Source organism: Pristis pectinata, chromosome 2, assembly GCF_009764475.1.
Source record: "Pristis pectinata isolate sPriPec2 chromosome 2, sPriPec2.1.pri, whole genome shotgun sequence".
NCBI lineage: Eukaryota > Metazoa > Chordata > Chondrichthyes > Rhinopristiformes > Pristidae > Pristis > Pristis pectinata.
The window spans coordinates 143040805-143184983 of record NC_067406.1 but is presented as its reverse complement, the minus strand read 5'-3'; the positions used below and the strand labels follow the sequence as shown (position 1 = coordinate 143184983).

Sequence of the window (144179 nt, the reverse complement as noted above, 5' to 3'; positions counted from 1 at the left end):
GTGTGGTTGCCTCACAACCACAGAGTTCAATCCTGACCTTGGATGCTGTCTGTGTGGGGTTTTGCACATTCTCCCTTTGACTGCATGCATTTCCTCTGGGTACATCCCAAAGGTGTGATGATAGGTATTTGGCGAATAACTTACCCATTGGTGTAAGTTGATTGCAAAGAGAGACAAAGGGGAGTTGATCGACCTGTGTGAGAGGGAATGAGGACTTGCTTCCCAGCATCTGCGTGTACCCAGTGGGCAAAATGTTGCCTCCTGTGTCATTATAGGATAACTGAGTTGTGCAGCAGTTTGTACAATGAAGCCCCATCGATAACAGCAGGAGGCTGTACAGTCACTTGCCTCTGCTCCCTAGTAATATCTGGGTTTTGACCTCAACTGTACTTCCCTGCTCATCTCCTGTAAAGCCCAAATATAATTTGCAAACCATGTCAAGTTACGTTACAGAGTAGGACTGAGATTCTGGGGAATTGTGAGCAATGAAAGAGAATGTGTCAGAGGAATATTTCAAATTTTGGATTAAAAAATTTATTTTCATTAGTAAGAACATAAATAAGGGTAGAAGTGGGCCACCCAGTCCTTCGAACCTGTTCTGCCACCCAGTCCTTCAAACCTGTTCTGCCACCCAGTCCTTCGAACCTGTTCTGCCATTCATCAAGATCATGGCTGATCCAGGTCAGTGCCTTTCCAGCTCAGCATCATCTCAACAGTAATGGGTGTGAATAATTGGATGTTGATTGGTTTGTTAATGCCCTATGTGACGAGGTTAACTAAATCTGCTATTGTCAGTTTGGATTTGAATGCTGCAGAAACTTGCAGTACTTTGTGCAAATTGATCTTTTTAATCATTGGTTCAAAATATAATGAACATCTAAGAATGTTGGTTATACAGCATGGAAACAGGTCTTTGGCCCAACTCATCCAGGCCAACCAAGGTTTCTTCCTGAGCTCGTCCCACTTGCCTCCCTCTAAAGTTTATCAATTCGTGAACCTGTCCAAATGTCTTTTAACCATTGTAATTGTACCTGCTTCCTCTGGCAGCTCATTCTATGTACCCACTGTCTTCTGTGTGGAAAAACTTGCCTCTCAGGTCCCCTTTAAAGTTTTCCCCTCTCACCTAAAACCTTTTCTCTCTAGTTTTAGACTCCCTTACCCTGGGGAAAAAGACTGACCGCCACCTTTTCTATGTTCCTCATGAGTTTATAAACCACCTATAAGGTCACACTTAGCCTCCTTCACTCCAGGGAAAACCATCCCAACCAAGCCCACTGGCCTAGCAAAGTCCTTGTGAATCTTTACTGCACCCTCTCTGGCTTAATCACATCCTTCCTATAGTGTAGTGACCAGAACTGCACACAATATTCCAGGTGCGGTCTCTCCAACTTCCTGTACAGCTGTAACATTGTGTCCCAACTCTTATATTCAGTGCCCTGTCCAGTGAGGGCAGGTGTGCTTTCTGCGTTCACTACTTTGTCTACCTGTGTCAGGGGACTATGTACTTGTACCCCCAGGTGTCTCTGTTATACAACACTCCCCAGAGCCCTGTCATATACTGTGTTAAGTCCTGCCCTGGTTTAGTTTCCCAAAATGCATCACTTAGCACTTGTCTAATAATAATATTCTAATAAATTCTAATATCCCTTTGACTAATAATTTTAGTGATAAGGTACACAATATTCCAAGTGTGTTTTCACCAAGATCTTGTACAACTTCAGTAAGACATCTTTACTTCTGTATTCAAATCTCCTCATAATAAAGGCTAGCATATTCAACCCGGATAAGTGTAAAGTGATACACTTCGGGAGATTGAATTTGAAGGCAGAAAACAAGGTTAATGGCAGGACTCTTAGCAGTGTGGAGGAACAGAGGGATCTTGGGGTCCACGTTCATAGATCCCTCAAGTTTGTCATGCGGGTCGATAGGGTTGTTACGAAGGCGTATGGAGTGTTGGCCTTCATCAGTCGGGGTATTGAGTTCAAGAGCCGCGAGGTGATGTTGCAGCTCTATAGAACTCTGGTCAGACCACACATGGAATATTGTGTTCAGTTCTGGTTGCCTCATTATAGGAAGGATGTGGAAGCTTTAGAGAGGGTGCAGAGGAGATTTACCAGGATGCTGCCTGGATTGGAGAGCATGTCTTATGAGGAAAGGTTGAGTGAGCTGTGGCTTTTCTCTTTGGAGAGAAGGAGGATGAGAGGTGACTTGATAGAGGTGTACAAGATGATGAGGCATAGATCGAGTGGACAGTCAGAGACTTTTCCCAGTGCAACAATGGCTAACACTAGGGGACATAATTTTAAGGTGATTGGAATAAGATATAAGGGGGATGTCAGGGGTAAGTTTTTTTTACACAGAGAGTGGTGGGTGCTTGGAACACACTGCCGGCAGAGGTGGTGGGGGCAGATACATTAGGGACATTTAAGAGACTCTTAGATAGACACATGAATGATAGAGAAACAGAGGGCTATGTGGGAGGGAAGGGTTAGATTGATCTTACAACAGGATAAAATGTCAGCACAACATTGTGGGCTGAAGGGCCTGTACCGTGCTGTAGTGTTCGACGTTCTGTTTGCCTCCCTGATCACGTTGCATCTGCATGTTAGCTTTCAGTGACTTGTGTACATTCTATTATTCATGCCTTTAAAGAACTTCAGATTAGTTAAACGTGATATCCTTTCATAAATCCTTGCTGACTGTGTTCTGTCCCATTATTTTTATGAAGGTGTTCTGCTGTTACATCCTTCATTATAAATTCTGGAGGAGAGTTGAGGAGGGAAATGTTCAGCATAAAGCAAAAGGAGAGAAAAATACACAGGAGATCAGTTGGACGATTGAATTTTGCAGGAAATATGCCAGGAAGTGGAAGCAGTGGTGCAGAGGAGTGAGGGCATGGAGGTGTAAATGTTGGGAAACCGAGAGTTAGATTTGTAAAGTGAAGGACATATTGTTGAGAGAGAAGAAAAAGAAAATAATCTAAGGCAGTGTTAAGGTTTTTTGGGTCAGTTCAAGAGCCTGATGGCAGTGGGGAAGAAGCTGTTGTTGAACCTTGAGGTGTGGGTCTTCAGGCTCCTGTACCTCCTGCCTGATGGCAGCATCGAGGAGAGGGCATGGCCCAGATGGTAGGGTTCCTGATGATGGGTGACGCCTTCCTGACGGTGAGCTGTACCTGTAATAGAACTGGCTGAGTCCACCACTCTGTAGCCTCTTGCATTCCTGTGCAGTGGAGTTTCCACACTAGGCTGTGCTGCAACCAGTCAGAATACTTTCCACTGTACATCTATAGAAGTTTTCAGTCTTCGATGACATGCCGAATCTCCTTAAACTTCTAAGAAGGTGGAGATGCTGGTGCACTTTCTTCATGGTTACATCTTATCTTGTGTGCTGGGCCCAGGTGTTGCCACCCAGGAACTTGAAGTTGCTCACCCTTTCCACCGCAGACCCTTAAGGACTGGCATGTGTTCGCTGGCTTGACGTTATGCCATGGAGGGATTGAACTTGTCTCTGGGTCAGTGGCCCTGAACTGTGGCTGCTAGTCCACTGTGCTACCCCAATGTGTGGAGTGTGTAACTGCATGTGCTGGTCACAGGAATTGTCCTCATCAGTGTAGCCGTTATTAATCAACATAATCAGAAACACAATCAAGAACAGGTGATATAACAGTGAAAGCTGATAGTTGGTACAGTTTCAAGGTCAGGATTTGGGAATGAAATGAAGAATTTCTCTACGGTAATGGTATAAACCTTTGGAGTTCTCTCTGAGGCTGCTGATGCAAAGTTGCTGAGAGTATTCAAGGCTGGGATCAATAGGTTTCTGAACACTAAGGGAATTGAGGAATATGGGGATCGATTGGGACAATGAATTTGAGATGCAGGGTGAGCTATGGTCTTTTTTGAATAATGAAGCAGGCACTAACAGTTTATGGCCTCCTACTTAGTAGAAGCCAGAGGGAGATGAGTTTAATTACCCAAAAGAAAAATGAAAGAACAAGTGTTCTTTTTCTCAATCTGTGACATTTTCATTTTTTTTTACCAAATAAACTGTATTTTCAGAACATGGTCCTTTTGTTTATTAATTGTCATATTGCTACTTGAGAGTCTGGTATGGAAACCAAATGTCGTCATGAACGTTTTCACTGCAGGTTCAACAGAGCTGTGAAAGCTGTAAAACTGTGTTTGGGGAATATTACTGTGACACATGCCATCTGTTTGATGTGGACAAGAAACAGTACCACTGCCCATCCTGTGGCATATGCAGGTGAGTATTTAGAGGGCCCTTTGTAATGTTTATTTTTTAAATACTTCATTTTTACACTTGTGTGTGCTCATTGTAGGAATCTTAATTTGATATTATTTAGGTGAGAGTTGGGAGTAGCAAATACATTGAGAAGAATCCGGTAACACAGTCTGTTTGAGAATAGTTTGTATATTAGAATAACAGTAAGTTGTAGCAGTGAAAGTAGATATTCTCCAAAAGGAGCACAAGGGAGCTGATTTTTTTTTACACAACTTGTTTATGATCCAGAAAGAACAACCTAAAAAGGAAGTGGAAACAGATGGAAACGAAAGGTTCTATATCAATGTATGTCAAAGTTGTTATGTTGTAAAGCATTGCAAGATTTCTCAAAAGAAAATTTGGTACTGAGCTATGTAAAGGAGATGATCGAAAGCTTATAAGGAAGTTTTAAGAAACTAGAGACTTTGGAGAAAAGGAGAAACTTGTAGGTCTGTGGGGAAAAGAGCAGAGAGGAAGGACTGAGTGGAGAGCTCTTTCAAAGAGCTAGCACAGGCATGATGGGCTGAATGTGCTGATTTTTTTTAATATACTGGAATCTTAATAGATTAAAGTCTCAGTAAATGTCATCTCAATTTGGAGGTTACAAGAGAATACAATGAGATGGACTCTGACCTCACGATCTACCTTGTTGTGACCTTGCACCTTATTGCACTGCACTTTCTCTGTAGCTGTGACACTTTACTGTTATTGTTTTTACCTGTACTACATCAATGCACTCTGTACTAACTCAATGTAACTGCACTATGTAATGAATTGACCTGTACGATCGGTTTGTAAGACAAGCTTTTCACTGGACCTCGGTACAAGTGACAATAATATACCAATATGAATGATATGGGCCAAATGCAGACAAATGGGACCAGCTGAGGTAGGCAACTTGGTCGGCATGGGTAAATTGGGCCGAAGGACCTGTTTCCATGCTATATAATGCTCCATGACAACACGTATATTCTGATAGTAAAACCCTTTCTGGGACGCGTTCTTTCCCTGCACCGCTCTGATCGGAGTGCATTACCTGTGGGAGGCAGAGAGCTGCTTTGAGAATGCTTAAATGAAGTTGGATAAACAGTCCGCAGATCAGTGTTAGGGATCAGGGAGTGTTGGTCTGTTTTGCTCTGGCTTTTGAGTCCAATGTAGAACAGATTATGTTTGTTCTTTGGCAGGAGTGAAATATTGGACTCAATAACCTTTGCTTTAATGCATGGTTTCCATTTCGTTATGACATCGCTTGTAAACACTTGGTTGTGCAGTGATGTGTGCAGCCCTCAGGGTACTGTTTTTGCAGTCTGCCTGAATTGGAACACCAGGCTCTGCTAATTTTATGTGACTAGCACAGTGCTCTTAGAGAAGCAGCAAAAAGCGACATTGATGACATTGCTGCTGCAATTTTCAAACCAAAACTTCACATTGAATTGCTTATGTTGGTTGAGCTGGGGAAAGGAATATTTGGATGAAAATTTATTTTACTGTGCTCTATTATTAACCACTTCTGCAATGTAGAAAATTCAGCAACAAATTTGAGCACGATCATGTTGTTCGAGAGAATTTAATGATCCGATCAGTTCTTAGTCACGTTGGTTGGGATGAATATTTGCCCCATCAATCTGGGGAGCCCTGCAATATTTTCAAACTACTAACTTAGGATGTTTTCATCCACATGGGAGGCAGTGGGGCTTTGGTCTAACATCTGGTAGGCAAGCTATTAGAGAAGATTCTTAGGAACAGGATTTATGAACATCTAGAGAAGCAAAGTCTTATTAGGGATAGTCAGCATGGCTTTATGAGGGGCAAGTTATGCCTCATGAGCTTAATTGAGATTTTCGAGGAGGTGACAAAACTAATAGATGAAGGTAGAGCGGTGGATGTGGTGTATGTGGATTTTAGTAAGGTGTTTGACAAGGTTCCCCATGGTAAGCTGAACCAGAAAGTCATGAGGCATGGGATCCATGGAGACTTGGTTGCGTGGATTCCGATTTGGCTTGCCCACAGAAGGCAGAAGGTGATAGTAGATGGAGAGTATTCCGTCTGGAGCTCGGTGACCAGTGGTGTCCTGCAGGGATTTGTTCTGGGACCCCTGCTCTTTATGATTTTTATAAATGACTTGGATGAGGAAGTGGGGGCATGGGTTAGTGAGTTTGCAGATGACACGAAGGCTGGTGGTGTTGTGGATAGTGTAGAAGGTTATTGTAGGTTACAAAGGGATATAGACAGGATACAGAGTTGGGCAGAGAAGTGGCAGATGGAGTTCAATCCAGAAAAGTGTGAAGTGATACACTTTGGAAGAACAAACTTGAAGGCGGAGTACAAGGTTAATGGCAGGATTCTGAGAAGTGTGGAGGAACAGAAGGATCTTGGGGTCCAAATCCATAGATCCCTCAAGTTGCAGCGCGTTAATAGGGTGGTTAAGAAGGCGTATGATGTGCTGGGTATAGTCAGGGTATTGAGTTCAAGAGTCATGAGATAATGTTGCAGCTCTATAAAACTCTGGTTAGACCACTAAGAGTATTGTGTCCAGTTCTGGTTGCCTCATTAGAGGAAGGATGTAGGAGCTTTATAGAGGGTGCAGAGGAGATTTACCAGGATGCTGCCTGGATTGGAGAGCATGTCTTATGAGGAAAGGTTGAGCAAGCTAGGGATTTTCTCTTTGGAGCGGTGCAGAATGAGAGGCGACTTGGTGGAGGTGTGTAAGATTGAGGGGCATAGATTGAGTGGACAGCCAGCACCTTTCTCTCAGGGTGGCAATGGCCAATACCAGAGGACATCAGTTTGTGAGAGGAGGGAAGTTTAGGGGAGATGTTGGAGGTAGGTTTTTTTTACACAGAGAGTGGTGGGTGCCTGGAACACCCTGCTGGGTGTGGTGGTAGAGGCTGATACAAGAGGGACATTTAAAAGACTCTTAGATAGGCACATGGATGTAAGAAAAATGGAGGGTTATGGGTTGGTAGGAGGGAAGGGTTGGATTGATGAAGGAGTAGGTGTTTATATAGGTCACCACAACATCATGGACCAAAGGGCTCATACTGTTCTGTCTCATGTAAAATGTGGAACTCCCTCTGCAATGGGTTAGTCAGAATGTACACCTCTAAACTCAGTTAATGTTATCTTACATTCTTTTAATTTTTCATTACAGGATTGGACCAGAAGATGATTTTTTCCACTGTGTGAAGTGTAACTTGTGTCTAGCTACTCAACTCCGTGGGAACCACAAGGTTGGTGAGACCTGGTTTAAGGGTTCATCAGGCCTCAATGTCTCTCTTGCCCTTCGGCCTTTCTGGGTGGAAAGACACAGAAACTCCTGGAGTTTTCAAGAGTTCCCAGTCATGTTGGCCAGCACTAGCCTTGAGGTGCCACCAAAGCCATGTGTTAAGTGCCAAAAGTCAGAAGGAAAGCTCTCTAGAATTTGGTTGAAAGCAAAGATTGTTGTAAAGTTGGGATTTACATAGATCACTTCAGTATACAAAGAAGAAAAGTAGTGATTGGATTAAGTTGGGACTCTTGGAGAACGAATATCAAATCAGTTGGACTGATTGGCCTGTTTTGAGTCCTACACCACAGAAGCAGGTTCTTTGGCCCACCATGTCATTGCTGACCATCTAGATTCATCCCATTTTCCACTTCTTGGCCTGTAGCTTCTATGATTAAAGTGCTCATCTAAAACATGGAACAGTACAGCACAGGAACAGGCCCTTTGGTGCATGTTGTCTGTGCCGACCATGATGCCAAACTAAACTAAACCTATCTGCCTGCATACCATCCATATCCCTTCATTCCCCGCATGTTCATGTGGTACCTAAATGCCTCTTAAACACCACCATCTTGTCTGCTTCCATCACCTGGCAGCCTGTTCCAGGAATCTACCACTCCGTGTAACAAAAAAACTTACCCTGCACATCTCCTTCAAACTTAGCCCCTATCACCATAAAGATATGTCCTCTAGTAATTGATATTTCTACCCTGGGGTAAAGACTGACTATCTACCTATCTCTGCGTCTCATAATTTTCTAAGTCTTCATCAGGTCTCCTCTCAGTCTCTGACACTCCAGAGGAAACAATCCAAATTTGTCCAACCTCTCCCTGTAGCTCATAACCTCTAATCCAGGTAACATCCTGGTGAACCTCTTCTGCACCATCTCCAAAGCCTCTCCATACTTCCTATAATGGGGTGACCAGATCTTCACACAATCAAGTGCAGCCTAACCAAAGTTTTATACAGCTGCAACATGACTTCCTGACTCTTATACTCAATGCCCCAACCAATGAAGGCAAACATGCCCTATGCCTTCTTTACCACCCTATCTACTTGTGTGGCCATCTTCAGGGATCTATGGACTTAGACTTCAAGATCCCTGTGTACATAATGCTGTTAGAACATAGAACACTACAACACAGTACAGGCCCTTTGGCCCACTATGTTGTGCTGACATTTTATCCTGCTCTGAGATCTATCTAACCTTTCCCTCCCACATAGCCCTCCATTTTTTCTATCATTCATGTGGCTGAGTCTCTTAAATGTTCCTAATATATCTGTCCCCACAACCTCTGCCAGCAGTGCGTTCCACGCACCCACCACTCTCTGTGTAAAAAAAAAGCTTACCCCTGACATCCCCCTTATACCTTCCTCCAGTTACCTTAAAATTATGCCCCCTTGTATGAGCCATTTTCGCCCTGGGGGAAAAGTCTCTTACTGTCCACTCAATCTATGCCTTTTATCATCTTGTGTACACCTTTCATCATCCTCCTCTCCAAAGAGAGAAGCCCTAGCTCGTTCAACCTATCCTCATAAGACATGCTCTCCAATCCAAGCAGCATCCTGGTAAATCTCCTCTGCACCCTCTCTAAAGCTCCACATCCTTCCTATAATGAGGCGACCAGAACTGAACACAATACTCTAAGTGTGGTGTCCAATTTTACTGTGTACTTTCCCCTTGCATTTAACTACCCAAAGTGCTACACTTCACACTTGCCTGGATTAAACTCAATCTGCCATTTCTGCACCCATACCTGCAGCTGATCTATATCCTGCTGTATCCTTTGACAACCACCGTCACTATGCACCACTCCACCAACTTTTGTGTCATCTGCAAACTTACTAATCAGCCCATCTACAGTTTCATCCAAGTCATATATATCACAAATAACAGAAGTCCCAGCACTGGTCCCTACAGAACACCACTGGTCACAGAGCTCCAGTCAGAGTACCACCCCTCCACTGCTACCCTCTGTCTTCTATAGCCAAGCCGATTTTGAATCCAATCTACCAACTCACCATGGATCCCATGCATCTTAATCTGCCTACCGTTGGCAACCTTGTCAAATGCCTTACTGAAGCCCATGTCGACAACATCCACTGCCCTGCCCTTATCATCTTAATCACCTGGACTTGGAGTTGGTTTATTATTGTCATGTGTATCGAGGTACGGTGAACAGCTTGTCTTGCATACTGTTCATACAGATCAATTTATTACACAGTGCATTGAGGTAGTACAAAGTAAAACGATAACAGAATGCAGTATAAACTGTAACAGTTATAGAGAAAGTGCAGTGCAGGCAGATAATAAGGTGCATGGTCATAACAAGGTAGATTGTGAGGTCAAGAGTCCAATTTGGGCCTATCTTGGTGACTTGGGGGTCCGAGTTACAAGGAGAGGTTGCGTAGACTAGGACATTATTCCCTGGAATGTAAGAGATTGAGGCATGACCTGATAGAGGTATAGAAAATCATGAGGAACATAGAGTGAAAGCATATATTCATTTTCCCAGGTAAGTGGTGCTATTGACGAGAGCATAGGTTTAAGATCAGAGGTGAGAGATTTAAAAGGGATATGAGGGGCAGCTTCTTCATACAGAGGGTGGTGCATATTTGGAATGAGCTGCCAGGGATATTGGTTGAGGTGGGCACATTAGCAACATTCAAAAGCCATCTAAATAAGTCTATGGATAGGAGAGGTTTAGAGGGCTATGGGCCAAACGCAGGCAGATGGGACCAGCTCACTGGGCAACTCAGTCGGCATGGACGAGTTGGGCTGAAAGCTCTGTTTCCGTGCTGTATGACTCTAGGACCTCCTCAAAAAAAAAATTCAATCAAAAATACTCCAGTCCTTTTTAAATCAAACCTGCAGATGAAGCACTGACAAAATATTGCTATTGTCTACATGCTGGTGATTTTGCTTTTACTTAACAGAAATGTAGATGAGTGCAAGAGGACCTATAAATAGCATGAGTGGGGAAGATGAGGCTAGCTGCAAATGGCTGTTTCTAACCAGCATAGTTAAATTACAGTAACATTCCCACTCTCATAGGCATGAGGATGAAATCGATTCTGAATCATAAAAATAAGGCTTGTGTGACTAAAGGCTCGGTCAATAAATTCGGCATTATATGAAGAAAGTGGGAGACGACAAGGGTTTGAGGTGGAATTATATAAGGAGCTAATCAGAAAAGGTAACAGCTTGGTCAGAAAGATCGGATTTAAGGACTGTCTTAAAAGAAGAGAGAGAGCGAACTTGGGGCTCTTTGCTTCATCTTCTAATCCTTTGGTGTTGACCTTCACTCCGTATCTTGGGACTATACCCTCCACTCTTCCAGCACTGACCTTTCAGTTGTTGTCTGCATGCTGCATCCTATCAAGCACTCTTCCAGCACTGACCTTTCAGTTGTTGTCTGCATGCTGCATCCTATCGAGCACTCTTCCAGCACTGACCTTTCAGTTGTTGTCTGCATGCTGCATCCTATCGAGCACTCTTCCAGCACTGACCTTTCAGGTGTTGTCTGCATGCTGCATCCTATCGAGCACTCTTCCAGCACTGACCTTTCAGTTGTTGTCTGCATGCTGCATCCTATCGAGCACTCTTCCAGCACTGACCTTTCAGTTGTTGTCTGCATGCTGCATCCTATCGAGCATTGCTTTTGCAGCCATTTATTCCACTGGAATTCCAATGCTTGACCTGTTTCCTTTGTCACCCATTCACTTTCAGTTCTTGCATTATGATCTGTCACTGTTCTCATCTCACCTCTTGCCCTAATATTTAGTCCACTGTCGTGAAAATGTCACTCGATGTACACAGAGAAACAGAACCAGTACCTTAACCTAGTCTGGAGCTTTTATCAAAGTGATGTTAATCTCTGTTAAATGCCAGATTCAGTCAGTGATCATTGGAATTGCATGTGTATTTATTCTCAGTGTGTTTAACCTTTCTCTGCTGTTCATTGCCTCATTTAAAAATATAATTAATGGTATTTGAATACTGACTCTGGGTTCCTTTGTCCTTCAGTGTGTTGAAAACGTTTCACGACAGAACTGTCCAGTATGCATGGAGGTAAGATCAAAGCGTTTATTGTAGACGGAATTGTTCAGTCTGTTGCTGACTACAAATGTTTTAATGTTCCAGAAATGACCACTAGCTCGTAACCTTAGCCAGCCAATCCCCCTGGATGAATTGAGCAGTTGGGTGTTGGGCACAAATATTAGATATTTGTCTACCTTCTGAATGCAACACCAAGCACATTGCTGTAAACGACAGAGCACCAGCCTAGAGTCATGAGTAACACATGGAGCTGCAACAATGCTTGATCCTTACTGGGTAGTCCATACTGCTGCTCCTTTCCATAATAACTGGATAATAAAGGAACCAAAGCACGTGACTATCAAATAAGAGGCTTTAGTTAAGGATTTGAGTCTAAGTAAAAAGGAAAATGCATTAGAACATAGAACACTACAGCACAGTACAGGCCCTTCGGCCCACAATGTTGTACTGATGTTTTATCCTGCTCTGAGATCTATCTAACCCTTCCCTCCCACATAGCCCTCCATTTCTCTATCATTTATATGTTTATCTAAGAGTCTCTTAAATGTCCCTAATGTATCTGCCCCCACCACCTCTGCCGGCAGTGCGTTCCACACACCCACCACTCTCTGTGTAAAAAAAAAACTTACCCCTGACATCCCCTTTGTATCTTCCTCCAATCACCTTAAAATTATGTCCCCTAGTGTTAGCCATTGTTGCCCTGGGAAAAAGTCTCTGACTGTCCACTCGACCTATGCCTTTTATCATCTTGTGCACCTCTAGCAAGTCACCTCTCATCCTCCTTCACTCCAAAGAGAAAGCCCCAGCTCACAACCTATCCTCATAAGACATACTTTCCAATCCAGGCAACATCCAGGTAAATCTCTCCACACCCTCTCTAAAGCTTCCACGTCCTTCCTATGATGAGGCGACCAGAACTGGGCACACTACTCCATGTGGTCTAACCAGAGTTCTATAGAGCTGCAACATCACCTCACGTCTCTTGAACTCAATACCCCGACTGATGAAGGCCAACACACCATACACCTTCTTAACAACCCTATCGACCTGTGTGGCAACCTTGAGGGATCTATGGATGTGGACCCCAAGATCCCTCTGTTTCTCCACACTGCTAAGAGTCCTGCCATTAACCTTGTACTCTGCCGTCAAATTCGATCTCCCGAAGTGTATCACTTCACACTTACCCAGGTTGAACTCCATCTGCCACTTCTCAGCCCAGGTCTGTATTCTAGCAATGTCCTGTTGTAATCTACAGCAAACTTCTACACTATCCACAACACCACCAACCTTTGTATCATCAGCAAACTTAGTAACCCACCATGTGTTCACAAATTTTTGGCACCCTCACATGGAATGCATGCTGGATATTGCAAACAACATAGAGCACAAAATGCAGCCTTTGGGTCCAGGGGTATTTCAGGGGCTTCCGCTCCACAGGATGTTACTCTCCTGTGGAGATAACAGTATTGTGCTGATCTTCTGAGCCTTGCTTTCTATGAGACTGGTTCTCTACTAGGTGAATTTACCTTGGAGACTAAAATTCCCAACTATCTCCACACTTTACCGTTTTTGTGTTTTAATTCTCTTGACTCTTACATTTTTACTTTAACAGGACATTCACACTTCTCGCATTGGCGCTCATGTCCTCGCCTGTGGGCATCTGCTTCACAAGTAGGTGGACTAAATTCTAACTTTTAACCAAGCAGGTGACTTGGGTAAAGGTGCATTGTGGTCTGGGCTCCCGTGAGACCTGTAGCCATTCACTAAACTAATTATTAAAGTGCAGTGATGATCCTGTGAAATTCGAAGTATGCTTCATTAGGAGCAGTCTTGGGTATCTGTCAGCACCTGAGGACTGCCTGAAAGAAGTGAAAATGAAAAGTATGCCACGGATTAAAGGTTTGGACCTGGTGCTCTGTTCCTCTTCCTTGAGCTGTGTTCTTGCTGCAGCAGCCAGCCTCAGACCCCGTAGGTACAATGTTGGAATTAACAATACCAAAGCAAGAGCTGGGGATACGAATGGTCACATTCCTGATTCAACTCTTGGTGGTTAAAGTTTACATTTAGAGGGCGCCACCAGCAGCACGTATACTATTGTGAACCTTAAGCTTTAAAAATACTTAGCGTTAAGCTGATGCAATGTGCTATTAAGTTTTCCCTTGGGGGTCCCTGGCTGTTTACAACATACAGTAAAACTCTGACAATCTGCTGGAGACAGGAGACTGCAGATGCTGGGATCTGGAGCAACAAACAATCTGCTGGAGGAACTCAGCAGGTCGAGCAGCATTAGTACTGAGGGGAGGTAGTAATCAGTTATGTTGTCTCTCCACTCTCTGTCCTGCTGCAGGGTTTCGACCTGAAACGTTGACAATTTCTGATAATCCACTGACCAGCTGATGTTTGCCCTGTTCCCTGTCCACTTACTGGGGCCCCACTCCCTGCCCCACTTGCCAACGTCCTGGTTCCCTCACTCCCTGCCCACTCCCAGTTCCTGCACTTCCCATTCCATTCACCGGGACCCCGGTCCCCATGGTCCCTGTCCATTCACCGGGGACCTCAGTTCCCTTTAACTAATACTGTGTAACATATAAAAAAAATGGAATTAAGTGTCACTGGGGTATTAATAGGAATAACATTCAATAGTTTGGGAAATCCGCCAGAACAGCACCACCAAAGTTCCAGCGAGTCAGATTATCGGAATTTTACTGTAACGTGACCACCAGCGTGATGCAGAATGTACAATAGAGGCATTCTTAGAATCATTTGGATAACGCTCCCCGTCTCTGCCAAGACTTAAAAGTTTAATTTAATGTAAATGTGCGTTGTGTCTGACAGGTGGAGCATAACATTCAGTGTGGTGTGTTCTTTAAATGGTGATCCATGTTCTCATGAGCACCGCCGTCACTGGTGTGGAGAGTTTGAGGTTAAGCAGGCTAGCGGCGAAGCAAATTGATCATCCCCTTGTCCTCTATCTGCGACACGGCCTGTTGTCCTGCCTCTGCCTACTTCTATTTTTCCACTGGATTTCCTTATGCGATTGTAACTTGCCTCAGTGGCTGCACCTTTAAATGGGCACTTTGGTGGTGTGAAGGAAAGCTGAAATTCCTCGCCATTTTTCTGTCAACGTATTTGGGCTAGTCGCAGTACGTTAGGAATGAAGTGTACTAGTTGAATCTTTGAGACTCTGATCACATGGGTTGGAGTTACAATGCTGCACATGACAGGATTCTAGGTCAGGCTGCAAGCTCGTCGATGGAATGATCTTTGGGGCCACTGCTTAAATCCCACCTCTAAAGCTTCTGATCGCCTGCCCTAGTATCTCCATACATGATCACCATGCAGCGGATAGAGCTGCTACCTTCGGCTCCCATGACCATGTTCCATCCTGACCTCTGGTGCTGGCTGTGGAGTTTTGAACTTCCTCCTCATGAACCAGTGGGTTTTGTCCGGGTACTCTGATTTCCTCCCACGTCCCAGAGACGTGCAGGTTGGTAGATTATTTGGCTGCTGTAAGTGGTCCCTAGTGTGTAGGTGAGGAGTAGCATCTGACTAGAGTTGATGGGAACATGGAGGAAAAGAAGGAATACTGCAGGGTCAACATGGGTGGCTGTTTGGTGGTCAGTGTGGACTGGATGGGCTGAAGGGCCTGTTTCCATTCTCTCTGACTTGATGTCAACTTTTGGTAACAATTCTGCAAAGAACCTCTCCATTTCGATATGTTAAAAGAACTAAGTTGTAAATTGTTCCCTCTCCTTAAGCCTTTAACATTGTTGAACTCAGTGTTAGATTCCTCCCTTGACCTGATGGGGAAGAAGTTCCAATTATTTAAACATTTCATTGAAGTAGAGCGACAGTGTGCCAGACCCCTGGTTGGAATTCAGCTGGAGTTTTGTGCCCAGTTCTGGGACTCGCAGTTTAGGAATGATGTCGAAGCCTTGGGGAAGGTGCAGGGGAGATTTATCAGAATGCCTCCAGGAATGGAGAGGCTGGACAAACTGGGGTTGCCTGCCTTGAGGTTAAAAATGTTTACGTAAATGCTTTGATGGAGTAGATGTGAAGATGGGAATAATTTCACATGCTGAGTTGTGGAGTTCTGCAATGTGCTACCTCAAGGGTGGTGGAAGTGGCTGCAGTTGGAGCTTCCAAAGGGGAGTTGGAGATGTATTTGTAAAGGAAACTTTCACAGGGTTGTTGGAAAGAGGCAGCACAGGCACAGTGGATTAAATGGCCACTTCCTAAACTGTGTGGTTCTGTAATACCTCTTTGTAGAATCATTTGAATTTCCATTAGATAATTAAAAGCAAGAAAGATTTGCATTTCTTTAGCGCCTTGCACCTGTTGGGATGTCCCAGAGTGACTCTCAACCATTGCACTATCTTTGTGCAGTACCCATTTTAATGCAAAAACCTATCTATGTACAGCAGACTCTCACAGGTCGAAATGTGTTTATGCTCAGACATGGTAAGATAAGATACCTTTATTAGTCACATGTACATTCAAACACACAGTGAAATACATCTTTTTGTATAGAGTGTTCTGGGGACAGCCCGCAAGTGTCGCCACACTTCCGGCGCCAACATAGCACGCCCACAACCTCCTAACCCGTATGTCTTTGGAATGTGGGAGGAAACCCACGCAGACATGGGGAGAACGTACAAACTACTTAGAGACACAGCAGGAATTGAACCCGGGTTGCTGGTGCTGTAATAGCGTTACGCTAACTGCTACACTACTGTACATCCCTGTTTATTTGAGGATTAGATGTTATCAGGAAGTCTAGGGAGAACTTTCCTACTCTTCTAAATAGTGCAGTGGGATCTTTCAGCAACTTTAGTTTAATGCCTGATCCAAAAGTCAGCACCTCTGACAACACAGCACCCCCTCAGTACCATGCTGGAGTCTTTTGTGCTCACGTGACCTATAGTGTCGTTAGTGTGCTATCTACTAAGGCATGGCTAAAAATTAAATAACTAAAAGTTGGACAGTAGTTGTGAAATGCACCTTCATAACTGTGCAGGCCCTCTTTCCACAGCAAACTTTCCATGGGTTAAATCCGAAGCCTGTGCCCAGATAACATCATTGATAAAGCAATTCCAAAGTTAGGGGTAAACATAATAAAACTTTTAGCTTGTCTTTTACCACTGTCCAAATGTGTCGCTTGTAGTTAGTTCGCTCTCTCGCAGGAAGATTTTTACAATCGGACAGCACTGAGCAGTATTGAGGAAGAGCGGACCTTCATTACCCTGTATTGTGCTCAGGTGGTTAACTAACCACAGGAGGGGAGGGAAAGTTTGGAAGTTATTTGATGCTCTTCAGTGTTGCATTTTAAGCTTTGTAAGGATTTGGTTAATTTGAATTATTTTAGCTGGACCGGAATTGTTTATACTGACTCAATAATGTGAATCCATTTTATCTTGAAATTGAGTGCTTGTATCCAATTCCTGAGGCAAACATAGGAATGAAAATCAGAAGGTGTGAACCTTAACACAAATTTATTTGCTCTTTGTTTTTCTCCCCAGGACTTGCTATGAAATGCTGTTTAATAAAGGGTGAGTAGTTCCTGACCCATCCCAGAAAACAAATAAAAGAAATTCTGAGTATCACGCCAAAGGAGTGTTGCCGAGAGACCAGTGTGATCCCATGTGCAACACTCCCAGGCCTGTTCACATTTCCAGAGTGGTGTGATTTGAGCTAGAAACGTTTGCAGTTGTGTTCTGCTCTGGAGACAAATTTTCAGACGTGCATTGCTGTAAAACAGTGCTATGTGACTGAATTTCTAGGCCAAACTTGGTTCTTTTGACTGGGGTTGCTGGAGAATGGGATGCCTTTCCTGGCAGCTTAGGGAGGAGTAACACAAGTCTGACAGCAGTGTAACACAATCTGCTGGAGGAACTCAGCGGGTCAAGCAGCATCTGTGGGAGGAAAGGAATTGTTGACGTTTCAGGTCGAAACCCGGGTTTTGACCTGAAACACTGACAATTCCTTCCCCCACCCCCACACAGATGCTGCTTGACCCGCTGAGTTCCTCCAGCAGATTGTTTGTTGCTCCAGATTCCAGCATCTGCAGTCTCTGGTGTCTCCTCTGACAGCAGTGTAATCCAGCCCATGCTGTTTTGACTGGTCCATGTGAACTCCTCTGCATGCCTGTTGTTTCAGAGCCTATCGGTGCCCTTTGTGTATGCAGTCTGCGACTGACATGACTAAATACTGGGAGGAGCTGGACACAGAAATCGCCCAGACCCCAATGCCGTCAGACTATCAGAACATGGCCGTTAAGGTAAGAGCTGGATTGTACACAACCAATGTGTTAGTGTTTGTAATAATTCCAGGCAATACTTAAAGATGCAAACTTAATGTCTGGGTTAAACAGATACAGCGGTGAGTCTATTACTGAGAATATCCTTATTTAAACTTCCCCTAATTTATTTATGGAACCAGGAAACATGGGAGAGTTGAAGAGACACGTTGCACGGAAACAGGCCCTTTGGCCCACTGAGTCCATGTCAACCATCAACCACCCACTTACACCAATCCTACACTGATCCTGTTTTAATCTCCCACATTCCCATCAACTCTCCCCAGATTCCACTGCTCAACCATACACTGGGGGCAATTTACAGCAGCCAACTAACCTACCAACCCACACGTCTTTGGGATGTGGGAGGAAACTGGAGCACCTGGGGGAAACCCACACAGTCACAGGGAGAATGTGCAAACTCCACACAGACAGCACCGGAGGTCGGGATTGAATCTGGGTCTCTGGTGCTAAGAGGCAGCGACCACTAGCTGTGCCACTGTGTTGCCATGGAGAGGTTTGTAACTGTTCAGTGTCACTTTATCGCCTTGCCCTGCCCAGTGGATGATAGAGTGGCAGCAAGTGTTCTGCAACCACATAAGGGTTAAATAATTGTCATCAGATTTTGTAGACACCTTATGATTTCATTAATGCTACGATGTAGAATCCTGGTCGGTTTACCAACATGTACCAATATGTACAGTAGGTACATGTGACAATAATAAACCAATTTACCAATACAGAAAATAACTAAGTTACCACAATGAGAATAGGCAAATGGTGAAAGTAGGTTAAAACTTGTAGATCTGAGGAACAAACGAGGTCAGGGTTAACTGGATGGCCCTTTCAAAGGGCTGGCACAGGCATGATTGCTGAACGGCCTCCTGCATTGTCCCGTCCTTTAAGTAGCATAGCAAAATTATAGACAGAAAACCAAACATTTGTCTTTGTTTGAAAGCACTGCTGTATTTAGAAACCACAGAGGGGGAGCGGTGAGAGGAGGTGGGCATATCTTGGAGAGACTTGCTCCAATGGAAGCACAAGAGAATGCAGATGCTGGAATCTGAAGCAACAACCAAAATACTGGAGGAACTCATTCAGTAAAGGGTCTCGACCCGAAATGTTGACTGTCCATTTCCCTCCACAGATGCTGCCCGACCCACTGAGTTCCTCCAGCAGTTTGTTTTTTTGATTCAGATTCCAGCATCTGCAGTTTTTTCTGTCTTCACTGCTATATTTAGAGCTGTTTATCTTGTGACAGTTCAGTAATTATAGTAATGGGCTAGTAACCCAGAGAGCAAGAGTTCCAATCCCGTATGCCAGGCCTGGAAATTAAATGAAATAAATCTTGGAATTTGTAGGTCAACACCAGGAATTATCTATGTTACTTGTTTGTACTAAAAAATCTACCGTTCCCTTTTGGTCTCCTACCCCACACTGCACATCGATGTGAAGTCCTCGGAAGTGGTCTGACAGGTCACTTAATTGCCCTAGTGGGGGATTTAAATCCTGTCCTGCCATTTCTATCCACAATCCTGAGAATGAATAAATAATTTAATACTGCTCTGTGTATGACATTCTAGGTTTTCGCTGTGTTCACTATGATGAAACTTCAGTTTTGAAAATAGTGTCAGTGATGACATTTGATCTCCTCCGTTGAATCAGAACATTGTGCCTCGAGTTTCACTCCAGTGACTGGGGCACAAAAACCATGCTGGCAGTCCCAGTGCTTTTACTGAGGGAATGCTGTGGGGTCCTTGGCACTAGTAAACAAATAGAAATGTTTAGAGAAGAGCCAAGAAAATGAGGTCCTAGCTGCCCTTTTGTTAGAGTGGTAGGTCCCTTGCCAACTTTTCTCCTTCAACATAACATCTGATCATTATTGTTGTCTGTGGCTTACTGTGCAGAAATCAAATATATTCTTGGGTTTAAATACCTTGGGATGTCCTAAGGCCATAAAAGGTGCTATTGAAATGCATGCCTGTACTTTTAGTGTATGCATCATGTTCTGTCATCCTTCCCCACTGAATGCCTTATGTTTGTGATTTCCTCTGTAGATCATGTGTAATGACTGTCAGCTCCACAGTACTGCGCCGTTTCATGTGTTGGGTCTGAAGTGCAGTGGATGTGGATCTTACAACACCGCCCAGGATGGAGGACTAATCACACTTCAGTGATAGCAATAACACAGAGCCTGCATCCTGTCCAATTCTCAATTAAACTCTTGAAAGTAGGCTTGCAATATCTGGTTCCTTTTGACTATTTTTCAACTAGCAATCTTAGTTCGAATTGATTCAGAAGCCAGTGATGCTTTTCACCTCTTCAGCAATGTGTTCTGTTATTGTCTTCATTTCCCAAGTACCTACTAAACTGAAAGCAATTTCCAATTTCTTGCAAGGGGCGATCATCCTTGTATCCAGAATAAGTGATCTTTCTGTTCACCTTGATGCACTCTGGGATGCTCAGTTTTGGACAGCTCCATGTCCTGTAATCGTGGCAATTGGAAAATCTCTGCTATTCTGCAACTCAAAATTTCTGATGGAAGTTCTCGAGGTCTCAGTATTCTTTCCAGGAGCATCTAGGTTGGTAACATTCTCTGCAAAAACATTGGAAGATCATTTAAGCATGATAGAAGTATAAAATCTATGCTAAGGTGATTTTAGTTTACACCTCAATTTTCACATTCACATTTTCCTGTGACATTTGAATGTTGTATTAGTTTGTGTGACCTCAACGTGATCTTTACAAGAACATTTTTATGTACTTACCATTTCATTATAGGAAACAACACATTGGTACAGCCCAGAAATTACAGGTGACCCGTTCACAGTGTGCTCCCAGCTTGGTTAGAGTTGACCATTGTCTCAGTGGGTAGCACACCTTCCTTTGAGTCAGAAGATTGTGAGTTCAAACAAAAAAAAAACTCCTGGTTCAGTAGAGAAGGAGAGCAGTACTGTCATAGGTGCTGTTTTTGAAATCAACTGAAGCCATGCTGCCCAGTCAGGTTACAAAAAAAGGTCCTGTGGCAGTCTTGAAGACTAGCAAGGGCATTTGTTATCCTGAACCAGTAGCTAAAGTATGTTTATTTAATTTCCATGTGAAAAATATCCACTACGTTTCCTCCATTCTATCAATGACAGTGATACAAAAATTACTTCATTGGCTATAAAGCACTTTGGGGTTGTGAGAGGTTCTATAAAAATGGAAAGGAATGGTAGTTACCATGTGGAAAGTGTTTATATCCTGGAAGTGTAATTGGAATGCATAGATCTGAAATGTGCCTGATACACCGGACCTCAGGTACTGTTTATTATTTCCTGGTAACATTTTAATTTAGTATGATTGCAGGAACCAGTGTAAAAATTACTTAAAATATCATTTAACCAAGCTGCAATACAGATGGATGTGAATCACTTTGGATTGTATTATCGCAACTACATAAACCCAAAACTGAAATTACCATTTGTTTTTTGTTTTTCAATTTGCATTGTGTTTAAAGATCCATTCCAGTGTTATACCACTGCTTCTGTGAAAGTGACACTTTGATTTCTGAGCCACACTTTTGGCTGTTTTTCTGCTACACTGAGGAACTGTATTTTCACCTGCGTGTCTTGACTGAGTCAGCACTTGGCAAGAAGTGAGCATGGAGTCTGAGCAAGCTCAGTGGCAATGTGTAGCCACAGATACCAGTAAACCAGTCAGATTTGGGTAGGCAATCAGTAACTAGTGATATTCCACAGGCATTAGTGGAGGGCACTCAACTGTTTGTATTGTTGACTCAGATGTATTTTAACCAAAGATCACAATGGTATTATGGCCCACAGGTGTCAGGAATTCAAACTGTAGTCTTGAACTTCTGGAACCAAAAGTAGTGTTGACCAGATGTCAGACAATTGATGTGTACCTGTGTGAACAAGTCCAATTAATGTGCACCTGTGTGAACAAGTCCAACAGGATTTTGATTGACTTTTTATATTACCAATGTTCTGCTGTGCATGGTCAGCTATTGTTTGGAATGATTGCGTCACGTTGCAGAATCTTGTGGAGTGAAGAATGTATTTTCAGTACCTCGTCTGCAAGGTGACAGAAATAACCTCTGGGGAAGGGACCTTACGATTTGTGCTGCAGGTAGTGCAGATGTCCAACCAAGTTCAGTCCTGGCCCACAGTGCTGTCTGTGTGGAGTTTGCACGTCCTTCCTGTGACTGCAGGTTTCCCCTGGAAGCTCCATATCCTCCCGCATCCCAAGGACAGGCGGGTTAAGTGAATGTTGCTCTGTGACTTACCCCCGGTACGGGTGGCTGGTGGGAGAATTGGAGGAGAATTGATGAGTGTGAGAGTAGACAATAGAGAAAATAAGTGGGGGAATGGGATTGCTCAGAACTGGCATAGACTCGATGGGATGAATGGTCTGCTATTAGGCCATAATGACCAGCTTGTCTGCTTGATCATTTATTGGTGTTAAACTCTCTCTCCCTTCTGTCCTCACTTTGGCAGTGCTCAAAATGATGATGCAAAACGATGGAGGGCAGCATCTTACCTGTGATGCCATCTGGTAGTGACATTCCTTCAGGTACTCACAGAACCATAGAGTTGTACAGCATAGACACAGGCCCTTCAGCCCTCTTGCCTGCATTAATTCCTTGTCCCTCTGTGCCCTGCTCATTCAAGTACCTGTCCAGGTGCCTCTTTAAATGTTGTTAATGTTCCTGCCTCCACCACCACCTCTGGCAGCTCGTTCCAGATACCAACTACCCTGTGTGGGGAAAATTTACCCCTCAGATCCCCTTTAAACCTCCTCCCTCTCACCTTAAACCTCTGACTTTTAGACACCCCTACCATAGGGTAGGTATCCAGCGTCTGTTTCCTATCTATGCCTCTCATAATTTTATAAACCTCTAACATGTCACCTCTCAGCCTCTGTTGCTCCGGGGAAAACAGACCCAGCCTATCCTATCCTTGGAGCTCAAGCCCTCCAGTCCAGGCAATGTCCTCGTGAATCTTTCCTGCCCCCTCTCCAGCTGATCACATCCTTCCCACAGTGTGGTGACCAGAACTGCATGCAGTGCTCCAAGTGCAGCCTAACCAACATTTTGTACAGCTGTAACATGACATCCCAACTCTTGTACTCAATGCCTCAGCAAGCATACCGTACGCCGCCTTCAGCCACTTCCAGTGAACTGTGTACTTGTACCCCATGGTCTGTCTGTTCAACAACACTGCTCAGTGTCCTGCCATTCAGTGTGAATTTTCATTGCTCTGAGTTAAATTCTATCTGCCATTACTTTGCCTGGTTGATCAACTGATTCTATTGTAACCTTAGACAACTTTCTTTGCTGTACACTATTACCACTAGTTTGGTCTCATGTGCAAACTTACTAGTCATACGAACTACATTCTCATCTAAGCTGTTATTTATGACAAAACAACAGAGGGCCCAGCACCGATCTTGTGGCACACCACTGGTCACAGGTCTCCAATCTGGAAAACCAACCCTCCACTGCCACCCTCTGACTCCTTCCACCAAACCAATTTTGTATCCAGTTGGCTAGCTCATCCTGGATCCCATGTGGGACTTTGTCAAAAGCCTTGCGAAAGGCCTTTTTTTTTGGGTGTTAAATGTAGTCCATATGAACTTTGAGGACCTGTGCTGGGTACTCGGAAACCAATGCACAGTGTCATCATCCTTAATGGTAAGCAGTGTGTCTTCATTTCCATTCCCTCAGTTCAGCAGATAATACAGCTTTGCTTCTTTACCCTGGTGTACAAAGGCAGAGAGGTTTGGTTTAACTATGCATCTTGGTCTTCCAATTCCTCAACCACTGGATGGCGCCTATATCCTATAGAACAGATAGACCTGCCTGGGATTTAAGGGTGCCATTCACTGCAATGGAAGCAGAAGATGTATAAAAGTCAAAGACAAGTTTATTGTCATCTGCACAAGTCCATGTGTGCAATGAAAAACTTACTTGCACATAGCATCAGATTAGCAGCATTCACATGAAAAACAAACACAATTGTACACAATTTTTACAAGAAAACACAATAAGAACAAAAAAAAAGTCAATTGTAGTGCAAAGTGGTCCCAGTGTTGCTCTACTGAGGTAGTGATTAGGGTTGTGCTGGTTGGTTCAAGAACCGAATGGTTGAAGGGAAGTAGCTGTTCCCGAACCTGGTGGTGTGGGACTTCAGGCTTCTGTACCTCCTGCCCGATGGGAGCTGTGAGAAGATGGCATGGCCCGGATGGTGGGGATCTTTGATGATGGATGTTGCCTTCTTGAGGCATTGCCTCCTGTAGCTACTCCTGATGGTGGGGAGGGATGTGCCCGTGATGTATTGGGCTGAGTCCACGACTCTCTGCAGCTTCTTGCATTCCTGCGCATTGGAATTGCCGTCCCAGACCGTGATGCAACCAGTCAGGGCTCTTTCAACAGTACATCTGTCGAAGTTTGTAAAACACGATGATGCTGGAGGAACTCAGCAGGCCAGGCAGTATCCGTGGAGAAAAGCAGGTGGTCAACGTTTTGGGTCAGACCCTTCAGGACTGAAGATAGGAAAAGGGGAAGCCCAATATATAGGAGGGAAAAGCAGAGCAGTGATAGATGGACAAAAGAGGGGAGGTAGGGTGGGCACAAGGTGGTGATAGGTAGATGCAGGTAAGACACCAAACATTAACAGTGATAGGCAGGTGCGGAGGAGGTGGGGAGAGCAGATCACCAGGGGTTGGGTCACAGGTAAGGAGGAAACCAAAAGGGTGTAGAAGAAAGACAGGCGAGGAAAGGGAAGAAGGTTCCAGGTTCAGCTGTGGAAGTTGGTTAATGTTTGGTGTCAAGCTTCAGTAGGTTTGTGTTCCGCCAGTGTAATTTCACTTTAAGAGGTGTGAACTGAGATGGTCAACACTGAGCATTGGTGGGGCAGACTGGATGATGTGATAAATAGAGAAATGTTCTCCCCCACCCCAAAACCCCACCCACCCACACCCCCAATCTCTCCCCCTACCCTAGACACTCCTCCTTCCCCACCCCCACCCAAAACCCCTCCCACCTGCACCCCCAACTCCCCTCCAACCCGATTTCTTCCCCCAACCCCTGGCACTCTGACGCTCCTCCACACCCCCCCCCCCCCCCCCCCAACTCTGCCTTTCAGAAGTGTTTCCTGTTTCACTTTCTGGGTGAAGTTTCCTTTTCACTGAAGCGGAGAGGCGCTGGGTGTGGACCAGCCGTTAGCACTGATTTCCTGACACTTCTGCTTTCATTTCACAACCAGAACACCTGAATCCATCGGGTGGGTTTGTTGGGAATGACGAAACAGTTCACGTTGTATCTTTATGAAAGTTGTTTGTACAGTGACAGAGGCGAGGCTGGGGAAACAAGTTCTCAGAGCAGCCGGGAGTTTCACGTGGATGTGCGCTCCGTACCCGGTCTGGACAAGGCAGCGTGGAAACGGCTCGTTTGCTCTCTGTCACTGTTCTGCCTCTCACGTTCTCCTTTACTTAACTTTTCAACAGTTTGCATGTGATAAGACCATTCAGCCCATCAAGTCTAGGCTGATTTATAGAGCAATCTCATTAACCCCCACCAATTATCCTTGTAAATTACACCCCCCCCCCACCCCCCAGATTCTACCACACACTAGGGGCAATTTACAGCAGCCTATTAACCCACCAACCTGCACGTTGTTGGGGTGTGGGAGGAAACGAACCCCGGGGAAACCCACACAGTCACGGGGAGAACGTACAAACTCCACACAGACGGCACCAGAGGTCAGGATTGAACCCGGTCCCTGAAGTTGTGAGACATCCACTCTACCTGCCATACCACAGCTATTAGAGCTTGTTCCTTGGTCCCTACAGTTATCAGGTTCCCCTAAGTGCACTGATTCTTCTGGTCTGAACTCCTCCCTGGGAGAGTCAGTTCCACACTCTGGGATACAGAAGTTTCTAAATTCTCTCTTGGTGTTTTTAGCTTTCACCTTACATTCCCCACAAGTAGAATCATCACATCAACCTTCTTCAACCCCTCATGGTTTTAGCAGGTCACCCTTCAGCCTCGCCTTTTCCAGACATCTGAACTCTCTGTTGGATTTGACCTTGACAGAGCACAGTGGGTATAATTGAATGGACTGGCATCTGGAGCTTCAGACCACCTCAGCCTGGTTCTGCTATTCATCAGACAGTAGAGCATCTAACTGAAAGCTACAACCTGCCAAGGCACACATGGAGAACTTGGAATTTCACATCTGAAGCAGCATGAGAAGATCAAAGACAGCTAAAGAAAGCAAACAATGATTAAAGGTTAAGGGCAAGTTAAGTGGTTAACTAGTTAGCCCGTTCCACCACGGCTACAGCTCTCCCCACCATCGAGGACATATACAAGAGGTGATGTCTCAGGAAGGCAACACCCATCATCAGGGAGCACCCCCCCCCCCCCCCAACCATCTGGGCCGTGCCCTCTTCTCGATGCTGCCATCAGGCGGGAGGTACAGGAGTCTGAAGATCCACACCTCATGGTTCAACAACAGCTTCTTCCCCACTGCCATCAGGTTCTTGAACCCACCTGAAAACCCGAACTCTACCTCTGACTAGATTTCTTTTCCTCTCTATCAATCTTGCACTCATGTTAATATGTTTATTTTACATACATATAATTAATGTTAATTTAAGTTTAACTTATGTTTGTCATGTACTGTCCTACTGCTACAAAAAGCTAAGTTTCATGGTGTTTATTCCCTGTGTATGTATGCCTGTGACAGCAATGCACTTGAAACTTGAAGCATTTACCAAACAGTGTGTGCGCTTCTGGAGGATGCAACATCACATTGCCTAAGCTCCCCTCTGTTCATCATTCATATCACAACATTGAACCCTGAGAGTGACAAGTCGAAAAACAGACTGGGAATTTAACCTCCCTGAATGACTCTGCAATCCTGGACACTGACAGCATTTCTGTAGTATTGCTAACAGTCAGCCTTTACTGAGGTTCTGCTGCTCTCTGCCTGTAACAATAGAACATAGAACATTACAGCACAGTACAGGCCCTTCGGCCCACTATGTTGTGCCGACATTTTATCCTGCTCTAAGATCTATCTAACCCCTCCTACATAGGTCCCCATTTCTCCTTCATTCATGTGTCTGTATAAATGAGTCTCTTAAATGTCCCTAATGTATCTGCCCCCAAAACCTCTGCCAGCAGTGCGTTCCACACACCCACCACTCTGTGTAAAGAATTTACCCCTGACATCCCCCTTATATCTTCCTCCAATCACATTAAAATTATGCCCCTTCGTGTTAGCCATTGTCGCCCTGGGAAAAAGTATCTGACTGTCCACTCGATCTATGCCTCTTATCATCTTGTACACCTCTATCAATCACCTCTCATCCTCCTCCTCTCCAAAGAGAAAAGCCCCAGCTCACTCAACCTATCCTCATGAGACATGCTCTCCAATCCTGGCAGCATCCTGGTAAATCTCCTCTGCACCCTCTCTAAAGCTTCCACATCCTATAATGAGGCGACCAGAACTGAACACAATACTCCAAGTGTGGTCTGACCAGAGTTCTGCAGAGCTGCAACATCACCTCGCGGCTCTTGAACTCAATCCCCTGACTAATGAAGGCCAACACACCATATGCCTTCTTAACAAATAGTTGGCTGTCAATAGTTATATCTAATTGTGGACCCTGAAATATTTAAACACATAATGGAAAAACAATCTGCTGGAGGAACTCAGCGGGTTAAGCAACATCTGTGGAGGCAAAGAAATGGTCGGGATCCTCCTGTCGAAGAGTCCTGACCATCCCTCTCCCACCACAGATGCTGCCTGACCTGCTGAGTTCCTGCAACACTGTTTCTTGCTCCAGATTCCAGCATCTGCAGTCACTTCTGTCTCCATTTATAAACGCGTAATATTCTTTATTACGTTGTTCACAGTTTTAAAGTACTGTGAATTTGTGTATCTCTGTGTCTGGAGTGTATCATTAACGATCTCAAAATCATGTCATAACCCAAACGCAGGCTGATTAATCTGGATTGTGCAATTGTTACTGTAACTTAGAGTGATGTAGCATCAGAAAATGCTGCAAGTGCTGAATACAATTAATGTTTCAGGTCCATAACCTAATACAGTACCTCTGTTTCTCCCTCATCCAACACTGCCTGATCTGCTGAGTGTATCCAGCATTTTTGGTTTATATTTCACATTTCCAGCATCTACAGGTTTTTGCTTTTGGATTGTTTTAAGTTGGTTTAACTATGAGTTGGTTTGGGAACCTTACAAATAGTGATGTGAAAATGGAGTAAGGATGCAAATTTATCTGAAACCCAATGACAATATTGCTTAGATATTCCACTTGTTTCTCACACAGTAAAACACTACAATTCCTCAGATCCAAAGTTATAAACAACGAGCACACAAGAGACGTCGGATGCTGGAATCTGGAACAAAACACAACCTGCTGGGTGAATTAAGCAAGTCGAGCAGCATCTGTGGAGGGAAAGAAATGGTCGACGCTTCAGGTCAAGACCCTGCATGAGGACTGAGAGAGGAGATGGCCGGTATACAGAGAGGGGTGGGACAGGGGCTGGTAGGTGGTAGGTGGAGCCAGGTGAGGGGAGAGATGATTGGCAGATGGAGCTGGGTGGGAGAGTGGGAATGGTGGAGTTGGGAGGCAGCAGATGGTGGAGACAGATAAAGGAGAGAGAGAAAAGGGGCAGTGGAGCCAAGGAGGGGAGGGTGGAGGTGAAGGCTTGTCTCCCCCTCACTCTCCCCAACCTGGACCCATCCGCCCATCATCCCCCTCCTTGCCCGTTCAACCTATCACCTACTAGTCCCGACCTCACCCCTCCCCCTCACCTCTTCATCCTGGCCATCTCCCCTCCACTCAGTCCTGATGCAGGGTTGCGACCATCCCTCTCCCCCCACAGATGCTGCCCGAGCTGCTGAGTTCCTCCAGCGATTTGTTCCTTGCTTGTTATAAACAATGAACCCGCCTACCTCAGGAGTATCCTCGCTCCCACTGTGTTCACCCCCTCTAGCCTTACCCCAACTGCACTAAGCTCCAACTTCCTTCCTTCAAGTTTCCACTAAATTCAACCAGTCCTTCACTTACTCATTCCAGACCTCGGGATGCAGTGCCCGGAGGCGCTCTGGTCTCCCCAACAATTGCTGATGTTAACTCTTCCACTTCCTTAGGAGGTGAAGGAGTTCGGCTTGTCACCGGACACTCCAACACACTTCTACAGATGTACTGTCGAAAGTATCCTGACTGGGTGCATCGCGGTCTGGGACGACAATTCCAATGCACAGGAACGTAAGAAGCTGCAGAGAGTAGTGGACTCAGCCCAGTACATCACAGGCACATCCCTCCCACCATCGGGAGTAGCTACAGGAGGCGATGCCTCATGAAGGCAACATACATCACCAACGATCCCCACCATCCGGGCCATGCCATCTTCTCACAGCTCCCATCAGGCAGGAGGTACAAAAGCCTGAAGTCCCACACCACCAGGTTCAGGAACAGCGACTTCCCTTCAACCATTCGGTTCTTGAAACAACCTGCACAACCCTAATCACTACCTCAGTACAGCAACACTGGGCCCACTTTGATCACTTTGCACTAAAATGTTTTTTTTGTTCTAATTGTGTTCATTCTTGTAAAAATTGTGTACAATTTATGTTTGTTTTTCTTGTGAATGCTGCTTATCTGATGCGAGTGTTTCATCGCGCCTGTGCACACGGACTTGTGCAGATGACAATAAATTCGACTTTGACTTTGACTCTCCCCTTTGAAATGAAGGTGCCTTTGAACTGCTGTTGATCCTTTTATTCAGTCCGATGTCACCTTGAAGCAAAGAGACAAAGCAAAATACACTGGAAATCCACAAACATTATAGAGGTTGCTTAAAAACCAGAGAGGATGACAGGCATTGTCAGGAGAGTCAGCAGGTAACCAAGGGTCGATGTGGAGGGACTGGGACTTTCTGGCACTATCTTGAAGTAAGACACATTAGATTTCAACAAATGACACGTAGTGATGTGGCCCCATGTACTTTGAACCACATATCGGCATAGATATGATCATGTGACAACATGAAGGGTGGCCACAGCAACTATAAACTGATTGATTGCGAGTCTTTTTAAGGGAAATGAAACTGGCTGTGTTAGCTGTTTAACCTGTGTTTATGTGATCTGTGTGAGATAGTGTATGTGTTTCTGTCAAACCTAATTCAGATCCTTACAAATTCTAATCTGACTTTCTAGTGGGAAGAGGTCATTCCTGCAGTGACCCTCTTTGCTTCCCTCGAAGACCCCGAAGTCTATGTCCTATTCTCAATGTTTCCTGTTCAGAAGCTTTCAGCACCCTGGTCAAAGTTACTAATGGCATCCTTTATCTGCATTAAAGCTTCTTGGACTGCAGGAGGCTTTCACCGCAACCACTTCACTCTCGCCTTGCTCATGACGGCAGTCTGTACTTTTACAGATTGAGCATATGGTACACACTTAACTACCATCTGTATGAAAATATGCCTCTGTTTCTTTCCCTGTGAGCATTGTATTACTTTAAGTGGGCTTTGTCCTTACTGTATGCAGAGTGAGACTTGTCTCTGTTGCAGTAACAGTGTCTGTGGCCTTTGAATGTGTCCAGGCTGCTGCGGGATGCACTGAAGCTCGGGGCAGCCAATGCAAAGGCTCTGTGGGGAAGGTTCACAGTCTGGGCTCCTTCCACTACCGCACACAGAGGGGCAGAGGTGGGTGGGGAAGCCCCTCGAACAATGAAAAGTGTTCCACCTCAGGGAGCCACGTGAGTGGCAATGCTGCTCTGCTCTTCCTTTGTATATTTATTTTATTATGTATAAAATTTATTTTTAAAAAAAATGAATGCATCAATAAATAAATGGAGCCACAGTCTCTCATTGAACCATTGTATACACCTGCAATGATCAAACATGAATCCAGGTGATCTTTAGAATTGAGTGGGCAGGGATGGGCGTTTTAACGAGATTAATTTTTTGATATTTTCTTTGACATGGAAAGAGGCCATTCGGCCCATTGACTCTATGTCAGATCACCAAGCATCCTCATCAGTCTCATTCCCCCATTTATTTTCCTGGAACCTCTTCTCCCTCATATGCGCATGACCTCCTCCCACACCAACTCTGCTCTCACCCACCGACACGAGAGGTAATTTACCAAATAACTGATTAACCCACCGACCCAGACGTCTTTGAGATGTGGGAGGAAACCGGAGCACCCGGGGGAAACCCACATGGTCACAAGGAGAGCGTGCAAACTCCACACAGACAGCACCAGAGGTAGGAATTGAACCCAGGTCTCTCGAGCTGTGAGGCAGCAACACCACCTGCTGCACCAGTGTGCCATGCTGTAGGACCTAGTAAAGGCATTCTGATCAATAACCAGATAATGGCCTTTAGCCAAGAAATACTGTGTCTCTGGTGTTTCCAGTTGTGAGGTGCCGATAGTAGAGTCTTGTCTGATGAAATGCAATGCACCCAGCAGCAGGGACCGAACAGAAAGGAACAGTCCGTTAATTGGCAACAGGTAACAGAAAATGCAGACAAAAAATAAAAGTGTTTTTTATCCTTAGGGTGTCACGTTGACCCAGCTGTAGGACAATGAGTGTGGGTCGTCCCAAATCCCTTCCTCATGGAGTTAAACCAAAGGGAACTGTGAAGGTAAAACACAGGCAAAGTGCTGGAGGAACTCAGCAGGTCAGGCAGCATCCATGGAGGGAAATAAGCAGTCGACGTCTCGGGCCGAGACCCTTCATCAGAACCATGTGAAGGTACGAAGGGGTGAGCTGACTGTGGTTGTTCAAGGAATGATAACAGAGTAAGATGGTAAACAGGCAATGGCTGCGCAGGCTGCCCCGGAACATTATTCAGCGATAATACACCCTGATTTAAAGAAATAATGTGTGATTTGCAAAACAGATATTCCTTCAGGACACAAAAAGCCATCAGGAAAGTGGTCTGTTCATCGCTGGCAGATGAAGCTGAAGATAGTATTTACTTGATGTAAAATGTTGGCATAAAGAAAGCTGAGGTCCTGCTGAGTTCCTCCAGCAGTTTTTATTTGTAAAGAAACCTTTACTTTGTAGAAACAGACAATCTGCTGGAGGAACTCAGTGGATCAAGCAGCGTCTGTGGGAGAAAACAAATTGGCGACGTTTGAGGCTGACACCCTGCATCAAGATCACATTAGATGCTGCTCGACCCACTGAGCTCCTCCAGCAGATTGTCTGTGGCTGCAGATTCCAGCAGCTGCCACCTCCTGTGTCTCTAAGCTTTACTTTGTGACTGACTGTACCTGACTGGAGGTGTGTAGAGAGAGCGAGAGGGCTGACGAAAGGCTGGCTCTCTGCCCATGAATTGGCAGGGACACTGGAGTAACCTTCCAGAGGTATCAAAGTAAACAATGAACAAAACGATAAATTTACAACACTGCATAAGGCTAAACAATAGCACGGCTTAGAATAAGCAGGTTGAAACCAGTGAACAGATAAGACGTGGCAAATAGCTCCTCCACAGATGAAGAAACAACGAGATGCTGGAGGAACTCAGCAGACCAGGCAGCATCCGTGGAGGAAAACAGATGGTCAACATTTCAGGTCGAGACCCTTCTTCAGGACTCAGCTGTTCCTCCACGAGTTCCTCCAGCATCTTGTTGTTTTTTCATCTGGATTCTAGCATCTACAGTCCTTTGTTTCTCCGCTCCTACACGGTGTGGCCAAGGCAAAGGATTGCACTGCAGGGGTACAGTGGAGGCAAATATCCCAGGATATTTCTACAGGTCAACTGAGTGAGCTTTTGGATCATTGAAGGTAAATGAAACAGAGCTGGCCAAATGATCCATCTCATCCACAATATTCATGTAAGTTTGTGAAGCTAATAAAATCTGTGGTGGAGAATTTGCAAATCTACTTAAACCAATACATCACTTTCAATGTTATAGGGTCATACAGTAATAGAGCAATACAGCACAGATACAGGCCCTTCAGCCCATCAGGTCCCTGCCAACCACGGTGCCCACCCAGCTAGTCCCAATTTCCTGCGTTCGGCCCATATCCCTCTAAGCCCCACCCCTCCATGTACCTATCCAAGTGCTTCTTAAATGACACTGTTGTACCTGCCTCACCCACTTCCTCTGGCAGCTCGTTCCATACACTCACCACCCTCTGCGTGAAAAAGTTGCCCCTCAGGTCCCTTTTAAATCTTTCCCCTCTCACCCTAAATCCATGGCCCCTAGTTTTGGACTTCCCTACCCTGGGGAAAAGACTGTTACTGTCCACATTATCGATGCCTCTCATAATGTTAAACACTTCTATAAGGTCACCCTTCATTCTCCTACATTCCAAGGAATAAAGACCCAGCCTGGCCAACATCTCCCTATAACTCAGGCCCTCTAGTCCTGGCAACATCCTCGTAAATCAATAAATGTTATTGGTCTAGTGAGTGCATTAATATTGTGCTTGAAGCTGACTCATTCTGCTAATTGTCCTGAAAGTTGTTGGACCAAAGCCAATTAAGCTGTGCAGAGAGTAAGACTGATGATGCACCTCTCGGTGATGGAAGAGGCTCACAGCTACTTTTCAGCGTGCAACACATTTAACAGAGCCCAAGTGAGCATCTCCCAGCAGAAACAACTGGTAATTAATGTCCTGTTTCAATTGCAAAGCAATCGACTTGTACAGTTGTGTTTGAACCCCTGAGAGACTTCAGGTCAAACAGCAGATAGATCCATTCATATCTCATGTTTAGGTGTTTTCCTGTGATAGTGAAGGAGGCCATTCCGCCCATCGAGTCTATGTCATCTCTCAGAGCAACCCCATGAATCCCAATCCCCTTGTAACGTATTCTCTCTCACATGCCCATCAACCTGCCCCCCCCCACTCTCTCACCACCACCCACATTAGGGTAACAAGCAATCTGCTGGAGGAACTCAGCGGGTTGAGCCGCATCTGTGGGGGGTGGGGGGGAGCTGTCAATGTCTCGGGTCGAAACCCTGCAACCTGTGTACCAGTAAAACAGTCATTTTCAGGTGGGCATTCAGTAACCAGCGATAACAACTTTCACCCCCCACCCTCCCCACCACCCCATCACTTGGTGGTATTTTTTTCTCTCTGTCTGCCTCCATCTATCACCCACCTGCCCCCGTCTCCGAACTCCACCTCTGCTCCCCTCCCCTACCTGGTGCAACCTGCCTGCCCACCAATCACCTCGCACCCCTGTCTCACCATTTGCCTTCCCTCTACACTGGCCATAGCCTCCCCTCCATGGACTCAGTCTGTACTTAGAACACAGAACACAGAACAGTACAGCACAGGGACAGGCCCTTCGGCCCACAATGTTGTACTGAACCAGTTACATTAGTAATAAAATGCCCAACTAAACTAATCCCTTCTGCTCACTCAGTGTCCATATCCTACCATTTCCAACACATTCCTGGCGGGAATGTTTAATTTAGTTGTAGGGGAGGGTTTAAACTGATCTGGCAGGGGGATGGTAACCAGGATGCTAGGTTACAAGATGCTAAGGTGAGGGCGGAAGTGTATAGAAACGAATCCAATGAGGATGGCAAGAAGGACAGGCAGGTGATAAGTCAGGATAATTTACTGAATAATAGAAGTACAACAAATCAGGATGTTAGGATACAGAATGTTAGAATCGGGGATGAGGATGTTAGGATACCGAATGTTAGGATAGGGGATGAGGTCTACAGGAACATGTCTAAGATAGTAGGTAGCGAAGATAGTAAGAAGGATGGACAGGTAGAAAGTCAGGATAATCTGCTGAACAATAGAAGTACAATAAAATCAATAGCAGATACCAGTCTAAACGTACTATATTTAAATGCACGTAGCATCAGGAATAAAGTAGATGACCTAGTGGCACAACTACAGGTTAATAAATATGACATCGTTGCAATCACTGAGTCGTGGCTTCATGATGGATGTGATTGGGAACTGAATGTCCAGGGGTACACAGTGTATAGGAAGGATAGGCGGGTAGGCAGAGGGGGAGGTGTGGCCATGATGGTTAGTAGTGATATAAAATCAATAGAAATGAAAGACATTGAGTCAGAGGAGGTGGAATCCTTGTGGGTGGAGCTAAGGAATAGCAAGGGTAAAAGGACAATAGTAGCAGTCATATATAGGCCCCCTAATAGCAGTCAGGAAGTGGACCATAAGTTGCAGATTGAGATAGAAAAAGCGTGCCAGAGTGACAATGTGAAGATAATTATGGGGGATTTTAACATGAAGGTGGACTGGGAAATCCAGCAAGGTGGTAGAACTCAGGAGAGTGAGTTTGTGGAATGTCTAAGGGATGTTTTTCTAGAGCAACTTATTGAGGAGCCCACCAGGGGATCGGCTGTTTTGGATTGGGTGCTGTGTAGTGAACCCGAGGTGATTAGGGAACTAAAGGTAAAGGAACCACTGGGAACAAGTGATCACAATATGATTGAGTTTAGTTTCAAGTTTGAGAAGGAGAAGCTGATAACTGGTGTATCGATATTTCAGTGGAATAAGGGAAATTACAAAGGTATGAGAGAAGAGTTGGCCCAAGTTGATTGGAGGAGTAAGTTAGCTGGAGGGACGGCGGAGGAGAAATGGAAGGAATTTCTACAGAAAATAAGGAAAATGCAGGATAGATATATTCCAAGAAAAAAGGTTTTGAATGGAAAAAAGGCACAGATGTGGATAACGAGGGAGGTGAAGGCTAAAATAAAAGCAAAAGGGGTGGCGTACAAAGTAGCAAAAATTAGTGGGAAAACAGAAGATTGGAAAGTTTTTAAAAATCTGCAGAGAGAAACTAAGAAGGTCATTAGGAAAGCAAAGATGAGTTATGAAAGGAAGCTGGCGGACAACATTCGGAAGGATTCTAAGAGCTTTTTTAAATACATAAGGAATAAAAGAGAGACACGGGTTGACATAGGACCAATTGATAATGGTGCAGGAGGTATTATAATGGACGATAGTGAGATGGCAAGGGAATTGAATGAATATTTTGCATCGGTCTTCACCGTGGAAGACATCAGCAATGTGCCGGTTAGTCAGGAGTCTCACGAATTGGAACTGAGTTCAGTTGAGATTACTAGGGAGAAGGTGCTAGGAAAACTAAAGGGGCTTAAGACTGATAAGTCTCCCGGACCGGATGAGGTGCATCCCCGGGTTCTGAAGGAGGTGGCTGTAGAGATAGCGGAGGCATTGGCGATTATTTTCCAGGAATCGATAGATTCTGGCATGGTTCCAGAGGACTGGAGGGTCGCAAATGTAGTTCCGTTGTATAAGAAAGGTGGGAGGCAGCATAAAGGAAATTACAGACCTATTAGTCTGACGTCAGTGGTGGGAAAATTATTGGAATCTATCCTCAAGGAGGAGGTTACCGAATACCTTGAGGCGCAAGGCAAGATTGGACCTAGTCAACATGGTTTTGTGAAGGGGAGGTCCTGTCTGACCAACCTATTGGAGTTTTTTGAAGAAATCACAGGCAGGGTGGATAAGGGAGAGGCGGTAGACGTTGTGTATTTAGACTTTCAAAAGGCCTTCGATAAGGTGCCTCACAAGAGACTGATTAATAAGATGAGAGGTCATGGGATTACAGGTAGGATAACAGAATGGGTGGAGCATTGGCTGGTTGGCAGGAAGCAAAGAGTGGAAATAAAAGGATCTCGTTCTGGTTGGTTACCGGTTACTAGTGGTGTGCCGCAGGGGTCGGTGTTGGGGCCGCTCCTTTTTACCTTGTACATCAATGATTTGGATGATGGAATAAATGGTTGTGTGGCTAAGTTTGCGGATGACACCAAGATAAGTGGAGGAGTAGGGAGCATAGAGGAAATAGAAAGGATGCAGAGGGACCTAGACAGTTTAGGAGAATGGGCAAGGAAATGGCAGATGAGATTCAATGTTGAGAAATGTGCAGTTGTACACTTTGGAAGCAGAAATAAGCGGGCAGATTATTATCTAGAAGGAGAGAAGATTGAAAGTACAGTAGTACAAAGGGACTTGGGGGTACTCATACAAGATACCTTAAAAGTTAACCACCAGGTTGGATCGGTGGTTAAGAAAGTGAATGCTATGTTGGCATTCATCTCGAGAGGTATAGTGTATAAAAGTAAGGAAGTGTTGATGAGGCTCTACGGGGCACTAGTGAGGCCTCATTTGGAATACTGTGTGCAGTTTTGGGCCCCACATCTTAGGAAGGATGTGCTGACGTTGGAGAGGGTTCAGAGGAGATTTACGAGAATGATTCCGGGAATGAAAGGGCTTATGTATGATGAGCGTTTGTCGGCTCTTGGACTGTACTCACTGGAGTACAGAAGGATGAGAGGGGACCTCGTAGCGACATTTAAAATGTTGACAGGAAAGGACAGAGTAGATGTGGCTAGGCTGTTTCCCTTGGTGGGCGAGTCCAGGACCAGAGGGCACAATCTTAGAATTAGAGGGTACAGTTTCAAGACAGAGATGAGGAGAAATTTCTTTAGCCAGAGGGTGGTGAAATTGTGGAACTCCTTGCCACGCACAGCAGTGGAGGCCAGATCAGTGGGGGTGTTCAAGGAGGAGATAGACAGATATCTAAATAGTCAGGGTATCAAGGGATATGGGGATAAGGCTGGAAAATGGGATTAGAATAGTTTTTTCCCCCCACCCCATTTCTTTTTCCCTTTTCCTTGGAGCAGACTCGATGGGCCGAATGGCCTGCTTCTGCTCCCTTGTGATCTTGTGATCCATGAGCCTATCTAAGAGCCTCTTCAACCCCTCTATCATATCTGCCTCCACCCCCACCCCTGGCAGCACATTCCGGGCACCCACCACTCTCTGTGTAAAAAACTTGCCCCACACATCTCCTCTGAACTCACCCCCTCTCACCTTAAATCCATGCCCTCTAGTATTAGACATTTCGGCCCTGGGAAAAAGATACCAGCTGTCTACGCTATCTATAACATTTATAATCATATAAACTTCTGTCAGGTCTCCCCTCAGCCTCTGACGCTCCAGAGAAATCAACCCAAGTTTGTCCAACCTCTTCTTACAGCTCATGCCCTCTCATCCAGGCAGCATCCTGGTGAACCTCTTCTGCACCCTCTCCAAAGCCCCCACATCCTTCCTGTAATGGGGTGACCAGAACTGAGTGCAATTCTCCAGATGCGGCCTAACCAGGGTTTTATAAATCTGCAACATAACTTCCTGACTTTTGAGCTCAATGACTAATAAAGGCAAGCGTGCCTTACACCTTCTTCACCACCCCAGCAACCTGTGCAGACACTTGCAGGGAGCTATGAACTTGGAGCTCAAGATCCCTCTGCTCATCGACACTGTTAAGGGTCTTGCCATTAACAGTATATTGTCTCTTTACATTTGATCTCCCACGGTGTAGTGCCATACCATGTAGACAAAGTCCACAGCTCTACCTTCATCCATCACCTTCATCACCTCCTCAAAAAACTCAGTCAAGTTAGTAAGACATGACTTGGCCCGACAAAGCCACGCTGACTGTCCCTAATTAGGCCATCGTTTTCCAAATGCTCATAAATCCTATCTCAAAGAATCCTCTCCAGTACCTCCCCTACTACTTCTTGCTGCCTTGGTAAAGCAGCCGGCATAATCAGTGACCCCTCCCATCCTGGACATTCCCTCTTCTCCCCTCTCCCATTGGGCAGAAGATACAAAAACCTGAAAGCATGTAACACCAGGCTCAAGGGCAGCTTCTATCCCGCTGTTATAAGACTATTGAATGGTTCTCTAGTACGATAAGATGGGCTCTTGACCTCACAATCTACCTTGTTATGACCTTGACCTTATTGTCTGCCTGCACTGCACTTTCTCTGTAACTGTAACACTTTATTCTGTATTCTGTTATTTTCCCCTGTACTGCCTCAATGCACTGTGTAATGAATTGACCTGTACGATCGGTGTGCAAGACAAGTTTTTCACTGCACCTCGGTACAAGTGACAATGATAAACCAATATCAATACCATCTCCCCTCTGCACTCTCAGTCCTGATGCAGGGTTTTGACCTGAAACATCAACAGTTCCTTTGCCCCCACAGATGCTGCTCGACCCGCTGAGCTCCTCCAGCAGATTGTGTGTTGCTCCAGGTTCCAGCATCTGCAGTCCCAGTGTCTCCGTGTTAGGGGTCATTTACAGTGGCCAATTAACCGACCAACCAATATGCCCCTGAGATATGGGAGCACCCAGGGGCATGTCACCCAAGCAGTCACAGGGTGAAGGCCAAGCTCCATGTTACCTGAGGTCTGATCGAACCTGGGTCACCAGAGATGTTCAGTTACTGTTTGTCTGACATGGAATCCTCCAAACAAAAAGTTAGGCACATATTGGAAACAGCCAAAGAATTAAAGATTCTCCAAAGTCTGGCTGCAGAATTGTGCCGGAGTCTCCGGGAACTGAAGAAAGCAAAACTCTGGAGAAAAGTCAAAGGTTGATTTTTAAAAAAAAGTGACCATTTTTTAAAATGTTCTCTGGACATTGTAACTTGTTATGAAGTCTGAGATTCTGGGACAGAGAGCTGTTCGACAGGCAGTCAAGGTTCATGCAGTCAGGTTCCAGAGACACGAGAAGGCTGGATGTGGGAGGAACAACAGGCTGATATGGACAGGGGCTTGTGTCAAGGTGCCTGCAGAAATATGTCCAAGTACAGTCAGAGAGTCGTACACCATGGAAACAGGCCATTCGGCCCACCATGTCCGTGCTGACCAGTGGGCACCCACCTGTACTAATCCCATCTCCCAGCACTTGGCCCACGACCCTCTATGCCTGGGTGATTCAAGTGCTCATCCAGCCAGTTCTTAGACCCAATCAGTGACTCTGCTTCCACCAGTCTCTCAGGCAGTGTGTTCCAGGTACTCACCACTCTCTGGGTGAAAGAGGTCCCCTTCAGATCCCCTCTACATCTCTTCCCCCGTACCCTAAATCTCTGTTTTATTCACCTCCAATATGGGGAAATGCTTCTTGCAGTTTCCCCTCTCTACACCCCTCATAACTTTATATACTTCAATCATGTCCCCTCAACCCCTCCACTCTGGGGAGAACAGACCCAGCCTCTCCAGTGTCTCCTCATAACTGAACTGCTTCATCCCAAGCAACATCCTGGTGAGTCTCCTCTGGACCCTCCCCAGCACTGCTACATCTGTTCTATGCCTTGGTGACCGGAATCACACCCAGTGCTCCAGCTGAGGTCTGACCAAGTCCGAGTATAACTTCCCTGCTCTTGTGTTCAGTGCGCTGACTAACAAAGGCCAGGATTTCATGTGCCTTCCTAACCACGTTATCTACCTGTGCTACCACCTTCAAGGATCTCTGGACATACTCTAAGGTCCATCAATGCTCCCTAAGGCCCCACCATTCATGGTGTGTGTCCCAGCCTCATTAGTACTCCCATTTATCTGTATTAAACTCCATCTGCCACTTCTCAGCCCATTTCACCACCACATCGTTATCACCCTGCAGCCTAAAACTGCTCGCCTCAACTGTCAACAACTCCACCAATCTCCGTGTCATCTGCAAACTAACTGATCACCTCTCCTACATCCACACCCAAGTCATTTACATATACAACAAACAACAAGGGTCCCAGCACCAGTCCCTGTGGGACACCACTAGTCACAGACATAGAATCACAATAAGAACCTTCTACCATCAGCCTCTGTCTCCTGTTGCCAAGCCAATTTGGGATCCAGTTCGCCAAATTGTCCTGGATTCCATGGAACCTAACGTTTTGGACCAGTTACCCACGTGGAACCTTGTCAAAGGCTTTCCTGAAATCCATGTAACCCATCGGTGTAGATGACATATGACGTGAAATGTGTTGCTTTGCACTGTGCTGCTGCCGCAAAACAACGCACCACGTCATATGTCAGTGACAATAAACCTGATTCTGATTCTGAAGGGTCTCGACCTGAAACATCAACTGTCCACTTCCCTCCGCAGACGCTGCCTGACCCACTGAGTTCCTCCAGCAGATTGGTTTTTTTGCTCCTGATTCTTGTGTCTCCATGTAAACTACATCTACTACTCTGCCCTCATCGATACACTTGGTGACCACTTCATAAAATTCAATTAGATGGGTCAGACCCGGATGGTGGGGATCCTTGTCGATAGATGCTGCCTTCTTGAAATATACCTAATTTCTTCTTGAATATGTTTAATGACTTGGTCTCCGCTGCCTTCTGTGATAGGGAATTCCTCAGGTTCACCACACACTGGGTGAAGAAACTTCTCCTCATCTTGTTTCTGAATGACATTCCCCATTTAGAACATAGAATATCAAACACTACAGCACAGTCCAGGCCCTTCGGCCCACAATGTTGTGCCAACATTTTATCCTGCTCTATCTAACCCTTCCCTCCCACATCGCCCCTATTTCTCTATCATTCATCTGTCTAAGAGTCTCTTAAATGTCCCTAATGTATCTGCCCCCACCACCTCTGCCGGCAGTGCGTTCTACACACCCACCACTCTCTGTGTGAAAAACATACCCCTGACATCCCCCTTATACCTTCCTCCAATCACCTTAAAATTATGCCCCCTTGTGTTAACCATTGTCACCCTGGGAAAAAGTCTCTGACTGTCCACTCGATCTATGCCTCTTATCATCTTGTTCACCTCTATCAAGTCACCTCTCATCCTCCTTCTCTCCAAAGAGAAAAGCCCGAGCTCACTCAACCTATCCTCATAAAACATGCTCTCCAATCCAGGCAACATCCTGGTAAATCTCCTCTGCACCCTCTCTAAAGCTTCCACATCCTTCCTATAATGAGGCGACCAGAACTGAACACAATATTCCATGTGTGGTCTGACCAGAGTTCTACAGAGCTGCAACATCACCTCACGGCTCTTGAACTCAGTACCCTGAATAATGAAGGCCAACACTCCATATATGCCTTCTTAACAACCCTATTGACCAGCTCGGCAACCTTGAGGGATTGATGGACGTGGTCCCCAAGATCCCTCTGTTTCTCCAGTTCTGGGGTCTCTAGCCTAGGGAATACCCACTGTATCTCGCCTGCCCAGTCCTGTTAGACTCTTATCTCCTCTCATTCTTCAGTGAATATGGGGCGATCGGATCCAATCTCTCCTCACACACTAGTGCTGCCATCTCAGGGAACCTCTGTTGCATTTCATCCAATGCAAGAACATCCTCCCTCAGATAAAGAGACCCAAACTACGTACGCACAAACTCCAGGTGTACAGGTCCCTGAATGGCTGCAGCAAGGTGTCCTGCTCCTGTCCTCAAATCCTCCTACAGTGAAGGCCAACCTACCATGTTCTGGAAGAGCCATGTTCAGGGGAAATAACTGACCAATGTGGAAAATCCTTGGAGACACATCCTGAAGCAGGGTTTCGACCCAAAACGTCAACAATTTCTTTCCCTACAGATGCTGCTCGACTGGTTGGGTTCGTCCCGCAGATTGTTTGTTGGAAAATCTTTGACCTGGAAATTGATATTTTGGTAACTAGATTATGTATTTGGTAAAAGGTCCCAGACCTGTTCTGCAGTCTCAGACTGCTCTGGTCCCAGACCGGCTGTCACTGCCTCATCCTGTAATAAGAAGGTCTCAGGTTTCTTTACTAGGCACCACCGACCTGTTAATATCACACCTTTAAAGTAGAAACCACCCTGGGACTCTTCACAGGAGCAACTTTCAAACAGAACATCATACCAAGCCATGCAGAGATGCTGTAACAGGCACTAAAAGCTTGGTCAAATATCTCAGCTCTAAAGAGCATCTTAAATGGAAGAAGAGAGAAGTAGAGGTTCAAGGGGGGAGTTGCAGAATGTGGGGCCCAGGGAGCTGAAGGCATGACGTCAGTGGTGGAGTGATGGAAATCAGGGGATCACAACAGATAGATTCTGCAGGGTTGTCGGGCTGGAGGGGAGATTGCACACCAATCCAACAGTCCTCTTCAGAAAGAAATTGGACTGTTTCTATCCTGTATTATTGGACGATTCAATGGAGGATGCAATGATTGACATGTGAGAAGCTACAATTAACCACACTCTTTGATGAGGAACTCACAGTGCGTGACTTGTGTGTGGTCCTGTCAATAAGTCTCTGTCCCTGTAAAATCACCCCTGCACTCTGCTCGTTAACTCAGCTGTTGAGATGGATCAAGAGATAATGCCATGTGTTAAAGCGTGATACCAGGGTCAGGCGATAGCCTTTACTGTATTATTACCTGTGCTATTTCTGCATCAATATGGCTTTCAAACTTATCTGTATCACCCTAGGTTCCAGAGATCCATCTCTAGAACTTACGTTGTTCTTTCTGTGTAGAAACAACCAGTTGGCCACGGGTTTTAATTCACACGGTCTTTTTGGGTAATTTGGAGATAAATCAACTGCCTCACAGCTTTATATTGACCTTGGCACTTGGACAGGTCCATGGATTGGAAAGGTTCAGAGGGATATGGGCAAATGGGACTGGCTTAGATGGGAGTCTTGGTCGGCATGGACCAGTTGGGCCGAAGGGCCTGTTTTCCTGCTGTGTGACTCTGTGACTGTCATTCAGATATATCAGTTGAATCATAGATTCACACAGTGAAGCCGGTGGCCATTTGTTCCACGTATCTGTGCTGGCTCTTTGAAGAAGTCTCTAGTCAGTCCCCACTCCCCATCTCTCCACATTTGTGCTTCAAATTTTCCTTCCCAAATATTTTTCCAATTCCATTCAGAGAGCTCCCGTTGAAGCAGCTCCCACCACCCTTCCCGGGTCACAACTGCCCTGGTGAAAACATTCTCCTGCCCCCCCCCCCCCCCAACCGCTTCCTCCGCGGATCCCCTTCACTCCACGCCCTCTGGTCAGCCGACACTCCAACCCCTGGAGGCAGCTTCTGTTTACTCCGTGTAAACGCTCCCGTGATTTCCACACCCATCGTAACTCTCCCTTGAACCTCAACATTGAAACTCTCTTCCCCAAAGGCTGGCGGGAGCAGAGTCTTTGGATATTTTGAAAACAGTGGTAGAGGCTCCTCGACCAGTCCTGATGCAGGGTCTCAGCCTGAAATGTTGACAATTCTTTTTCCTCCACAAATGCTGCTCGACCCGCTGAGCTTCTCTAGCGGATTGTGAGTTGCTTCTCATCAGGTGCATCAGATTATTAATCGTAAGATGTGAAGAATTCATCCATTCTCTCATACCTGCCAGGCTAACGGGTCGATCTGGAGATTGCTCTCAGTGAATCCTTTCACAGGGAAAGGCAGCAGGAAAGTTAGAAGCTTCTTCGTGTTGCTTCCATCATCGTTTGATATTTGATATTGATATTTATTTATTAGTCACATGTACATCGAAACACACAGTGAAATACGTCTTCTTGCATTGCTAAGAATGTGCTGGGACAGCCCGCAAACGTCGCCACGCTTCCGGCGCAGACAAAGCATGCCCACAGCTCCTAACCCGCACGTCTTTGGAATGTGGGAGGAAACCGGAGCATCCGGAGGAAACCCACGCAGACACGGGGAGAACGTACAAACTCCTTACAGGCAGCAGCAGGAATTGAACCAAGGTCTCTGGTGCTGTAGTAGTGTTACGCTAACCGAGGGAGTCGAGACCCTGCCCGTCCACTGAGGGGAACAGAATGATGCCATGGCAATTTGTCACACTTGGTCTAGTTATGGGACACAGAGAGTCACAATGAAAGTTCCACCTTCAGGCTCAGTACCACGCCTGCAACCAGGACCATGGTTTTCTTGATATATTTTAATAACATGAACTTGAGTGCAGGGGTCACCTTTGCAAACTTTACCGATGGCTCTAGTGAGAGGCCAAGAGTCTGCAGACAGACAAGCTCATGAAATGACAGATAAATTTTAATATCGAATGGCCAAAGTGATTCAACCATCCGAGATCTCTCTGTCCTCCAGCTTTGGCCTCTTGCAGGTTTCTTATACTCACCGGTCCACTACTGGGGGCTGTACCTTCAGCTCCCTGGGTCTCAGGCTCTGGAATCCCCTCCCTGAACCTCTCTTCCTTCAACTGACTCTTGCAAACCCTTCCTCCTCATTCCAGCTGTTGGTCAATTGACCCAACGTCCCCTAACGTGTGCAGGGATTGTGTTGCCGCTCTTCCTGTCAATCACCTTGGCCAATTTTAGTACTTCAGAGGTGCTATATAAATGCAGTTGATCGTTGCTTGTGCAGAGTCCAACACATTGCATAAGTAATCTTCATAATAAATTAGTGAGTCTGAATGAAATTCTTTCACTCACTGACCCCTGAGTGGCCCCCTATCCCACTGAAAGATCCACGAGGTTCAGGCTCTCTCTGACAATGGCCCATTGATGCCACTCATGTAGGTCAGACCGCTGAGGACCCAGAGTGTGTTTGGAAAGCAACACTACAAGAGAACTTTCTGTTCTGCTCACTGTTAGCTGTGGCTCTGTGGACAGCACTTTTAGTTTTGAAGAGAAGGTTGTGGGTTCATGTCCTGCTCGAGATATGAGTGAGGCTCACACCAGGGTTGAAAGGAAGCTGGGACAGAGTCCCACTGAGAATGTGACTGCAGCTACATCTACAATACAACAGTACCTGGGAGAAGATTACATTATGTTCATCCTGGCAGTCGCCAAGCTTGCGTCCGAGCTGAGACCTCATTCCCAGGACCCCAAAGCTGTGTTGGCCAGATGTGAGGTGTCCTACGGCACTGTTTCAGTGCTGTGTTCAGGACAGCTTTGATCCTCCAACCAACAACACCAAAACAGCTTATTGGGTCATGATCACATTGCACTCTGTGTGAGACAGTTACCAGAGACTGTTCCCCCTCCAAGCAGCCCAGCTGATCACGGTGACATCTTCTCCATCCACCCACCCTAATCCTTTAACACTTCACCTGACAGAAGACTATCAATGTCAAGTCGCCTAACTTCAGATTGGCTTGGGCCCCACTTCATCGTCGTAGAGCAGAGAAACCTGCCCACCAACCTTTCCATATCGATCTTTTTAGCCGTCGACACTAATCCCATTTGCCCACATTAGGACCGTATCCTTCTGTTCCTTGCCTGCTAAGTGTCCGTCTAAATGCCTCTTAAACATAGTGATTGTATCTGATTCCAGTACCTCCTCTGGCAGTGAGTTCCAGATATCAATCACTCTCTGTGTAATAAAACTTACCCCTAAGATCCTCTTTAAATCTCCTTCCCCTCAACTTAAACCTATGCCCTCTTGTTTTTGACACCACTACCATGATTCTGACTATCAACCCCGTCTCTGCCTCGCAGAATCTTAGATACCTATACCGGCTCACCCCTCAGCCTCCCTCGCTCCAGGGACAACAAGCCCACCCTGTCCAATCTCTCCCCATAACTGAAGTCCTCCGATCCAGCAACACCCTGGCGAATCTCCTCTGCGCTCTTTCCAATTCATCCACATCCTTCCTATAGTGTGGTGACCAGAACTGCACACAGTGCTCCAATCAGCTTTAGAGCAGAGTGCAATCCCAAATGACCTGACTCCAACATTGTGTATCCGTGACAACAAAAGAGACTGAGGGCGTTAGAATCTGGAACGACAAACAGAACGCTGGAGAAACTCAGCAGGTCGAGCAGCACCTGTGCGGACCAAGGGTGAAAGGTTTCAGGTGGAGAGGGGAACAGGAGAGGTTGCCAGTGTCTAGCAGTACGTAGGGGTTTGGTAGGTGACAGGTGGAACCAGATGGGGAGGGGGTGGAGGGCAGATAGGACCAGGTGGGCGGGGGGGTTGGGAAAGTCCATCAGTCTCAGTTTTATCAGTTCCAATCAACTTCCTGATAACAGCTTTTCCTGGAGGAGAACGTCGGGAATTTCTGCCCTTGGATCCACAGCGTTTATGTGGATGTCTTGTTTCTGGAGCTCCTGCCCGAGGGGACAGTGGGAGCAGATTCAGCAGGAGCTTCCGATGGGAATTGGGGAAATGTGCAGGGCTGTGGGGAGAGCACAGGGAGTGGGGCTGATTCCAAACGCTGTCAGAGATCTGTGCAGTCTCAATGGGCTGAATGGGGTTCCTCTGCACCGTGTGAATCTATGATCTGTTCAGCATGAGTCACAAGGTCAGAAATGTAAATGAATGTCACAGCAGCTAACGAAAGAAAAGTTCTTTGGAGAATCGAGCAAAGCAGCTGGGAGTGGGACGTGGAGGAATATCTTCAGTCTCCAGCTGAGGAATAAATTATGCAAACTGTAAACTATTGATTATAAATATTACATGAGCATTAACTCTCTAAACTGTGGTATAAAGTAATGCAGTCTGCTGGCTCTGGTCAACAGCTTTATCAGGTGGTGAACTTCACCTGTGGAGATTGCTGAGAATTAGACCAACGCACGTCCCTGGACAATGGGGGTAAAGGTCTCCCCAGGGTCACCCTCATCCTGATGACCACCATCTGTGGCTGCATCAGGCTGTGCGTGGAACCCAAGTACGTGGGCACCAAGTGTCACTACGTGCCGAGGTTTTACCTGTCCCAGCTGTTGCGAAGGATGGGCCTGGCCCCGTGGCCACACGGCGTCCCAGTCAGCTGGACGTTGCCGCACTGCCTGTCCTTCGTGGAAAAGTTCTTCCGGACCAATCCCTTGGACCACAAGTCCATCAGGCAGTGGTCAGCACGAAACATCCTGCAGACACTGCAGGAGAAGGACTCAATGGACACTGTGGGGTGGTTCCCTGAGCAGACTGTCCAGACCATCTGGCAGAATGCCTCATCGCCAGAACTCACCAACAAGCACCAAGGCCTCGCTTGGCTGGTGGTGAGAGGGGCCCTCCTAGTCAGGTGCCTCCTGCATGGTCGGAACCTCACTCCCAGCGCACGGTGCCCCTGGGAGGACTGCGCTGCAGACAAGACGGTCGCCCACCTCTTTGCGGGCTGTGGGTTTGCGAGGAGGGTGTGGCGAAGGATGCAGGGGTCCTTGTCACGTTTCATCCCCAGCAGCAGCGTAACGGAGGATTCGCTGATCTACGGGCTGTTCCTGGGGACACACACACAGACGGACATCAACTGCTGCTGGAAGGTCATCAACTCGGTGAAAGACGCTCTTTGGTCTTCCCGAAACTTATTGTTCTCCCAGCTCTGCGAGATGTCCGTAAGGGAATGCTGCCGGCTGGCACATTCCAGGCTGCAGGAGTATGTGCTGATGGATGCACTGAAGCTGGGCGCAGCCAGCGCAAAGGCTTGGTGGGGAAGGACCACAGTTTAGGGTTCCTCTGCCATTGGAGAGGAAGGGGCGGGGTCAGGCGAGAAAGCCCCTAAATATTGTAAATATGGGACTGGGTAGCCCCCAGAGAGCCACACGTGTGGCATCGGTGCTGTTTTTTATATATAAAAAGGTAACACCAGTGAATGATGTGTACAAGAATGTAAAGGCTTGCACTGTTTTATAATTGTATATAGTTTGTCTTTTATTATGAATAAAGTTTATTTTGGAATAAAAACAAAAAAAAGATTGCTGAGAATTAGACCAATGTCTGCACGCTCCTGTCTCACGTATGATGTGCTGGCTTCTGTCAGCCGTGGCATTTCAGTATGGGAGCTGGGACATCAGGCTACAGCTGCACAAACCACTGGTGAGGCCGCACTTGGAGCGCCGTGTGCAGTTCTGGTCACCTCACTACAGGGTGTGATTAAGCTGGAGAGGGTTCAGAAAAGATTCACAAGGATGTTACTGGGACTGGAGGACTTGAGTTATAAGGAGAGACTGGATAGGCCGGGACTATTCTCCCTGGAGCGTAGGAGGCTGAGGGGTGACCTTATAGAGGTTTATAAGATCATGAGGGGCAGAGATGGGGTAAGTCATCACAGTTTTTTTCCAAGAGTAGGGGAGTCTAAAACTAGAGGGCACAGGTTTAAGGTGAGGGGGAAGGGTTTAAAGGGGACCTGAGAGGCAATGTTTTCAGACAGAGGGTGGTGAGTATATGGAACGAGCTGCCAGAGGAAGTGGTAGAGGCGGGTACAATACATTAAAAAAACATTTGGACAGGTACATGGATAGGAAAGATTAAGAAGGATATGGGCCAAATGCGAGCAAATGGAATTAGCACAGATAAGCACCTTGGTCAGCATGGTTCCGTGCTGTATGTCTCTATGACTATGAATCACCCTGTCTCTGGTCCATGGTGGCTTCAAGCCTTAAGTACAGAAAACCAACTTGTTTCCCTCTCTCCCCATTCTGTCAAAGGGTCTCCAACCTGAAGCATTAACTCTTCTACTCTCTTCACAGACGCTGCCTGACCTGCTGAGTGTTCCCAGCATTTTCTGCTGTTTATTGAAGGGTTTCAGTATTTGGGGAATGCTGCATAAGGAACATCTGGATTTCTGTGGCAACTTTCACAGTTGCTGAAACAGGAATATTGAAAGCAGTGACGTACGACTCAAGTGAAAGTCACTCTTGTAATGGAGCAAACATAGAACATAGAACACAGAACACTACAGCACAGTACAGGTCCTTCGGCCCACAATGTTGTGCCAACATTTTATCCTGCTTTGAGATCTATCTAACCCTTCCCTCCCACATAGCCCCCCATTTCTCTATCATTCATGTGTCTGTCTAAGAGTCTCTTAAGTGTCTCTAATGTATCTGCCCCCACAACCTCTGCCGGCAGTGCGTTCCACGCACCCACCGCACTCTGTGTAAAAAACTTACCCCTGACATCCCCCTTACACCTTCCTCCAATCACCTTAAAATTATGTCCCCTCATGTTAGCCATTGTCACCCTGAGAAAAACATGGCAGCCAGCATCTGCACAGCAAGATCCCATCTGATTTTTGCTGAGGTGGGCAGGAGGATATATATTTCCCAGGACACAGGAGAAAGGTAGGTGGGAGTTGGAGTTGACAGGAGGGAGCTGGATGATTTGGACACATTTCAGTGAATGGGCAGATGCGTGGCAGATGCAGTGAAACACAGGTAAACGTGAGGTAATGCACTTTGGTGGCAAGAACAGGAGGATGGATTATTACCTGAGCAGCAATGGATTGGGGTCCTTGTGCACCAGTCGATAGAAACAGAGATGTAGGGTGTAGCAGCAAGTTAAGAAGGTAAATGGGAGGGCTTGAGTAAAGGAGCAAAGATGTCCTACGGCACCAGAACAGGGCCTCGGTGAGACCACACTGGAGTGTTGTGTGCAGTCTGGGCCTCCCCATCTGAGGAAGGATCTTCTCGCCGTGGAGGGAGTTCAGTGAAGCTTCACCAGACAGGGAGACACTGAGGGGTGACCTTTATAAAATTATGAGGGGCATAGGGTGGATGCACACAGTCTTTTTCCCAGGGTTGGGGAATTAAGAACCAGAGGGCACATGTTTAAGGTGAGAGGGGAGAGCTTTATTAGGAACCTGAGGGGCAACATCTTCACCCAGAGGGTGGTCAGTATATGGAACGAGATGCCAGCGGAAGTAGTTGAGGTCGGTACAACTTTTAAAAGTCACTTGGACAGGTCCATGGGTAGGAAATGTTTAGAGGGATATGGGCCAAATGCGGGCAAATTGGACTAGATTGGATGGGCAGCTTGGTCGGCATGGACCAGTTGGGCCGAAGGGCCTGTTTCCGTGCTGTATAACTCTGGACAGTGGCAGCTGGCAGGACTGACGGAGGAGGAGACATTGGGTCAATTAGGCCTGTTGAATAGAAGAGTGAGAGGGGACCTCACTGAGACTGATCAAACCCTGACGAGACAGGACAGACCAGATGCAGGTGGTGGGAAAGGCCAGGAACAGAGGTCACCTCCTTAGGATACAAGGTAGGCTGTTTAAGACTGAGCTGACGAGAAGTTTCTTCACCCAGGGGGTGGTGAAGGTGGAATCTTTGGTACAGACCAGTGGAGGTCAAGTCATTGAGTATCTTCAAGGAGGGAGATGTTGTGTTTGGGGTGAAAGAGATGGAGGATTATGGGAAGGGGACTGAATGTGGACGATCAGCCATGGGGCTGAATGGCCTCCTCCTGCTATAGTTCTATGTCTTCATGTAAAGAGAGCTGAGGATCCCATTGAGGGGGAATGGGTTGGAGGATGTGTGGTTCTCCCTGCTTCTATTCCTCATGTTCCCATTGACACCATCAGAAATGGATCAGTGGAGCAGCTGAGGGTGCCTCAGGCAGCAGCCGAAGCTCCCGTTGTCCATACGTCACAAGGCAGTGCTGTTACTGCGGATGAGAACAGGGTCCTCTTTGAAAAGCTACGTGAAGCTTGCCAACTGTTGAGCTGTTTCACTCAAAGGCTGGCCCTTGTCTGTCAAACGCATCTTCTGAATGTCTTTCAATCCAAAGGCTCAGTTCATTAAATGCGAGATATAAATAATTCAAGTCTTCTCTCATATGTGTCACGCCAACAGATGGAAACTTTTCCTCGAGTTGCTCAGGAATGGAAAACTTGCTTTCGGAGATTCCTTGCACAGGAAAAGGCAGAAGGGAGAGTGGCCTTGGGGAAGGTTCTGGCTCAGGAATGTCTTTGGTGAACCCTGACACAAACAGTGCTGTGTGGTTGAAAGTTGTCCTAATCCAGGAGAGCACAGCTTTGCTCCCATTTCTCAGTGTCTTTGTGTCTGTTGGTACATTTGACCCTCGACATTTTGAAGATATTTTAATTTGCATTGCCAACGTTCTTCCAGCAAAAAGCTCCCAAATGACGTCAACCCGAGTGCAAATCCAAAATTCATCTCCAATGAGATTTTCAACCTTGCTGGTCTGAAAGACAAGGGCTCTCATTCACTGCCAGAAGAAGCAGGATTTAAACCCCATTTCTGCTGGAACTCCTCTAAGGTCAACCCTGTGATCTGGATCCCCCGCTACCTCACATACAGCTCCTCACAGCCTCGGTGGCCCTCAGCTTTCTGGCCTCAGGACCACTCCTGGGTACTGCTGCCGATCTCCCCTGTCTCACGGTTCGCTGCTCAAGTCTGCATTCGGGAAGTCACAGAGTGTCCACACACGCCAAGGAGACTACATCTACTTGTTCTTCACCCACAGGATTTTCCAGGAGTTCAGGCTTCCCCAAGATGCAGGTTTTCAGAACATCACTCACAGTCAAAGACAGACACAGCATGGAAACAGGCCCTTTGGCCCATCGAGTCCCTGCTGACCGCCAACCACCCATCTACACCAATCCTACACTGATCCCATTTTATTCTCCTCACCTTGTCATCAACTCCCCCAGATTCCACCCCTCACCTACACATTAGCAGCAATTTACAGCGGCCAATTAACCTCCCAGCCTGTGCACATTTGGGATGTGGGAGGAAACCGGAGCACCCGGGGGAAACCCACACGGTCACAGGGAGAACTTGCAAACTCTACACAGACAGCGCCGGAGGTCAGGATTGAACCGGGGTCACCAGAAGCTGTGAGGCAGCGGCTCCACCCACAGCCTCCCTAAGTTACATTTCACAAATGTAAGCCGTGTGACTGCAGGAGCAGGTCAGAGGCTGGGGATCCTGCGGCGAGTGAGTCACCTCCTGACACCCCAAGGCCTCTCCACCACCTGCAGCTCCTGTGTGAAGGAAGATCCTCCACTTGCCTGGATGAGTCCAGCTCCAACAGCTCTCAAAACCCATTTACGCCAGCTCCACTCTCAGCCCATCCTGTTCTTATTCCTACCAACTCCCCGCTTACCTGCACCAGGGGAAACCTACAGTGGCCAATTAACCTACTGGCCCAAGTCTAGACAAAGAAATTGGAATTGGAATTGGTTTATTATTGTCACTTGTACTGAGGTAAAGTGAAAAACTTGTCTTGCACACCGATCATACAGATCAATTCATTACACAGTGCATTGAGGTAGTACAGGGAAAAACAATACAGAAAGTAGAATCAGGTGTTACAGTTACAGAGAAAGTGCAGTGCAGGCAGACAATAAGGTGCAAGGCCATAATGAGGCAGATTGTGAGGTCAAGAGTCCATCTTATTGTACTAGGGGCTGTTCAATAGTCTTATAACAGCGGGATAGAAGCTGTCCTTGAGCCTGGTGGTACATGCTTTCAGGGTTGTGTATCTTCTGCCCGATGGGAGGGGGCGAGAAGAGAGAATGTCCAGGGTGGGTAGCGTCTTTGATTATGCTGGCTGCTTTACCGAGGCAGCAAGAAGTGTAGACAGAGTTCATGGAGGGGAGGCTGGTTTCTGTGATGTGCTGAGCTGTGTCCACAACTCTCTGCAGTTTCTTGCAGTCCTGGGCAGAGCAGTTGCCGTACCAAGCCGTGATGCATCCAGATAGGATGCTTTCTATGGTGCCTCGATAAAAGTTGGTGAGTGTCAAAGGGGACATGCCAAATTTCTTTATCCTCCTGAGGAAGTAGAGGTGCTGGTGAGCTTTCTTGGCCGTGGCATCTACGTGGTTGGACCAGGACAGGCTATTGGTGATGTTATCACAGGCTATTGGAACTTGAAGCTCTCAACCCTCTCGACCTCAGCACCGTTGATGTAGACAGGAGCATGTGGACTGCCCCCCTTCCTGAAGTCAATGACCAGCTCTTTTGTTTTGCTGACATTGAGGGAAAGGTTGTTGTCATGACACCATGTCACTAAACTCTCTATCTCCTTCCTGTACTCTGACTCATTGTTATTTGAGATACGGCTGACCACAGTGGTATCATTTGCAAACTCGTAGATAGAGTTAGAGCAGAATCTGGCCACACAGTCGTGAATGTATAGGGAGTAGAGTAGAGGACTGAGGACGCAGCCTTGTGGGGCACCAGTGTTGAGAATAATCGTGCTGGAGGTATTGCTGCCTATCCTCACTGACTGTGGTCTGTTTGTTAGAAAATCAAGGATCCAGTTACAGAGGGAGGTGTTGAGTCCAGATCTTGCAGTTTGGTGATGAGTCTGCTTGGAATTATTGTATTGAAGGCAGAGCTGTAGTCAATAAACAATAGTCTAACGTAGGTGTCTTTACTGTTCGGATGCTCCAGAGATGAGTGTAGGGCCAGGGAGATGGCGTCTGCTGTAGACCTGTTATAGCGGTAGGCAAATTGCAGTGGGTTGATGTTGTCTGGGAGGCTGGAGTTGATGTGTGCCATGACCAGCCTCTCAGCACTTCATGATGGTGGATGTCAGTGACACTGGGCGGTAGTCATTGAGGCATGTTACCTTGTTTTTCTTAGGGTACCAGGATGACAGTGGTCCAACTAAGTTAACCAACTCATGTGGGTAAGTTAGTGCAGCTCCTCCTGATTTCAAACCCAACCCACCCCTCACCTCCCACCCCACTTTACACTCACACAATTGAAATCCAAACAGTGAATTGTCAGCAGCTGCAGAAAAGATAATGATTGTTTCTGGGCTAGGTGTATCATCTTCTACCCAAAGTTTTGTAAACATGTTCAACCAGGATATAATGTCTGATATAACAACACCACCATGCTGGAACTCCTGTTTTGGAAACAGAGCTCAGAGAACCTCAGGACCTTTATTTGTGGTGGCTTTCCGTCCCCTCTCGAAGACTATCTGTCCTTGAAACTCATCATGGTGTATCTCAGTGTTATGGGTGTTCACATTCAAAAATCTCTTCTCTTTCCTCTTTTCTAATCTATTTTTTTAATGAGCTCAAAGAAACATTTTAAAGGATCTTTTAACATCCTTATGATGTATTTCCCGAGTTACAGCACAAGCTGTAATGTCAGAAGAATCCAGGGCCACGTAGATCTCTCCTGCGCCCTCTCCAGCTTGACAATGTCCTTCCTATAACTGGGTGACCAAAACTGTACACAATACTCCAAGTGTGGCCTCACTAACGACTTATATAACTGCAACGTAATGTCCCAACTCCTAAACTCAGTGCCCTGACTGATAAAGGCCAGCGTGCTAAATGCCTTCTTCACCACCCTGTCTACTTGTGTGGCCACTTTCAGCGAACTGTGCACTTGTACTCCCAGGTCCCTCTGTTCCACAACACTCGTCAGTGCCCTGCCATTCACTGTACAAGTCCTACCCTGGTTTGACTGTCCAAAATACATCACCTCACACTTATCTAAGTTGAAATTCATTTGCCATTCCTCAGCCCAACTCCCCAACTCATCAAGATCTGTTTGCAATTCATTGTAACCTGCTTCAAGACCCCCTAATTCGGTATGATCAGCAAACTTGCTAATCATGCCATGTCAATTCATATGTAATGGCTGGGAATCTTGGTGGCAGGGGGAGGCCATTCAACCCCAGTGTGTGTTCTGCCTTTCAAAGAGACGGACTGATCTGATCTTGGCTTGAGTTCGTGGCCTGTCATTTACAACAACCTGCCCGGGTCCAGGGGTCCAGTTCCACAGCTGGGGGTTGTCTGAGGACAAGAGCTTGAAAGGTTTTGGGTGTGTGACTGGGATGTAGTTAAGGCTATAGGAGTGGGAAGTCATGTTACAGCTTCACAAGTCGTTGGTGGGACCACACTTGGAGCACTGTGTGCAGTTCTGGTCACCCAGCTGTAGGATCTCATTCAGCTGGAGAGGGTGCAGAAGATTCACGAGGATGTTACTGGGACTGGAGGGCCTGAGTTATAAGAAGAGGCTGGACAGGCTGGGACTGTTTTCCCTGGAGTGAAGGAGGCTGAGGGGTGACCTTATAGAGGTTTATAAAATCAAGGTGGAGATTCAGGGGAATCTAAAACTAGAGGGCACAGGTTTAAGGTGAAAGGGGAAAGATTTAAAGGGGACCTGAGGGGCAAGTATTTCACACAGAGGGTGGTGGGTGTGTGGAACGAGCTGCCAGAGGAAGTGGTAGAGGTGGGTACACTTACACTGTTTAAGAGACACTTGGACAGGTCCATGGATAGGAAAGGTTTAGAGGGACAAGGGCCAAACACAGGCAAATGAGACTGCCTCAGTTGGCATCTTGGTCAGCATGGATGAGTTGGGCCGAAGGACCTGTTTCCGTGCTGTATAACTTGATGAATCGAAGGTGCAGCAATCTGCCAAGGGGCCAAGGTGGTAGTTCACTCTGGACTTATTTTGGTGAGGTTCTGGTACATGATCGATCACATGATGATGCCATATCATTGAGCCCCAACCAACAGCCAGGCCGGGTGGGAGGGGCTGGGATTGTATTGGGCATCAGCCTCGAGTCTTGGGTTCAGGCCTCAGTGGCACTGGGAGTTGTCTCCCCCACCCTTCTCCCCTCCCCTCCCCTCCTCCCCTCCCCCTCCCTCTCTCCCACCCCCCTCCCTTACCCCCTCCTCCCCTCCCCTCCCTCCTCCATACTTCTCCCGAACCTCCACAGCAGCATCTGTCTTGTCCCCACCATACAGCTGGTCTGGCAGAGGGGGACGTTGTCCTTGAGCGGGAGATAACTGGGCACGTGTCCGGCGAGAAAGTTCAACCTCTTCAATTCCTCAACCTGTGGGTTCAGTCTCGCACGTGTGTGCCCTTGGGATGGTTCAGTGCCCACATGTGCTTCTTGCTGATTCAGTGCCCACGTGCGTGCCTAGGGGATGTTTCAGTGCCTATGCATGTGCCTCAGACTGGCTCAGTGCCCACATGTGCCCAGGACTGGTTGTCTCCATGTGTTCCCTTGGCTGGTTCAGTGCCCACCTGTACGCCCATCTTCTGGTTCTGTCTCCACGTGTGCCATGTTCTGGATTATACCCACATATGTGCCTATGCTCTGCATCAGTCTCCACACATGTCCATGTTCTGCATCAGTCTCCACACGTGTCCATGTTCTGCATCATTCTCCACATGTGTGCCCACGTTCTGCATCAGTCTCCACACGTGTGTCCATGTTCTGGTTCAGACCCATGCCCGAACCTTGTCCCATCTCCCGCAGACTGGGAGGGAGAGTTATCTCCTGGCTCCCTCTCAGTGCTCTCAGGGAGATGTGAGGGCAACCTGGCAGGTTACCCTGGGCTGAGCCACACTGGCAGCAGAACAAGCAGTGATCCCTGCCTCAGGACGACGTACTCACCCGAATCCAACCTCGAGAATCAGAGGGGGTTCCGGGTGTGGAGCTGCACTGCTGCAACCCGCAGCATCCAGTGCTAGGCCCTGGCAGCCGCTCCTAACCCACAGCGTCGTACGGCACACACGTGTCTGCTCAGTGCAGAGATACTCAGCAGGTCGGGCAGCTTTGTGGGGAGGGAAACAGTCAATGATTGAGGCACCAAGGTGCAAGAGGAACAAGTAGAAAGGGTCTTGAGGAGGCGTAAATGGGAATATTGGGCGCAGGGGTTGGGACTTTGGCAAAGAAAGATCCAGTGAGCCAGGAGCGTAGGGAACCCCAGCAAAACCTTCTCCAAGTACAGGTCCCCTGCTCCCCCTCTGTCTATTTCTCTCTCCTCCTGATCTCCCCAGTTCCTCCTGCACCCACGCCGGCTTTCTCCTCTTCCCGCCCCTCCACCCCACCGTCTGCCCATCCCCCATACACCCCTCCCACCGGGTCCCCTCCCCCACCCCCTCCATTCCCATCCCTCCCACCGGGTCCCCTCCGACCACCCCCTCGATTCCCATCCCTCCCACCGGGTCCCCTCCCCCCACCCCCTCGAGTCCCATCCCTCCCACCGGGTCCCCTCCCCCCACCCCCTCGATTCCCATCCCTCCCACCGGGTCCCCTCCCCCCACCCCCTCCATTCCCATCCCTCCCACCGGGTCCCCTCCCCCCACCCCCTCGATTCCCATCCCTCCCACTGGGTCCCCTCCCCCCACTGTTCCCACCTCCCTTGATTCCAGGCTCCACCTTCCTCTCCTATCAGATCCCACCATCTGCAGCCCTGTGTCACCTCCCGGCCTCTGTCACTATTCCCACTCCCCCCTCCTCAGGATCCACTTATCAACTGTCAGCTCTTTCCCCACCCCGTTATACTGACAACTTCTCTATCTTTCAGTCCAGATGAACGATCTCGACCCAAAACATTGACTGTCCACTTCCCTCCACTGATGCTGCCTGACCCGCTGAGTTCCTCCAGCAGATTGTGCGTTGCTCCAGATTCCGGTATCTGCAGTCTCTCGTGTCTCCAGACCCATCACCATACTAGTTGCAAATCCACAGGGTGTCCCCACCCAGAACAAACACCATCCCTCACCTCAGGCAAACACAGCCCAGCACCAGTGGGTGTCTGGTGGAACCAGGTCTCAGTCAGTCCCAGTGAGAATGGTTCATTCACTGTTCTAAATTCAGTGAGCATCTTCCCAGTGATGGATTCAGAGAATGTAGAATAATTAACTGTTTATTATTTGCCATAAATTAATAAGCTGCTTCAAGATTAGCCATGGAAACCAAGGCATGCCTCATTGTTTACTCTTTGATGTCACCTGCTTCTCCCCCTCTTGAAGGGTTACTTGATAGTTTGCAGAAGAGAGGGAGATATCAAACAGTTATCTGACTTAATATTCATTAGGCCTCCTCTTCCAGGGACAGATATGTTTAAAAGTGAAATATAGTCCAACACAATCTCAAAAAAATAATTAAATTTTGGCTTTACATTAGTACACAGTGCAAAGAACACTCCTCTAACAACACACACTCACCATTTCTAACTTTTGCATGGCTTGAAGCATTTAGACACTCTACAATAAGTCAAACGTCAGCTGTCTGTCTCCCTCCACAGACGCTGCCTGGCCCACTGAGTCCCTTGTTTCATTTTGCTCCAGACTCCAGCACCTGCCGTCTATGCAATAACGATGGAATAAATACTGGTAGTTCACACACCATTTCTGTTTTGTTAAGCGATACATCACTTTCCTTCTTGGTATGTGGTTATTTAGTACAATAGAAAGGAGAGCTGCATTTCAATAGCGCCTTTTGCAACCTCAGGACACCCAGTATTTTAGTCCTCAATTATATAGTCACTTTTGCAATGTAAGCAATATAGCAGCCATTTTGTACACAGCAAGCTCCCACAAACAGCTGAGTGACAAGGACCAGATGAACTGTTTATTGGTTGAGGGATAATTATTGGACACACCAAGGATACTGGCCCACTCTTGGCATATTTGGGACTTCTTACACTCACTTCAGGGGCAGATGGCAGATCAAGTTAACGCTGCACCTGACAGACAGCACCTCTGGCAGTGCTGCAGTCTGATGTGCTGCAGCATCAGCCCAGCTGCAATGGAGCATCAACCAGTGCATTATCTCCAGGTTTGATCAGAGATCTTTACTGAAAGACTCCAATAAAGAATTTGCTTAAATCCACATTCTCTGAACTTGGGACCCTCCCTACCTCAATCTCCTGGCTTTGAACAGTTCAGTTCACTTCTGGAAGTTGACTTCAACATTTAAGAAGTCTCTGGACAAGCACTTGAACAGCTCGGGTATAGGAGGCTGCAGACCATGTGCTGGTAAACAGGATCAATATAGAAGGGAACATGATGGTCAGTATGAGCACAGTGGGCCGAAGGCCTGTTTCTGTGCTGTGTGACTCTATGAGTGATGTCCTTCTTCTTCAAAACTGACCTCAGCGCTGATCCACTAGGATCAGCAAATCTTCTTTGGACAAATAATCATAAACTCTGTCCATGAAATCCAATATTTGATCAATGGTTCAGTACAACGTCAGCTTTCCTATAAACCTCTGTGAAACATAAATAATTCAACCAATTTTTATCTTTCCCTTTTCCTGCCAGCTAAGCACTGACAGGATATTCTGGGCTGGGGGTGAGGTTACCTCTGGGGCAATCTCTGTTGTTCCAACTCTCCTTACTTAACTCCACTAGAGCTGGTGTATAATTTATTGTTATGTGCAGAAACACCATCTCTGCCATTCCAACCTTTGCTTCATCTACTGTAAAATCCACTTCTTTCCTTTTTGATTCAGTTGCTTAGAACTTGACCACAGCCTTCGATTTCTTGGCAGCCTTTCAGCTGACTACATGGCATCTTTGGCAAAGCACAAGTCATTTGAGCCATTGCAATCAATCATAGATTTATTTCCTAACCAGCCACCCTAATTCCTCACGAGCTTTACTTTGGAATTAGAACTGGAATATACAACTCGCTCCCATTTGTACCATGTTAAAAGTAACCCTGCATCCTACGGGAATACAGTTACCCCAGTTCACTTCAGTTACACTAACCAGTTGACCTGGTTAATGAGGGAGGGTTTGAGTTATAAGGAGAGACTGGACAGGCCAGGACCGTTTTCCCTGGAGCAAAGGAGGCTGAGGGTTGACCCTTCTGGAGGTTTATAACATTGACTATCTACCCTATCTAAGCCCCTCACAGTCCTTTTCCAAGGGTAGGGGAGTCTAAAACCAGGGGGCACAGGTTTAAGCTGAGAGGGGAAGATTTAGAGGAGACCTGAAGGGCAAGTTTTTCACACAAGAGGGTGGTGGGTGTGTGGAACGAGCTGCCAGAGGGAGTGGTAGAGGCGGGTACAATTACAATGTTTAGAAGACATTTGGACAGGTCCATGGACAGGAAGGGTTTAGAGGGATATGGGCCAAATGCAGGCAAATGGGCCTAGCTCAGGAAGGCACCTTGGTCAGCATGGATAAGTTGGGCCGTAGAGCCTGTGTACGTGCTGTATAACTCTCAGACTCTGTGAGGGTGGAACTGGTGATCTCCAGGTCACAAACTACATTTCTATGGTGCCTTTAACCTGGATAACATCCCCAAGGCATTTCCCAGTTGTGATATTCAAACAATATTTGATGATAACTCTGACTGGCCATATTGTTTGTCAAATTAGTTTAAAACTCAACTAATCTCAGACATGGAGGGAAAACTGAACGAAGCTTCAAACTAAAGGGGTTATTTCATGAGGCTTCCCTGGCCAGTGGTGTGGGTGGCTCAGGGGATCAGTAGGATTTGGGGGTTTGCACTCACTTCCAGCTCTCTCTCTCTCTCTGTGGTAGCTGCTCATCTCTAACAGAGTGCTGCACATTACAAAGTTCTTGCAAGACGACACCTTGAAAGATACTCAGATATGTTTATTACTCCATACCTTGCATTAAGCAAACCTTGAAATAGTTGTGTTTCAGAGCAGGGCTCAAGCAGGTTGGACTTTCTTACCTGATTCCCAATCTTACTTAGGGCTGAAAATTAAGTCAAACTTTAGTAAGCATTAAGGTTCAAGCACCTATGACAGAGATGATATTTCTGTATATAACAATAAAATATATGCCAGTTTTAGTGAAGTTAAAACGGAAGTAGGGTTGGGACAATGGAAGTTGCCCCAGAAGTAACCTCACCCTGAGCTCAGAATATCCTCTCAGTACTTAGCGGTTTGTCCAAACATTGGCTGTCTCCTCAACAGCCTTTGGGTTTTGATGGAATAACCTGCCAAACCAAGTGATGGGAGTGAGGGTTGGGATGGGGGTGGGAGTGAGGGTTGGGATGGGGGTGGGAGTGAGGGTTAGGATGGGAGTGAGGGTCGGGATGGGGGGTGGGTTGGGATGGGTCGGGATGGGGGGTGGGAGTGAGGTTTGGGATGGGGTGAGGGACGAGATGGGGGTGAGGGACGAGATGGGGGTGAGGCGGTAGGTTGGGATGGGCAAGTGTCATGGGGAAGAGAAGCAAATTTAAACCAGAGTGAACAAAATGGGAAGAATTAACATCACTCTGATGATACTTGGCCATGGTGTTGGTGGAAATCACATTTCAGTCATGAGTTAATGGCCCAAGTTCTCTCGCCCTGACTGAATAGTCTATGCATTTTGCCCAGTTTATTAAGAATCATCATACAACGGGTTATTGTAGTTCTCCCAGGAGCCACTTTCTTGGTCATCCAGCAACCGTCCGTACGGAGAACTCCTACAAAAAATGAACAAGAAGTTCAGGAATTGCAAGCTATTTTACTACCGCCTTAGAAACATGTTCCAGAAACATGTCTATGTACTCTTCCAACCCCCATCAGGAAGGCCTTAAGGCTCTCCGTTTCTTTCTGGATAACAGACCCAACCAGCTCCCCTCCACCGCCACCCTCCTCCGTCTGGCAGAACTGGTGCTCACCCTCAACAACTTCTCTGTCGGCTCTTTCCATTTTTCCAAACGAAAGGTGTAGCCATGGGCACTCGCATGGGCCCCAGCTATGCCTGCCTCTTTGTCGGCTACATGGAACAGTCCATGTTCCAAGCCCACACTGGTAACACTCCCCAACTCTTCCTTCGCCTAATTGATGACTGCTTCCTGCACCCGTGCTGAGCTCATCAATTCCATCAACTTCGCCTCCAACTTCCACCCTGCCCTCAGATTCACTCGGTCCGTCTCCAACACCTCTTTCCCCTTTCTGGATCTTTCTGATCCCATCCCCGGAGACAGATTAACCACAGACATCTTCCACAAACCCACTGACTCCCACAGTTACCTTGACTACACCTCTTCCCACCTTGTCACTTGTAAGGATGACATTCCCTTCTCCCAGTTCCTCCGCCGCATCTGTTCCCATGATGAGGCTCTCCATTCTAGGACATATGTCCTCCTTTCTTTTCAATAACTGGGGTTTCCCTTCCATCACCGTCAATGCTGCCCTTACCCGTATCTCCTCCACTTCCCGCACATCCGCCCTCACCCCCTCCCCCAACATAACAGGGACAGGGTTCCCCTTGTCCTCACCTACCACCCCACGAGCCTCCGTATCCAACACATCATTCTCCGCAACTTCCGCCACCTCCAACGGGATCCCACCACCAGGCACATCTTCCCCTCACCCCCTCTCTCCACTTTCTGCAGGGACCGCTCTCTCTGAGACTCCCATGTCCATTCGTCCCTCCCCACTGATAACCCCCCCCCCCCGGCACTTCCTTGCAACCGCACCAATTGCTACACCTGTCCCTACACCTCCTCCCTCACCACCATTCAAGGTCCTAGACAATCCTTCCAGGTGAGGCAGCATTTCACCTGTGAGTCCGAGGGTGTCATTTATTGCATCCGGTGCGGCCTCCTGTACATCAGTGAGACCCGACGCAGATTGAGTGACCGCTTCGTCGAGCACATTCGCTCTGTCCGCCGCAACAGCCAGGACCTCCTGGTGGCCACCCACCAATTCCACATCCCACTCCCATACTGACATGTCTGTCCACGGCCTCCTCTACTGCCACGTTGAGGCCAGACGCAGGTTGGAGGAACAACACCTTATATCCTGCCTTGGGAGTCTCCAACCTGACGGCCTCAACATCCATTTCTCTAACTTCCGGTAACCCCTCCCCTTCTTTTTCTCCCCCCCCCCCCCAACTCCTTTGTCTTCCCTTATTCCTGTGGCTCCCTTCCCCTGCCTTGATGACCTGCCCATCTCCTCTCCTCCCCTCCCCCATCCTTTACCCCATGGTCCACTGCCCTCTCCCACCGGATTCCTTCTTTTTCAGCCCTTTGCCTCTTCTACCCATCGCCTCTCAGCTTATTACATCTTCTCCCCCCTCCCCCACCCACCTACCTTCTCCCCCTCACCTGGTCTCACCTCTCCCCTACCTGTGTGTGCTCCTCCCCCTCCCCCCACCTCCTTATTCTGGCTTCTGCCCTCCTCCTTTCCAGTCCTGAAGAAGGGTCTCGGCCCAAAACGTCGACTGTTTATTTCCCTCCATAGATGCTGCCTGACCTGCTGAGTTCCTCTGGCACTTTTTGTGTGTTGTTTCAGTACAATGAATTTCTTACAACCCATGGTGATGCCTATTCCTTCTACATCAATATTGACAAGGTCATCAGACTACTAGTTCACCTGCCATGGGAAACATTTTCCAAATTCCATGATATTAAAGACATATTAAGTCCCCACTTCCAGCTTTTCCAACACAAGTCAAGAAACTACTGTGTACAATGACCCAATTGACATGACAGGAATGTTAGCAAAAAAAAATGATTAACTATTAATACCCCTGTAAGAGGTTTTACAGTATTGATGTGGCTCTTACCTTAACTTGAAGTACATGACTCCTCCGATCAGCACCAACATCACCACGATAATCATGAATGAGATTGCCACTATACTTCCTGTAGATGGAAGACCAATCCAGGACCACAGGCAAACAAAAAGACAAATACAGTCAAATTGTTTAACGTCTGCTCTCCAGAAGATGCCAGTAACAGACTGCAGTCGTTCAGGTAAACTGTGTACCTACACAACTTTGTGGTAGAAACCCTGGCATTCATTTTCAAATTTAAAGTGTATGCCTAGGTTCTCGGAATGTCTGCTTCAAACAGCTGGGTTGGAAAGGGAAACTGAGACACAGCAGGAGGTGCAAGGAAAGGTTTGTCAGGATAATGTCGGACTGAGAGGTTAAACCAGCAGAAGCTGAGCAGTCTGCAGGTCTTCTGGGAAAGCTGTTGGACCTTGAAGGGATTGGAAGGGTAATCAGAGGTGCAGAACAAGTTTTCAAAGATGCTGCCTGGATTAGAGGGCATGAGCTACAAGGAGAGGTTGGACAAACCTGGGTTGTTTTCTCTGGAGCAGCAGAGACTGAAGGGAAGACCTTATAGAAGTTTATACGGTTACAAGAGGCATAGATATAGACAGCCAATATCTTTATCCCAGGGTTGAAATGTCTAATACTAAAGGGCATGCATTTAAGGTGAGAGAGGGTAAGTTCAAGGGAGATGTGTGGAGCAGGTTTTTTTTTTACACAGACAGTGGTGGGTGCCTGGAACGTGCTGCCAGGGGTGGTGGTGGAGGCAGATATGACAGAGGCGTTTAAGAGGCTCTTAGACAGACACACGGATGTGCAGAGAATGGAGGGATATGGACATGCTGTGGGCAGGAGGGGTTAGTTTAGTTAGGCATTTATTTACTAGTTTAATTAGTCTAGCACAACATGGTGGGCCGAAGGGCCTGTTCCTGTGCTGTACTGTTCTATGTTCTAGATGTTTATTTTTCCTGCTGCAACCATATCTATGAGCTATCTTTAAATTGGTAAATTGATAAAATAAAAATTGGTTCATTATTGTCAGATGTACAGGTGAAAAACTGTTCTGCATGCCATTCATACAGATCATTTCATTACAACAGTGCATTGAGGTAGTACAAGGGAAAACAATAACAGAACGCAGATTAAAGTGTTGCAGCTACAGAGAAAGTGCAGTGCAGGCAGACAATAAGGTGCAAGGTCATAATGAGGTAGATCGTGAGACAATTCAGTCAAGAATTCTGGAGAAGCCCCCTCACCCAGCTGAGGAGAGTGTGGAACTCTCTCTCCCCGAGCAACTGGGGTGGAGATTTGTTTAAGGTGAAGCTGAACAAGCCTGTGAAGGAGAGAGGAGATACTGACAGAGGTTACAGCCCAGGTGGTGGGTGTTTGTCCCATCAGGAGCAGTGCCAGCGCCCATCATTCATTGCCTTTAAACACGTCCCTTTCCAAAGCCACAATTGTCTAAGTACGAAGAAGAGGAATGAAAATATGGAGCCAGAACATTGGCTGGAAGGCGACACTGAACATCCCGTCTAGTCCCAGCTGTAAGCTGAAGGCCGAGAACATTTGACAGGAATGAGTCCTGAGCGATGGTTACTTAAGCAAAATAATTCTGGAAATTGTTAATGTTGGGATTGCCTGTCAGGAATCCACTTCAGTCTGTGTGGAAGGGAGGGAGAGTGGGCTTCACGGAAGGGATAAGGAGGAGGGTATCTGCTCACTCACCTGTGCTCAGACCTCCTGCTGTTTGCTGAATCTTCCTGTGGGTCTGCTGCGTTGAGAGAGTGGTGGACTTTGCTGTGGTGCTTGGGATCACCAGACTGGGCTGGTGTAAAACTTGTGCAGTCACGGTGGACGGAGACGCAGATGTGGCCACAGTAGCTGTTGTTGATGTCACTCCACTTGTGGTAGCCGTGGTTTCTGATGCACTTGTGCTGCCTTCTGTCTGGTTAACTGTGGAAGTTGCATTTGGTGCTTGTGTGGCTTTGGTTGACTGGTTTACAGTGGTGGGTGACTGCTGTTCACTTGTACCTGTTGATTGGGCTGTGGTTATGGTAGTTAGCGATGTACTAACATCACCGGTTGACTGCGTCGAAGCTGACGTTGACTGTGATACACTGGTTATACTTGATGAGGTGAGGGATGGAGTAGCTTGGCTGGTTGAGGTTGAATACGACACTGTTATCTGGGCTGAAGTGGTAGGCGGTGGTACTCTGGTGTGATCTGTCCTTGGTTGTGACGTACTGACATGCATTGATCCAGTTAAATTTGAAGTGGTGGTATTTGTTGAATTTGTTCTACCATGGGTTGACTGGACCGAAGTGGGAGACTGCCATACAGTAGTGTAACTCCCCACCCATTCTGTACTGGTATGTGCTGATTCAGTTGTTAAAGATGTGCTCCCATTCATGACAGAACTAGAATCTGACTCTGCTGTTGTGACATCAAAAATCGCAGTTACACTCGAAGGTGTTTGTGAAGTACTCGTAACATCTGTTGATTGCCCTGCAGAAGTGGTCATTGGCAGTGGAGTAGATTTTGAGAGGCTGCCTGTGGTACTTTTGATTGTTGTCACTGAGAAAGGAGAGGAAAGTTTGGTGGTCAGGGCAGCAGTGGTTGTTGAGGGTTCACTTGACTCATTCCTGAAGAGGTCTATGCTGGCTGCTGAAGATGTGTTCAGGTTGAAGAGTGGATTTTCTTCCGAAACATTTTGTGATCCAGTTGTACTGAGCAATGTTCCTGTCCCATTGCCCTCAGCTGAAATAATATATAATTCTGCAAAATAAATAAAACCAAACCATTGAGCTGGGAAAGCTCTGTAAGTTTTCACATAGTTATGTATAAAGACTGGACCTCAAGGGAAAGCGCTAGATTGGAGAAAGGTAAATTGGTTTATTATTGTCATGTACCGAGGTACAGTGAAAAGCTTTGTTTTGCATGACATCCATACAGATCATTTCATTACACAGTGCATCGAGGTAGTACGAGGGAAAACAATAACAGAATGCAGAATAAAGTGTCACAGCTACAGAGAAAGTGCAGCGCAGGCGGACAATAAGGTGCAAGGTCATAACGAGGTAGACTGTGAGATCAAGGAAAGGCTAATTACAACAGCATTATGCAGAAGCTGTGGAGCGTAGATTGGGAGCAGCTGTCAATGGGTAAATCCACACCTGACAAGTTTAGAGGCCAGCTGGTCAGATTTCAGGACCAACATGTTCCTGTGAGGAAGAGAACCAAGGATGGCAAGGTTCGGGGACCTCGGACGACGAGAAATGTTGCAACTTTGGTCAAAAGGGGAAAGGGAACATATGTAAGGTTTAGGAAGGAAATCAGAGAGGGCCCATGAGGAATATAAAGGAAGCAGGGAAGAACTTAAACAGGAGGACCATGAAACAACCTTGGCAAGTAGGATTAAGGAGAATCCCAGGGCATTTTATACATATGCTGGAATTGGTTTAGTATTGTCACATGTACCGAGGTACAGTGAAAAACGTGTCCTGCGTACAGTTCGTACAGATAGATTCATTACACAGCACATTGAGGTAAAACAAGAGGGTAACAGGGAGAGTGTAAGACCACTCAGGTACAAAGTAGGGAATTTATGACTGGAACCAAAGGAAGTGGGCGAGATACTAAATGAGTACTTTGCATCGGCATTCACCAAGGTGAAAGCCATGGAGGATAGTGAGATCAGGGAGGGATATGCTGATACTTGAGGGCATGTTGAAATCAAGGAGGACCACCCTTAGGAGCATCGATGTACAGAGAAATCTTGGGGTGCAAGTCCATAGCTCCCTGAAAGTGGCAACACAGGTATACAGGGTGGTAAAGAAGGCGTACAACGTACTTGCCTTCGGTGTCGGGAAGTTGAGAATAAAAGTTGGAAAGTCACGTTGCAGCTGTAGAAAACTTTGGTCAGGCCATACTTGGAGCGTTGTGTACAATTCTGGTCACCCCATTACAGGAAGGGTGTGGAGGCTTTGGACAGGGTGCAGAAGAGGTTCACCAGGATGCTGCCTGGATTAGAGGGTATGAGCTATAAGGAGAGGTTGGACAAAATTATGAGAGGCATTGATAGGGAAGACAGTCAGAATCTTTTTCACAGGGAGTAAATGTCAAATACTAGAGGACATAGCCAAGGTGAGAGGCGAAAAGTTTAAAGGAGATTTATGAGGCAAGTTTTCTTTCCCCACACAGAGAGCGATAGGGGCCTGGAATGCATTGCAGGTGGTGGAAACAGATATGATAGTAATGTTCAAGAGGCATTTAGACAGGCACATGAACAGGCAGGGGCTGGAGGGAGATAGAACACGTGGAGGCAGATGGTGCCATTTTGAACTAAGCCCAATGGTTGGCACAGACATGGTGGGCTGAAGGGCCTGTTCCTGTGCTGTACTGTTCTGTGTTCTCTGTATATTGTATGTTCTTGGAGAGAGCATGAAGTGAGTGAGTGGAATGGTCCCAGAGGTGAAGGGTTCAGAGTGGGGGAAAGATGGAGGGAGTGGGCCTGCTCATCTTGGAGCAGAGAAGGGTAGGAGGAGAATTCACAGAGTGGCTCCAAATGATAAACACTGACGAAGGAGAAACCATTTCCCATGGTGGTAATCAGAAGACACTGATTACGTGCAAGTAACTGGGCAACTGAAACAGGGGAGATGAGGGTTTGTTTGTTACATGTGGGTTGGAGATGGGCAGGTTCAACAGGAGCTCTCTCTGGAGAAAGAGTTGAGGACATATTTTCAGGTCTCTGGGTAAAGAGCAGCGAGCTGTGAGACTAATTGAAAAGCTTTGCCGACACCTAGTGCAACACGGTGACCGAAGGCCCCTTTCCCACTCCAAGTGCATGCTGCCGATGTGGTTGCTGTGTTTCAGGATTTGCTTAAGGCACAGTTAATGATAGCCAGGCACAGCCAGGACACCAAGAGCAGTGCCAATGAAGGTCAGCTCAGACAAGGGCCAATGTGTGTACAAAGGAACAGAGAACAAGGTTGCCTGGAAGAACCCACAGAGAATCTGAAATCCTGACACGAGGGTTCTTGACCCAGAGCAGAGGAGAGTCATAGAGTCATGGCTTCATACAGCACAGAAACAGGCCATTCGGCCCACTGCATCCCTGCCAACCATCACCCACCCATCTACACTAATGAGCACTTGGTCCGTTGCCTTTCATGCCTTGACATTTAAAGTGTTTGTCTTCATATAACTTAAACAATAAAAAATGTGAAAGTATGAAATGCATTCATAATGTTACACACACGCACATGCCCGCTCACATGTGCGCACGCACACACACACTCACACATACACACTCACACGTACATACACACACATGCACGCACGACACACACACACACAATCATTTTCCAAAAGGATACAGGAAAGGCCACGGGATCAGACACATCCTAGCGGTAGTACTGGGGCCCTGCTCTCCAGAACCGGCCATGCCTCTAGTAAACCATTCCCGTACAGTTCCAACACTGGCATCTACCCAGCAATGTGGAAAATTGCCCAGGAATGTTCTGTTCATGAAAAGCAGGACAATCCGGCTAATTTTGGTCCAATCATCTACTCTCAATCAGCAGCCAAGTGATAGAAATGGTCATCAACCAAGCGGCACCTACTTGTCAATAACCTGCTCACCGACGCTCAGTTTAGGTTTGACCACCAGCACTCGCTCCAGACCTCAACACAGCCTGGGTCCAAACATGGAGCAAACTGCTGAATCCCAGAGGCAAGATGGGTGTGACTGCCCTTGATATCAAGGAAGCACTTGACCAAGTCTAACAAGGTTGAAATTAATGGGCATTAGAGCAAAACTCTCCAATGCTTTAGGCTGAGGTCACCTGGGACAATCTCCATTGCTTTTTTAAATGGTACCTTTACTTGAATAACCAGACTGACCCTTGGTTTAATATATCAGCCATCTTCACTTCTAAAGAGACAGAGAAAGGCTTAGATTTTCACAGCAACATCCCAAAGTGCTCCACAACCAATGTGACATTTAAAGTAATTTTTGGCAGGAAAGATAATGGGGAATTTGCATAAGGGAACAGATAATCCCTATGAGTGAGGTTGTCTGAGAAACAGCAGGGAGAATCCTGTGCTGTAGATGCCACCTGAAGTAACTGCTCAATGGCCATGTTACATCCTCCAAACCTCAAAGTAAAGTGATTTACAATGTGTCAATCAATGATAACGTGCTTTACAAATAAGATGGTAGTTGCAGATTTATTGGTTTATAAAGAATGAGGAAGTCCACTTACTTCAAGTGTCAGTAAAGGGAAAAATCCATTTTAGATTTTAGGACAAAGGTCCATCAAATGTATCGCAAGGATCAGAACTTCTCTGCCTGGAGATGGGTTAATCTTTAACACTAAATGTACTGGGAGATGAGAAGTTCAAGCTTAAACCACCAGAATTAGAGGCATTCTTTTCTCAGGTAATGTATGCTTAAACATTCCAAAGATCACGAGGAACTGCTACACATCAACAAGTTGGGGTCGAAATCAAAACACCATAGATGCTGGAAATCAGAAGTATAAGCAGAAAATGCTAGGAACACTCAATAGGTCTGACTGCATCTGTGGGAGCAGAAACAGTTAACAATAATCAGAATTGATAAAGGGTCCCAGATCTGAAGTCTTAACTGTTTCTCTTTCCATTGATGCTGCCTAACTTGCTGCGTGTTTGCAGCATTTTCTGTTTTACAACTGTTTAAAAATAAAGAGTTGCCCATTTACGTCTTCCACTCCTTCAATACCTCTCCAGAAGCTAAAATGTTTACAAGATTACAACCACTGTCTCTGTGGTCACTTAGATCTTAGGATGTAAACCATCAGGTCCTGGGAACTCATCAGCCTTTCTCTCCATTAGTATGCCTAGTATTGGAATTGGTTTATTATTGTCACTTATACCGAGGTACAGTGGAAAACTTGTCTTGCATACCAATCGTACAGGTCAGTTCATTACACAGTACACTGAGGTAGTACAAGGTAAAACAATAACAGTTTGGTGATGAGTTTGCTTGGAATTATTGTATTGAAGGCAGAGCTGTAGTCAATAAACAATAGTCTAACGTAGGTGTCTTTACTGTCCAGAGATGAGTTTAGAGAATACTCATTCTCCAGTGATTATAATGGCATTTAGTTGCTACTGGAATAGTTCAGTATTAATGGGATGTTCATAATATCTTCACTGTAAGGACTGATGCAAAATATCTGTCCTCTGCCATTTCCTTGTTTCCCAAACCTCATTCCCAAATGTTCACTGTGATCCCCTTGCTTCCTCTCTATGTACCTAAAGAAGCTCTTACTGTCAATTTATGTAATTCTCATAGTTTGTCTTCTCCTTCCTGAATACTTTATCATTTCTCCTTTGCTGGATCCTGAATCAATCACAATCTGTGGACGTCTCACTAACTTGTAGGTTTAATACCACAGTTGGTCTATTCCCCATCCCCACACCCTACCCCCTCCTCTCCCCTAGAATCTTTCCTTCTTAATGGGATATATTTTTGTTGGGAGACATGGATTATCTCCATCGGTCTTTGTATCTACCCCTACTTGTCTGTTATCTTACCCAATTATAAAACTCTGGTTAGGCTGCACCTATTGCATTCAGTTCTGGTCACCCCGTTACAGGATGTGGAGGCTTTGGTGCAGAAAAGGTTTACAAGGATGCTGCCTAGATTAGAGGGCATGAGCTATAAGAAGAGGTTGGACAAACTTGGGTTGTTTTCTCTGGAGTGGCAGAGGCTGAGAGGAGACCTGATGGAAGTTTTTTAAAATTATGAGAGGCAGGGATAGAGCAGAGTCTGTTTCCCTGGGTGGAAATATCTAATACCAGGGGGCATGCATTTAAGGTGAGAGGGGATAAGTTCAAAGGAGATGCACGGGGCACATTTTCTCCAGAGCGGTGGGTGCCTGGAATGCGCTGCCAGGGGTGGTGGTGGTGGAGGTAGATACAATAGAGGGGTTTAAGAGGCTCTAAGACAAGGCACATGGATGTGCAGGGAATGGAGGCAGATGGACATTGTGTAGGCAGAAGGGATTAGTATTGTTAGGTGTTTTATTACTAGTTGAATGAGTTCAACACAACATCGTGGGCTAAAGACCCTGTTCTTGTGCTGGACTGTTCTATGTTCTATGTTTGGGGTCAATACATAACCCCTACCCTTGCTATGTTTTACCTCCACCCAAATGGAATCCACATCTCAACCTGCAAGGTTTCGACCTGAAACATCAACAATTCCCTCTGTGCCCCCCACCCCCCACAGACGCTGCTCGACCCGCTGAGTTCCTCCAGCAGATCGTTTGTTGCTCCAGATTCCAGCGTCTGCAGTCTCCTGTGTCTCCTGTGGACTCCACATCTTCTGAGCTGCAATCACCTCTCACAGCTTGTACCTATTTCATCCCCCAACAGCGTCTCCCTACCAACTTCACCTTCCAGACTGAAAATCAAATATCCCTGACTACTTTCCCATTTTGATCTTCTTGTAACCATGTCTCCGTCAGTGGCTATCTGAATATAGCCATTTATCTCTATTTGTGCTGAGTCATTGATTTTGTTTCAGATATAGCGTGCACTTAGATAAAGAGTTCCTCATTTTAAGCTTTTTACCACTTTTCCATACATTAACCCCGTCTTGGGTATGTTTGCTTAGAGTCCTACAGCATAGAAACGTGCCCTTTGTCCCAACTCGTCCATGCTGACCAAGAAGCCCATCTAAGCTAGTTCCATTTGTCCCCCGTCACTGAGTTACAGCCTCCCCTCAGGCCCTCGAGTCCTGGCGACATTCTCATAAATCTTCTCCGTACTCTTTCCAACTTAATGTCGTCTTCTCGAGCTTCTGTTCCAGCCTTCCTCTTTTGCTTTCTATTTATCAGTGTTTCATTTCTAACCTTCTTTTACATAAGGACACAAGTGGGACCTTGACTTCGTGTCCCATCAAGAAGACAACAGAGCTCCCCCTCAGCTCTACATCTGACCTCTGTGCTCTAATCCTGGGAGTGGGATTTGATTCCACAAACTGATAACTCAGGTCTACCGAGATAGGACAAGTGTGACTCACAAATGAATGGTTAAGTGTTACAGTCAGTTTGAAACTACATTCAGCTAAGTGCAACCTACTCATCAAACTCTGACAAGGCAGACTTTTCACCCAGGTTGTTCAAAGTAGTGTGAAACTTAGAGAGACTTAGAGGTGCAAAGGTCTTGGGAGGGAACTCCAGAGTTTGGGGTCTTGGCAGCTGAGCAGAGAGTCCCCAAAGGGGAAGCTGAAGGAAAACCAAGGACGTAGAAGAGCTGATGGAGTGTAGATTTTTTGATACATGCAGGGCTGCAGGAGGTACCACCATGTTGCAGAAACCTCCATGCATGTTGATACCTCCATGTCTGTAGGTACTGCCATGTTTGTAGATACCCCCATGTCTGTCAATACCCCTATGTCTGTAGATACCTCCATGTCTGTGGATACCGCCATGCGCGTAGACCCCCCCGTGCCTGTGGATACCTCTATGGCAGGCACGGTAGTGTAGCGGTTAGCGTAACGCTATTACAGCGCCAGCAACCTGGGTTCAATTCTGGCAGCTGTCTGTAAGGAGTTTGTACGTTCTCCCAGTGTCTGCGTGGGTTTCCTCCGGGTGCTCCGGTTTCCTCCCACATTCCAAAGACATGCAGGTTAGGAAGTTGTGGGCATGGTATATTGGCGCTGGAAGCGTGGCGACGCTTGCGGGCTGCCCCCAGAACACTCTACGCAAAAGATGTATTTCACTGCGTGTTTCGATGTACGTGTGACTAATAAAGATATCTTATATTACCTTATGCTTGTAGATACCTCTATGTCTGTAGATACTTCAATGCCTGTAGATACCCCCATGCCCGTGGATGCCCCCCCATGCCTGTGGATACCCCCCGTGCCTCTTGATACCCCCCGTGGCTGCACAAATTTCAGGATGGTGCAGATAGGTGACACTGAGGTAGATCAGCTGTGGTCTTGTTAAATGGCAGGACAGGCTTGAGGGGCTAAGTGGCCTACTCCTACTATTTCTTGTGTCATTAGGTACCCCCTTGTCTGTTGATATCCGCCACTACCTCCCTGGGTGCAGACACCCCTTGTGTCAGCTGAAGCTCTCTCTCTCTCAGCTTTTCCATGATCAGCTGCCAGTCTTGAGCAGAGCGCTCTGGCAGACCCTCACACGTACGTACCCACACACACATTCACATCACACACGTACCCACACACACACACTACACGTGCCCACATTGCACACACTCACACCAGACATGTACCCACACACACACACACACGTACCCACACACACCACACACCACACACGTACCCACACACACACGTGCCCACATTGCACACACTCACACCACACACGTACCAATACACACCACACACGCACCCACACACACGTACCCACACACACTACACGTGCCCACATTGCACGTACCCACACACACACGTACCCACACACACACACGTACCCACACACACCACACACGTACCCACACACACACGTACCCACACACACTACACGTGCCCACATTGCACACACTCACACCACACACATACCCACACACACACACGTACCCACACACACCACACACGTACCCACACACACAGGTACCCACACACACACTACACGTGCCCACATTGCACACACTCACACCACACACACATACGTACCCACACTGCACACACTCACACCACACGTACCCATACACACACACGTACCCACACACACACTACACGTGCCCACATTGCACACACTCACACAACACACGTACCCACACACACACGTACCCACACACACCACACATGTACCCACACACACGTACCCACACACACTACATGTGCCCACATTGCACACTCAAACCACACACGTACCCACACACACACACTCACCCACACCCTCACACACTGTCAGTCACACACACACTCACACCACACATGTACCCACACACACTCACCCACAAGACACACTCACTCACACGCTACACGTACTCATATTGCACACACTCACGGCACACTCAGTGAACACAAGGACTGCCTGCACCCTCAGTGCACCCCCCCCACCTCACACTCACCACCTCCGACCCCCCCTCCCGCCGGGAACAAATGCAGCCACTCACCTGCCGTCAGCAGCAGTGCAGCCAAACCCAGGGTGCGGAGCATTGCGGAGGGCTCGGTGCCCGGACCGGGCTCGGACCCACTGCGTTCGGATCTGCTGCGGGGAACCGGCTGCCGGCTCTGCCTCCGTCCGTGGGAACCGGCTGCCGGCTCTGCCTCCGTCCCTCCCGCCGCTGACCGACTGGGCGATGGCGGAGCGCCGCCCCCGGGGGAGGGGAGGGGAGGGGAGGGGAGGGGACGGGGCGGACGGGGCGGGCGGGGCGGACACTCCCCTCTCCTCCCACACTCCACACTCTCACTTCGACTGAAACGAAAGTGAAGCTGCGGGCCGGGGACGGGGCGGGGGACAAACCAATGCACCAGCTCCGGGACCCGCAGATACTGCGGGTGTGGTACAGGAGCAGAACCTTCTGGAAGCCCCGGCGGGTCACCCGCTGAGGATCCCGTGTCTGAGTGGGGCGGGTGGAGGGGACCTCACATCTCACACCCCCACCCCCACCCCCACAGCCCACCCTCTCCCGCACCCCCACAGCCCACCCTCTCCCACAGCTCACCCCCACACCCCACAGCTCACCCTCTCCCGCACCCCCACAGCCCACCCTCTCCCACACCCCACAGCTCACCCTCTCCCACACCCCACAGCTCACCCTCTCCCGCACCCCCACAGCTCACCCCCACAGCCCACAGCTCACCCTCTCCCGCACCCCCACAGCCCACCCTCTCCCGCACCCCCACAGCCCACCCTCTCCCACACCCCACAGCTCACCCTCTCCCACACCCCCACAGCTCACCCCCACACCCCACAGCTCACCCTCTCCCGCACCCCCACAGCCCACCCTCTCCCACACCCCACAGCTCACCCTCTCCCACAGCTCACCCTCTCCCGCACCCCCACAGCTTACCCCCACCCCCACACCCCACAGCTCACCCTCTCCCACACCCCACAGCCCACCCTCTCCCGCACCCCCACAGCTCACCCTCTCCCACAGCTCACCCTCTCCCGCACCCCCACAGCTCACCCTCTCCCACAGCTCACCCTCTCCCACACCCCACAGCTCACCCTCTCCCACAGCTCACCCTCTCCCGCACCCCCACAGCTCACCCTCTCCCACAGCTCACCCTCTCCCACAGCTCACCCTCTCCCACACCCCACAGCTCACCCTCTCCCGCACCCCCACAGCCCACCCTCTCCCACACCCCACAGCTCACCCTCTCCCACACCCCACAGCTCACCCTCTCCCTCACCCCACAGCCCACCCTCTCCCGCACCCCCACAGCCCACCCTCTCCCGCACCCCCACAGCCCACCCTCTCCCGCACCCCACAGCCCACCCTCTCCCGCACCCCACAGCTCACCCTCTCCCGCACCCCACAGCTCTCCCTCTCCCGCACCCCACAGCTCACCCTCTCCCGCACCCCACAGCTCACCCTCTCCTGCACCCCTGCAGCAGCTGTCTCCAGGAGTTCTTCCTTATCTATCCATCCCTGGCCAACCTCTCCCTATAACCCAGACCCTTGAGTCCCGGCAACATCCTCGTAAATCTTTCCTGCCCTATTTCCAGTTTAACCACTTCTTTCCTGTAACAGGGCGACCAAAACCTTCCACAGTGCTCCAAGTACAGCCTCACCAACGACTTACACCTTCTGGTGATGGTGCTCCCACGGTGCTGTTGGGGAGGGAGTTTCAGGGTTTAGACCCAGTGATGAGGAAGGACTGGCGAGATGTTCCCAGATCAGGATTCTGTATGCCTTGGAGGGGAGCCAGTAGGCGGTGGTGTTCCCATACACCTGCTGCTGTTGTCCTCGGTGGGAGAGGTGGTGGCCTTGGCAGGTGCTGTTAAGGAGTCTTTCCTTTCATTCTGGAAGTGATTGTATGTGTGTCGGTTACTCCCAGACATACCAGCCCCTGGAGAGGACGTTAATCTGAGGCTGTTTTCACACCTCGGCTGGAGGTAAATATCCCGTTGTACCGTGGTGCAGGACAGCAGGAGGGTTTGTTTCTGTGTCCCACGGTCAGTGTCTATACCTCATCTAATATCATGAGAAGCAGTCACCTGTCACCTGTCGCTACCTTGGGGTTGTTGGGAACAGATTGGCTGTGAGTTTCCTTCATTCCAGCAATAACTGCAGTTAAAACCGCCATTGGCTGTAAGTGTTTTGGCACATCCTGGGATCACACATCTCTCTGCATTCCTCTCTCCACACTCACGAGCTGACAGCACAAGGCAATGTACAGTCAGTGCCAGTATCCACCTGGGATTAGTACAGCACAGGAACAGACCCTTCAGCCCACCATGTCTCTCCCCACCATCGAGGACACCTTCAAGAGGCGGTGCCTCAAGAAGGTGGTATCCATCACTAAGGACCCTCACCACCTTGGACATGCCCTCTTCTCATTACTACCATTGGGGAGCCTGAAGACCCACACTCAACGATTCAGGAACAGCTTCTTCCCCTCCGCCATCAGATTTATGAACGGTCCGTGAACCTGTGAACACTATTATTCCATTTTTTGCACTATTTATTTATTTTTGTAACATAGAAATTTTATATCTTTTCACTCTACTGCTGCCACAAGGTGACAAATTTCATGACATATGTCAGTGATAATAAACCTGATTCTGATTCCAAATGTGATGCCAAACTAAACTAAACCTGTCTGAAACAAAAACAGAAATTGCAAGAAACACAGCAGGTCAGGCAGCTTCTGTGGAGAGAGAAACAGCTGATGTTTCAGGCCAAGGAAGTGAAAAAGTGAGAAGCCAAAGCTATCTGAAATGTGAAGTTAGCATCGTGAACATGTTCTGTTCTTCCACAGGATGGAATTCCACAGTCCTCAACATTGCTCATTCCCACCAAACCCAAGGAACACTGGGCCACTTCAGAGGGTGTTACAAGTCAACAGCAGTGCATTGGGTCTGGAGTCACATAGGGAAAAGCAAGTAAGGGTGACAGATTTCCCTCTCTAAAATATATTAATCATTTCCTGGCCCCCAATACTGAGACTGGACTTTTAATTTCAGGTTATTTAAATTCTCCTAACAACTGTGATGGGGTTTGAACTAATGGATCAATGGTCCAGACTAACAACTTCTCTCAATACCCATAACTAGGTTGGCACGTAACGAGCAGTGTTTAACAAAGCATCAACAAGACTGGAAATTAAGGAATTAACTGAAAATGCTAGAAACATTCAGCAGGTCAGGTAGCATCTGTGGAGAGAGAAACAGAGTTAATTAACTTTTCAGGGTAAAGACTCTTCAAGTTCCTGAGCACCAACATGTCAAAGGGTCTATCCTGGGCCCAACATCTTGATGCAATCACGAAGAAGGCATGCTAGCGGCTCTACTTCGTTAGGAGTTTGAGGAGATCTGCAATGTCACCAAAAGCTCTTACAAATTTCTACAGATGTACAGTGGAGAGCATTCTGACTGGTTGCATCACCGCCTGGTATGGAGGCTCCAATGCACAGGATCGCAAGAGGCTGCAGAGGGTTGTAGACTCAGTTAGCTCCATCACTGATACAACCCTCTCCACCATCGAAGACATCTTCAAGAGGTGGTGCCTCAAGAAGGCAGCATCTCTCATTAAGGGCCCTCACTACCCGGGACATGCCCTCTTCTTGTTACTACCATCGGGGAGGAGGTACAGGAGCCTGAAGACCCACACTCAACGATTCAGGAACAGCTTCTTCCCCTCCGCCATCAGATTTCTGAACGGTCCATGAACACTACTTTATTATTCCATTTTTTGCACTATTTATTTGTTTTTGTAATTTATAGAAATTTCATGTCTTTGCACTGCACTGCTGCCACAAAATGACAAGTTTCACGACATATAGGTCAGTGATAATAAACCTGATTCTGATTCTTCTGTAGAACCGGCAGAACAGAAGGGTCTACGAAACTGAAACTTACCAACTTGTGTCAGAACGATCCCACAATCAGCGGTGTGACAATGACCATGTGTTGGAGGTCTCCAGCATCTATAAAACTCTGGTCAGACCACACTTAGAGTATTGTGTTCAGTTCTGGTCGCCTCATTATAGGAAGGATGTGGAAGCTCTAGAGAGGGTGAACAGGAGACTTACCAGGATACTGCCTGGATTAGAGAACATGTCTCATGAGGAAAGGTTGAACGAGCTTGGGCTTTCCTCTCTGGAGTGACAGAGGATGAGAGGTGACTTGATAGAGGTGTATAAGATTACGAGGGGCATAGATAGAGTGGACAGCCAGCACCTTTTCCCTAGTGCAGCAATGGCCAATACCGGAGGACATCTGATTAAGGTGACAGGGGGAAAGTTGAGGGGAGATGTCAGAGGTGGGTTCTTTACACAGAGAGTGGTGGGTGCCTGGAACGCACTGCCGGGGTTGGTGGTGGAGGCTGATACAATAGGGACATTTAAGAGTGTTTTAGATAGGCACATGGAAGGTTATGGGCTGTGTAGGAGGGAAGGGTTAGGTTGATCCTGGAGTAGGTTCACATAGTTCGGCACAACATCGTGGGCTGAAGGGCCTGTCCTGTGCTGTACTGTTCTGTGTTCTGTGTTCTAGGTCTATGACCTGAAACTTATCAACTTGTGTCATAGGGTCACAGAGCGCTACATAGAACCATAGAACAATACAGCACAGAAACAGGCCCTTCGGCCCATCTAGTCCATGGCAACCTGATCTTCTCCCGAGTCCCATCTACCTGCACCCAGACCATATCCCTCCAAACCCCTCCCATTCATGCACCTATCCAAACCTCTCTTAAATGTTACAATTGAACCTGCATCCACCACTTCCGCTGGCAGCTCGTTCCATACTCGCACCACCCTCTGAGTGAAGAAGTTCCCCCTCAGATTCCCCTTGTATATCTCACCTTTCAACCTAAACCTATGGTCTGTAGTTTTAGTCTCACCCATCCTGAGGGGAAAACCTTAGGTGTTGGAGGTTTCCAGCATCTGCTCTTGTTTTGACCTTTGTTTCCTGGAAATGATGAAATCGAGGTGGATGTGTGACTGCGGTGCAGATCCCCAGGGTGTGTCTTACTTGTTGATGTGCAGGAGTAGAATCTCTTGTCACTGTGCTTCATGTTTGAATACTGAATGCACATACCCTGCATTCCAACGCACACTATATTTAGATCAGTGTTAGATTGAAATGGATCCACGTCTGTGTGAAAGGGCAGGATTGGAACGTCGTTTGACCACATGAGACACTTTATACATGAACTTCCCGCACTGGAACTTTTATCCTGTAAGAGTGTCAGGACTGTGAGTTGTGCCCCACACCATTGCATCACGTGGGTCATTACACTGAAATTGATTTCACTCTCTCACTGAAATGTATAAAGAGATGACCTGCATTTATATAGCGTTCTTGGACATCAAAGCTTTCAACATCCTCCTGAATGTGATCATTACTATGCTGTAGGAAATGCAGCAGCCAATATGCACAGAAAGAGTCCACAAAGATTCTGTAAATTTGAGGCAGCACAATGGCACAGCTGCCTCACAGCTCCACTGACCCGGGTTCAATCCTAAACTTTGGTGCTGTCTGTGAGAAGTTTGCACGTTCTCCCCATGACCAGGTGGGTTACCTCCCACATCCCAAGGTCATAGGTAGGTTAATTGCTCACTGCAAATTGCCCCATGTGTGTAGGTGAGAGGTAGAATCTTGGGGGGGGGGGGGGGTTGATGGGAATGTGGAAAGAATTTTAAAAAAGTCATGCTTAATGTACGATTAGTGTAAATGGATAGTTGATGGTCAGCATGGACTCAATGGGCCGAAGGGCCTGTTTGTGTGCTGTGTATCTCTGTGACTCTATGGCAAACAGCAATGTGATAATGACAATATATTGTGGAGGATATACACTTTATACCTTTTACCTTACTTTACATGTACCTTATCCCTCTGCTCCCGAAATTTGCAACCACAATGGTAAATCCGTTTTGTTGATGGGTAGCTCTGGCCAGGACCCTCTGCTCCCCTGCCAAGTGTTGTCCTGTGATCAGTTCTATTCATTTGGGAGGGCGGATGGGCCTCAGTTTAACATCTACTGCAGGCAGCGTGGCTGTGGGTGTAACACGCCGTCAGTACTGCGCTGAGATCAGTCGAGAGTTTTGTGCTCCAGGCTTTGAACTTGAAACAGATCCTAGAACCTTCTGACTGAGAGACATGGAGTTGTAAAATTAATTGTGGAAAAGTCAAGAGGCTTCCCGCAAAGGTTGGAATCCTAGGGACTTCCATACAGGGAGGCCAGTCAGCCTTTGTGTCTATGAGATCTCTCCAACTAGTCCCACTGCCCTGTTCTTTCCTCACAGCCCGAAGATCTTTCCTGCTTCCAGTATTTCCCTGGTTCCCTGTGGAAAGTTCCTGCTGGATCTAGTCCCTCTGGATCCCAGCAACACAGGGTATAAGACCATTCTCCTCCTCCTGAACATGTTTTTACACAACATTTTGCTGGGATTGGGAATGTGCTGGTTGGAAAAGCAGTCTTTTCTTGGACTGGTTTCCCCAGGGTAGATCGCTTTGGTAACCCCCATTAAAGTGTTGCTGTGTAACTACAAGCCTAGCTTTAACCCTGACATTTTAACTTTGATGCTGGGTGGTCCTGCTTCACTGCAGTTGACAATATCTGCACCGTGACTGTCAGAACGGTTTGGGTACAATGAGGTGAGGGCTGCCCTGGAGCAGACTGGGAGGCTTACACGGAATTTACTACTTCCTACGATAGAGATAGAGACACCACCAGCTGACATAGATTAAAGACATGACCGTTGGAATAACAGTGAACAGCCTCCTCCCATTCCAGCCTCTGCGTTTTGTCTTTATCTCCACACTTGCAAATTCAACATCCCTGTCCTCCCCTTTTTGTAGCGATACAAAAATTGTAAAATGCATAAACACGCATGAGTGCCTGGTGTGCTTGCTGAAGATAAGTTGTTGGCACTAAACTCCCCTCTTTGGTGAGAGGTGAAGCCACCACCCTCAATGGCACTATCAACCAGGACAGATGGACCTTCTGTGCCTTGGCTAATATCCATCTCTTAATCACCAACATTGAAGCTGCTGATCTGGATATCATCACAACATTATTTATGGGATCTTACGATGTTTATTGGTTTATTGCTGTCACTTGTACTGAAATACAGAAAAAAGCTTTTGACAGATCATTCCATACATCAACACACTGAGGTTGTACAAAACTGAAAAAAATCAGAATGCAGAATATAGTTTTAGTTACAGAGAAAGTGCAGTGTAGGTAGACAGTAAGGTGTAAGGACCATGATGTGTTAGGTTGAGAGATCAAGAGTTCATCTTTATCGTACAAGGGGTCTGTTCAAGAGTCTTATAACAGCGGGATAGAAGCTGTCCTTGAGCCTGGTGGTACGTGTTCTCAAGCCTTTGTCCCTATTGCCCAGTGGGAGGGGGGAGAAGGGAGAATGTCCGGTGTGGGTGGGGTCTTTGATTATGTTGTTTGTTTTCCTGAGGCAGCGAGAAGTGTAGACAGTCCATGGAGGGGAGGCTGGTTTCCATGATAGACTGAGAGTAGTTTGTGGGTTGTAAAGAAAGTTTGGGGTGTCCTGGGGTTGTGAAAGATGCTGTAAAAGTACAACTTTTTATTTCTTTGTGTCAGAGAGGGCAACGTTATCAGAAAGAATTTATTTTTCAACCTTCCTCTCTTCAGGAAATTTGGTGTGCAGAGGGATCTTGGGGTCCGTGTCCAAAGCTCATGGAAAGTGGCTGCACAGGTTGACAGGGTGGTAAAGAAGGTGTATGGCATGCTTGCCTTCATTAGTCGATGTACTGAGTTCAAGAGTCGGGAAGTTATGTTGCAGCTTTATAAAGCTCTGGTTAGGCCACATCTGGAGTATTGCATTCAGTTCTGGTCGCCCCATTACAGGAAGGATGTGGGGGCTTTGGAGAGGGTGCAGAGGAGGTTCACAGGATGCTGCCTGGATTAGAGGGCATGAGCTATAAGGAGAGGTTGGACAAACTTGGGTTGTTTTCTCTGGAGCGGTGGAGGCTGAGGGAAGACCTGATAGAAGTTTATAAGATTACGAGAGGCATAGATAGAGTAGACAGCCAGTATCTTTTTTCCAGGGTCAAAATGTCTAATACCAGAGGGCATGCATTGAAGGTGAGAGGGGGTAAGTTCAGAGGAGATGTGCGGGGCAAGTTTTTTTTACACAGAGAGTGGTGAGTGCCTGGAACGGGCTGCCAGGGGTGGTGGTGGAGGCAGATACAATAGAGGGGTTTAAGAGGCTCTTAGACAGACACATGGATGTGCAGAGAATGGAGGGATACAGACCATGTGTAGGAAGAAGGGATTAATTTAGTTGGGCATTTGATTACTAATTTAATTAGTTCAGCACAACATTATGGGCCGAAGGGCCTGTTCCTGTGCTGTACTGTTCTATGTTTAGTGTAAGAGGTCCCTTTCTGTTATTGAATCTGAAAACGCTGCTTCCAATGCACTGTTTGCAGCTTTCAGTAGCCATGAGCAACGTTGGATCTATCTCTCTGCTCACCGTCTACAGGATTGTAAGGAGACAGCACCATCTACTGGGGTTGCACATTAAGCTGGCTCCACCTATGGTGCACACATCCTGGGATTGAACACAAAGGAATAAGGCGAGATCAGAGATAGACTGGAGGGTTAATTAGTTAATGAAACCTACCCGTTAGTGTAAGCAAGTGGCAAAAGGAATCAAAGGGGAGAGAGAATAAGGGCGCAGGGAAAGGAAGAGGGGTGTCTCATGAGGAAAGGTTGAGTGAGCTCGGGCTTTTCTCTTTGGAGAGAAGGAGGATGAGAGATGACTTGATAGAGGTGTACAAGATGATAAGAGGCATAGATCGAGTGGACAGTCAGAGACTTTCTCCCAGGGTGACAATGGCTAACACGAGGGGACATAATTTTAAGGTGATTGGAGGAAGGTATAAGGGGGATGTCAGGGGTAAGTTTTTTACGCAGAGAGTGGTGGGTGTGTGGAATGCACTACAAGCAGAGGTTGTGGGGACAGATACATTAGGGACATTTAAGAGACTCTTAGATAGACACATGAATGATAGAAAAATAGGGGGCTATGTGGGAGGGAAGGGTTAGATAGATCTCAGAGCAGGATAAAATGTTGGCACAACATTGTGGGCCGAAGGGCCTGTATTGTGCTGTAGTGTTCTATGTTCCATGAATGGGACTGATAGGTTTGCTCTGGTGGGAGCCCCTTCTGTGCTGCACCATGTAGGAGATGGGGGGGTTTAGTGAGGGAGATTTTAGAGCCAGCAGTTGAAGGCATGGCTTCCGAGAATGGAGAGGTTGAAATCTAGGATGAAGAGGAGGCTGGAATTGGAGGAGAGCAGAGAACTTGGAGTATTGAAAAAGCAGAAGGTGGTTCCAGAGAAATGAGGGGGAAGGAGATAAGAGGGATTTGCAAACAAATGAAGGAGTGAGCTGGGAATCCAAATAAACAATCACTAATTGATGTAATAAAGTGTAATAAAGACTCAAAGAGGAACTACCCAGGCGCAGCACTTTACTTCCAGGGATAACAATAAAAAGTGTAGGAGCTTGTTAAATCTTATGGGGAAATTCTGTTACTTTGTAAAAAGAGATTTCCGTAGAGATAATGGAGAGAGTGTAGCCAGACATACGAGGCTCCATCATCAGGAAAAATTCACAGGTTGGCCTGCCTTTGCCTTGAAGGCTGATAGAAGTCAGAAGGAGACACAAGAGAGACTCCAGATCTGGAAATCTGGAGCAACGCACAAAATGCTGGAGGAACTCAGCAGGTCAGGCAGCATCTATGGAGGGAAATGGACTGTCGACGTTTCGGCTCAAGGCCTTTCATCAGGACGTCACCCAGACCAGATGAAGGATCTCGACATGAAACATCGACTGTCCATCTCCCTCCATAGATGCTGCCTGACCCGCTGAGTTCCCCCCAGCGTTTTGTGTAGAAGTCAGAAGGGTTTTGATGGAGGACAGAAGGGAGACGGAGAACATTGATAATTGAGGTGATCACCAGAACTGGGGGCCATTAATGTAAGGCAGTCACTAACAAAACCAATAGGAACTCAAGATAAACTTCCCCAGGAGCAGGAAGAGTGTGGATTTAGCTTCTGCAGGGAGGGGTTGAGGCGCAGGTCTGAGGCAGGTTCATGGAGAGAATGGATAAAGAGATGAGGGAGGGAAAGGGCAGTGTGATGAAGGAGTCAAGCCAAGACACGAAGAGCAACATGGGCAGTAAGCACAAGCTTGGCCTAGATGGACAGAATGGCCATTTTCTGCGCTGTATGTTCCACGCAATTCTATGCCACAAGAAAATATATAAACCAAGGTGTATGATTGGTCAGTGAGTGGGGGGAATAGTTGTGAACAGAACTGTCACAAGTTAATGTGGGGCATAAGTTAACTTTAATCAAAGTTTGTGGAATAATGTTTATGTACAAATGCTAACCAAGGTTTTCCACGGCATGGGATGCACGTCCCTGTGTACTGAGAACCCTCCTAGGTCTTTGGGTAACCGCACCACTGCAATCACCAATCTATCCAGGAGCGACCTTGGCCAGCTTCTACCCTACTGTGATAAGACTATTGAACGGTTCCCTTATACAATGAGATGGACTATGACTCCACGATCTACCTTGTTGTGACCTGCACTGCACTGAATTGCACTGCACTTTCTCTGTAGCTGTGACACTTTACTCTGTACTGTTATTGTTTTTACCTGTACTACATCAATACACTCTGTACTAACCCAATGTAACTGCACTGTGTAATGAACTGACCTGTACAATCGGTTTGCAAGACAAGTTTTTCACTGTACCTCGGTACAAGTGACAATAATAAACCAATACCAATACCAACTGATAAAGACCCTGAGTGGAGACACAGGAGACTGCACATGCTGGGATCTGAAGCAAGAACAAACTGCTGGAGGAACTCAATGGCTTAGGCAGCATCTATGGAGGGAAATGGAGAGTCAATGTTTCAGGTTGAGACTCTTCATCTGGATCCAGATAAGCAGTCTCGAACCAAAACACTGACTTTCCATTTCCCTCCACGGATGCTGCCTGACCCGCTGAGTTCCTCCAGTGTCACGTTTGTTGATAATGAGCCTTTAGTGCCATCCATTGGTGGATAAATGAAACAGAAAATCCCAGCAAATGGGCAGGTTTTCCCACTGGATTTGGATTTCTAGCTTCTGCAATATTTTGCTTTGGTTTTGTGTTTAATTCATTGCCCCTCCGTCCAGGAGTTCCCCACATTACGTTCTGCTCTTCTCCCGAACGTGAGTTCCATTTCCAAGTTTGCCAGTTTCGACCACAGCTCAATTTTTAATTTCATACCGTTGTTTTTTGAATTCCCAATCCCTGGAACCTCCTCCACCCCTACAACACTCCAGGGTTTCTACAATCCTCTAATTCCAACTTCTTGCACATCCCTGATTCCTTTCTCTCCCTCAGAGACAGAACACATGGGCCACCTCTTGCACTACCATGGACTTGTCTCTAACCCTGTATATTTTGCACCTTGTTTTACACAGTCTTTGTTTTCCTCACTGTCCTTTATAATTTATGTATGATTTATGATCTGTATCTACATGTCTGTGATGCTGCTGCAAGTTTCTCCTCGTACCTGTACCTCACTGTACTTGTGCACGTGGTGATGAACTGCACTCGACCTGACCTCAGTGTCAGAGAAACCAAATGCAGACTGGCTGATCACTTCCCTTCAGTCCGCGAGGGTGATGCTGAGCTTCCAGTCACCTTTCACTTTAATCTTCCCGCTTACTCCGATCTCTCCGTCTTCGGCCTCTTACACTGTTCCACTGCACCGCACCACTCAACCTGAGCTCGAGGAACAGCACCTCATCCTCCAGCAGGACATGTTACAGCCCTTGGGATTCAATGCCAAATTCAACAAGTTTAGATAACCAGCCTTTCCAGTTTGTGCCAGTTTTGATGTAAGGTCATCAACCTGCAACATCAACTCTGCTGTTCTTTCCCCACAGATGCTGCCTGACATGCTGGTACTTTCAGCATTCCCTTTTATTTCAGATTTCCAGCAATTGTTCTATTCTACATCTCACAGTTCCATGTGCCGTGTTTCTTCCCTCACCTCGTTCCTGTATTGGGATTGGTTTATTATTGTCACTTGTACCGAGGTCCAGTGAAAAACTTGTCTCGCACACCGATCATACAGGTCAATTCATTACACAGTGCAGTTACATTGGGTCAGTACAGAGTGTATTGAGGTAGTACAGGTAAAAACAATAACAGTACAGAGTAAAGTGTCACAGCTACAGAGAAAGTGCAGTGCAATAAGGTGTAAGGTCACAACAAGGTAGATCGTGAGGTCAGAGTCCATCTCAATGTGTAAGGGAACTGTTCAATAGCCTTATCACAGTGGGGTAGAAGCTGTCCTTAAGTCTGGTGGTACGTGCCCTCAGGCTCCTGTATCTTCTACCCGATGGAAGAGGAGAGAAGAGAGAATGACCCGGGTGGGGGGGGGGGGGGGGGGGTTCTTTGATTATGCCGGCTGCACCTACCTCATCAGACAGAACGGCTGAAATTAATGAGCCATCACCACCTCTCTCAGCCAGCACCCCACCCTCGGTACCATTCAGTCCCTCTGACCTGAAGGGCTGACCTGATAGAGTATCACGATCACGAGGGGCATAGACAGGGTGAAAGCACACAGTGTTTTTCCCAGGGAGGGGATGCTATAAACAAGGGGGCATAGGTCAGAGGCAAGAGACTTAAAAGGGACATCAGGGGCAGAGGATGGTGCGTATTTGGAATGAGCTGCCAGAAATAGTGGTTGAGGCGGGCACATCAGCAACGCTTAAAAGCCATCTAGATGTCCATGGATAGGAGAGGTTCAGAGGGCTCTGGGCCAAATGTAGGCAGATGGGACCAGCTCGCTGGGCAACACAGTCAGCATGGACGAGTTGGGCCGAAGGGCCTGTTTCTGTGCTGTATGACTCTATGGCTCCGTGAGTTCAGTTATAAGGAGAGACTAGATCGGCTGGGTCTGTTTTCCTTGGAGTGAAGGCAGCTGAGAGGTGACCAGATAGAGGTATACAGAATTACAAAGGTGGTAGATAGGGGGAGCATAGTGATTTTTATCCTTTGCTGTGGGTGTCTGAGACAAGAGGACAGAGGTTTGAGGTGAGAAGTAGGGGATTCTTCCCACAGAGGGTTGTTAGAATCTGGAACGTGCTGCTGGGAGGGGTGGTGGAGACAGAGACTCCCACATTTAAGAAGCGTCCAGACGAGGGTTTGAATCATCAAGGCATAGAAGGCTCCAGACCAACAGAAGGTAAATGGGGTTACTGTAGGTCGGTTCGACTGGCAGCATGCACGTGTTGGGCCGAAGGGCCTGTTTCTGTGCTGTCCAACTGTCCCTGTGATCAGGTTTAATAGTTTTAATATGTAATAGATTGCTATACAAGAATAGGTAGAGAACATCGAACACTACAGCACAGGACAGGCCCTTCGGCCCACAATGTTGTGCTGACATTTTATCCTGCTCTAGTATCTATCTAACCCTTCCCTCCCACATAGTCCTCCATTTCTCTACCATTCATGTGTCTATCTAAGAGTCTCTTAAATGTCCCTAATGTATCTGCCCCCACAATCTCTGCTGGCAGTGCGTTCTACGCACCCACCACTCTCTGTGTAAAAAACTTACCCCGACATCCCCCTTATACCTTCCTCCAACACCTTAAAATTATGCCCCCTCACGTTAGCCATTGTCGCCCTGGGAAAAAGTCTCTGACTGTCCACTCGATCTATGCCTCTTATCATCTTGTACACCTCTATCATGTCACCTTTCATCCTCCTTTGCTCGCTCGCTCAACCTATCTGCATAAGACATGCTCTCCAATCCAGGCAGCATCCTGGTAAATCTCCTCTGCATCATCTCTAAAGCTTCCACATCCTTCCTATAATGAGGTGACCAGAACTGAACACAATACTCCAAGTGCGGTCTAACCAGAGTTCTACAGAGCTGCAACATTACCTCGTCCTGCCATAAACCTTGTACTCTGCCTTCAAATTCAATCTCCCAAAGTGTATCACTTCACACTTATCCAGGTTGAACTCCATCTGCCACTTCTCAGCCCAGCTCTGCATCCTATCAATGTCCTGTTGTAATCTACAGCAACCTTCTACACTATCCACAACACCACCAACCTTTGTATCATCAGCAAACTTACTAACCCACCCTTCCACATCCTCATCCAAGTCATTTATAAAAATCACAAAGAGCAGGGGTCCCAGAACAAATCCCTGTGGAACACCACTGGTCACCGGCCTCCAGGCAGAATATGCTCCATCTACCACCACCCTCTGTCTTCTATGGGTGAGCCAAGTGTGAATCCACACAGCCAAGATTCCCTGGATCCCATGCCTCCTGACTTTCTGAATGAGCCTTCCATGAGGAACCTTATCAAACGCCTTACTAAAATCCACGTACACCACATCCACTGCTCTACCTTCATCAATGTGCTTTGTTACATCCCCAAAGAATTCGATCAAGCTCGTGAGGCACGACCTGCCTCTCACAAAGCCATGCTGACCGTCCCTAATCAGCCTATGCTTCTCCAAATGCCCATAAATCCTGTCTCTAAGAATCTTCTCCAGTAATTTGCCCACCACTGAAGTAAAACTCACTGGTCTGTAATTCCCAGGGTTATTCCTACTCCCTTTCTTGAACAAAGGAACAACATTTGCCACCCTCCAACCATCTGGCACTATTCCTGTGGCCAGTGAGGATGCAAAGATCATCGCCAAAGGCGCAGCAATCTCTTCCCTCACTTCCTGTAATAACCTTGGATATATCCAGTCTGGCCCCGGTGACTTATCTATTCTATTCTGAAGTCCCAGCACATCCTCGTTCCTCACGTCGACATGCCCCAGCGTATTAGCCTGTTGTACACCATCCTCACAATCATCAAGGTCTCTCTCTCTGGTGAATACTGAAGCAAAGTATTCATTAAGGACCTCCCCTACCTCTTCCGACTCCAGGCACATGTTTCCTCTTTTATCCCTGATCGGTCCTCCCCTCACTCTAGTCATCCTCCTATTCTTCACATACGTGTAGAATGCCTTGTGGTTTTCCTTAATCCTACTCGCCAAGGACTTCTCATGCCCCCTTCTAGCTCTGTCCATTCTTAACTTCCTTCCTAGCTATCTTGTAACTCTCCAGAGCCCTGTCTGATCCTTGCTTTCAAAACCTCAGGTAAGCTTCTTTCTTCCTCTTGACAAGATACTCTGTGCCTCTTGTCAACCACGGTTCCTTCACTCGACCATCCTTACCCTGCCTCAATGGGACAAACCTATCCAGAGCCCATGCAAGTACTCCCTAAACAACCTCCACATTTCTGCTGTGCAATTCCCCAAGAGCATCTGTTCCCAATTTACGCTCCCAAGTTCCTGCCTAATAGCATCATAATTCCCCCTCCCCCAGTTAAATACTTTCCCATATCGTCTCCTCCTATCCCTCTCCAAGGCTATGGTAAAGGTCAAGGAGTTATGGTCACTGTCTCCAAAATGCTCTCCCACCGAGAGATCTGAAACCTGATCAGGCTCATTGCCCAGTACCTGGTCCAGAATGGCTTCTCCTCTAGTCGGCCCGTCCACATCCTGTGTCAGGAATCCTTCCTGAACACACCTAACAAACTCTGCCCCATCTATCCCCTTTACACTAAGGAGGTGCCAATCATTATTAGGGAAGTTGAAATCACCCATGACGACATCCCTGTTATTTTTGCACCTCTCTCCAAAATCTGCCTCCTGATCTGCTCCTCAGTGTCTCTGCTGCTATTGGGGGGTCTGTAGAATACTCCCAATAGAGTGATCGCTCCCCTCCTGTTTCTGACTTCCACCCACACTGACTCAGTGGACAATCCCTCTGGGACATCCTCCCTGTCTAAGCTGTGACACTGTCCCTGATCAGCAAAGCCACTCCCCACCTCTTTTACCTCCGTCCCTGTCCATTTTGAAACATTTAAACCCTGGAATAACCAGCAGCCATTCCTGCCCTTGCGACAGCCAAGTCTCTGTAATGGCCACAACGTCATAGTTCCATATACTGACCCACACTCTAACTTCATCAGCCTTGTTCCTGATACTTCTCGCATTAGACACACTTCAGCCCATCCAACTGACTGCAATTTTGCCCTTTCAACTGCCTCTCCTTCCTCAAAGTCTTTCTACATTCTGCATCTACTTGTACACTAAATGTACCAACCTCTGACCTATCACTTGGGTTCCCATCCCCCTGCCAAACTAGTCTAGACGGGTAAATAGATAGGCAGATGGATGGGCAGGCAGGCAGATTGTTTGACAGATAACCGCATAGCATCCTTCATGTAGTAAAACACTTTGTGGGAGAGCCATTAGAGTCAGTTGATGGTCAGAAGAGAGTTTCCACCTGCTAAACTGGAAATGGATGGTAAACTGACTCCACTTCCTTGGGCTTTAATTACAACAGAATGGTATTCTAAACGTTACTGTGTGCAAATCCAGACACTGTTTATTAATAGAACATTGAGGTGTGTGTGACTAAATGTGAGATTAATTAGGCAGTGAGGTTCTGTCGTATGTCTTTCCACACCAGGGCCTTGAATGCCCGATTAGGAAAAGATTTCACAGCCTTCTGCTCCCAGTGCGATCACACTGTAAGATAAACAGTTTGATCCTGACAATGTATTTTGGAAGTCTCTGTCAGAGTTAAATTCCCTTTCTTGCCAATCTCCTTAAACATCTTCCTCCCGATCTCCGAGCTCTGCTTACCCATAAGCCAAGAAAGAACCCAGCACAGATTCAACACCATTTCTGGTGGCTGAACATTTTCTTCAGGGTTGAGGATGATCAACTTCCCCTCTGGTTCTGGGGAGTGGGAAATGCCCGAGTGTGAATTCCCTTTATTTGGTGTGGCCCGATGCAGACCAAATGAAACATGGGCTGCAGAGCCAGGTCTTGGTCCAGTGGTAAGGAGGTCCACGATAACTGGAGACTGGCCTCTGTCACAGGGACATCAGACAGATGCCAAGTGCACGTCCGTACAAGCTCGTCCACACCCTTTTCTTCAGGCCCCTACCTCTGTTTTTGCTGCACATCTCCCCCCTCCCTTGCTCTTCCCCCCTTCACTCACCTGCTTCTCTCAGCCCCTTCCCTCTTCCTCTCAATTCCCCCATTTTACCCCCACCCCCTGCTCCCCTCACCCTCCCCGTGCCAGCTGCTCGCTCTCCAAGAGACCACCCTCCCCCACTCTCCATCCACCCCACTCCCACCCCACCCCACACACCCTCCCCCACTGACCCTCTCCCCCCGATCTCCACCCACTGTTACCTGCCTCCTGGGCCCCTCGGTGATTGACAATTGCCCTTTCCCCACAACCTCCCCCCACCCCGATCCTCCCAATACCCCCACCTGGTCCCAGCAACTGCAGCACTGGGGGCCCTGAGACCTGGGTGCTCTGGAGTAACTACAGAGGGGTCTCTCTGCCCTCTGGAATGTCATCCCCAGGATCCCTCTCACCTTCCAACCAGTGGCAGAAGAGCTGCCCCTTGAATTGCAGAGGGGATCAATCCATCCAGCTTCACAGTGGAGGTGACCTTCACCAAGAAATGTCAGGAGCAGCGCCAGCCACCATACCCTGACCTCACTGAAGCCTTAGATTCCATCGATTGGGAGGGCGTGTGGAACATTCTCAAGTTTGGCTGCCCTCAGAATTTCTGTTTGCCTCTTGGTGGTATGCAAGCTGTGATCCTAACCAGCAGGTCCACAACGGAGCCAGTCTTGGTGCCAACTGGTGTCAAACGAGGCTATGTCGCTGCCCCCACATTTCTCTTAATCCTCCCCACCACAGCTCTGCATCTCATCTGTCCTTACCTTTCCATAGGCTCCTGAGACCTGGGCTACCTACAGCAGGCACCGCCAGGTGCTGGGGAGACACCACCAACACAGTCTCTGCAAAACCTCCAAACCCACTGGAAGGATAAGTGATCCGATGCCAGTGTCCTCTCCCAAGCCAACATCCACAGTACTGAGGCCCTCAGCTGGATCCATGTTGTTCTATGCCCAAAACAGACAGCATGTTCCCAGCTCTGTCATGGGAAGAGATCACCAGGTGGATAGAGATTCAATAAATGTGCTTAAAGCCTCCTTGAAAGCAGTGCAACATCCCCACTGAGAACCTGACAAATGACCCATGACGTCTCAAAGTAGGGAAGGAGAACTGGGTAATGAAAACCTAGGTCCATGCACTGGGAACACACCAGAGGCTCTGTGGAAAGGAACACAACACCTCATCTTGGAAATCACTGACGGAGCAGAGAGAGATTCTTCTTGCTGAACAAGGAGATGGAACATTATAATCAGGCCAGGGAGGTTGAGCAGATTTAGTTAGTCAAAGTCACCTGCACAAGTCCATGTGTGCACAGCTGCAATGAAAAACTTACTTGCAGCAGCATCACAGGCACAGAGCATCAGATACGCAACATTCACAAGAAAAACATAACACTAAATTTTTACAAGACCAAAATTATAATAAAAAAGTCAATTTTACTGCAAAATTACAACAAAAAAAGTCACTTTTACTGCAAAGTGATTAAAGTGGTCATAGTGTTGTTAAACTCTAGTGATCAGAGTTGTCCCACTGGTTCAAGAACCAAGTGGTTGAAGGGAAGTAGCTGTTCCTGAACCTGGCGGTGTGGGGACTTCAGGCTTCTGTACCTCCTGCCCGATGGTAGCTGCGAGAAGATGGCATAGCCTGGATGGTGGGGATCTTTGATGATGGATGTTGCCTTCTTAAGGCAGCACCTCCTGTAGATACTACCGATGGTGAGGAGTGATGTGCCCGTGATGTATTGGGCAGAGTCCACTACTCTCTGCAGCTACTTATGCTCCTGCATATTCGAATTGCCTTACCAGACTGTGATGCAACCAGTCAGGATACTTTCAACAGCACAAATGTAGAAGTTTGTTGGCGTGTTCGGTGACTAGCCCAACCTCCCTAACCTCCTAAGAAAGTACAGAAACTGGCGCCCCTTCCTTGCACATATGTGTATGACCCGGGACAGGTCATCTGATATGTACACAAATTGGTGAAAGTGTGAACCCCTCCCACAGAAAGCAAGTGCATGTTGGACCTCAATTAATGCAGCAAAACCCAGCAGTGGATTTTGGCTCTGCAAGGTTGTGCAAGGATATGGAGCCAAGCCAAGTGGGGAGAGTTGTGGACAGATTAGTCACGAATGGCTGAATGGCCTCCTCCTGTCCTTAATTTGCTGAAGGGAAATCAGTGATGAGGACCTGAAGAGTTCTGTGTTGTAACATCCAGACAGACCTAACAAGGTAGTGGGCATGGCCGTGGGCACCAGTTGCATTGCACAGCTTCCTTTGTGCCCCGGTTCACCGTGAGGTGTGGTGAGGGTGAGGGAGGTGTGGTGAGGGTGAAGGGGAGCATGGTCAGACTGTGTAACAGGCTGACAAGCCTCATAAAACACCAACTATTTATTAAAATGAGAAACCAACTCCAAGGTCTTTATTCCTTGGAGTGTAGGAGAATGAGGGGAGACTTTATAGAAATGTTTTAAAATATGAGAACCACAGATAAGGTGGACAGTAACAGTCTTTTCCCCAGGGTAGGAGATTCCAAAACCTGGGGGCATAGGTTTAGGGTGAGAGGGGCAAGATTTAAAAGGGACCTGAGGGGCAATGTTTTCACACAGAGGGTGGTGAGTGTATGGAACGAGCTGCCAGAGGAAGTGGGTGAGGCAGGTACAACAGTATCATTTAAGAAGCACTTGGATAGGTACATGGAGGGGGGGGGGGGGGGCTTGGAGGGATATGGGCCGAACACAGGAAATTGGGACTAGCTGGGTGGGCACAGTGGTCAGCATGGACTGGTTGGGCCGAAGGGCCTGTATCCTTGCTGTAGTGCTCCATGACTCCAAATCACACAAAGTTGGAGGAGTCTCCACTCTAGACATATCCAGGAGGCACCAGGAATGACGGGTTAATCTCCATGCGCACCAACGAGTAAGATCCAGGAGGTCGAACATTAGGGCAAAAAGCAGTTATATCATTTAATACAAAACTTTGAGGACTTTTGTTTATTGTTTATAACAAAAATGACAAAGGTGCTCTACTGATCTCCCCCCTCTGGTTCTGGTTCCACCTGCCATGACATCCCCCCACCCCCCCACCCCCCCAGCCCCCACCCCCCACCCCCATCTGGTTCTGGTTCTGGTTCCACCTGCCATGCACCTTCTCCCCTTTCCCTTGCACCTTCTCTGTAGCTGGGACACTTTACTCTGCACTGTTATTGTTTCACCTGCACTACATCAATGCACTCAGTACTGACCCAATGTAACTGCTCTGTGTAATGAACTGACCTGTACGATCGGTGTGCAAGACGAGTTTATCATTGGACCTGGGTACAAGTGACAATAATAAACCGACTCCCTAATGGTTCCCATTTTCACCCTCTCTTTACATCAGAGTCCAGCAGTGGGAGCCCGTTGTGTTCCTGCTTCTCTCCCTCCAGTGGCCGTCTCCACCTTCAGCCTCCCCTCCTGCCTCTCATCGTCCTTCACCCCTCCTCAGTCCACCAACCACCTCAGGCTCCTGTCTCACCCCTCCCCCTCTTTATACTAGATATCCCCCCCTCTCCACTCTCAGACGTGATGCAGGGTCTTGACCCAAAAACGTCGACAACTCCTTTCCCCCACAGATGCTGCTCGACCCACTGAGTTCCTCCAGCAGATTGTTCCTTGCTGCAGATTCCAGCTTCTGCAGTCTCTCTTGTGTCTCCTGGTGAACCTTTGTTGCGCTCTCTCTATCCTCCTTAAAGTAAGGAGACCAAAACAGTGTGTAATACACAGGTGAAGTCTCACTAAGGTCCTATACAATTGCACTGAGACATCATTACACCTGTAAACAAATCCTCTTGTAATAAATGCCAACAAACCAATTGTCTTCCTAATTGTCTGCTGCAGCTACATTTGATCTTTTGGTGACTTGTGTGCACCCTGGTGTCACTGGGTGTCACCCAGGCTGCTTTGAAGATCTGCATTTCCCAATCTAGCAACATTAAAAACTCTGCTTTTGTTCTGTGCAGCATTGTGGATGTCCTCACATTTTCACACAGTCTGTTCTATCTACCACGTCCTCACCACTTTCTCAGCTTCTCCACATCCCCTTAAAGCCTCTTTACACCCTGTTCCCTACTTACAATCCGATCTACTGTTGTACCTTCAGCAGACTTGGAACTGAGCCCTCGAATAGTTGACATATACTTGTGGGGAAAATGGGAGTTGGGGGGGGGGGGGTGCGGAGTGGTGGGGAGTGTTTAGAATGAACCAGAATGCCACACTTTTAATGTCAGTACACCTGGCTGAGTTATAGAGTCACACAGCACAGAAACAGGCCCTTCAGCCCAACTCATCCATGCCGACTGTGTTGCCCAGTGAGCTGGTCCCATCTACCCACGTTTGGCCCATAGCCCTCTAAACCTCTCCTATCCATGGACTTATCTAGATGGCTTTTAAATGTTGCTGATGTGCCCACCTCAATCACTATTTCTGGCAGCTCATTCCAAATACACACCACCCTTTGTGTGAAGAAGCTGCCCCTGATCTCCCTTTTACATCTCTCGCCTCTGATCTTAAACCTATGCCCTCTTGTTTTTAGCTCCCCCTCCCTGGGAAAAAGACTGTGTGCTTTCACCCTGTCTATGCCCCTCATGAGCTTATACACCTCTATCAGGTCACCCCTCAATCTCCTACGTTCCAGGGAATAAAGTCCTAGTCTACGCAACCTCTCCTTGTAACTCAGGCCCCCAAGTCCAGGCAAATCCTGGTAAATCTTTTCCGCACTCTTTCTAGTTTAGTACCATCTTCCCTATAACAGGGTGACCAAAACTGTACACAATATTCCAAGCGCGGCCTTCACCAAAGTCTAATATAACTGCAACATAATGTCCCAACTCCTATACTCAGTGCCCTGACTGATGAAGGCCAGCGTGCTAAATGCCTTCTTCACCACCCTGTCTACCTGTGACGCCACTTTCAGCGAACTATGTACTTGCACTCCAAGGTCCCTCTGTTCCGTAACACTCCCCAGGACCTGACCATTCACTGTACATCAGAGCAGTATCACAAGGACACAACAGGAGCAGGAGGTGGCCACTCGGCCCCTCAAGCCTGTGCCAACATTTGATATTATAATGACTGATCCATGCTGGCTTCAACTCCTCGTCTGTGCCAGTTCCAAACCCACCACCTCTATCAACTGGCAGCAAAAGCACGGGGAACACAACCCCCTGGAAGTTGCCCTCCAAGTGACACACCGACCTGACTTGGAAATATATCACCGTTCTTTCACCGTCGCTGGGTCAAAGCCCTAGAACTCCATCCCTGACACCACTGTGGGTACACCCACACCTCAGGGACTGCAGCAGTTCGAGAAGGCAGCTCACCACCACCTCCTCAGGGGCAACTAGGGATGGGCAATTAAATGCTGGCTCAGCCTGCGAAGCCCACACCCCCTGAATAAATGAAACAAAATTCTCCATACGCCTCTTCCTAGAGATGCCAAATTATTTATCCACCTTCACTTAAACCCATTTCCACCAGCCTTGGGGCCAGAGAATTCCAGAGTCCCGATGCACCATTTCGACCCGAAACATCGACAATACCTTCCCCCCACCCCCACAGGTGCTGCTCAACCTACTGAGTTCCTCCAGCAGATTTGCCCCTCCTGGGTCCACCGACCCCGTCTCAACCCCACTCCCTCCTCTTTACCCCGGCTACCTCCTGATGCAGGGTTTCCACCCAAAACATCGATAACTCCTTTCCCCCCCCCCCCCCCAGATGCTGCTCGACCCAGAGTTCCTCCAGCAGATGGTTTGTTGCAGAGGTCCAGAGCTCAGTTCAAGTTTATTGCCCTCGACATACACACAAGGATATAAATGCAATGATTTTTTAAATAAACAAACTTAAATTAACATAAATTTAATGTACACGTGTGCAAGGTGAACAACATAAGACACGAAGTGCAGGTTCTGTGCCCACGCCTGGATTTTTCCACTGTTAGCCCAACCCAGACCCGTCTCTCGTTAATAAATGAGAGAGACTCGGGATCCAGCCAACCCCAGTTACAAAGCTCACGATGCCAGAACCGCGGCCACGCCGGTTGCACGGATCTGTCGTAGTTGCAGCTAGGATAGTGAGACGGCTGGCCTGACCCCGTCACCTCCTCGGAGTTGCTGGACGGAGCCGCTCTCTGCAACGCTGCACTGGCCGGAGTTGCACTGGAGGTTGCAGTCCTGCGCTGCACCGTTGCATGTCTGCAAACTTTGCAGCGGCTTCGCTTTGCCGGCGCTGAGCCAGCGGCTGGCGCATGCGCGGAGGTTGCCGGCGGCTCTGCGCTGCTGCTCACCAGGCGCTAGGGCTGCGCTGACCGGCCGAGCGGCCGCCCCCGGCCAGAGGCAGCGACACGTCGCCCGGGATCCCCGAGACAAGCGGCCGCGTCCGGAGGCACCGACCATGGGCGGCTGGCGGTGGGGGCGAGCGTTCAGCCTCGTCCTGGCGACAGGTGAGGAGGGAGGAGGAGGAGGCGGGCGAGAGGGGAGGAGGAGGAGGAGGAGGGTGGGAGGAGGAGGGAGAGGAGGAGGGTGGGAGGGGGAGGAGGAGGGTGGGAGGGGGAGGGGGAGGAGGAGGAGGGAGGGGGAGGAGGAGGAGGGAGGGGGAGGAGGGCAGGTGAGGGGGGGAAGCAGGTGAGGAAGGTGGAGGAGGAGGAGGAGGAGGAGGAGGGTGGGAGGAGGAGGGAGAGGAGGAGGGTGGGAGGGGGGAGGAGGAGGGTGGGAGGGGGAGGAGGAGGGTGGGAGGGGGAGGAGGAGGAGGGGGGGAGGGGGAGGAGGGGGAGGGTGGGAGGAGGAGGAGGGGGAGGGTGGGGGGGAGGGTGGGGGGGAGGGGGGGAGGAGGAGGGTGGGGGGGAGGGGGGGAGGAGGAGGGTGGGGGGGGAGGAGGAGGGTGGGGGGGAGGAGGAGGGTGGGGGGGGAGGGGGGGAGGAGGAGGGTGGGGGGGGAGGGTGGGAGGAGGTGGGGGGGGGGAGGGTGGGAGGAGGTGGGGGGGGAGGGTGGGAGGAGGAGGGTGGGGTGGGAGGGGGAGGAGGAGGGTGGGGGGGAGGAGGATGAGGAGGGTGGGAGGGGGAGGAGGAGGGTGGGGGGGGAGGGGGAGGAGGAGGGTGGGGGGGGAGGGGGAGGAGGAGGGTGGGGGGGGAGGAGGAGGAGGGTGGGAGGGGGAGGAGGAGGAGGGTGGGGGAGGAGGGTGGGAGGGGGAGGAGGAGGGTGGGGGGGGAGGGGGAGGGGGAGGAGGAGGGTGGGGGGGGAGGGGGAGGAGGAGGGTGGGGGGGGGAGGAGGAGGAGGAGGAGGGTGGGGGGGAGGAGGAGGAGGAGGGTGGGGGGGGAGGAGGAGGAGGGTGGGGGGGGAGGAGGAGGAGGAGGGTGGGAGAGGAGGAGGAGGAGGGTGGGAGGAGGTGGAGGGTGGGAGGGGGAGGAGGAGGAGGGTGGGAGGAGGAGGAGGGTGGGAGGAGGAGGAGGAGGGTGGGAGAGGAGGAGGGTGGGAGGGTGGGAGAGGAGGAGGGTGGGAGGGTGGGAGAGGAGGAGGTGGAGGGTGGGAGGGAGGAGGAGGTGGGTGGGAGGGGGGAGGAGGAGGAGGGTGGGAGGGGGGAGGAGGAGGAGTGTGGGGGGGGAGGAGGAGGGTGGGAGAGGAGGAGGTGGTGGGAGGGGGAGAGGAGGTGGGTGGGAGGGGGGAGGAGGAGGAGGAGGGTGGGAGGGGGGAGGAGGAGGAGGAGGGTGGGAGGGGGGAGGAGGAGGAGGAGGGTGGGAGGGGGAGGAGGAGGTGGGTGGGAGGGGGGAGGAGGAGGAGGTGGGTGGGAGGGGGGAGGAGGAGGTGGGTGGGAGGGGGGAGGAGGAGGTGGGTGGGAGGGGGAGGAGGAGGTGGGTGGGGGGGAGGAGGAGGAGGTGGGTGGGAGGGGGGAGGAGGAGGTGGGTGGGAGGGGGGAGGAGGAGGTGGGTGGGAGGGGGGAGGAGGAGGTGGGTGGGAGGGGGGAGGAGGAGGAGGTGGGTGGGAGGGAGGAGGAGGTGGGTGGGAGGGGGGAGGAGGAGGAGGGTGGGAGGCGGGAGGAGGAGGAGGAGGGTGGGAGGGGAGGAGGAGGAGGGTGGGAGGGGGGGAGGAGGAGGAGGGTGGGAGGGGGGGAGGAGGAGGAGGGTGGGGGGGAGGAGGAGGAGGGTGGGAGGGGGGAGGAGGAGGAGGGTGGGGGGGGGAGGAGGAGGAGGGTGGGGGGGGAGGAGGAGGGTGGGAGGGGGGGAGGAGGAGGAGGGTGGGAGGGGGGGGGAGGAGGAGGAGGGTGGGAGGGGGGAGGAGGAGGAGGGTGGGAGGGGGGGGAGGAGGAGGAGGAGGGTGGGAGGGGGGGGAGGAGGAGGAGGAGGGTAGGGGTGGGAGGAGGAGGAGGGTGGGAGGAGGAGGAGGGTGGGAGGGGGAGGAGGAGGAGGGTGGGAGTGGGAGGAGGAGGAGGGTGGGAGGGGGAGGAGGAGGAGGGTGGGAGGAGGAGGAGGAGGAGGGTGGGAGGGGGAGGAGGAGGAGGGTGGGAGGGGGAGGAGGAGGAGGAGGGTGGGAGGGGGAGGAGGGTGGGAGGGGGAGGAGGAGGAGGGTGGGAGGGGGAGGAGGGGGGGAGGAGGAGGAGGGTGGGGGGGAGGGCGAGGAGGAGGGTGGGAGGGGGGGAGGAGGAGGAGGGTGGGAGGGGGGAGGAGGAGGAGGGTGGGAGGGGGGGAGGAGGAGGGTGGGGGGGGAGGAGGAGGAGGGTGGGAGGGAGGAGGAGGAGGGTGGGAGGGAGGAGGAGGAGGGTGGGAGGGGAGGAGGAGGAGGGTGGGGGAGGAGGAGGAGGGTGGGAGGGGGGAGGAGGAGGAGGGTGGGAGGGGGGAGGAGGAGGAGGGTGGGAGGGGGGGAGGAGGAGGAGGGTGGGAGGAGGAGGGTGGGAGGGGGGGAGGGGGAGGTGGGAGGGTGGGAGGGGGAGGAGGAGGGTGGGAGGGTGGGAGGAGGAGGAGGGTGGGAGGGGGGAGGAGGAGGAGGAGGGTGGGAGGGGGGAGGAGGAGGAGGGGGGAGGAGGAGGAGGGTGGGAGGGGGGAGGAGGAGGAGGGTGGGAGGGGGGAGGAGGAGGAGGGTGGGAGGGGGGAGGAGGAGGGTGGGAGGGGGAGGAGGAGGAGGGTGGGGGGGAGTAGGAGGAGGGTGGGAGGGGGGAGGAGGAGGAGGGTGGGAGGGGAGGAGGAGGAGGGTGGGGGGGGAGGAGGAGGAGGGTGGGAGGGGGGGAGGAGGAGGAGGGTGGGAGGGGAGGAGGAGGGTGGGAGGGGGAGGAGGAGGAGGAGGGTGGGAGGGGGAGGAGGAGGGGAGGAGGAGGAGGGTGGGAGGGGGAGGAGGAGGGTGGGAGGGGGGGAGGGGGAGAGGGAGGAGGAGGGTGGGAGGGAGGAGGGTGGGAGGAGGAGGAGGGGAGGAGGAGGGTAAGAGGAGGAGGGTGGGAGGGGGAGGGGTAGGAGGAGGAGGGTGGGAGGTGGAGGGGAGGGGGGGTGGGAGGAGGAGGGCGGGGGAGGAAGGGTGGGAGGGGAGGGGGGAGGAAGGGTGGGAGGGGGAGGGGGGAGGAAGGGTGTGGGGGGAGGGGGGAGGAGGTGGGGGAGGAAGGGTGGGAGGAGGAGGGGGAGGGTGGGAGGAGGGGAGGGGGAGGAAGGGTGGGAGGGGGAGGGGGGAGGGAGGAGGAGGGTGGGAGGGGGGCAGGGAGGAGGAGGGGGGAGGATGAGGAGGGTGGGAGGAGGTGGGGGAGGGTGGGGGAGGGGGTAGGAGGAGGGTGGGAGGGGGAGGGGGGAGGTGGAGGAGGGGGTACGAGGAGAGGAGGAGGTGGGTGGGGGAGGAGGAGGAGGGTCGGGGAGGAGAGGAGAGGAGGAGGGCAAGTGAGGGAGGGAGGAGGAGGGCAGGTGGGGGGGCAGGAGGCAGGTGAGGGAGGGAGAGGGGCAGGTGAGGGAGGGAGAAGGGGAGAAGCAGGTGAGGGAGGGCAGGTGAGGGGGAGGGTGACAGGTGAGGGGGAAACAGGTGAAGGGGTAGGAGAACGTGAGGGGGAGGGCGACAGGTGAGGGAGAGGGGGAACAGGCGAGGGGGAGCAGGTGAGGGAGGTGGGGGTGAAACAGGTGAGAGGGGACAGGTGATGGAGGAGGTGAGAACTGGTGAGGGAGGAGGGGGAACGGGTAACAGATGTGCAAGGAGGCGGGGAACAGGTGGGTGAGGGGGGAACAGGTGGGTGAGGGAGGAACGTGAGGGAGGAGTGGGGGAACAGGTGGGTGAGTGAGAGGGGTGAACAGGTGAGTGAGGGGTGAAACAGGTGGTTGAAGGGGGAGCAGGTGGGTGAGTGGGGAGGCGAGGGGGCAGGGGAAGGGAGGGAGGGGGAGTGGGAAGGGGGAAGGAGATGGGAGGGCAGGGGAGGGGGAGATGGGTGGGGAGGGACAAATGAGGGATGGACAGGTGAGTGGGAGGGAGGGAGAGGTGAGGAGGACAATGAGGTGAAGGGGAACAGGTAGGGTGGAGCGGGAACATGAGGGAATAGGTGAGGGGAGATGTGACCCACAGGAGGGGAGGTGAGAAAAGCAAGGTATGGGAAGGTGGCAGGTTGGCGGAAGGGGCAGGTGAGGTGGGGTGAGCAGTGAAATGGACGAGCAGAGGTCATCATGTGAATTGGGTGTTGGGGCCATAGCCTGGGTGTTGTAGCTTCTTCCTCGCTTTTGTATTGAACTTGGGCTAAATTCTGCAACAGGAAGAGCCCAGAGTGACTGCAGGATAGATTTGTGTGAAACAGGTTCTGTGCAATTGGACCCATGGCCTTCCGGTTCGTGAGATGATTTCTGGTCTGCCTGCTACAAACCATGTTGGTCATCATCCATCTTGGTGCCTCAGAGTGAGCTTGGTCCTGCTGTCGGCCTGCTCCCTATTATAGGTTCCTATTGGTTAACAGGTCCACATTTCCAGCCATAATCCACATTATATATTTTTAAAAGTTTAGTTGCAAAAATATTCCATTTGCTGGACTATTTTGCCAACTGTTTGACCGTATGAATCTATGGATGCTTGACGGGATTTCAAGTCCATTTTCAGATCTGGGAGATGCAGAGGTCAGTGAGGAGATTGGCCACTCACACAAAGCAGATAACTTGTTTTCAGTGATGTTGCTTGAGGCAGAAGTATTGGCCACATTCACCAGGAGAACAACCCAATCGTCCCCTGTGATCATTCATATGAAGAGCACAAGGGGAGCCTCAGATCCACAGTTCATCAAGAGCCTGCAGTGTGTGCTCTCTCCTTGCCCCTGAGAAGATGGGGTGAGCCACTGCAGTCCTTCTGGTGAAGGTGCTCCAATAGGAACTCCAGTTGGAGGAAATTGCAGGATTTAGAGCAAAAAATTGCATTCAGTTCTGGTTGCTCCATTACAGGAGGGATGTGGAGGCTTTGCAGAATGTGCAGAAGAGGTTCACCAGGATGTTGCCTGGATTGGAGGGCATGTGCTATGAGGTTGGACAGACTTGGGCTGTTTTCTCTGGAGCGGCAGAGGCTGAGGGGAGACCTGACGGAGGTTTATAAGATTATGAGAGGCACAGATAGAGTAGACAGCTGGTATCTTTTTCCTAGGGTTGAGATGTCTGATACCAGAGGGCATGCATTTAAGGTGAAAGGGGGTAAGTTCAGAGGAGATGTGTGGGGCAAGTTTTACACAGAGAGCGGTGGGTGCCTGGAATGTGCTGCCTGGGGTGGTGGTGGAGGCAGATACGATAGAGGCGTTCAAGAGGCTCTTAGACAGACACATGAATGTGCAGGGAATGGAGGGATGTGGACATTGAGTAGGCAGAAGGGATTAGTTTAGTTGGACATTTGATTACTTATTTACAGACTGTTCAGTTTACATCCACCGTTTTACCTGAGGTACTTGATCTGTACTGCCTTTCACCTCTCATTTGCATCTTGAGTACTTTCCTTTCGCCTGTGAACTCCATCTTCATTGTTTCTGTCTGCACCATCAATCAAACTGAAATGTTTTTCTCAGCAGTTGAACAAAAGTAAATTCAGTGCCCATTGTTGTTTGAACAGAGCAGTCTGGACCTTCAGTGTGTCTGCCTTGGCTCTCTGCTCCACTGATTCCCTAAGAGCCTCGGCTTTCTCCTGTATTGATGAGATTGCCACTTAACCACATCTGCAGATCTGAAGTATTGTCTGTTATAGATCCCTGGCTCTTAACTCCTTGCATTTAGTTCACCACTGATCATTGTATCGGCAGGTCCCCATTTGTTCCCCCATTTGGGAGTCTTTTAAAGATCAGCTGGTACGAGTTCAGGACCCCAGCATGTTCCTGTGAGGAAGGAAGATGAGGATGGCAAGATTTGGGAACCTTGGATGACAAGAGATTTTGTAAATTTAATCAAAAAGTTAAAGGAAGCACTTGTAAGGTTCAGGAAGCTGAAATTGGGCAAGCCCTTTGAGGAATATGAAAGAACTTGAGAAATTAGGAGATCTAAAAGGGGACTGAAATAACCTTGGTAAGTAGGTTAAGGAAAATCCTAAGACATTTTATTTGTATATTAGGAGCAAGAGGGTAGCTAGAGAAAGGGTAGGTCCACTCAAAGGACAAAGGAGGGAATTTTCCTGTGTCTGCGTGGGTTTCCTCTGGGTGCTCTGGTTTCCTCCCACATTTCAAAGATGTACAAGTTAGGAGCTGTGGGCATGCTATGTTGGCACCGAGTGGTGACCCTTGCGGGCTGCCCCCAGCACATTCTCAGTAACGCAAAATGACGCATTTCACTGTGTGTTTCAATGTACATGTGACTAATAAATAAATATCTCTAATTTCTCTTGCGCATAGAGCCAGAGGAAATGGGTGACATTCTAGATGAGTACTTTGCATCAGTATTCACCAAGGACGTGGAAGATAGTGAGATCAGGGAGCGGTATGCTGAGGGCATGTTGGTATGAAGGGGGAGGTGGTGCTGGGACTCTTAAAGAGCATTAAGGTGGATAAATCCCCCGGGCCTGATGGGGTCTATCCCAGGATACTGAGGGAGGCAAGAAAAGAGATCTTTGTATCCTCTTTAGCTACAGGCAAGATCTCAGAGGACTAGATAATAGCCAGTGTTGTTCCTTTGTTTCAGAAGGGCAACAGGGATAATCCAGGAAATTATAGTCCAGTGAGCCTTGCATCAATTAAAGGGAAATTATTAGGGAAAATTCTTAAGAATAAGATTTACTCACATTTGGAAAAGCCTGGACATATTAGGGATAGTCAGTGTGGCTTTGTGCAGGGGAAGTCCTGATTGAGTTTTTTTTGAGGAGGTGACAAAGGTGATTGATGAGGGCAGGGCAGCGGATCTGGTCTACATGGACTTTAATAAAGCTTTTGATGCAAAATTGGCTTGGTCATAGAAGGTAGAAGGTAGTGATGGAGGTTTGTGACCAGTGGTGTTCCACAGGGATCAGTGCTGGGACCTCTATGATTTGGATGAAAATGTAGCTGGTTGGATTAGCAAGTTTGCAGACAACATGAAAATTAGTGAACACACAGGGACTGCAGCTGCTGGAGTCTTGAGCAAAAAACAATCTGCTGGAGGAACTCAGCAGGTCGAGCAGCATCTGTTGGGGAAAGAAATTGTTGAGGTTTTTGGTCAGACCCAGCATGAGGACCACACTGACTGTCCATCCTGATGGCCATTTTCATTTTTCTAAACAAGTTCCTGCACCTTATGTCCCCTACCATCTCCCTCCAGCCACCCTCATCCTCCCCTCCTCCACAGCTCTGTTTGCCCCTCCTGGGTCCACCTATTACCCACCCCCACTCCCTCCTCTGTACACCAGCTGCCTTCCTTCTCCACTCTCAGTCCTGATGCGGGGTTTTGACCCAAAATGTTGACAATTCCTTTCCCCCCACAGATATTGTTTGAACCACTGAGTTCCTTCAGCAGATTGTTTGTTGCAAAGGTTGGTGGAGTTGTGAATAGTGAGAAAGATTGTTAAATGATACAGCAGGATATAGATCAGTTGGAAATTTGGGCGGAGAAATGGCAGATGGAGTTTAATCCGGGTCAAGTGTGAGATGATGCATTTTGAGAGGTCAAATGCAAGAGGAAAATGTACAGTAAATGGCAACACAAGTAGGTAGGGTGGTAAAGAAGGCATATAGCAGGCTTGCTTCATCAGTCAAGATATTGAGTATAAAAGTTGGCAAGTCGTGTTGCAGCAAAACTGGTCAGGCCCCATTTGGAGTACTGTGTGAAGGTCTGGTCACCACACTACAGGAAGGATGTGGAGGCTTTGGAGAGGGTGCTGAAGAGGTTCTCCAGGACGTTGCTTGGATTGGAGTATATTGGCTACAAGGAGAGGTTGGACAAACTCTGGAGCGCCGGAGGCTGAGAGGAAACCTAATAGAAGTTTATAAAATAATGAGAGGCATAAATAGGGTAGAGAGCCAGAATATTTTTCAGAGTGGAAATGTCAGATGCTAGAGGACACAGGTTTAAGCTGAGAACATAGGTTTAAGCTGAGAGTTGGAAAGTTTAAAGGAGATTTACAAGGCAAGTTTTATTACACAGAGTTGTAGGTACTTGTAACGTGCTGCCAGGGGAGGGGGTGGAAGCAGATACATCAGCAACAATTAAGAGGCATTTAGACAGACACATGAACAGGCAGGGAATGGAGGGATGTGGACCATGTGCAGGCAGATGGGATTAGTTAGACTGGCATCATGGTGGGCGCAGACATGGTGGGCCGAAGGGCCTGTTCCCGTGCTGTACTGTTCCATGTTTATGTCTGACATTCCAATTGATGTCACCTACCAACTTGCCAATTTGTTCTGACTCCTTTGTTACTAAGTTCTGCTGAGAGTTGTAACTGGGATTATTCTCCCAGGGAATGTTTGATAGAAAATTCAAAATCATGAGGGATTTTCAGAGTGTAATTGAGGAGAAACTGTTTCCTGTGGCAGGGAGGTTGGTGACAATATAACAGATTTAAGAAAATCAGTGCTAGTCCCATTGCTAATTTGTTGTCTGTATCAATGACTTGGATGAGAATGTACAAGACATGAGTAGTAAGTTCACAGATGACTCTTTAAAAAGAAAAGGTGGTGTCATTGACAGTGAAAATGGTTATCAGGATTTACAGAGGGATCTTGATCAGCTGGGTCAGTGGGCCAAGGAATGGCAAATGGAGTTTAATTCGGATAAGTGCGAGGTGTTGCCTTTTGGGAAGACAAATGAGGGTAAGACTTTCACAGTGAACGGCAGGGCCCTGGGGAGTGTTGGAGAACAGAGGGACCCAGGAGTACATGTACATGGTTCCCTGAAAGTGGCATCACAGGTAGACAGGGTGGTGAAGAAGGCTTTTGGCACGCTGGCCTTCAGTCAGGGCATTGAGTAAAGAAGTTGGGATGTTATGTTGCACTTTTACAAGACATTGGTGAGGCCACATTTGAGATATTGTATTAAGTTTTGGTCACCCTGCCATAGGAAAGATGCCATTAAGCTGGAAAGAGTCTTTTTCCCAGGATTGGGGAATCAAGAACGAGAAGGCATAGGTGTAAGGAGAGAGGCGAGGGACTTAATAGGAACCTGAGGGGCAACTTTTTCACCCAGAGGGTGGTTCGTATGTGGAACAAGCTGCCAGAGGAAGTGGGTGAGACAGGTACATTAACAACATTTAAAAGGTACTTGGATAGGAAAGGTTTAGAGGGATATGGGACTGGCTTAGATGGGAATCCTGGTCGGCATGGACCAGTTGGGCTGAAGGGCCAGTTTCCATGTTGTATGACTCTGACAATTGGCAAAAGAACCAGAGGGAAGAGGAGAAAGTTTTATCATCGACGAGTGGCCGTGACCTGGGACACGCTGCATGGAAGTGTGGAGGGAGAAGATTCAGCAGGAGCTTCACGGAGAGCTGCTGTAGATGTGTAGGCCTGTGTGAAGGATAGAGGAGAGGGAGTGTTGGGGTGGATGCCCATAGGTTGGGGCACAGAGGCAATGGGCTGACTGACATGAATCGAAGTAGTGCCCCATCACATGGCGGAAACACTTGCACTTGCGTTTCGATCTGGATTCAGATTACTTGTGAACCTTGAGGGTGATTTCCTGATGACCAGCCCCTGAATACAGTGCACCCAGCCAGCACACCGGTGCTGTCAGCCTCCTGACACACAGGTCCAGGTGATGCGTGGGCCAAAGTGTCTGTCCTTGTGCAGTTGTTTTTCATACAGACCTCGAGAATATTCTGAAAGTTTGTATCCTTTACCACTTTAGCATTTCCCAGGGCCATTTTGGGGGGAAATAATTGCATTTCAAGTCAGTTAATCAGGCAGGTTTAGTCTGGGTACGTCGGGTCAGGAGGAGGCTAGTCAGATATTGAACCATAGAACAATACAGGCCCTTCAGCCCACCATATTGTGCTGCCCTTCAAACCACACCTAAGACTATCTAACCCCTTCCTCCCACATATCCCTCTATCTTAACTTCCTCCATATGCTTATCTAACAATCTCTTGAACTTGACCAACGTATCAGCCTCCACCACCACCCCAGGCAGTGCATTCCATGCCCCAACCACTCTCTGGGTGAAAAACCTCTCTCTGATGTCTCCCTTGAACTTCCCACCCATTACCTTAAAGCCACGTCCTCTTGTTTTGAGCATTGGTGCCCTGGGAAAGAGGCGCTGGGTGTCCACTCTATCTATTCCTCTCAATATCTTGTATACCTCTATCATGTCTCCCCTCATCCTCCTCCTCTCCAGTGAGAACAGCCCTAGCTCCTTTAGTCTCTCCTCATAATCCATACTCTCTAATCCAGGCAGCATCCTGGTAAATCTCCTCTGCACCCTGTCCAACACCTCCACATCCTTCCTATAATGAGGTGACCAGAACTGGACACAGTACTCTAAGTGTGGCCTAATCAGAGTTTTGTAAAGCTGCATCATTACTTCGTGGCTCTTAAACTCGATCCCACGACTTATGAAAGCTAACATCCCATAAGCTTTCTTAACTACCTTATCTACCTGTGAGGTGACTTTCAGTGATCGGTGGATATGAATCCCCAGATCCCTCTGCTCCTCTACACTGCCCAGAATCCTGCCATTTACCTTGTACTCTGCCTTGGAGTTTGTCCTTCCAAAGTGTACCACCTCACACTTCTCCAGATTGAACTCCATCTGCCACTTGTCAGCCCAGCTCTGCATCCTATCAATATCCCTCTGTAAGCTTCGACAGCCCTCCGCACTATCCACAACACCACCGATCTTTGTGTCATCTGCAAACTTGCTAACCCAGCCTTCCACCCCCCTCATCTAAGTCATTAATAAATATCACAAAAAGTAGAGGTCCCAGAACAGATCCCTGTGGGACACCATTAGTCAGAGCCCTCTAATCTGAATGCACTCCCTCCACCACAACCCTCTGCTTTCTACAGGCAAGCCAATTCTGAATCCACACTGCCAAGCCTCCCTGGATCCCTTGGCCTCTGACCTTCTGAAGAAGCCTACCATGTGGAACCTTGTCAAACGCCTTACTAAAATCCACGTAGACCACATCCACTGCACTACCCTCATCAATCTTCCTGGTCACCTCCTCAAAGAACCCTATCAGGCTTGTGAGGCAAGATCTTCCCTTCACAAAGCCATGCTGGCTGTCCCTAATCAGTCCATGATTCTCTAAATGCTCATAGATCGTATCTCTGAGAATCCTTTCTAACAGCTTACCCACCACAGACGTAAGGCTCACTGGTCTGTAATTCCCTGGACTATCCCTACTACCTTTTTTGAACAAGGGGACAACATTCGCAACCCTCCAATCCTCCGGTACCATCCCCGTGGACAACGAGGACTCAAAGATCCTAACCAGCGGTTCAGCAATCTCCTCCCTCACCTCACGAAGTAGCCTGGGGAATATCTGTCCTAATAATTTCTAACAATTCCAACACATCCTCTCTCTCAATATCTATATACTCTAGAACATAACCCTCACCTACACTGTTCTCAGCATCATCAAGACCCCTCTCCTTGGTGAATACTGAAGAAAAGTATTCATTGAGAACCTCACCCACTTCCACAGCTTCCAGGCACATCCTCCCACCTTTTGTCTTTAATCGGACCCACCTTTACTCTCACCATCCTTCTGCTCTTCACGTACGAGAAAAAAGCCTTGGGATTCTCCTTAACCCTAATCACCAAAGCCTTTTCATGTCCCCTTCTCGCTCTCCTCAGCTATTTCTTAAGCTCCTTCCTTGCTACTCTATATTCCTCACGAGCCCTGTCTGATCCTTGCTGTTTACACCTTACGTGTGCTGCCTTCTTCTTCTTAACTAGTTGTTCCACCTCTCTCGTCACCCACGGTTCCTTCATCCTGCCATTCCTTCTCTGCCTCACCAGGACAAATTTATCCCTAACATCCTGCAAGAGATCCCTGAACATCGACCACATCTCCATAGTACATTTCCCTTCAAAAATGTCATCCCAATTTACACTCCCAAGTTCTCGCCTTATAGCCTCATAATTCGCCTTCCCCCAATTAAATATCTTCCCATCCTCTTTGCTCCTATCCCTGCCCATGACAATTCTAAAGGTTATGAAGCAATGGTCACTGTCCCCTAAATGCTCACCCACCGATAGATCTGTCACCTGTCCCGGTTCATTACCTAAAACTAGATTTAATATGGCATTCCCTCTAGTCGGTCTGTCAACATACTGTGTCAGGAATCCGTCCTGGACACACTTAACAAACTCTGCCCATCTAAACCTTTGGCACTAAGCAGGTGCCAATCAATATTTGGAAGGTTGAAGTCTCCCATTACAACAACCCTGTTATTTTCGCATCTTTCCAAAAACTGCCTCCCAATCTGCTCCTCAGCATCCCTACTGCTACCAGGGGGCCTATAGAATACTCCCAGGAGGGTAACTGCCCCTTTCTTGTTCCTAACTTCCACCCATATTGACTCTAGAGAGGATCCTTCTACATTATCCACCCTTTCTGCAGCTGTAACAGTGTCCCTGACCAGTATCGCTACCCATCCTCCTCTTCTCCCCCCCTCCCTATCCCTTTTAAAACACTGAAAACCAGGAATATTCAATATCCATTCCTGCCCTGATGTCAGCCACGTCTGTAATAGCCACAATATCATAGACCCATGTACTTATCCAAGCTCTTGGTTCATCTCCCTTATTCCTGATGCACTTTAGCCCATCCACCTTCCTACTGTTATAGCCTGTACTCTCCTTCTCCTTCCTCAAAGCCTCTCTACCTGTCAGATCTAACTTTTCCCCATCCCCTTCTTCCTCTGACCTACTCCTCCGGTTCCCTTCCCCCTGTCAAACTAGTTTAAACCCTCCTGAACCACCCTAGCAAACCTGGCTGCAAGGATATTGGCCCTCCTCAGGGTCAGGTGTAACCCATCCTCTCTGTACAGGTTCCACCTTCCCCAGAAGAGATCCCAATGATACAAAACCCCTCCCTCCTGCACCAACTTCTCAGCCACGCATTTATTTGCCATCTCCTCCTATTCCTACCTTCACTGTCGCGTGGCACTGGGAGCAATCCCGAGATTGCTACCCTTGAGGTCCTGTTCTTCAGCCTTCTGCCTAACTCGCTAAACTCACTTTTCAGGACCTCATCCCTCTTCCTGCCTATGTCGTTGATACCAACATGAAACACGACTTCTGGCTGTTCTCCCTCCTGCTCTAGAATCCTGTGGACCTGATCAGTGACATCCCGGACCTTGGCACCTGGGAGGCAACATACCATCTGGGATTCATGCTCACTGCCACAGAACCTCCTGTTTCCCTGACTATTGAATCCCCTATCACTACTGCCTTCCTCTTCTCCTCCCTTCCCTTCTGAGCAGCAGGACCTCCCTGGTTCTGATATCCCAGTGTGTTTATCCAACAGAAGTCTATCAGTCTCAATTTTGTCATTTCCTGTCAATTTCCTGATCTCAACAGTTATTCTTGGAGGAGAATGTTGGAAATTTCTGGCTGTGGGAACTACGGTGTTTATGTGGATGTCTTATAATAAACTGGAGGAACAGCACCTCATTTTCCGTCTTGGAACCTTGCAGCCTAACGGCACGAACATTGAATTCTCCCACTTTAGGTCATCCCCACCCCCCCCCCATGCTTTTTTTCTTTTTCCCTTCCTCAGCCTATCTCTTTTTTCTACCCCTTTTTTTCCCTCTCTCTCCTTACCTTTGACCCCTCCCCCGGTGGATCTGCTCTCCCCTCCTCCCCCACACCTGCCCATCACTATCTCTTACCTGCATCTACCTATCACCACCTTGTACCCACCCCGCCTCCCCTCTTTTGTCCACCTATCACTGCTCTGCTTTTCCCTCCTATATATCGGGCTTCCCCTTTTCCTATCTTTCGTACTGAAGAAGGGTCCTGACCTGAAACGTTGACCGCCTGCTTTCCTCCATGGATGCTGCCTGGCCTGCTGAGTTCCTCCAGCATCATCATGTTTTTCACCTCTCTCCGGAACTTGGCTCTTTTATCCATTCCAGGTTATAATGGGGCTGGTATTTCAGGTGGTCTCCAGCCTAACTCACGTATGGTTTTAACCTGCCAGAGGTGTTCTGAATCCACCCATTTAGTTCATTCTGATGGAGAGTGTCCCCATTATTGAAATAGGGCTTTGTCTCTGCAAGGACAATGCAGTTGTCACTCTGACCAATACATTCATGGACAGGGCATTGGAGGCAGGTAGTTTGGTAACTTAAGGTCAGGTATGTTTATCCCTCATTTGGAAGTGATGGAAGAACAGCTTGTGTTTCTGTAGAACCTTGGTGTTCCTCAGGGCAGTATCCTTGTCCCAACCATATTCAGTTGCTGTCCCCATTGTACACCTCTGTACCTCCATCTCTGGTGGGTCTGCACTCCTGGTGCCTTCCCAGAAGTAGTCACAGGTGAGACTGAGGACGTGGGCTGGATGTCCCTTTGTGGTGCAAGATTCAGTTGCTCCACAACAGCTGAATGAGCTTCATTCCCTCTAAGCTCAAAGGTGTAGTGTAATTGCAACACCCGCAAGTTGTCAAACCCAGTTATAACCATCTGTTTCACAAGACACTGTGTTGGGCAATGGGACAACCTCCTGAAATCTGCTGTGTCACTTTCCCTGGATACAATTGCAAACAAGATTACAGTCGTCATGTTATTTTAACAATCTCAACTTTATCGAATTTGCTTACAATGCTTTTAAAATGTAAGGTTGTAAGATAAGCTTTATTTTTTATGTAAACCTTCTTTACAAAAAATTACACTGAGGACTTTTCACAATGTGTTTTTTTAGCTGTCAGAGCAATATCCTGGTTAAATTTCTGACTTTGATATCAATGATTGAAGTCCCAGAACAAATAAATTCATGGAGCTAGATTCAGTTTGAACAGAACTGCGAACTTTTCCAAAATGCTGCTGCTGTGTTGAATCTCTCCCTCCCCAGCCAGGCCTTGAAGTTTAAATTCTCAACCTTGCTTTCAAATTGTTTCATCATCGCCCTTGCTGGCAGAAGATAGATCAGTTGGAAATATGACTGGAGAGATGGCAGATGAAGTTCAATTCAGACAAGTGCAGGTTTTTGCACTTGGGAGGGTAAATGTTAAAGGAACATTACAGTCAATGGCAGGAGCCTTAGAACCATTGATGTACAGAGGGATCTTGGGGTGCAAGTCTCTGAAAGTGACCGCACAGATGGATAGAGTGGTAAAGAAGGTGTACAGCATACTTGCCTTCATTGGTTGGGGTGGTGAGTATAAAAGTCAAGAAGTCACGTTTCAGCTATATAAAATTTTGGTGAGACCACATTTGGAGTACTGTGTGCTGTTTTGGTCAGCCCATTACAGGAAGGATGTGGAGGCTTTGGAGAGGGTGCAGAAGAAGTTCTCCAGGATGTTGTCTGGATTAGAGAGTATGAAGAGAGGTTGGACAAACTTGAGTTGTTTTCGCTTGAGTGTCAGAGGTTGAGGGGAGACCTGATAGAAGTTTATAAAATTATGAGAGGTATAGATAGGGTACACAGTCAGAATCTTTTCCCCAGGGTAGAAAAGTCGTATACTGGAGGTCACAGCTTTAAGGTGGGGGGGGGGGGGGGGGGGGAAGTTTAAAGGAGATTTATGAGGCAGGTTTTTTTTACACAGAGAGGTAGATGCCTGGAATGGGCTGTGAGGGAGTAGTGGAAGCAATGTTTAGACAGACACATGAAGAGGCAGGGAAAGGGGGTATAACCATGTGCAGGCAGATGGGATGAGTTAGATTGGCATCATGGTCAGCATAGACATGGTGGGCCGAAGGGCCTGTTCCTGTGTTATACTGTTCTATATCATTCCCCCCACCCCTTCCTTTATCTTCACCATCCCTGCAACCCTCTGAGATCAGAACAGATGTGAGGGGTTCACTTTTTACTGAGAGAGTGGAGGATGCCTGGAATGCGTTGCCTGATAGGGTGGTGGAGGCAAATTCATTGGGGGCTTTTAAGAGGGGCTTGGACGGGCACATGAATGAGAGGAAAATGGAGAGATATGGGCATTCCGTAGGTAGGAGGGATTAGCTATGTTGGCACAACATTGTGGGCCGAAGGTCCTGTTCTATGTTCTATCTCTGACCTCCTCATTTTGTGCTTTTGTGTATCACCAGCGTTCACTGCTGAATCACTTGATGATTTGCTTTCAGTCACTGAGGTGCCAGGCTCTGGAATTCCCTCTCTAAATATATCTCTCTCCTCTCCACCAGCAAAGCTTGGTGTCACATCTATTGGCACAGGTTACTGTGTTAAAGGCAGTGTACAGTTGCAAGTTATTTAAGCTGTAGTCACAAGGCCTGACGTTTATGAGGTATGATTGTGGTTATAGAGTCATACAACATGTAAACAGGCCCTTCGGCCCAACTGGTCCATGCTGCCCAAGGTGCCTTCCTGAGCCAGGCCCATTTGCCTGCATTTGACCAATATCCTTCTATTGCTGCCCACCACCCCCCCCCCCCCATCAAAACGTCAACTTGAGAATACAGAAGGGACCTTGGTTCAGATTATCACTGAAGAGATAGCACCTATAGTGCTGTGTTCCTTTAGTACCACAGTGCAGTAACAGATTGGAATATGTACTGGTGTCTTTGATGAAGGACTCAAGCCTCATCACCCTGATGTGGGCCAGAGTTCCATTTACTTCCTCCCGCCCCGGTGATTTTTGCTGCTCTCCTGTTCTTCAACCAACCTATCACTTACCAGCTCTTGCTCTGCCCCCTTCACCTCCTTGTACTGGCAATCTCCCCTGTACCCTTCAGTCCAGATGAAGGGTCTCGACCCAAAACGTGGACTGTCCATTTCCCTCCATAGATGCTGCCTGACCCGCTGAGTTCCTCCAGCATTGTGTGCATGTGTTGCTCCAGATTCCAACATCTGCAGGATCTCTTGTGTCTCAGTTTCAGAGTAAGATGGATATGATCCAAAATATAAGATGCAAAAGTCTGAAAGCACATATCACCAGGCTCAAGGACAGCTTCTATCGCACTGTTATAAGACTATTGAATGGTCCCCTAGTATGATAAGATGGACTCTTGACCTCACAGTCTACCTCGTTATGGCCTTTCTCCTTATTGTCTGCCTGCACTGCACTTTCTCTGTAACTGTAACACTTTATTCTGCATTCTGTTATTGTTTTCTCTTGACTACCTCGATGCACTGTTGTGATGAAATGATCTGTATGGGCGGTATGCAAGACAAGTTTTTCACTGTACCTCAGTATAAGTGACAATAACAGAACAATATACCAAGTTTTGATCCTCCATTCCTGATGATGACAAACTCCCTAATGCTGTTGAAACTTCCCCATGGTGTTGGAATGGTGTTTTCTTCTGCCTATCCATGTTTACGACCAGCTGGTAATTGAGTAACGACCGTTGTGCGGAAGTCTTGATTAGGGATTTAAGTAATAAGAGACCAGAATTCCTTATCCTGTGGTGGAAAAACTATGCAAAGTTAAGAGGTTATGGTAACCTTAATGTGACGGCTGTTATTACGATTTCTTTCCCTTTCTCTCTACCCCTCGGTGCTATGAGTTGCAGCCAGATTTACTCGTGACTGTTTCAGGGTTGATCTGATGAGCGTGAGTTTTGGTGACTGACCAGATTCATCCTTCCTTAACTGCAGCCTCTGTCTCAGCGGTCCTGTTGCCGTCTGTAGGTGACTGACTTTTATCTAACTGCTGTGCCTTTCAGGCTGAGAGCTGTTACTTTTAAGGTTCAGCCTCACTAACCTTTAACAGCTGAGATTAAAGTTTCTCCTTTAATCCTGTACAAAGTTTCTCACACAAACCTCCCTTCTTGTCTTGAGCAAACAGGATCTTAATCCCTCTCACCCGCTCTTGTCTGGCACCTGCAACAACTATTCAATACAATTTTAGTATGTTACAAAAATCACAGGTATGAATTACATTCCAGGTGGTCAAAGATATTTCCAGTAGTTTTAGTGAGGTTTCAGATGAGAAGTCAGTTTCAATGGAATTAAATATTCAAAATGGGGTTGAATTTCATGTTCGAAAATACAGACTTCAAAACTTGCACTACTGTATCCGTGTTCTGAAGCAAGTAGCTGTAGAGACTGCGGAGGCTTTAGTAATGATCTTTCAAGAATCAATAGATTCCAGGCATGGTTCCGGAGGACTGGAAAATTGCAAATGTCACTCCGCTATTTAAGAAGGATGCGAGGCAGCGAAAAGGAAATTATTTAAATGGGGAGAAAATTCAAAATTCAGAGATGCAAAGGGACTTGGGAGTCCTCGTGCAGGATATCCTAAAAGTTAACCTCCAGGTTGAGTCGGTGGTGAAGAAGGCGAATGCAATGTTGGCATTCATTTCTAGAGGAATAGAATACAAGAGCAGGGATGTGATGTTGAGGGTCTATAAGGCATTGGTAAGACCTCGCTTGGAGTACTGTGTGCAGTTTTGGGTTTCTTATTTAAGAAAGGATGTGCTGACGTTGGAGAGGGTTCAGAGAAAATTCACTAGAATGATTCCAGGAATGAGAGGGTTAACATATGAGGAATATTTGACCGCTCTTGGGCTGTACTCCTTGAGGTTCAGAAGAATGAGGGGGGACCTCATAGAAACATTTCGAATGTTAAAAGGCCTGGACAGAATAGATGTGGCAAAGCTGTTTCCCATGGTAGGGGAGTCTAGTACAAGAGGGCACGACTTCAGGATTGAAGGGCACCCATTCAGAACAGGGATGCGGAGAAATTTCTTTAGCCAGAGAGTGGTGAATCTGTGGAATTTGTTGCCACGGGCAGCTGTGGAGGCAAAGTCATTGGGTGTATTTAAGGCAGAAATAGGTATCTGAGTAGCCAGGGCATCAAAGGTTATGGTGAGAAGGCGGGGGAGTGGGGCTAAATGGGAGAATGGATCAGTTCATGATAGAATAGTGGAGCAGACTCGATGGGCTGAATGGCCGACTTCTATTCCTTTGTCTTATGGTCTAACTTTAGCTCTATTGAAACCATCAAACCACATACTAACGTGAAATGTCACCTGTAAAGAAACAAGTCCTTTAGTCACACAGTAGGGTTTCCAATTGTGGTCTCTCTGTTTATTTGCTTGAGTAAAGTATTCTTAATGGTTTTTAACTTGATAGCTTCAGGCTATTATTTCCAAAGCTCCAGCTACCAACCCAGACACATGGAGCCTTTACTCATGACTATGTGGTGAATAATATACTTGTGGATAGTCACCAACCACAAGGGGTCAGAGATGAAAGAACGTGGTTAAACTTTAACAAGTACACATCTTTCTGTCTCTGTCTATGTCTCTCTCCTTTTTACAAAGGCAGAGCCCTTTGTTCTCTCATTAAATGTGGTCAGCTTCTGGATTTGGGCCATAAACTGCCCCTGATGTACAGCTACCTGCCCCGTTAAGGTCGCTACAGTTAACTTTGTCTCCTGCGGATGTGGCCTCAGTGGTGATTATGAAATTGCCAGATGTCCAGTATTAAATCAAATCATTCCCACTGAAATGTGCAGGGCTGGTGATCAATATTATAAGAGGATCCTTTTACAGAAGTGTAGAATCTAGAATCTTGATGGTACTGAAAGATGCTGTTTGACCCATTGAATCAACCCTATTATTTCCATTCTGCCCCTCTTTCCCTGTAACCCTGCACTTTGTGTTGTTGTAAATAAAGTCTGTGTTAACAACATGGGGAAACAGACCACTGAGGATGAACAAGGCAAGAGAGACGGACATGTGTTGTGTTGGAGAGCAGAGTGGAGCTTCTTCAGGTTGGGCACTCCTGGAAGAGAAGTGGCAATAAATTCAACAAGTAAATGGAAATTAAAAACAAACTGAAAAAGATGCTGAATGCCTAAAATAAAAGGTTTCAGGTTTTAACCTGAAGCGTTAACTCTGTTTCTCTTCCCACAGATGTGACCTGACCTGTTGACTATTTCCAGCAGTTTCTGTTTTTATTTTAAATGTCCAGCATCTGTAGTATTTTTCATTTGTACAAAGTGTCGACTGTGGCCCAATGAGTAGCGCTCTCAGCTACTGGTCACAAAGCTCTGGGTTTAAGTTTCACTGCAGCACCTTCGACACAAAACTCTGGGCACATCAGTGAGACATTGCTGCACTGTACTGCAAACAAACTCTTAAACCAAAACACTTTCTGCTCTCTTTTATTTTAAAAAAAAGAACTAGACAGTTCTGGAGTCCTGGACAATATTTTATTTCTTGTATTACACTATTAAAGTAGATTATTGGGTCATTACTGCTTGCCCAATCTTCCTGTACTCAAATTGTCTGCTGTGTTTCTGTTACAACGGTGACTGCACTTTAAAAGTGGTTGTGGATTATTCTGAGGCATCCCATTTCCATCAAGGACCAATACAACTGGAAATTTCTTTTTATCTGTATCTGGGAACACGCAGAACTTTTGTAAGCTGTTTAAGCATTTCTACTTATCCAGTTATGCCAGTTTAAACATTTGCTGGTAATGAGTCAGCATTTCTCTGTATCTGAGGATCACCACTGGCTTGATTGTGTGAGTTGGGACTGAAGAATTTACCATTATGTTCCAAGAGATCACTGCAGGTGTATTAACTATAGATATGCTGGTCGGGCTAATTAATCTGTATCTTCCTGGATTTGCACTTGAGAATTCTGTTATGTGGATTTTGCTTGTGCTTTAGGGTGGCAGTTTTAGTCTAACCCACCCTTGTGGAAACGGGAATGGGTGTGATACCTACTTGATCACATACCCACTGAACACTCTACAGAGCAGTACTGGGTGCAAGGGGTGAGGGTGCTGCTGGGAGAGGGAGGAATTGAACAAGATGTGGTGGGGTGGGGGTCAGCATTTACAGGGTGGATAATCACTGGACACGTAGCAAAGACGTGGTTAAACTGGACAGAGTGCAGAGAAGATTTCTGAGGATGTTGCCAGGACTCAATGGCCTGAGTTATAGGGAGAGGTTGGACAGGCTGGGTTTTTATTCCTTGCAACATAGGAGAATGACCTTAGAAGTGTTTAAAATTATGAGAGGCACAGATGAGGTGGATGGTAACAGTGTTTTCCCCAGGGTAGGGGAGTCCAGAACTAGGGGGCGTAGGTTTAGGGCAAGAGGGGAAAGATTTAAAAGGGACCTGAGGGGCAACTTTTTCACGCAGAGGGTGGTGAGTGTATGGAACGAGCTGCCAGAGGAAGTGGGTGAGGCAGGTACAACAGTATCATTTCAGAAGCACCTGGATAGGTACATGGAGGGGCGGGGCTTGGAGGGATATGGGCTGAGCGCAGGAAGTTGGGACTTGCTGGGTGGGCACCGCGGTTGGCATGGACTGGTTGGGCCGAAGGGCCTGTACCTGTGCTGTATGTCTCTATGGCTCAATGACATTGTCTGGTTTTATGTAAACCAGTAAATTTTTTAAGGTTTGCAAATTAAAAGTTATTCTCCCGTCTAGGTTTTGCCTGGTGTAACCAGTCAGCTGCTGATATGAATTCCACCAGCACACTGCATGGAGATAAGTATTTATGTGGAGAAAGGCAGCAGGTGAACTGCACAGGTAAGGAAACCAAACCTGCCGAGCATGTTGTACAGTGAAATGTTACTCGGATATTACTTGTGTAATGTGGTGAATTTCACAAGCCCTTGAGATTATTTATTCCTCAAGTACAGAAGATTGTGCGTGATTAACTCAGGGTGATGGAAGGAATTGAGCAGGGTGATAGAGAAAACCTTGAAAACAAGTGGAAATCTGGAACACTCCATCCCAGCTGTTGATTTTGTGGGAGCAGTTGTTTTTTTTTATCAGGTAAATGTAGGAACAGTTACCGAGCCAAGTTCAATGGAATGAAGAGGCCATCAACTACAAAGAAATGGAACAGCAGAATAGGCTCGTGATGTCAAATGCCTTTCTAATTGATCGGAGGTCAGTGTAGAAAGTTGTGCTCAGGCAAGTAGCTGAGAGCGGTAAACTCTGGTTTAATGTATTAATGTGAATATTAATGTGACCACGTTGAAGTTCTCTGAATGCTCATTTCTTACGAGGCCTTCAGTCACAAAAGGGAGTCTTGGTAAATTAGTTTAGTGTCATGTATACCGCTGCACAGTGAAAAACCTTTGCATGCCATCCATACAGATCATTTCATCACATCAGTAGATCAGGGTAGTACAAGGGAAAACAATAACAGAATGCAGAATCAAGTGTTACAGTTACAGAGAAGGTGCAGTGCAGGCAGACAATAAGGTGCAAGGGTCATGATGAGGTCGATTGTGAGGTCAAGAGTCCATCTCATCGTACAAGGGGACCATTCAATGGTCTTATCACAGCGGGATAGAAGCTGTCCTTGAGCCTGGTGGTATGTGCTTTCACACTTTTGTATCTTCTGCCTGATTTTGAGGGGGGGGGGGAGGGGTGAGAAGAGAGAATGTCCAGGGTGGGTGAGGTCTTTGATTATGTCGACTGCTTTACCAAGGCAGTGAGAAGTGTAGACAGAGACCATGGAGGGGAGGCTGGTTTCCGTGATGTGCTGAGCTGTGTCCACAACTCTCTGCAGTTTCTTGTGGCCACGAGCAGAACATTTGCCGTACCAAGCCGTGATGCATCTGGATAGGATGCTCTCTATGGTGCCTATATGAAAATTGGTGAGTGTCAACGGGGACATGCTGAATTAGTCTCCTGAGGAAGTAGAAGCACTGGTGCACTTTATGCTGAAATCATGAGTCTTCCTCAACTGCAGCAGGTTGGTGGAGGTGAGACTTGTTTAGGAAAAGTAGTGATCTCTGTTTTAACCCTCTAATATAAACAACTTGATACTGCATCCATCATGTAGAAAAAAACACCCAAAAGTGCTCTGTGGGAGGTTATCAAACACTTTGACCAGGATGGAATGTGGGGGAGATGACCAACCATCTGCTCAAACAGATGGGTTAGAAGGAGCATCTTGCAGGGATGCAGAGAGTTCCACTGTCTGTGGGGTAGGCAGCTGAAGGCACAGTTGAATTTGAGTGTGATCCAGAGGCAAAAGTTGGGGAAAATACAGAGATCTTGGAGAGTTGTAAGGCAGGAGGGGAGGTAGGAAGGAGCGAGGGCTTGGAGAGATGTGGAAACAACGTTGAGATTGTGGCATTGCTTAACTGGGTGGTGCTGCCCGTCAGTAGCTGAAAGGGGGTGGGTGTAGGTCTGGGCACAGTAGTGAGCTTTGGGTGAGCTGTTTTACACAATGAAAGGCAACTACTCTCTTTCAGCCAGAAGGCTTGCTTTGGGATCTTGCTGTGCCATGTCTTCTACATTACAACAGTAATTTCACTTCTAGATGTCCTCCATTGGGTGTGAGGTTCACAGGGATGGCTGAAGGCATGAAGGGCATGATCAAATGCATGACCAGCTTGTGAGGAATGCAAATCCTGGATAATTTTCCTCTATATTATGGGATCTGGGGGCCACTGGTAGGCTGACTTTTATTGTCCATCTCGGATTGCCCTGAGAATGTGGTGGTGAGTCACTGCAGTCGATCTGTTGACGGAGCTCCCATGGTGCTGTTGGACTACAGGCACCAGGGGAGGTTTGTGTTTTGCTGCCTAGTTGGTGCTGTCTTTGGCATTGATCCTGAGTCTGTGATGGAGTGGGAGGGGGAGTTGAAGTGACCGGCAACGGGGAGATGCAGATCGTGGTTACGGACAGAGCACAGGTGTTCTGCGAAATGGTCACCTCGTCTGCGTTTGGTCTCACCGATGTAGAGGAGGCCACACTTGGAGCACCGAATGCAGTAGATGATATTCAGGGAGGTGCAGGTGAATCTCTGTCTCACCTAGAAGGACTGTTTGGGTCCCTGGATGGAGGTGGTGTAGGGGCAGGTGTTGCACCTATGGCGGGGACAGTGGAAAGTTCCCCGGGGTGGGAACGGGATGGGTAGGGAGGGAGGAGTGAACGAGGGAGTTGTGGAGAGAGCAGTGCCTGTGAAAGGCAGAAAGGGGTGGCGAGGGGATATGCTTGGTGGTGGGGACCTCACAGCCTAATGGCATGAACGTCGAATTCTCCCACAAGTAAACCAAAAGACCCACCCACCCCCCACCATGCCTCTTCTTTTCTTCCCTTTCCTAGCCCCTCTCTCTTTTTTTCTCCTTGCCTATTTTTCCTCCCCTCCCCCCATGGGGTGCCTGCTCCTCACCTTTGACCCATCCCCTGGTGGATCTGCTCTCCCCTCCTCCCCCGCACCTGCCCATCACTGTCGCTTACCTGCATCGACCTATCACCACCCTGTGCCCACCCCGCCTCCCCTCTTTTGTCCACCTATCTCTGCTCTGCTTTTCCCTCCCGTATATCGGGCTTCTCCTTTTCCTATCTTCAGTCCTGAAGAAGGGTCCTGACCCGAAACATTGACCGCCTACTTTCTCCACGGATGCTGCCTCCTGCTGAGTTCCTCCAGCATCTTGTTTTTTCACCCCACCATTACTATCAGACCAGGGAATCAACCCGAACTTGATGGGGAGTGTAAAAGGGTTTGTCTGGAGCAGCACCTGGTGTACCTAAAAATGACGAGGTGCCAGTTTAGTGGAACTTAGTGCAAGGCAACGTGAGCACTAAGCAACAATATTAGATCGAGCTAAGTCCCTCACAACCAGTGAATTACATTGCAGCTCTGCTTTTGTGAATGGTGGTGGACAATTAAACAGCTAATGGAGGAGGAAGCTCCAAGAACGTCCCTGTCCTCAGTGCCGGTGGCTCCCAGCCAATGGGAGCTGGAGACAAAGCTGAAGCATTCAGCCGGAAGTGCCGAGTGGATGGTCAATCTCGGTTCATAGAACAGCAGAGCATGAGACAGACCATTCGGCCCATGATGTTGTGCTGATCTTGATTCCAGTTTATGCTAAGTGTCCTCCTCCTGTGTGTCATCCACATCCCTCCATTCCCTTCAAATTCATGTGTCTATCTAAAAGCGTCTTAAACTCCACCAAGCTGCCTGCTTCCAACACTCCCCCTGGTGACCCATTCCAAGCACCTATCACTCTCAACGTTTTTTAATAAAAAAAACACTTGCCCCTCACGTCATCTTTAAACTCACCCCCCCCCCCCCCCCCCTTTCCAATCCTAAAAGCTCATCCTCTGGCGTTTGACATTTCTACCCTGGGGAAGAGACTCTGACTCTCTGCCTCTCATAACTTAAAAAATCTCGATCAGGTTTCCCCTCAGCCTCCGGTGCTTTAGGGAGAACAACCTAAGTTTGTCCAATCTTTTCTTATAGCTCATACCCTCTAATCCAGGCAGCATCCTGGTGAACCTCTTCTGCACCCTCTCCAAAGCCTCCACATCCTTCCTGTAATGGGGCGGCCAGCACTGTACACAATACTCCAAAGGGAGGTCTGACTAAAGTTTTATACAGCTGCAGCATGACATCCTTACTCTTATACTCAACACCCTTACCAATGAAGGCAAGCATGCCACGCACCTCCAGGTTCCAGTATCTGCTGTCTCTTGTGTCTCCAGCTAATTGTATTCACTCCATGGCTATCCCAGCTGTCGTACTGAGGACCTGCTCTCCAGAACTAGCTGTGTGTCTAAACAAGTGGTTCCAGTCCAGTTACAAGAGTGGCATCTACCCGACAATGTGGAAAGTTGCCATGGTACATACTGTTCATAAGCATAGAACATAGAACAATTACAGCACAATTCAGGCCCTTCGGCCCACAAAGCTGTGCCAAACATGTCCCTACCCTAGAAATTACTAGGCTTACCCATAGTCCTCTATTTTACTCAGTTCCATGTACCTATCTAACAGTCTCTTGAAAGACCCTATCGTATCAGCCTCCACCACCGTTGCTGGCAGCCCATTCCATGCACTCACCACTGAGTAAAAAACACCCCTGACATCTCCTCTATATCTACTTCCCAGCACCTTAAACCTATGCCCTCTTGTGGCCACCAATTCAGCCTTGGGGAAAAGCCTCTGACTATCTACCCTATCGATACCTCTCATCATCTTATACACCTCAATCAGGTCCCCCCTCATCCTTCGTCTCTCCAAGGGGAAAAGGCCATGTTCCCTCAACCTGCTTTCATAAGGCATGCTCCGCATTCCAGGCAGCATCCTTGTAAATCTCCTCTGCACCCTCTCTATGGCTTCCACATCTTTCCTGTAGTGAGGCAACCAGAACTGACCACAATACTCCAGGTGGGGTCTGACCAGGGACCTATATATCTGCAACAATACCTCACGGCTCCTAAATTCAATTCCCCGATTGATGAAGGATAATACACCACATGCCTTCTTAACCACAGAGTCAACCTGCACAGCCACTTTGAGCGTCCTATGGACTCTGACCCCAAGATCCCTCTGATCCTCCACACTGCCAAGAGTCCTACCATTAAGACTATATTCCGCCAACATATTTGACCTACCAAAATGAACCACTTCACACTTATCTGGGTTGAACTGCATCTGCCACTTCTCAGCCCAACTCTGCATCCTATGAACAAATCCAATCCAGCTAACACTGCCCACAGCAATTCATCTACTCTCAGTCATAAGCAGTGATAGAAGGTGTCATCAACAGTGCTGTCAAATGACACTTGTGCACTGATGCCCAATTTGGGTTTCACCTGTACCACTCTGTTCTGGACCAAAGAGTTGAATTCGAGGTGAAGTGAAAATCAAAATAACTGCAGCTGCAGTCAGTGTGGTGAAGGTGTTCCCAGAACACCATTGGGAAGGGAGCTCTTGGGTTTAGACCCAATAGTGATGAAAGAACAGCAATACATTCCCAAGATGGGTTTGATTTGTGATGCACTTGTTCTCTGGGTTGCAGGGTTCATGGATTTTGGCCATCGATTATCTCACAGCCACTGCGTCCATCTCTTTCAATCTTCCACTTCCAAATCAGAACTTCAGTTAGCCCCTCATGCAGTAATTGGCAGCTGTGCCTCCTGCTTTCCAGCACTGACTATACCTTCCAAAACTGTAACCCTGGCTGAAAACATCTTCATTCTTTCTAGAAGCGACAAGAAAGACAATATAGAAATGCTTGTTAGTCTTGTTGAATTTAACTGTCCTGAAACATCCTCTCCATGTCGCCTGGTACTGTCAACATGTCAAGTAACCTAAGGCGGAAGTGATGGTTTTATGATTGCATGATTGCTTTGAGATTGGATGCTAATTATAGACCACAGAAACACACTGATAGCCTTGTTCCTGTGCCTGCAGTGTTATTTGAACTCTTCCATCAGATTGTTGACATTCCAAGGCTGCTATTAATATTTTTAATTACTTTTCACCAGCCTCGCTTCTGCTTTGTGCGGTGACTTCCGTTACTGATAGGTGGCACGTTCTTTGTGCCTGAACTCTCACCTCCACTCTCTCCTGCTTGACTAAAGGTCACATTCAGGAAGTTAATGCTCCTGAATTCCTTGTTTCTATGGTGATCACTCTGGGTTAATCTGGACAAGCTTGTTGAGGGGCATACCTAAGGATCAGAATTGTTTTTGTTTCAAAAGGCTTTAACTAAATGTCCCTGAGGCAAGCTTTGAACCACATCTCCCAGATGACACCAACCACACTGATTTGCCTCTGTGTGACCACCCACATCAGCTGGTCTGACCCCCAAGCTCCTCTTCACTGCCACCAGCCTCGACTCCTCCAAGGCACTCTTAACTTCAGGTCTTCTGAACCTCTGCGAGACCAACTCCCTTCCACCTCCAGTCCACACTTCCTGACCAACCCTGGCTCCAAACCCCTACCACCTCCCTCAGGACTACAACCGTCTGAGACCCCTGCGTTCCTCCAATTCCAGCCTCTTGTATACCCCTGTTTTACATCAGTCTGCCATTGACAGCCATTCCTGCAGCTGCCTGGGCCCTGAGCTCTGGAATTCCCTCAAACCTGGGCCTCTCCCTCTTTATCTCCTTGACCTATCTCCGCCTCAAGGGTTTGGTCACCTGTCCTATCTCCGGCTCACAGGGCAGTGCTAAGTGTTGTTTGGCAACCCTGTTGTGAAGTGGCCTGGGCTCTCTTAAAGGTGCTGTATAAATGCAAGTTGTTGTTGAACTTGCTCTTTTGAAATTTGTATTTCACAGAATCCTCTATTGTCAGGGAGGGTGCAGAGACGCTGGACGTGGCTCAGGGAGTGGAAACGCCAGCAAATGCTGGGGGCTTGTTAATCTAAATCCCCACCGGGAGATCAACCACCACCCTGCCCCCCCATCCCCCCGGCCATATCCCAGATCCTTGGATACCAATCTGCACTGCCACTTACAGCAGTTCATACACATACACCCTGAGATCTGTCTGTTCCTGTACCCCTTTAGAATTGTGCCCTCAAGTTTATATATTATGTCTCCTCATTCTTCCCGCCAAATTGTAACAACTTCCCCTGTCACCTGTTCCAACAGCACATCCATATCTGCTCAAAGTCCAATCCTTGCAGCTCAATATATTTCCAGGTAACAATCTGCTGGAGGAGCTCAGCGGGTCGAGCAGCATCTGTGGGGGGAAAGGAATTGTCCATGTTTCAGGTCAAAACCCTGCATCCAGGCTCTTTTTCTGCACCCTCCCCCTCAGCCCCAACAGACGTTGCTCGACATGCTGAGTTCCTCCAGCAGATTGTTGCTCCAGATTCCAGCATCTGCAGTCTCTTGTGTCTCCACTATATTTCCAAATTTTGGAGATCCAGACTGACACACCAGTGCAGTACTGAGGCAATGCTGCACTGTCAGATGAGCCATCTGTTAGATGACTCATTAAAGCAGGGCCCTGCCTATCCACTGAGATACTTGGGATTCTCTGAAGCATGATCCGGGCCATGCCATCTTCTCGCAGCTACCATCGGGCAGGAGGTACAGAAGCCTGAAGTCCCCACACCACCAGGTTCAAGAACAGCTACTTCCCTTCAACCATTTGGTTCTTGAACCAACCGGCACAACCCTAATCACTGCCTCAGTACAGCAACACTGTGCCCACTTTGATCACTGAACTAAAATGGACCTATTTTGTTTTTTCTTGTAAAAATAGTGTATAATTTATGTTTAATTTGTGTTTTTCTTGTGAATGCTGCTTATCTGATGCTCTGTGCCTGTGATGCTGCTGCAAGTAAGTTTTCATCGCACCTGTGCACACATGGACTTGTGCACATGACAATAAATTTGACTGACTTTGAGAGGGATCTCACTGGTATCCCACGTGTAACCTGGCTGCTGCATTAGTGACTGCGTTTCACATGTAGTTCATTGGCAGTCTTTGCACCCTGGGACATTGCGAAAGGGGGGTGCAGGGTGCAGTAGGAATATGGACCATGGAAGAGGTGAAACGGGGACCTGTAACAGGTTGGGGAGGCTCTCTACAGTAAACCTGTCCTCCCCTGGGTGTACACTGTTTTTAAGTTGTCATAGCAGCGACACATAGCTTGAGCTGTAAACTACAATTGGGTTGTAAACTAATTGGTATCAACAGCACCACTTTCACGTACACCCCACTGCTTCTGACTAAACTTTTCCACACCTCTCACAGATAACTTAGCTTCCCATAGCATCTCTGTCACCCCAGGATCTCACCATGTGAGTCACTGTTGTAGGAAACACTGCAGCCAATCTGTGCACAGCAAGATCCCAAAAACAGCAAGGTATTAACGAGCAGATAATCTGTCTCGATGGCCATTGTTGACCAGGACACTGGGAGTAGTTTCCTTACTCCCATCAGAAATCACGTGATGGAAGTTTTACCTCAGCATTTGGGTGTAATATTAAAAACTGGAAATGCTCGGCAGGTCAGGCCATATCTGTGGGGAAAGAAACACTTCATCAGAACACTTGTAGCTAAGATGAGATATCTTTATTAGTCACATGTACGTCAAAACACACGGTGAAATGCATCTTTGTGTAGAAGGGCTGAAGTGTTGTGACAGAATAATTGTGTATGTATCAACGGTGTGGGGAAACAGAAACCCCTGAGGACGAACAAGGCAAGAGAGAAGGACAGAAATATTGTTGGAGAGCAGAGTGGAGCTTCGTCAGGTTGGACATTTCTGGGAGAGAAGTGGCAGTAGATTCAACAAATAAATGAAATTCAAAAAATCTTCAAACTTTTCAGGTTTTAACCTGAAATGTTGACTCTGTTTCTCTTCCCACAGATGTGGCCTGACCTGCTAAGTCTTTTCAGCATTTTCTGTTTTTATTTTAGATTTCCAACGTCTGCAGTTTTTCTTTTATTTTCATGCATTTGGTGTAATGTCTTATCTAAAATATAGCACCTTCTCTCTTCTTCCCCCCCACCCCCCATCGGGCAGAAGATACAAAAGCCTGAAAGCACGTACTACCAGGCTCAAGGACAGCTTCTATCCCGCTGTTATAAGACTATTGAACGATTCCCTAGTACGATAAGATGGGCTCTTGACCTCATGATCTACCTCATTATTGGCTCACACCTTATTGTCTGCCTGCACTACACTTTCCCTGTAACTGTGACACTTTACTCTGCATTCTGTTATTGTTTTCCCTTGTACTACCTCGATGCACTGTGTAATGTAATGAAATAATCTGTATGAACAGTATGCAAGACAAGTTTTTCACTGGACCTTAGTACATGTGACAATAATAAACCAATTTACAGGCTTGCACAGGGCAGTGTGACCTGAGACCACTAAGCCGCTGTCTCTATTATGTGCCCAAGTTTCTGGAGTGGGATTTGAACTTGCAACCTTCTAACTCATTGGCTGAGGAAGCAAGTACTGGGGGCGGTGAGCTGGGAGAGCAGGAACTGGCAGTGACGGATACAATATTTATCCAATTCCCTGTTAAATCTTTCACTGCTCTTTCAAGAAGTACATTCCAGATGTTTATTTTAAAAAGGAAATCACAAATTCTCTATCCCTTTTGTAATCTGCTCTAAACAGTGACTTCTGGTTATCTAGCTTCCAGCCTCTGAAAACAGTTTCTCCTGATTTATTCCATTAAACACCTCAAAAATTTGAATCTATCAGATCTCATCCCACCTTGGAATTGGAATTGGTTTATAATTGTCACGTACCGAGGTACAGTGAGAAGTTTGTCTTGCAAAACTTTTATCAGTGGTAGGAAAAACAACCTCATCTTCTCCACATCCCTGGCTTCTTGTCCCCTGGTGCTCCCCTATAACCCTTCTCCATGCTTTTTCCAATGACTTAACATCCTCCCTAATAATGTGTGGTGCCCAGGATACTCCAGGTGGAAAGGATTATACAACTTCCTGGCTTTTCATTCTTCATTTCTGCTTGCAAACCTTCAGAACATCCCTCAACGTTTCAGGATAAGAGAGAGAGTTGGATGAGAACATTGGTTACATGAGGAAAGTTGTACGTATGTGTATTGGAAATGGTGCTGAGGGATCTTGCATCCACCTGGGAGTGCCATGTCTGAAAATGAGAAAATCTTTAGGACTCTTGTGTCTTGGTAATTGCATCACAAACTTAGTAGACAAGCGTCTCAATGGTTCTCTTTGATTTGCAGTTAGTATACTGTGAGCTTCCCATTACAGAGGGCCCATTGTATTCATGTTTCCTTGTCTCACTAAAGCCTATTTAAACAACTCTCCTTTAAACTTTTCCCCCATCACCTTAAATGCATGTCCTCTGGCATTTGACGGTTCTACCCTGTCTACCCTATCTATGCCTCTCATAATTTTATAAGCTTCTATTGGGTCTCACCTCAGCCTCTGGCGCTCCAGAGAAAACAACCCAAGTACATGCCCTCTAATCCAGGCAGCATCCTGGTGAACCTCTTCTGTACCTTTATTATAGCGTGACAATAACAAACCAATTCCAGTTCTTCAGCTTTAGTTTTGTCTGCGTCAAAGTTGTTGTTTTGGGTATAGTTAAATGAGAATTGAGACAGGAAGTGTGGGGAGTGAGAGTGGGACAAAGTAACGGGTGTTAGATGGGTTGGGTAGGAGGGTTGATGTGTCAGAGGGCTAGAAACCAGGGTTTAGATTTATCTCAATGGCCATCAGCTCAATTCCCAAACTGTAGAAGACATACCTGATCACACCAGTGATGTTCCACAATCCCTTCAGGATCTCTGCCTGATGTCAGCCTGACAGTAATATTTTTGTAATTTATTCCCAGGTCTGGGTGTAACTGGCAAGGCCAGTGTTTATTGCCAAAGATGAACAATGCTATGATGCTTGGGGAACTCAGCAGGCCAGGCAGCATCTGTGGAGAAAAGCAGGCGGTCAGCGTTTCGGGTCAGGACCCTTCTTCCTTTCCCCACAGACGCTGCCTGGCCTGCTGAGTTCCTCCAGCATCATCGTGTTTTCCATCTAGATTCCAGTATCTGTGGTCCTTTAGTTCCTCCCATGTTTATTGCCCATCCATTGTTGTCCTTGAGCTCTGGCCTGCTGGGTTATTTCACAGGGTGGGGGTGGAGTCACAAACACAGGGCCAGGACAGCAGATGTTCTCCCTTAAACAACATTAGTGAATTGGAATTGGTATATTATTGTCACATGTACAGCTACAGAGAAAGTGCAGTGCAGGCAGACAATAAGGTGCAAGGCCATGACGAGGTAGATTGTGACGTTAAGAGTCCATTTTATCGTACTAGTCTTATAACAGCGGGATAGAAGCTGTCCTTGAGCCTGGTGGTACGCGCTTTCAGGTTTTTGTATCTTCTGCCCAATGGGAGGGGGGAGAAGAGAGAATGTCCGGGGTGGGTGGGGTCATTGAATACGCTGGCCCCTTTACTGAGGCAGCAAGAAGTGTAGATGAAGTCCATGGAGGGGAGGCTGGGGAGGCAGACAATGAACATACAACAATCCTGTACCTTCACTGACCAGTCACTGCAACCAGCTGAGGAGAGAGTCTTCACTTCTGTAACTGTTGCAGCTGTATAAAACTCTGGTTAGCTGCACTTGGAGCACTGTGTGTAGTTCTGGTCGCCCCATTGCAGGAAGGATGTGGAGGCTGTGGAGAGGGTACAGAAGAGGTTTGCCAGGATGCTGCCTGGATTAGAGGGCATGTGCTTGGGTTGTTTTCTCTGGAGCGGCAGAGGCTGAGGTGAGACCCAATAGAGGTTAATAAAATTGTGAGAGGCAGAGATAGGGTAAACAATCATAATCTTTTTCCCAGGGTAGAAGTGTCAAGTATCAGAGGACATGTATTTAAGGTGAGAGGAGAAAGTTTGGAGGAGATGTGCAGGGCAATTTTTTTTTACACGGAGACTGGTGGGTGCCTGGAACGGGCTGCCAGTGGTGGTGGTGGAAACTTGTACGATAATGCTATTTAAGAGGCTTTTAGACAGATACATGAATATGCAGGGAATGGAGGGATGTGGATCATGTGCAGGCAATGGAGGGATGTGGATCATGTGCAGGCAGAAGAGAATTGGTTTAATTTGGCATCATGTTTGGCACAGACATTGTGGGCAGAAGGGCCTGTTCCTGTGCTGTACTGTTCTGTGTTCTTCGTTCTAATGCTTTCAAAATCAGATGATATTCCAAGAAACTTTACTCATTGTAATTTGATAACAGGAGGGCTAAAGTTAATCCATTTGTCTCTGAACTAGTGAAGAGGGAAAGGATTGGCCAGGGTCCTTGATGCCTGTTAAGTGAACCTAGATTTTGGGCATGAAGATTGGGTGGGGGCAAGATTGAACTTGGCTGTAGTGCCAGGCCAGGTGAGCCACCTACCAACACATTGTAGGTGTGTTGGTTAGAAAGTGCCCCTGTGACACACTTACTGGAGCATTAGCAACCACTCTGGAATGGGGGAGAAGTCTGATCACTTCTGTCAGGAGAGGGTGCAAAACGTTAGTAAATTGGTTTATTATTGTCACATGTACTGAGGTACAGTGAAAAACTTTGTTTTGCATGCCATCCATACAGATCATTTCATCATATCAGTGCATTGAGGTCGTACAAGGGAAAACAATAACAGAATGCAGAATAAAGTGTTACAGTTCCAGAGAAAGTGCAGTGCAGGCAGACAATAAGGTGCAAGGCCATGTTGAGGTAGGTTGTGAGATCAAGAGTTTATCTTTATCATACAAGAGGTCCGTTCAATAGACCACACTGGAGTATTGTGTGCAGTTCTGGTTGCCCAGCTGTTGGAAGGATGTAATCAAGCTGAGAGAGGTTGCGGAAAAAATTCACGAGGATTTTACTGGGATTGGGTTAGGGTTAGTGGTTCAGTTATGAGGAGAGACTGGATAGGCTGGGACTGTTTCCCCTGAAGCCAAGAAGGCTGAGGGGTGACAACATAGATGTATATAAAATTATGAGAGGCATAGATAGGGTGATGTCTTTTTCCTAGGGCAAGAAATCATTTGCTGTATTGTTTTGCTCCTTTCAATCCAGGCCACACCCTGACACCTCCCAATTCTATTCCCCCTCGCCCCAGAAGTAAAATCACCATTACACCTGTAGGAAACGAGAAAGAATCTGCACACAGCATCTCACAACAAGAGGACAAAGTCATGGCTACACGAGTACTGCAACAGGACCCTCGGCCCAGCGTTTCTATGCCGATCTTTTTGCCCATCTATGCTAATCCCATTTGCCCACAGTAGGGCTGTATCCTTCTACGCCTTGCCTATTTAAGGGTCTGTCTAAATGTCTCTTAAAGGTAGTGATTGTATCTGATTCCACCAACTCCTCTGGCAGCGAGGTCCAGATATCAACCACTCACTAGGTCTTTTTAAAAAAAATCCCATTCCCCTAAAATCCCTTTAAAACTTATTTCTCTCACCTTAAACCTCTGCCCTCTTGATTAGTACATAATTCAGTACAGCACAGGAACAGGCCCTTCGGCCCACCATGTCTGTGCTGACCTTGATGCCAAGTACAACTAATCCCATCTGCCTGCACGTGGTCTATCTCCCTCCATTGGCTGCCTGCCTCAATGCCTCTCACGCGTTACTATTGTATCTGCTTCCACCATCTCCCCTACCACTTTATGTTTACAAAAATCTCCTTTAAACCTGCTCCCTCTCACCTCAAACCTATGCCCTCTAATATTTGATTAATGTTGGCCTCGTCAGCCACCTTGGAACCCACAGAACCAGAGCTGGAACCAATCCCGAGGCACTGCCTGAGCTTGCTGTGCATAATTTGGCTGCTGTGTTACCTAATTGTGACAATGGCCACATTTCCAGGAGTGAAGTGTTCTGAGACTTGTTGAGGCACAGAAGGGGGGGAGGGGGGTGTGAACAAAAGTAAAAGACACCCTTTTGAATGATTAGAGTAGTTGTCACATTTAAATAAAGGGCTGTTAATTGTGAGGCTGGAACTGACCCAGATTGACTTCCAAATAGAAGAATGTTCTTCTGGTAACTGAAAAAACCCCTAAAAGGTGGAGTTTTTAAAAGCGTTGGGTGCAGCAACTGTTAAGTGCAATGGGGTTTGCTCTTCTGAATTTTTATGTACCTGAGAGATTTGCCTGTGTTTGTTTGAAGGCTAACACTTTTGTCTGATGTGTTTATTACTAGCAACAAAATAGTTGCAAAACCTTTTCATGTGTGATGCAACGTTTCTGAAATGTAGTGACATTATAAGAAGTTATTGCAGTTGTGGGTGTGGCAGAAACTAAGGTCGTCTGGTGAAAGGCTCCACCTTGTTGAGAATGGAACCCCTCCTATTGTCAATCTGTACCCAAGCCAAAAATGTGAATGGCATGAGTTTGCAATGTGAAGGCAGTTTTATTTTGCCAGGTATCCTTTCAAGATTAAATAGCAGAGCACAAATCATTCATCAATTCCTTCTGTTGGAATTTTGAGAGCAAACTAGATTCTTTGCACATTGAAGAAAGGGGTTTGTGTCTGTCTTGTTGGCCAAGCAGTGGAATTAAATAATCTAAATGAAAGGAGAATATAAGTCTGGAACTTCATAAACTAAGCAGGTCACCTCTGGCTGTGCTCAGCGTAGCGGTTAGCGTGACGCTATTACAGCGCCAGCGATTGGGGTTCGATTCCCGTCACTGTCTGTAAGGACGTTCTCCCGTGTCTGCATGGGTTTCCTCCGGGTGCTCCGGTTTCCTCCCACGTTGCAAAGATGTACGGGAAGGTTAACTGGGTTTAAAATGGGCGGTGTGGACTCGTTGGGCTGGAAGGGCCTGTTACCATGCTGTAAATAAAATTAAAAAAAAGATCCCACAATCCCACTGAATATCTTTTCACTGAATTGATACTCACAAAAGCAGCAAGATTTCTCAGGGAATTTGACACCCCAGTATTTTACCTACACACAGGTAAACGCAGCAAATTTCGACACTGAGCAAATGTTGGAATTAATGAATCAATTTCAGGACCAACAACTAGCAAAAACTGAAATAAAAAAAATCAGAAAATGCTGGAAACACTCAGCAGGTCAGACAGCATCTGTAGAGAGAGAAACAGAGTTAACATTTCAAGTTTAAAAACTGGGCGTATGACCCCATTTCTGTCTCATGCAAGATTACTGTGGGGTTGCTGGCAGTGGATGGGGCTCTGATACCATTCAACGCTGTGATATCCAGAACCATTTTTGGTTTATAGAAAGACACCAACCATTGGGTTTGGATCGTCGTTGGGAAATAGACAGAGGGAAGGAAGGACAACTTTGATTTCTGTAGATCCTCTCACTACCTCAGCAAGTTCCAAAGTGCTTTGCAAGCATTGAAACACTTCTTGAAGTATAGTCACTGTTGTAATGGATGAAACGTGGCAAGTAATTGTGAGCAGTATGGAAGGTGGTCAGGATGCTCTGGCAGCAGGATCCAGCTGTGTGCAAATTGAGCATTGATAGAAGTGACCTGCTGATTTATTATTTTGTTAATCAGAAGGACTAGTTGCCTTCTTGAAAGGTTCGCTCTAATTCCATAATCTGTAAATCTGCAGCATCCATGGAGGGAAATGGACAGTCGCCGTTTCGGATCGAGGCCCTTCATCTTGTCCATTTCCCTCCATGGATGCTGCCTGGCCTGCTGAGTTCAGACACGCACCGCTTTGTGGTTGCTCCAGATTCCAGCATCTGCAGTCTCTTGAATCTCCCTTTAATTCTATTTGAGTAGTTTCCAAGGATCCAGGCCATGTGCTAGTTCCCTGCACTCAACTCAGTAACACAAAACCACCTCCTGGTTTGCCAGATTGAATCTCACTGAATGAATCAAATATTTTCTCTCTATTCAGATCCTCTTACAGAAGCTCCCCTGTTAAAGCACTTCAGCAAGTGTCCAAAGAGGTTCGAGGGCTACTGCATCCAGGGTCAATGTCGTTTCTTGGTGTCCGAACAGCAGCCTTCCTGTATGTAAGTTATCGATCAAAACCTGTTTGAGACTGTTCTCTTTCCCGTCATTGGCTGCGATTCAGCCACCATTGATTCCAGCTGGTGTAACTTTGCCTCAAACTCCATACCATATTACTTTACAACCCCTGAAATTCTTTTGAAGTGGTATCACTGTTGTCAGAAACAAAGCAGCCAAATTCCACAGCAAACTCCCACTAGCAGCAGTTAATCTGTTGGCTAAGGGATTAATATAATATTTTAAACCAGGCATTTCTATGCATCTTTCTTTATTGCAACGAGTGCCCTCAGATGCAGAGTGACACTGTAACTGATTTCGACTTTTCTCTCGTGTCACTGATCCCCAGCCATGGGAATACGTCAGGGTCTGGCGGAGGAACAGGAGGCCTCTCTGCCCCAGTTGTTCTACCATTAGATAGATAGTCATAGCTACAGCTCAGAAACAGGCCCTTTGGCCCACCAAGTCTGTGCTGACCATGAACCACCCATTTACACCAATCCTACATTAATGCTACTTTTATTCTCCCCATATTCTCAGCAAGTCTCCCCAGATTCTACCACTCAATTTTACACTGGGGGCAATTTACAAGGGCCAAAATACCTGCCAACCTGCATGTTGTTGAGATGTGAGAGGAAACCAGAGCATCAGGTTGTGCAAACTCCACATGGACAGTGCTGATGGTGCCTGATCTCTGCCCTAATTCCAGCCCACAGTCAACACAATTCTAGCACTGGTTCTAGGTCTTCAGTTGAATTAGAATCAAATTAATTATCACTGACTTATGACGTGAAATGTCTTTATTTGCGGCAGCAGGACAGTGCAAAGACATCAAAATCTACAAATTACAAAAATAAATAGTACAAGAAAAACGAATAAGGAGGTAGTGTTCATGAACTCTTTGGAAATCTGATGGCGGAGGGGAAGAAACTGTTCCTGAATCGTTGAGTGTGGGCCTTCAGGCTCCCGTACCTCCTCCCCGATGGTAGTAATGAGAAGAGTGCACGTCCTGGGTGATGAGGGTCCTTAGTGATGGATGCCGCCTTCTTGAGGCACCGCCTCTTGAAGATGTCCTCGATGGTGGGGAGGGTTGTGCCTGTGATGGAGCTGGCTGAGTCTACAACCCTCCGCAGCCTCTTGCGATCCTGTGCTTTGGAGCCTCCATACCAGGTGGTGATGCAACCAGCCAGAACGCTCTCCACCGTACATCTGTAGAACCTTGTAAGAGTCTTTGGTGACGTACTGAATCTGTGCCAACCATCAACCACCCATTTACACTGATCCCATTTTATTCTCCCCACATCCCCATCAACTACCTCCACAGATTCTACCCCTTACCTACACATTAGGGTCAATTTACAGCAGGCAGTTAACCTACTGATCTGCACATCTTTGAGATGTGGGAGGAAAGTGGACCACCCAGATTAAACCCCCGTGGTCACAGGGAGAACGTACACACTCCACACAGACAGTACCCAAGTTGGGATTGAACCTGGGTCTCTGGCACTGTGAGGTGGTGGCTCTACAACATGGGCCACTGGGCCACCTGGCTGTGAGGGTGGAATGTTGGAGAGAACAGAGTCGGTGCTCTCTACCAGAGGCAAGGTGGGAGGGCTGCCCCAGTATCACCTGGAGTCATTAACCACTCACCACTTCCCAGACATCTTGCATAAATCACCTTCCATCTCAGTCCACTGCTGTTGACCCCAGGAAGGTATTCTATAACCAACTGGTACTTTGATCTTTTCTCAACAGATGTAAATCTGGCTATACTGGATCTCGGTGTGAAATGGTGGATATGCTCTATCTCATCGGAGACCACGACCAATTCATCATCATGGGTCTGGTTCTAGCGATGGTGGTTCTCGTAACACTGATAATTATCATCTGTATTTGTGTACAGTTAAGTGTTAGCCCATGTTTGGTTACACCTTGATAAACTGCAGGTAGTTCTTGGAAAGGGCAAGTTGTCCTTTGGGAATGGGTTGGAGAGGCCAGGCTTGTATCTGCTGGAGTTGAGAAGAGCGAAAGAGAACTGGATTGAAACTTGTAAGACTCTGAGGGGCCTTGACAGGTGAATGTGGAGAAGATGTTTCCTCGTGGGAGAATCTACAGCAAGGGTCACTATAAAAGTGAGTTGCCCAATTAAGACGTGTGGTGATTTTTTTATTCTGGAAGATTGCTAGTCTTTGAAAGGGTTGTAAGCAGATTGTTGAATATTTTAATGCTCCTTTAGATACTTGATAAGCAAGGGGATGAAAGATTATTTAAGACGAAAACAACTCCAGATGCTAGAAATAAAAACAAAATAAAATGTAGAAAACACTCAGCAGGTCAGGCAGCATCTGTGGAGAGAGAAACAGAGTTAATGTTTCAGGCTGAAGATGCTTCGTCAGGGGTGAAGGGTTAATGAGGGGAGGACAATTATTATGTTGAGGTTATTGTCAGATAAACCATGATTATTATTAAATGACAGCAGTGTGGGATTGTGTAACATCTGATCCCATTTATTTCTCTTTTATTCTACTGAAAGTCATCATGCTTTTTTCCAAGGATAAAACTCTAGTACAAGTTTAATGATTTAATTAGTTTCTGCTTACATTAAATTATATGACTGTTGTTTTATTAGTCAAATTGCTGCATTATCTCGATCTGTGGTATACAAGATAATTTACTAAACATTCGGCCTAGATGAGGGGCGAGATGCACAGCAAGGCAGTCATCAAGGTTAAACATGTACCTTAAATTAGGCAGTAATCAATGGATGCCAAACTGGTGTGGCATGTTGCTGGGAGGTGGGAGCAGAGGAATCTGACTGTATTAATGCCCAGTGGGAGGCTTAACAAATGGAGATGCTCCTGGGCACAACTGGATGCCTGGTGAATGGGAGTTTAGGCAGCAGATCAGAAGAGGAGCAAAGCACATGGTTGTGCCAAGGAATTGAAGAAGGCAGAGTCCTACACGTGGCATATAGTCAGGCCAACAGAGGAAGACCTCTGGCAGAGATGCCCACATAGAGAGGGAGAGAGAAATGCATGCACACATTCAGTGGCTTGTGTATATGTGTGGACTGTAGTGGATGAGGCTGGCTATGTGTAGGGACACCTTGAAGATAGCCAAAACTGTGGATGTAAAATTAAATGTCCTTCAATAAGTTGCATTTATTTTTTTAAGGAAAGTTGAACTCTACCAATTTAATTTATTTTTCTAGAATTTTTTGCAAGATTATGAACTTACCAGGAATTTGTACAGAAAGCATGAATACAGCAGTCTGTTGTTTTGTGCACTTGTGTGTTAAGGTCAGGGTAAGCGGTGTCAGTCTCTGCAAGACTAAATTGGTTTGATCTGAATAAAAGACAGCCTTATGATTAAAGGAAAATAAGATTTTCACTGAATCTGTAGATTTGTAACTGTGCAAGGTGTGAGGGATCAGGACCTTTGATTCACTGAGATTGGGGAGGAATCAGATCTTGGTCTGTAGGACTGAGAGATTTGTTCTGTAAAAATGTAACATTTGCTCTTGGTGTTTCTGTAGAAAGCAAACTATCCAACTTCAATAGAAGTCGATGAGTGTGATTAAACTGACAAGGAATATTTTTCAAACACCTCCCTTTCTCCCAAATGTTGTTTCTCTAGTCGTTTTCGCAGGAAGTACAAAGGAAGAAGGAAGTGGCAGCTGTGTGTTAAAGCTGTGAGCACACAACCTGTTGAGGAGAGAAACATACGAGGTGAAAACGAAGATACAGCAATGACCACTCTCGCCTGAGTGAGTAGTGACTTGTAGATGGTCCATTTCTGGGACGTGCTTTAACATGGGGGTTCCCTACACCTGCGGTGTAAGATGATCACTTTGCACCAAAATGGACTTTTATTTGTTGTAATACACAAAGAGTGCTGGAGGAACTCAGCAGGTCAGGCAGCATCCATGGAGGGAAATAAGCAGTCAACATTTCAGGCCGAGACACTTCATCCTGATCCTCTAGCACTTTTGTACATTGCTCCAGATTCCAGCATCTGCAGAATTTTTTGTGCCTGTATTTGTTGTAATTGTGTTCCTTCTTGTAAAAATTGTGTATAATTTGTGTTTTTCTTGTGAGTGTTGTGTATCTGACGCTCTGTGCCTGTGATGCTGCTGCAAGTAAGTTTTTCATTGCACCTGTGCACACATGGACTTGTGCAGATGACAATAAACTTGACTGAACGGAACCCAAGTGATCCCCAATGTTGGGGAAGGCTTAAAGGGTTTGGTTAAAAGGCCTATTGATCTCATTGCTTGAATCACAATCAGGTTTATTATTACTGACTTGTATGTCGTTGTTTTGCAGCAGCAGTACAGTGCAAAGTCATAAAATTACTATAAATTACAAAATAGTGTAAAAACTAATGCAAAAAATGTTTGGGATTGATGCTCAATGAAACAGAATTTTACTGCACAGAAGCAGGTCCTTCTGCTCAATGTTGGAAGTTCCTCTGCACCATGTTTATCACACCCCACCAAGACCACCACCACCACCTTATTGAGCACGCCACCCATTTCCTTCCATGCATCAACTGAGATCCACACCAGCCTTTAGAGGGAGTGTCCCTGGGGGATATCATTCCTCAAGCTGTTACTTTACACTGCTTAGTGCAAAGTGTTAACAACCTGATGTCAGCTGATCCAGTGGCCAGAGTCTTGGTGGGGGGGACTTTAATTTCAAAAAAATAAGATTGAAGATTGAGAAAAAGAAAGAAATATGATGATTTTATGAATAAACTTTCTCTGCGCTATTAAAATTGAATTTTCTTTGCCCCTCCCCACCACAGGGTCATACAAGGGGGTGCCTGCAGGCAGGATGTTCTTCCAGGGATGTGATATACTGCAAGAGCATCACCAAAATCTGGGTCCATCTTGGCAGCCTGGCCCTATTCAGGGTCATGTTCAGATTTGGAGGTAGAGATAAAGGGAAGAATCTGTCACTGCTCTATTGAGAGTGGACCGAGAATTACGTGCGGTTTTCCATATTTGTACTTCACTGTGATTGGAAATGGCATCATAAACTCTAGAAGGAGGTTTACACAAAAAGTTGACACTGAGAACTCAGAACTGAGTGAGCGATTTGCCCACAATGTTAGACACACCCTGGGTCGACCTGGAAGTCTCTCCCAGTGAACAGACCATCTCTTGTTCTCAACAGTAGAGAATAACAAAGGCTAAAGTATATGTTACTTGAAGGTTGTGAGACACATGAGGAGATTGAAGTATTTATCTTGGCTAATTTTAGGAGAGAAAGGATGGCTACGATGTTTTTGCTGTAAAGAGTTTCAGACCCAGGCTCAATATTGCTGCTTTGAGAGCCCATTACTCTGACCCTGCATCGTATGCTAATGAATGTGAAATGGTTCTGGAGAGAAAAGGTTCAGAAATTGTGCCATTTTCATACACTTTTTTTAAAAAAAAAAGCTTTTTAAAGAAAAATATACTTGTTTCTGAACACTGATAAATGTATAACTGGTGTGGAAACTCTAGCCCATGCCTACTCTACACTGGCCGGGACACTGTATCCAAGCTGTGGCTTGTCAACAGACGGTGTTTGAAGTGTTTCCTCCGTCTCCTCACCAGCTTTGAGGTGAAGTCTGAGTGTGGATTGATCCATGGATTTTGTGGAAGTGGGACAGAGAATGAAATTTGCTATTTAATAAATGTTCTTCATTTGTGAATTAATTGGTTGTCACTGCAGTGTTTTAGCTTGCTGAGACATGGATACAAGGGCTGGGTGCTTTGATCAAGCCTATGTGTGTCCAGAGTGAGATGTAGAAATGGTGGTATTACAACTATTTCTGTATCCCACAGTAGAGTCACAGGTCACGCACAGTTTGAGCTTGTCAACCCGCGCAGTATAACTTCAGTCTACGACGGTCTGTCAAATATGATGATGATATTCTTCATTGAATGTCGAATAGATTCACTGGCCATTGATCATTGTCTTTGGCTTCAGTGTTTGAAAACATGACATGCACCTCATTCTGGGCCAGAATGCTGCTGCTGTGGTAAATATGGGGAAAAAACCCAGGCCTCAGATCATAAAATAGTTACAGCACTGAAGGAGGCCATTCAACCCATCAAATTCATGCCAGCACCTATTAAATCAATCTCATAGACTTAAGTTATTCTCCTCACGTGTGCCTTTTTGAAAATCCTGATTGACAGTCCCACCACTCTGTAGAGGCAGTGAAGTCAATCTTCCTCACAAACTCCCAGATATCTTTGCTTTGAATTTGTGCCCCTTATCTTCGAACCTCTCACTAAAGGGAACAGCTTCCCTCTATTTACCTTCTCTCAACTGGTCATAATCTTGACCACTGCTATCAAATCTCCTGTCAACCTCTGCTGCTCCAGGATGAGCAACCCCAGCTCCTCCTGCCTATCCCTCACCCATGGAACCTTCTGAGAAATCCTCTCTAGGACCTTGCTGAGGTGTGATGACCACAGCTGACTGCTGTAGTCCAGTTGTGGTCCAGCCAGTGGTTTGTACTGGTTCAAGATAACTTCCTCTGCCTCTATTTAATTCCCACTTTACTAAACTCTCTCTCGATACATGCTGCCACTTTCTAGGATCCACACACATAGGTACGTTCCAGTCCCTCACTCCCATGCACCAATCATAAGATATACGGGCAGAATTAGGCCATTCAGCCCATCAAGTCTGCTCCACCATTCAATCGTGGCTAATTTTTTTTCTCAATCACATTCTCCCCTTAACCACCCTACCAATCAACAGCATATCAACCTCTGCCTTAAATACACCCAATGACTTGGCCTCCACAGCCCTCTGGGGCAATGAATTCCACAGATTCACCACCCTCTGGTTGAAGAGATTCCTCCTCATCTCTTTAAGAGACATCCCTTTATTTTGAGACTGTGCCCTCAGTTCCTCGACTCTCCCACTGATGGAAACATCCTCTCCAAGTCCGCTCTATCCAGGCCTTTCAGTGTCCGGTAGGTTTCAATAAGATCCCCCCTAATCCTTCTGAACTCCATCGAGTACAGGCCCAGAGACATCAAACGCTCCTTGCATGTTAACTTGACCATTGAGTCTGTACCTTGTACTCTTGTTCTTCGAAATGGCATTACTGCACACACCTGTATATTAAATTCATCTGCCATGTGTGTGTGCATCTGCTGTAATCCACACTGTTTACCACACCTCCCAAGTGTTACCCTGTACAAACCCTGTTACCCAGTTTATTCCTTCCACCTCCCCCCTCACCTGGTTCCACCTATCACCTGTCAGCTCCTGCCTCACCCCTCCATCTCACCTCTTTATACCCTCTCCACTCTCAGTCCTGATGCAGGGTCTCGACCCGAAACGTCGACCATCCCTCTGTCCCCACAGATGCTGCTCGACCCGCTGAGTTTCTCCAGTGGTTTGTTTTTTCGCTAAGTCCTTGTTCGGTGTTCCATCCGTTTCCACATGCCAATCACCATCTTTCATCAACCACCCACTCGCTGTTTATTCCTAGGATAATCTCGTGTACCTTCACCACTGGAGATCACGGCTCTGTGTCAACCCTGGCACCGCCAGCTGTATTTTACCCTCTGGGCAACAGCTGTTTCCTCTCTAATGTTAATGCCCAGACCGATCCACAAAGCAAACACAGTCAAGGCTGCTGCCTCAAAGCAAGGAAAGAAACATCTTTATATCACCTCTTACAAACGCAGCATCCTAGAGCACTTTACAGCTGTAAGACAATATACTGGAGGAACTCGGCGGGTCAGGCAGCATCTGTGGAGGGAAATGGACCGTCGACGTTTCAGGTCGAGACCTTTCGTCTGGACTGAAGGAGAAGAGGGGAGATGGCTGGTATAAAAAGGTGGGGGAAGAGCCGGCAGGTGGATCCAGGTGAGGGGGCTGATGGGCAGATTGGGGAGGGAAAAGTGGAACTAGTGACAGAGGCTGGGAGGTGAGAGGCGGAGGTAACACAGGGCCGCAGATGGGATCTGATAGAGAAAGGTGGAGCATGGAACCAAATAAGGGAGGTGGGGTGGGAAGGGGGGGAGCAGATGGGAACAGTTGAGGGGGGGGGCCCAGTGGGAGGTGTGTGGGTGATGGGCAGCTAGGAGTAGGTGGAGGAGGGGAAGAAGCGGCGATGTGGGCTGGGGTGGGTGTTAGGAGGAACCGGGTAAATCAGGGACAGAGGGAAAGGGGAGCAGATTACCTGAAGTTGGAGAATTCAATGTTCATGCCATGGGGTTGTAGACTGCCCGGGGGAATATGAGCGGCTGTTCCTCCAGTTCACATTTAGCCTCACCCAGGCAGTAGGGGAGGCCGAGGACAGACAGGTCTGTGTGGGATTGGGGAGGGGAATTAAAGTGGCTGGAACCGGGAGCTCCAGACGACATGGCGGATGGAGAGAAGGTGCTTGGTCTCACTGATGGAGAGGAGGCCACATCGAGAGCACCAAACGCAGAGGACGTGAATCTCGCCTCAGCTGCTGCCTTCCTTTTTAAACATAATGTGGAAAAATACAACAGTGGGTTTTGACACAACAAATACCCAAGTAGCAATCAGGCGTGTGAACATTTCTGTTCTTTGAGAGGTGAGTCATCAG

At 47.7% G+C, this 144179-nt stretch overlaps 3 protein-coding genes across 4 annotated transcripts in view; 2 read left to right on the top strand and 1 right to left on the bottom strand.

The window, feature by feature from the left end:
• Window positions 1-20131, top strand: part of rchy1 (ring finger and CHY zinc finger domain containing 1) — a 23501-nt gene extending 3370 nt beyond the window's left edge. The window contains exons 3-9 of the mRNA XM_052039627.1: window positions 4145-4260; window positions 7430-7508; window positions 11571-11615; window positions 13216-13274; window positions 17123-17152; window positions 17760-17880; window positions 19956-20131. Of these exons, the coding sequence (XP_051895587.1) occupies window positions 4145-4260; window positions 7430-7508; window positions 11571-11615; window positions 13216-13274; window positions 17123-17152; window positions 17760-17880; window positions 19956-20075 (570 nt within the window). The 3' untranslated portion in view covers window positions 20076-20131. The remainder of the gene's footprint in view (window positions 1-4144; window positions 4261-7429; window positions 7509-11570; window positions 11616-13215; window positions 13275-17122; window positions 17153-17759; window positions 17881-19955) is intronic.
• Window positions 20132-58007: 37876 nt separating this feature from the next.
• Window positions 58008-98323, bottom strand: LOC127584378 (uncharacterized). Its single transcript, XM_052041157.1, has 5 exons — window positions 98029-98323; window positions 74774-75220; window positions 65357-66406; window positions 63641-63719; window positions 58008-61547 (listed from the first exon to the last, which is right to left on the bottom strand). Exons 1-5 carry the CDS (start codon window positions 98321-98323, stop codon window positions 61463-61465), a joined length of 1956 nt encoding a protein of 651 aa, XP_051897117.1. The 3' UTR covers window positions 58008-61462.
• LOC127585290 (probetacellulin-like) lies at window positions 97782-141242 on the top strand. Of its 2 annotated transcripts, none has more exons than XM_052042640.1 (6): window positions 97782-98370; window positions 119816-119917; window positions 135475-135592; window positions 137343-137489; window positions 139224-139353; window positions 140394-141242. In XM_052042640.1, the coding sequence occupies exons 1-5, from the start codon at window positions 98322-98324 to the stop codon at window positions 139351-139353; spliced, it is 546 nt and encodes a 181-aa protein (XP_051898600.1). In that variant the 5' UTR covers window positions 97782-98321; the 3' UTR covers window positions 140394-141242. The 2 variants fall into 2 exon arrangements, with proteins under 2 accessions (XP_051898600.1, XP_051898609.1); XM_052042649.1 differs by lacking the exon at window positions 97782-98370 and adding an exon at window positions 118684-118792.
• The last annotated feature ends 2937 nt before the right edge of the window (window positions 141243-144179 follow it).

Coding starts and splice junctions, on each gene's coding strand:
- LOC127585290 (XM_052042640.1), top strand. CDS start 98,322: ATGGGCGGCTGGCGGTGGGGGCGAGCGTTCAGCCTCGTCCTGGCGACA. Junction 119,918..135,474: donor GCAGCAGGTGAACTGCACAG/GTAAGGAAACCA, acceptor CTCTCTATTCAG/ATCCTCTTACAGAAGCTCCC. Junction 135,593..137,342: donor GAACAGCAGCCTTCCTGTAT/GTAAGTTATCGA, acceptor TTTTCTCAACAG/ATGTAAATCTGGCTATACTG.
- LOC127584378 (XM_052041157.1), bottom strand. CDS start 98,323: ATGGTCGGTGCCTCCGGACGCGGCCGCTTGTCTCGGGGATCCCGGGCG. Junction 75,221..98,028: donor CGTCCAGCAACTCCGAGGAG/GTGACGGGGTCA, acceptor CGCCCCACTCAG/ACACGGGATCCTCAGCGGGT. Junction 63,720..65,356: donor AGCAGGAGGTCTGAGCACAG/GTGAGTGAGCAG, acceptor TTCCATCTACAG/GAAGTATAGTGGCAATCTCA.